General features: G+C 33.8%; 1 protein-coding gene across 3 annotated transcripts; it reads right to left on the bottom strand.

The window, feature by feature from the left end:
- Positions 1–5,721: 5,721 nt before the first annotated feature.
- Ac78C (adenylyl cyclase 78C) lies at positions 5,722–118,187 on the bottom strand. 3 transcript variants are annotated; one of them, XM_070111128.1, is made up of 24 exons: positions 117,514–118,187; positions 82,661–82,849; positions 37,278–37,737; positions 36,873–37,146; positions 36,383–36,657; positions 34,547–34,736; positions 31,016–31,197; positions 30,561–30,753; positions 28,199–28,332; positions 27,029–27,118; positions 25,904–26,065; positions 19,491–19,627; positions 17,365–17,505; positions 16,604–17,138; positions 15,169–15,264; positions 14,941–15,080; positions 13,509–13,663; positions 12,486–13,387; positions 10,671–10,766; positions 10,355–10,535; positions 8,237–8,640; positions 7,899–8,127; positions 7,558–7,736; positions 5,722–7,482 (listed from the first exon to the last, which is right to left on the bottom strand). In XM_070111128.1, exons 2-23 carry the CDS (start codon positions 82,693–82,695, stop codon positions 7,564–7,566), a joined length of 5,184 nt encoding a protein of 1,727 aa, XP_069967229.1. In that variant the 5' UTR covers positions 82,696–82,849; positions 117,514–118,187; the 3' UTR covers positions 5,722–7,482; positions 7,558–7,563. The 3 variants fall into 3 exon arrangements, with proteins under 3 accessions (XP_069967229.1, XP_036218525.2, XP_036218537.2); XM_036362632.2 differs by having other exon boundaries at positions 5,722–7,504; positions 7,591–7,736; XM_036362644.2 differs by lacking the exon at positions 7,558–7,736 and having other exon boundaries at positions 5,722–7,504.
- Positions 118,188–121,815: the final 3,628 nt, after the last annotated feature.

Raw genomic sequence — 121,815 nt, 5'->3', positions numbered from 1 at the left:
CTGATACCAAAATTTACTAGATAGATACTGTTGTTCGGTCTTCGGCGCCATGGGATGCAACCATTTGTGAGCACTGAAGACAATGAGTTCGTCACGGATGAAAATATAAAAAATCCATAAAATGAGCTTAAATTACCGTCAAATCAAATGGATCGAGTAAGTTGACATTCTATCGGTATAAAACGTATGTATTGGACACATATGTATATGTTACAATAATACATACGAATATTTTGGTGTGTACACCCCTGTGCAAACGGAGTTCTGTGCGAGCTCACAATCGAGAAAAAATAAACAGGATGTCAAAGTTACTTCGAATTGCTTTCGCATCCACCATATTCTTCGGATCTGGACCTTATCGATTTAATTGGACCTATGTATGTATATATCAAGCAAGCGAAGCACTTGCTCTTTTGGCAATATACTTAAATATTTATATATTTGTTTTACGCGAACCTAGCCAAAAGATCAAGTGCTACATATGTATGTATGCAGTTGTTTATGCAACTCAATTCCTAATATTTACATTCGAAAATCATCCGGGAACACACACAGGCTACAGTAAGTTGCTGCCTTCCGGTCAACTGCTGTCAATAATATGCGGTAAGTAAATAAATACCTCCAAGTACTTTGTACCCACGTCGTGTGCGCGGGCGTAGTTCCTCGAGTGGTTGAGTTACGAGGAGATTCAAATGTGTGTAGGTATGTTTTTATGTACATACATACTAATGTACAAGTAGCGCCACGGACAATCAATCGAATGCCACAAAAGACCGCATCATTTGTGACGGTGGCGCAACACTTCTCACACACACTCAGCCACACACGTCCAGCACAGCAAGAACACGACAAATGGCAACAACTAATCATGATTGCTGCGGTTCACGTCTGGTAACAACGGGCAGCGCGCTGTAATGAGTATAACTGGCAAACCAAATTGTATTGATGCTGATTGACATACTATGCGGCCCATATTGACGATGTAGTTATATGCTAATGATTTTTTTTTGTTTACACAGTATATAGGTATTCACTTTTCTTGCTGCGCCGTTCGTCTGTTAGCGTTCGCCTACTGACGCCAATACAATTTATGAATGAAATTGTAAACTTGCATCTTGTTGACGCGCGCGTAATGTTTTCGCTGTTGTTGTACAGCTGTTTGGCTAGCAACATGCCCCACCATAGTAATTAAATATAAATAAAACCAATGTGTGGTGTTTACAAATACACACACATACTATGTAGATACACACGCCATTCGAATGAGTGTGCGAGTGTAAAGACGAGCTGTCCCGAAGACGTAGGAGTTGAGGAAGTGAAAAGTCACCATGTGGATATGTAAATGGAAATGTGAAAGAATTTAAAGTAAAGCCGCAGCTATGCATGTTTGTTTGTATGTTAATATGTAGACACTTACGTATTTACTTGTGCAGCCAGTCAGTTGTTTCGGTGGTTCAACACATGAATGAACGCATAGTGAGCAATAAGTTTCGCTGTCGGTTGGTGTCGCACAAGTGGTCGGCATTCGTGCGGGAATGAGTGAATGGTAGACAGTTTTGTTAGGTGCAAGCGCCGTGTGGCACTACATGGCACCGCATGCCGACGGACCGGTGTAGCGTTTACAGTGTTCTATAATACTACGCACAATAACTTTATTTTGCAAAGAAGTCTGCTACTAGTTATTTTTAGAAGCTTTGCATTTATAGATAGGGCTTCCAGATATATACAGCAGAAGACAGTTCGTTGCCGTAACTTTGGAATTCGTTCTTTTAGGTTCTACGTAACTTGCCTTTTATAGTTCGGGTTTGGCAACCCTAGTGTTGGAATCTGGCAACTCACATTTTTATCGTAAAAATTGAAATTATTGATGTTACACATACTCAGAACGTTTTGTTTACAGTAACTTAAAATATTCATCTCGGCCAAAAAATGGAATTAAATCTCGAACATTTTAGCGCGATTTTTTTTTACAACTTTTGACGTGGATTCACTCAGCAACAATGCATCGATGAACTTAAATTCAATCGAGGTAGTATATCTTGCTAAGATAAATGTCGTGAAGGTCGTCCAAATCACTTATTGTTCCTGAACTTATTGATGTTGTGTGCGAAATGATCTTGAAAGATCGCCTTGTGACCAATCGTCAGATTGAGACAACTATAAGTATTAGTGGAACTAGCACACATTCAATATTGCAAGAACATTTGACTGTAAAAAAATTTTTCAAAATTGTGTGGACATTTTTTACTTAGAGGAAATACCAGCAGGGTGTGTGTAGAGTGCCATTCGATTTTTTATTACATAACCCGAATTTATTTATTACATGTGTACAAATTTGACTCGGACTGGTCCCTTTAAACTTCGTATTTCTTTTCTGACAGTGAATGCACTCTAAAATAGGAGATTTTACTTTGGCGTAATTTGACACCAAATTTTTCAATCAATCTTACGGACTTTATAGTTCTTATCTTATTTTTTTACAATATTCAGAGAATAAAGTCAAATTTGTAATTTCATACTTAGACGTACTGCCGGGACGGGTAAAGTTTCTTTGTCATGGCGAAGCCTAAGTGCATTGTATATAGCTGGAATAAACACCAAAACCAAGTATCTTTGTATCTTTGTATCTTTGTAGTACTTTGAAGTAATGAAGATAGCGAAAAGTTTAAGAGAAATAATCTAATTATGTCTTTCCGTCAGAAAGTGGTAATTTGAATTCAGATAAGGCGATTTTTTCGAATCATAAATAGTATAATAGATCAGTGATTTATTGAGTTAATGTGGTATGTTATATGTCTGATTTGAACAAAATCTGTATACTATTTTTTCTTCTCTGGGCTTTGTATTTGATCGAAAATCTTTACCAATATACTATATATATGTACATATGTATGCATATATATTTATTAGTAGTACTTTCATGGCATGATCAGTCATCACCAAATTTTTTGACACTCATAAGTTTTTTTTACGTCTATGTTAACTTACGAGGGCAGTCCGATAAATACTACAAAATGACGAACAATGTTGGAAAAATTTCCTTTAAGTTCGATACACTTGGTTTATCGATTCTTAGCTCAGCTGAAAAAGCTGGAACTGAAATAAATGAGGTGAATTTCGACAAATGAGACCCCATCGATCGGTGGATCAAAGTATTTATCGGTCCGCCCTCGTTATCTTTTCCAATTTGTTCTTTTTAGTAAATTTGATAAAATACGCTGAACGATGTTCTAAGTATAAAGCATTGGAAGGTAGTGGCGCCGAAAATTTTTAGTACTCTAAGCTGACTCAATTAAATCGAAATTCATTGCTGGAAGATGGTTGTCGTGTTCTTAACATGAATTCAAGATATAAAAGGAAGTAAAATTTGCCCAACAATTGTTTTCAACTCATCAAATATTATATATTTATAACTATAAATACCACAAATTTCATAATATAATGAAAGTAAACAATTTGCTTGTTCACTGTTTTCCTTTGCTGCTGTTTTATGCCGGCTGCTGTTACTGGTGACTATTTTTAAGTTATTCTTCCACAATTGTGTGTTTAAATTTCTTCAAGCAAATCATTATACGAATTGAGGGTACGACTTTTCCTATTTATTTCCACGAACTCGACATGTGGCGTGAAAATGTTCCGGTCTTCGGTTTTTGTTGCTACCTTCTGTTTTTGTTAATGCGTATGCTAGTAGTTCGGCAGTTCAGCAGTTCAGCAGTCCACCAGCCACAAAGCCTCAGCCATCGGAATCATCAACGCAGCGAAACGTAACGAACGTGGGAAGCACCAAATTGATTGTTTGTTAGGTGAACTAAGGGATAGACAAGCCACAATTCGGTGCATCGCCACAATACACAAGCACTCACACACATTCCAACATACGCATGCGTTGATATTACAATATAAGCGACTTAAGAAAAATTTTCAACATTTGTACGCGTGTTTGACGTAAGTTTTTAGTGGTAGTTGCATTTAAATGAGTCTTTATATTATACGACGGTGTATTCTCAATAATTTATTTAATTTGTATTCGGTTTCATTATGGGTTGGACGACAAAAAATATGTATGTATGCAGTTGCTTAGGCGGTCTCGGTAAATGATTGCATCTTCAAGCAGCAGGTAAGGTGGTGAAGACACCTTGCTCAAATGCCGCAACTCCGTTTAAAGCATTTCATTCATACTACACTAATGACTTTAACCTGCTGTGTGCGCGTTTTGATGACAGATGTCGATTTGTTGTGAGAGTTGTAAATGGTAATCATAGAAAAATTATGCAGTTGTAGTAGGAAGCAAATTTACATGTAAAAGTTATCAGACAAACATTAATATTGGGTATTGACATATATGTATGCATATTATTGGAGCTTCCCAAGGATCTTAAAAATAAGATACAGTATTATTTATAAGAGAAATAGGTCTTAAATACATTTTCCTTACAATAAATTACCTTAATTGTTTATTAAATTATTTTATTTTTAGACCATATTTATCAAACAAAATTATCTAGAGCACGATTTCGATATTTTCGCAACACATATTTCATTTATTTTGTATAATATTACGCAATTTGAGATCTTTTGGCGCGATAATCAGTTCAATAATGTACAGTAATATTGTTTAATAAGTGTTTTATCGCCTTCGAGGTATTTGATGAAAATAATGCTTCCAAAATATGCGGGCTAAAGCCTTGACGATCGACTGCTGTGTTTATAGGCACTTTTGGTGCCTTTCATCGCCCCAAAAACGCACCAGTGGGCTGCCCATCGGTTTCAGTTCGGTAGTCATGCATCCATGTTTCATCCAATATTTCAAATTGGCGTACAAACTTGTTCTTATTGCGTTTGATCTATCTGGCACAGAACAATATTTTTTTTGAACATTGTGGTATTCATTGCGCACAAAATTTGTTCATTTGTAAAGATTTGTGAATTATACGAATGAAATCCATGAATAATGCTACCTCTGTGTTCCTTTGAGATGCTAATGCTGCCATCTAATCCTTTTTATAGTCAGCCAATATTATTTCACGAATTTTCAAATAGCAAACTAGTACTTGACTGTCAAATTTGTTAGCGTACATTTCACGTAACACTTGTCAAGGTATTAATTTTCTTAAACTGTGTTCTTTATCAAAAACAACCGTTGGCGGCTTAAGTTTTCAAATTTTGTTTTATTTGCTGGTTTTATTTGGTGCTAGAAAGGCACCTGTGAAGATTATTATAGCCGAAGTGGTATTTTTCGCAGCAATATAATTTATATTTTAAATAACTGTTAACATGTTAATAATTAAGAATAGTAGAAGTATTAAAATCCTTATTTGTATGGAAGTAAGTCAAAGGGAGAAGTAAAGTGCATGGAATTGCATAAGTCTTTTTTAATCTAGAAAATTTGGCTTAGACAAAAATTTGTGGAATTCTGTGACCGCATTGATTTGATGACAACGCCTCTACAGGTCGGTCAAACTTTCACCCAGATATATCGTCGAGTTACAGTTCAGTTCGTCTCCAGCCTTCACGTACTCGTATAACGCTAAAGCTCTAAACAAAATATTTCGTGTTTCCACGAATTATAATTGTTTAACTTTGTGACTTATTAAATAAATATCTAATCGTTTCTTATCTTTTATTGATTTATTGTAGTGGTAATCACCTGTAAATCGCATACCGCCACAATACCTTTAACACAGCGCCATCTACTTATAATGAAAACATCAAACGACATCATACATTTGCTTAAGTTTTTTATTTAAAGCTAACGACTAGACGAACAATAATAGTTAAAAAATATGATAAAATTACTTTTCTTTTTACACATTCATAAATAAACATATGTTTTAACGGTACATACGTACCAACTTATTTTTCTGTAAATTCAGCATATTTGTACACATGTTAAAAACATCTATTCGAAAAAGTCAAAATACTTATTTATTTTAAACTTTTTGGCAATTTTACTTCCTGTAATATTTATTTTGCCACGGTTTATTACAGTTCTAAAGAACTTTTTGAAGGGGGTTAAAATTACTCCGTTAAACAACTCCGAAAAATATGAATTAAATCATCTTCAAAAAACTTGTCACACCTTGTATTATACGTTCCTATAATTCTATTTTTCCATCTAAATGAGGATTTTTCTCGGATTACTGATGCTATAAACTCCTCGGTAATGTCATATTTATAGCCTAAACAGCGTATATTATGTTTGCCACGAAGTTTGTAATAACATACCTCGATGAAAACGTCGCAGAACCTATAAAAAATATACATAAATGATAAGCTGAGTCCATTTAGCCATGTCTATCTCCAATCTCTCAGTTTTTTAGATATCGATCTGAAAGTTTGCACAAGTCCTTTTCTCCCAAAAAAGCTGCCATACAAACGGAGCAACTGAAGTTAACGTTTTTTGTTTTAATAAGAGTATAAATTAGTATATATAATATATTCGAAATTAGGGAAGATAGAAGATTAGAAGATAGAAGATATTAGAAGAATAATCTATAACTATTTGTTACATAAATTCGTGTGGACATAAGATGGATTTTTTATTTAAATAACGCTTTCCATACTGGGGTTCGTTAGTATTTTTAGGAAATATTTAGAATAGTTTTCGTAATTAATGAATGACGTATACAAATAGGAAAGTCGTTATCTGGGAATATGTATTATAATCATTGCGATTTTTAATAAGAGCATGTGTACAATAAGGCTCTCTGCTAGCTCTTTGTACTAGCCGATATTACGTTCTCCGATATGTACAAACGGATATAAGACTGTTCTCGACTAAAAATCTAACTATGTTTTGAATGCCAGTTATATATGTACGTATGGTATACAGTATATGTATATATGTATATGTATATATGTATATGTATATATGTATGTATATGTATATATGTATACAAATATGCTGACTTAACACTGTCCTTTGATTACTTAGACTCTAGGAAATTTTCTTTACGCTTTCAAATTTCTTAATATTCTTTTCGTACATTTAAAATAAAGCTAAATCTGTTCACATTCACATTTGCCATAGGTAATTGAATTATTCATAAATAAGTACGTAAACGACTCGTCTAATACATATATTTTGTATCTTTTTTTATCTATTCAATAGTCTAACTAACTTAAAAAATGCTCCAAAAATAAATGCACTTTTCGCTTAATTGAAATCAGTTTACATTCAGGGCCTCACAGTGGTGTTTGTGTCTTAACTTTCCACATACAATTACATTCTACATAAATATACATATAATATATATACTCTCAAGTATGTCTTAACTAGAAATTTCTTAATAGCAACAATAAATAAGTTCATTATGTAAGTACTACGTAATTTAAAAATGTTGTTGTTGTTGTTCTTGCACAGGGCAGCTTAGACCCAATTACGCATAGGTTATAAAGCATCGTTATGACTTTTGGACAGCGTTGTTTCGATCTGATCGATGCGCCGGAAGGACGATATATAAGAGTTACTGGTCTGCGTTACTATCGAGTTGTTGGACGAGCTCTGCAAAATGAAAAAAGACAGAAAAAATAAAACTGGATTAGTGAAATTCTTACCGAATTTCATATAGGGCGTTCAAAAAAGTCAACCTTCTTTTGTCGATAGGAGCGACCACGCACTCGTGTTGTATTCCGCCTCACCGGATTGTTGGTGGTAGACTTTTGCGATAGGCGCACCGAACTGAAGGTACTACCACGTCGACCACGTCGTATTTGCGGTGAGGGAGTGCCAGTCGCTGCGAATCCATTGAAAGCGATAAAAAATAAAACCAATTGTATATTCACATAACGTTACATATGTATATGTAAGCACATACTATTAACATGCATGTATATCTATATATGTATGAATATATGTGATAATAAATATAGACATCTGTCAAGTTATGATGACTTACGTGTGCTCGCAATAGTTGTGCTACGTTTTGATGCTTGCAACATGCCGAAAACAACAGCGCTAAATGAGCCATGATGCGATATCTGACGCTGTAAGTTGGGCGCCTGCGATAATGGAACACCCGCCGGCAGCCGCACCGGTGATGATAATTGACTTTCATTGGCGCCTTTAGGATGCACAAAGTACGTGACCATTAAGCCTTTACCCTTCACGTTAATCTCGCCGCGTTTCTAAGCACATGCAAACAAGTAAAATCAGACCGTTATTTGGGAAAGTAAAGAGTGAAAGAAATTTGTACGAAAATAAATAAGAATTGCATAAGCTATTACGAGCACTAACCACACAAGTATATCCCTTGGCCTTTAGCAATTCCGAAGTTTTGGTTGGAACTTGAATGCGCCAATTCTCGCCGGTGGAGTCCATACGTGAAGCCACGTTCACCGTATTGCCCCAGATGTCGTAGACAGGCTTGCGGGCACCAATCACACCGCTTACTAGCGGTCCGCTGCAGATGCCAACGCGCAGCTGAAAATTGTTGAATGCTTCTTTGTTGATCTCTTCTAGTTTTTGCTTCATTGCAAACGCGAATTCCACCAGGTCACAAATACTGTCCTCAGCTGTTTCACCGCGGGCGTGTAGATGTGCTGAATTTAGACCAGAAGCGGCCATGTATGTGGCGCCAACCGTTTTGATTTTCTCGATGGAGGCGAAGCGTGGTTCCTCCAAAAGTTCGTCGAAGTCACCTGAGAATTATTATGAAAATGGTTTTGAATTTAAATACTATAAATATATTTGCGTTGTAAGCTACATAAGGTAAATGATTTCCGAGTCTACATTGCCGGCCGGCATAATCTGCTTAAATGTGCGTTTGCAAATCATTCAAATTTATTACCAAAATAATCGTTCGGCAATCATGGAGCGATTTCTCACCACATTTACTCTAGTGGATAATGCGCATCTTCAGGGTCACCGTACAGTGCGTACCGAAGACGCTATTGCTGCTGTGGAGCTGAATATCGAAAAAGTCGCGTATGGCATCCGCCATCGTGCAGGAATTGAAACCGAACAATCATTTGGCGCGTCGTACGTTCGGTGAATGGGCCCATAACGAGATGGCCACCTATCTCGATTTTTACAAAAAAACTTTGTTCAACGCATGTGGCATGACCTCCAAGATCGCACGATTTAACACTGCTGGATTATTTTTTGTGGAGTGATGCGAACCGTGTGCCCGAAATCATTTTTAAGTCATAACGACAAACTCTTATCTTTATAATAAACCTAAATTCTTGGCCATAACATTTCTTGAAACCCCCATGTCTAAAAACACAGATGTATCAGATGGAGTAATACTCTGTATCCACACAGACTTTTTATAATACTTTTTGTAGTTTTCAATATAAAATGTTTATTAAAAGTTAAATTTTTTACTCTTAGTCAAAATAGTTGTTGTAATTGTTTTACTTATATTGTTAAGTTTTATTACACTTCCAAAAGAAAAAGAAGAGAATAATAATCAAGGAAACCTCAATATCCTCCCTTTTAACATCACCTGATACATAAAAAGTCTTTAGATTTGATGAGATCGCGTCACAGACAAAAGATCTTTATCCTTGCCTTAAAATATTAACCGTAACTAGAATATATATGGTCACAAGACGCTTCCTCTGTGAATTTTATGTTTTGATAAATCGTAGTAATGGTAGAAAACATCCTATCGAATTAGAATTAGATTAGAAGACGCTAAGAATTAGTTCTCAGTCTACCGTATTCGCGAGATTTAACGCTCAGTGACTAGTTCCTTCTTTCCCAGGGCGCCAGATTCAAAGAGGGGCTCGCTTGAGAAGGGTATAGTAAATACCGCGATAGCGTATAGTAAAAATGAAAGTTTCAGTATGCTTGATAATTATTTAAAGGGGTGTTTTAGTCTAGAAAAAAAAAAAAATTTATATATATGAAGGTATTTTGCTGACCCAGCATTCAAACTGATTTGGTCGGAAATAAAACTTCAAACGCTTTATTCTCGAAACTGTCTAGGAACTAGCCATATTTCCAAATTGTTACTACTTTTTCGAAACTGTCAAAAAAAGTGCAACAAAAATTGTGTTTTTTACAGGGAGTTGTCATTTCATGAAAAACATTTTTTTTTTCAAACTTTGCCGTAGTTCCAGAAATTGCGACATTATTCTAGATTAATAGTTTTTGTTTGTTGCGGGTTGCTAGGAGTGTTGAAAGCGTGGGTTTGGTCACGTGCCAATTTTTTGAGACACCCCACTTTATCAACTGCTAATTTTAAGATTTTTTAACTTTTTTGAAATTTCCCTGTATTATTGTAACATGAATTAATAATTAATTAAAAATGTGTGGTAAAAGTATTAATTGCCAGGTTTTTACGACACTGCCTAAATCTTTGCACAATCGTTAAAAACTAACTTTATACTTCCGAATGGCACTTACATATAATTTCATTTAAGATTCGAATGCATGCTTTTCCGTTATCGATGTCCTCCGAGTAGAAATCCTGAAAGTTGGGTATGGAAGCAAACATAACCCCACATAATGAATGATTTTTCGAATACAATTCATCTGTGTGCTCATCGGAAAGGTAATAGGCAGCTACATGATGGGGCAAAATATTCTGAAAAGCAAAAAAACCAGTATGCAGACAGTTTATTCAATTTTACGTGATTTCGCCGTAATAAAACAAAGTTTGCCGAGTTATTTCTGTGTCAAATGATGCTTAAGAAAAATAAAAGCACACAAGTGTATTCACCTTAATTAATGTGTCATTGAGTGCGCGATTCGATTTCATATTCATTAATTCACGTTCAGCTTGCTCCTTCCAAATGAAATCCAAACGCGAAGTGACCTGAGGTGCAGTGGCAGCGCAAGTGAGAAGAAATGTAGAAAAAGTGAAAAAGAATTAGAAAATAAGAAAAACTTCATTAATTAAATGCAAAAACATTGAGAGTACATATTTTAATGGTTGGTCGATTTGTCGTGAGTATTGATTTGCGCATACATATTTACGAGTATGTATGTATGTAGTAAGCGCAAGCCCAGTTAACCGAAGAACGATAAAATTTTGTTCAAAGAATGAATGATTTACGTATTGCCAGTTAGGGCCAAAGTATAGCATCGATAAAAAGATGTTGCTCTCTCAAGGTTAGTAGTGTACTAATTAAAAAAATGATAGAAACAGGAAGGCAACATTTTCTAAAATAATAATAACTACTTCATACTTGTTTTTCGGTAAAATTTACTACAACTTCGGTAAACTAGACTCCTAACATAGAGCTTAGTTAATGAGTGTGTTAAAATGATTAAAAATTTCATCTGCAGTTACAATAGCCGTCATCGGTTCGCTGTTTCTCTGTTCGCTGTCAGTAAGTGCTGCTCTCTTGCCAAAATTCACAAGGAAAAGCCATAACAAAATTAGCAAGTTGAATTTTATAGAAGAGAGTACACGGTTTCTTCATTAATATGTAAAATCACTTTTTTCAACGCAAAAAAAAAAGATAATAAAAAAGTATTTATGTCAAGTATTTGATTTTAATAATAATATAAATTGACTTTAAACATGAAAAAGCTTTAACTTCGTCTGCACCGCAGCTCTAATTATCTTGTTTATAGCATACAAGATTATGATCGCGCAGTATGTATGATAGCTATGTATATGCTATAGTCGTCCAATCTGAACAATATATTCGGATATAGTAGCGTCTATCCTTGACAGTTGCATCTAGGCCAAATTTCATAAAGACATCTTGTCGAAAGCTTTCCATTCAAAATTTTGATCGCTCAGTTTGTATGATAGCTATAGGCTATAGTGGTCCGAAATGAGCAGCTTCTGGGAAGGTCGTGTGTAAAATTTCTGCTATACAATATATCTCATCAATTGAGGGGCAAGTTTGCGTGTATTAAGAATTAGCTCTTCACGCAGATATTTATATATGTGTAAACTTTATAGTCCGACGTTTCCTTCTGTGTGATAGAAATTTCCAACAAAATCTACACTGTAGCGGGTATAAAAAAATAACATATACAAGACGTTGCCACGTTAGGTCAAGGGGTTTATAAACGATTTTTGGACGGAAAGAAAAAGAGGAATATTAGGTATTTTGGTTTATGGGGTACAATTAAAATATTAGCTTGGAAACAATTTTACTTGTACTATATTTATCTTTCTTTGTGATTTGTAATTATAAATAGAATTTCTGTATATAGAGCAATAAAGATTGTATAGCTTATGTGTATTGATAACATAAATGACTGGTCTTTAATATTTTATTGATATTAGTGGGGTAAATAAATAAGAACTCCATCCATATTTGCATGCTCCACAAAATCAGCTTGTAGACTAGGTATATTAAGGTATCAAGTAAGTTAGTAAGGGCGTCGGTATTGGTAAAGATGGTTGCAAAACTGGTATGAAATGCCGTTATTTTCAAAATGCTCTAATCCAGGACTTAAAGTCCACTTTGGTTACGGTTTTATTGGTAAGTTCTTGAAAGTGGATTCATACTTGGATATAAGTATAGTGTTGACCAACTAATGGATAATTTCATTTAAAGAATAAGTTAATTACCTCCACCAAGCGGGCATGATAGCCCACCATAACCAGAAATGAGCACAACAATATCAGCATCTGCACATCCAAAGGCATTGCCATATGCTGGTACTCAAAATTCGCTGCAGATGATTGGTAAAAAGTTGGATTTGCCAATATCAGGATCATATAGCAGGCAACCATCGCCAGCGCCATGCATGTTTTAATAAGATAATACAATTTCAACGCCGTAGCCAGCGACACCACACACAGCACCCAGGTAAAAATTATATACTCAGGATGTGCACAATCTCCTTTGTTCGGTTTCAGCTCGTCCGAAGCTTTTAAAGCATTGAAACTATTGAAAAGCTCACCGCTATTTGCATCTCCCATTTCCAATTCATTATCGGTGTCCTTGGTGTTGGCGTTGGCGTTTATGAGCGGTGTGGCAGCTGCTGCTGCAAATAAAATGGCATGTGGAGATTTCTCGAATTTATCCAATGTTTTGCTTGTTGCATTTAGCAGATTTATTGGTGTTTGCGTTAGATTCAGCGCATTAACGATGCTCTGCCGCACGAGATCACCAGCTGGTGCCGCTGTGAGGTTGTCAGTGATGAATGCATCGACGATTGTGCCATTGGCAGCATTAATGGTGATATTGTGATGTATTGTTGCCGATAAGTACACATTCAGCTTGATTTCCTTCTCACTACCATTTGCCAATAAAGCACTGATGACATTGTCGTTGCTATTATTTAACTGTGTACTGGTATTGTTATCGTCGTCCGTATTGTCGAAAGCGTATGTGGAGTCCGGACAAAGTGCCAAGCCGATTGCACTTAAAACCGACATCAGTATTATAACAATGCAAATGAAGAAGGTTCTTCGTCGCCGTTGGTGTACTAGTTTGGCGGAGTTCTGTTTTAGATAAAGTGGCAAGTCTGTCAGTGGCGTATGCCAAGAGAGCAAATGATAAAATACAGAAATTATTTCAGGCATATTTGCGTGATAGACATATAATATTTATTAATTTATCGTTTTGGCTACTTCGCTTATACTCACTTGAGAACTCCTCAGCCATGACTAGCACACAAGAGAAGGTTAAGCATATGGTTCCGACGACTAGGCAAATAATTAATTTGGTACACCGCGGGATGATAATGACTTGACACATCACAATAAATAGCCATATGATAAAAATGCACAGCATATTCGACCTGGAAATTTAAGAAAATTATAAATGGAAAATAACAATAGTAGAATATATTTTAAATTATTTGTTATTTAAAAGACAAAGACCAGTAAAAATTCACTGCTTTCTTATATACCTATATATATATACAATATATAATATAATATTTTTTAAGGACTCTACGGTAATTTTTCTATATTTCAATTCGATTGACTAACCTAATTATTAAGTAACACACTCCCAACTATCGTAGTATCTTTTTCTGCATTTCAACGGCCTCTTTTGAAGTCCCCTAATAATATGCAGTGCATATGTTCCTCCAAAGTACATTGGTGTAGGATCTTTTTTATTATTTTTTTTTTACAGATTGTCAATTGAGATCCCTGTTAGGATCGACTTCATTACCTAACATAACCTAAGTGGGTAAGCCGATAACACTAGCTGCCTCCGCTTCGTCTTGGAGTGTAGTAAATCGAACAAGCCAACAGGTATGTTGGTTAAAAAAATTGGCAGCTCTTGCGTTGCAACGCTGCACTAGCATATCCATTGACGCATGCAAATTGTGTTGCGCTTTTTCTTTTGATGAATTATTTCTTCTTGACGCGACACAAAATTTCAGTAACCTATTAAATTTGTCTCGATAACTTTGTTGTTGCTTTTACAAGTAAATTTTTTGATAAGAGAACAGACCACAGAGAAGGCGAGTAGAGAATTGGCGGATCGAGCTACTATTGCACGACCAAAAAAGTGCTCATTATGCTGACGTTAAAATACTATATTTGGGTCACGCAAAGTACTTTATTGAGGCATTTAAAAAAACAGACCAAGCCAAAAAAGGTGTCAAATTAAATAAAAATATCTCTAATGTAATAATTAAGTTTCAAATTATTTTAGTGCTTTTTGAAGAATTTTGTTAATAAGATTATATACCTACTATAAAATATTTATTATAATATTGCTCTTGCTTAGTTTCAAAAAACTGAATAATAATTGTAATTTCAATATAAAGCTTGTATTCCGATCTCTATCATTTCCGTCTTCTAATGTAGATAGTCTAGGAAAAATTGTCACACAAATCAGTTACTTGCTATCCTATCTGGGATTATCTCAGTAGAACGAATACATAACAAATCTACTTTTCTAAGTTTTTGTTGTTGTCCATCTAGTGTTTGAGTTAGTCACTTTTGAACATTTTATAACATGAAGAACTTATAACAAACGTGATCGATTAGACATTATAAACTTGCATTAGTTAAAACTTTGCTTAATCATAGTGGAATATTACAACATTTGATTACTCACCTAAACATATCTTCACGTAATTGACAAAATTTCTGTTCTTGACTGTGATCCTTAAATTTTAAGGTCCACGTATTCAGGTACTCTCGTCTAATTTCCTTATTCGAATTTATTTGTATATTTTGTTCAATGAAATCGTCGATCTATGGAAGATTTATATATAAATGAAATAAAAGGTTTTGTGCTCTAAAAATAGATTTTGGAGTTTTCTGTATAAATAAAAATACGGACCTCTTCATCTAATGCAGTCGTTGAATGACCATGTTCTTGCTTGGGATCGACCAATACCGAATCACATCTATTCAGACCGTCCTGCGGCGAATTGAGCTGGATTTGAAGAGAGGAAGTAAATTGTAGTAAATAATTTAACCGATCTTTGTGACTAATGGTCCTAGTAAACAACATATTTAATAAATTAGTAGTTAACACGTTTTGGATTTCTGAGTAATAGCACTCTTCTTTTACTGACCAAATAATAGTTAGTCATTAGTTGTATTCATTAGTTAGGACCAATTATATCCCTAAAGAAATTATCTCCAGTTAAGTTTCCTAAATTCTTTTAAGAACCCGCACATCTATATATTATATGTTATGCTGAAGGAAGCAATGTTATTAACATTTTAGCATCCAAAAAATAAAATGATGACTGATTATTAAAGAGGTAATAGAAATCACTCTACTAATAAAGAAATGAACTTTTTCAAGGGTGCTTTTGATGGACAAATTAATTAGTTTGTGAATTTATTAACAAAAGGTGGGAATGTTTTGGTGTAAAGGACTAAGTCCACACATCACATATGCCACTATTTACAGTCATCCAAGTTTCAGCAATATATCTCAATTTGTACTCAAGTGCGCGAACGGACCGATGGACAGGTAGACAGTCAACCGGAATTCAACTCGTCATCCTGATAATTTTTATATATATGACCCTTTATCTATGTCGATTAGTTTTATATATTACAAACAACCGTTAGGTGAACAAAACTATTATACTCTCCAGCAACATGTTGCAAGAGTAAAAAAATAAACCGAGCATTAAATTCAGAACTGTTGTAATTCCTGGTACTTGACAAGATTATGGGTATGCTTTTATTTATTACTGTTTACTCGGAATAACCGACCATTTCACGAACGAAATGAAATATCTCATTTGACTTTCGAAAGAGAATTCCTAATAATGGTAAACTCTCTTCATAGTAAAAACTGTATGTCTGTTAACCAGTGAGAGAAGTGAAAGCTCTTATACTAAAAAAATTTGGTTCAAAGGCTTGTTTACGCATATGTGTATATCCTTGAAAAATTGGATACTATTTTCACACAATGTGCAAAAGAATTGCAAATTTTGGCGCTAGAGTTTTATGTTACTACCAATGAATTACGTTCACGCGTCACGCAGTTATTCATCAACACGTTTCAAAGCCGATACTAATCAGTCACTCTTGTTTGCAGCGTTTGGTTCAAATTATTTTTATACAAAAAAAATAACTGTATGTATAGAACTACATGCGCGAAATCTGTAACATGAATGTATTTCACCGAACTTTTGAGGCAAATATTGCCACTGCAGCTAACCAGAGAGCAACACACATACTAAATAGTGAAATTTCACCCACATGCGCATGTGTGTGTAAGGTATAAAACAATTATTATAGTACACACGTACATTTTTGAATGGAATTTCCGGTGTCCATTCCGTGGTCGGTTCATCCTCAATAATTAATGCTTTTGGGTCGATTGTGCTTGGCAGATTCTGGGGAATCGCTGTTGCGCCGTTCATTTTTAGCGATTGCTGATCGACCACTGCGGTGGGCGCTATCATCGTAGTCGGTGAGGAGACAGTCGATAAGCCAGTTGAATCCGCAGCACCGGCCCCGCTTGCAACACCATTATTGCTAGGCCCATTTATGCCATCACCTATCCGTCCACCATTACCCAATGCTACACCTTCCATTACATTGGGCAGAGAGTTAACCGAAATATTCTTCTTTTGTAATGCAGCCAGCGGTGTGGCGGGCAAATGTACCAGTTGTTGTTGTTGTTGTTGGGCCTCAATGCCAGCTGCGATTGGTATGGATTTGGAGCCTATGCTGGCGGGTGTTGTAACAGCGGTCGGGGTGCTGGCATCAATGCTACCAGTCGCCGTGCATATGGTGTTGGCTAAGTGTTGACTGCTGCGCGTGCCAAAGCGACGCTTCGGCCTGGAAGTGTTACAAACAAAAGCAAACCAAATATAATAAAAAATCAATGCCAGGTGCTTGTGTGTGTGTGCGAATCAAAAGTTAAGCGCTCATTGTATTTAAAGCCTATACATCTTTATATTTATTAGTGTTAATTGAAATAGTCTTAGCCTATGACAGGCGTAGATTTGCGGCACTACACTAAATTATTTATCTATGCATTTCACCTTCTGTTTTAATTACTTACCGTAACGGTTCGGTGCGCTTGATAAGATACGTTTTGATGTTCATCATTTTCAAGTGATTGTCACGGCTACCGCCATTGCCTGGCTCCACTTCGTAGGCCTCGTTCAGGCACTTCAGTGTGGCCTCGGAGATGTGTACACGCCTGTAACGGTAATTGAAGTCGAACTAATTGTTAACACGTGCAGAAAGTTGTTTTGCAAAGTCACCGAAGGATAATAAATAACGAATACAAAAAAAATTAAAAGAAATCAGTTAAGAAAGAGGGCTTTGTTCGAGTGTAACCGAACATTTTATTCACTTGCGGACTTCAACGGACGGAAATACCTTCAGGTGTGGAACACTTTATATGAAACTAGGGCATGTTTTCAAGGTAAACTGTAATTAGAAAAACACGTTCACTCAATTTTTTTAGGATAACTTAAATATTCGCCGATATATGCAGTATAAGGCAAATGGAATATTCAGCATAAAACTTGTTGGAATAACGAAAATCATTATAAGTAGTATATGGGAGTTGGGGGTAGTATTGACCAGATTTTATCAATTTTTGGCAATATCAAAATGCCACAGACTAATGAAATGCTCCCAGGGTTTCATTCAGGTACCTCATATGCCATCACCAATCATATGGAGTAAACTCAGCCAGATTTTTGAAATTCCTGATATTATATAGTTATTTTGGGCTAAGTCAATTTTCAACTAAATTTATGAATTTTAAGCACAAAGATATACTGTTATTAGAAAAATCCGCTCTCTCATTTTCATTGAAATAACTCACATCTTGGTTGAAATATGCGGTATAAAGTCACCCGGAAGTTTAAAAATCTATACATATAATATATTAGGTATATGGGGGCTAAGGGAAATATCGCCCAGATTCAACCCATTTTTGACATACAGACACAATAGTATCTGGAAAGGATCCTGTCTGAATTTATATTATATATCTCACACACTGACCGATATTTTCAGTAAAAATTTAACTATAGGTTAACCGTTATATAAGAAGTGGGCGGGGATATCACCCGATTTCACCTATTTTCAAACTTTCTTTTGATTATTATAGCTTTAGTGTTTTAGGAGATATGCACAGTTATCCCATTAGAAAGCGCGGTCACGCCCACTTTTTTTAACTTAATATGCCTCTCTCTAATGCGTTTCGTTGTATCAAATAACAGTCTTGTATCTTATTGTGGAGCATTTTGTGGGCGTGGCAGTGGTCTATTTACGCCTATCTACAATAGCAACCTTCTTATGGTGCCAAGAAACATGTGTATCAAGTTTCATAAATTTTTACTCAAATTACAGCTTGCATAGATGGATGGCGACGGACGAACGGACGGAAAGTCATTCGGATTTCAACTCGTCTCTTCATCGTAATCATTTATGTATAAATAACTCTATATTTAACTCGAATAGTTTAAGTTGATACAAACAACCGTTATGTGAATAAAACTATTATACTTTGTAGCAACATGTTGCATAAGTATAAAAACGCTAATTTTGAAGCGCTCTCACATTGCAATAAGTTGGTAATCCCTTCATCCTTGCCTTCATCGTAGCTTTAGCCAAACTAGGAACTGTTGCTCTATCCATCCCCCGTAGTTTCCAGTTTTAGCCCCGTGCGACTTCGTTTTGTTTCCAAACTTTCAAAGTCACAAGTCAAAGTCGGACATAAAGATGATTCGAATAAAGAAGTTATCAAATGAGGAGATTAGTTTGTAAACCTCCACAAAACGTACTTTTCAGATGGGTTAAAAGAAGAGTACTTTTCAGAAGTTTAAGAGAAACAAATCACCATTTTACGAAATTACTGGCTTACTTTTAAACTCAGATGCTGTCTTCACCATATTCTATTTCATTTTTTGTTGAATACTCTTTTAGAAGGCTATGTCAATCATAATTGATTTGCATTTGAGGTACAAATATGTGAATACTTGTATATGATTGTGGTGGTATATACAATAATACGAATATACTTGTTTGCATATACAATATTCAAAATTTAACAACAAAAATGGAACCCAAATCATTGTTCAAATTTATTTATATGAGTGTTCCGAAAGCTATTCTCTTACACTTTTTGCTGACAATTGTTCAAAGATATATTGGAAATTTAATACTCACCCGGGAATACCGCCGGATTCCATGTGATTTGCAATAATAACATCGTTCGACCAAACATCAAAATGCCATTTTTTATTGCCCAATACGCCACACATCACCGAACCGCTATGAATGCCGATGCGCATATTTAAATCGACCTGTGTGAGAGTTCGTAGAAAAATAAATTGTTACTGCAAGGCAAATACGATTTTTATATGTTCTGTACATAAAAAATTTGTACATGCACATGAAATACAAATATTTTTATTGCAGTAATTTAAAAAAAAAAAAACGCCAGTCGCAAAAAGCTAGTTCCGTAATGAAAAAATCGAGCGAAAAATTTTCAATCGTTGTAAGTTACGGAAGTGATATTTATGATGAAAGTAATTAACTCTTTGAAAAGTAGAGATTTGTATTGAAAATAGGCAACAAAAGAAAAACCTTATATATCTATATTCATAGGCATATATACAGTAGTTTGACCATCCATAATGATAATAATAATTATATCATTAGGTATGCGTTATAAATGCAGACTGACGACTCGTCACTTAGTAGATGTATTCTCAAAACTAGCAAAATCTGAATATTCGTTATAGGTAGTTCCTTATGCTCGAAAGCAGTGTAAAGACTATTCTATATTTATGTATACCAAAATAGAATAAACATTTGATGATGTTTCGGATATAAATCAAAATGTAATCTCATCACGAGATTAAACAAGGAGAATATATCAGGAGACATTTCCAACACTTATTCGTGTTGTCGGTAAAATATACAGAAATTATATTTATATCATCTAAGAACACAGTTCAATGCCAGCTGCTGTCTGTGATAGGTTTTCATAGAGTAAACGGCCTTTAGTACACTGATTGTCTACGTATTGTTAATGATTGCTGGTTTATACTTTTCTTATCCATAAGTACAATAAAACGAAAAATAGCTTTGATTGAATACATTAATATCGTTTATTAATTGTTTTACCATGTTAGACCATATACCTGAGCCCAAAAAAAACAAAACTGGCTAAAATCGATTGTTTTTGAGCGTTTTGAACGACTTTTACCGACATCGCACCCATTTTTTTCCTTTGAGATACCAATGAACTCGTTCTATTATTTTATAGTCATCCAGCACAATTTTTGCGATGGTTTCTGGCGTTATCGCCTCTTAATTCCTGAGAGTTGGTTCCTCGGTACGGTACGAAATATAGCAAACCATTCCTTGACCACTGAATATGCTAGGTTAGATTTGCTGTACAACCTTTCAAGCGCAACCATTTACTAAGTATACAAACAGATCAAGCTTTCTGATCTGTTTTATTCAATTTTCTTTTGAATACTGAATATCAAAGTCAAATTTTGTTTGAGTTTATTATTTTTTACTTTCACTTGAGGTTTCTACGTATTGCCTCTAATTTGAATATATGCACATACATAAGTGTTATACTATATATTACGTTGGAATACAGATGTGCAACGCCATTGATCAATGTTGAAACCAGGTATGTTTCACGTGTACAACAAACAGGCGGTTGCAATAGTTCATTCTTTTAAATGGGTCATAAAGTGGTTGAAGTTGCGGTTGGAGCACCAGATTTTGCATGCCGTACACTTGCCAAAAACATAAATCCTGAGGTTATGCATATATATGCTTGTACAACAAGTAAGGAAGGGTAAAGTTCAGGTGTAACCGCATATTTTTTACTCTTGCATCTTGCAAGGATCAAAGCAGGGAAAATACCTTCAGGTGGTAAGAAAACTTTATAATAAAAAATGTTGCGAAACAATTCAATAATTCATTATTCGACGAAATCATAAATTGACTACAATCAAAATTATTATTTTATTAAGTTATATTATAGGTGACAGACTCATTTAGTTTTATTAGTATATTTTACTTCGCGAAAGCTAATATTATATTGACACCATCTTCAAATGAGATATACTCGTATGTGATATAAACTGAAGACGTTAAATTTAATATAATGAGTTGATGTGCAAAACGCCAACCAGGGAGTCCAGATCAATTTTATTCATATTCTGTCACACAATTTTTAAGAAAACATGTTTAATAAATTGTATTAAAGTATCACACATTTTGTCAGGTGGAAAGTCGGAAATTGTTATACAGGCTATATGGGGACAGAGAAAGCAATGGGCTGACGGCATTAATTTTGACATTGCTTAAGTATACTTGAGATCATATTTTCAAGAAATCTTATAAATACATACGTATATATAATTATATATTAACTTACAGAATGAACGACATGTTCGGCATAAGGTTTGTTAGAGAAACAAAAACCAATATATGTAGTATTTGAGAGATAGGGGCAGTATTGACCCGATTTTATCTATATTTGGCAACACTACATATTAATAACAGAATAATTCGTGCAAAGTTTTATTCCGTTATATTAATACAAGTCAAGGAATCAGAAGGAATATAAAATTGTGTTATATGGTGGAGTAAGATAAATGTGCCTAGAATGTTATATACCGAATTTGGCTGAAAACGATTAAGCAGGTCTCGAGATATGGGTTTTCCTCTAAAATGGCGGTGCCACGTCCATTATATTGTAAATTTTTGTATTGGTTCCTATAAAGCTTGGATGGTACATATATCCTATGTGTGAAATTCAAACTCTCTGGCTTGTTTATTTAATAAGTTATCGCACTTTTAGTAGTTTTAATTGGGAGTGGGCGTGGTTATCACCCGATTTCACCCATTTTCACACTGTCTAAACCTAAAGCTAAAGGTTTGTTTTGAGTGAATTTGGTTATTATAGCTTTAGTGGTTTAGATGATGTGCGCATTTAACATATTAGAGGGCGAGGACATGCCCGCTTTTTAAAAAAATTTAAACTAAAGATTCCCCTCCCTAATGCGGTTCGTTGTACCAAATAACAGTCTTGTATCTTATTGTGGAGCTTAGTAATGTCAATTTATTAGTTTTCGATTAATTTTGTTTTGTGGGTGTGGTAGTGGTCCGAATACGCCCATCTACAACACCTTATGGTGTCAAGAAACATGTGTATCAAGTTTCAGCAAGATTTTTAAATTTTTACTCAAGTTATCGCTTGCACGGGCAGACAACCGGATGACAACTGGTCTCGTCAACCTGATCATTTATGTATATATTATATAACCCTATATCTAACTCCATTAGTTTGAGGTGATATAAACAAACGTTAGGTGAACAAAACTTTTATACGCTGTAGCAACATGTTGCAGGAGTATAAAAATATACCAAATGCACACATGAAGGAGCATGTATTTACAGACACATAATCTGAAGAGGATTCGGAAGTACCAGTATATTCCAAAGGCAAAACAAACACAATGACCCACAAGCCATAATTTGCAGACATTGAAAGCGGTTAGATAGTTGAGAGAGGCAAAGTTCAAACCATTTACAGATTTCATCGATTTTTGTTTGTATTGTTTACGCTTTCGCGTTGTGTAGCATTATCGCATAATTTAAGCATTAAATTTAATAATTTTTCACCGGCACAAAATCACAACAATTTAGCCGGTCATTGTCTGCATTGTTGGCAGGTCGTGTACGTATGAGTGCACGATGCATTTTTGTTTGCTGCTGACAGGGCGAAATGCATTGAAAGCGATTTCCATGCAAATGAATTGTCAACATGGGCGCCGTTACCTCGAACCTCCAACCGCTCGTGTCAGCAGCCAACCTACATATATATATGTACATATGTACGTACATGTAATCAGCACTCATACGAATCGAGGTAAACTGTCACATATAACATACAGACAAGGGTAGCTTGTGTGTGCATATGCTGGTTGTAAATTTTTGGTTTGTTTCGATAGCGACAGTATGGAAACACAATAAAGCCAACTGCCAGTCAATAAAAACACCGTTTTTCCCACCTCAAAACTGACATGGCTGCTGTTGTGATTTTTTATACCTCCGACTACATATGTATAATATATACATGCTTCATAAATAAATATGTAGAAGGTCCTCTGAAACACAGCAAGGTGTTAATGGCTGAATTTGGTAGCACCAATATGTGTTTTTATGATTCATGTAAAGTGGACCTGGGGTACAAAAAGTGTCAATATATATTTCATAATAATTTTTTTCGTGAATTTCAGAAGAATTATATGCCAGATGAACAATTTTATTTATATTTTATTAATATTGATAATATTGTTTGGCAATATATTCAAATGAATATGCTCACATGATATTGATAGGTGACCTTCTGCCTTGTTTGGTTTTTGCACTTCCAAGTACATTCTTCTGATTTTACTATTAATTGACAATAGGTAATTGACATACTCGTATATCCTTTTTAAACATATCCTTACTGTAGAATTGGCCGAAACTTGGTGTGAACGAGTAAATTTATACGTGTACATGTATGTAAAATGCAAATAGTAATTGCTTACTAGTTATGTTATATTTTTATAGCCTGAACAGGGTATATTAACCAATCGTTCAGTTTGTATGGCAGCTATATGCTATAGTGATCCGACAATGCTCACTATAGGGGATATGGGGATTCTTAGGGAGAAAAGGACGTGTGCAAAATTTCAAATCGATATGTCTAAAACTGTGGTACTAGTTCGCGTATATACACACAGGCAGACGGATGGATGGATGGACAGACAGACGCCATTTATCCTCTCCCTACTTGCTGCTGCAAAAAATTCTACATATGAAAGCAGCAACAAACTTAGCGAGTTGATTTACTAGAGAATATTTAAGGAGTATAAATGCTAGCTTCAATGCTACCAAGTTTTGTTTTGCATAATAACAACTGATCAACAATAATCAAGTCTTTGTGTGAAAACCATGTTTATTTGTTAAGGCATCTTTACGAAATTGACATTACTTAATTGACATTATACTAATGGCTTAGACTGGTTCACTACAGCATATAGCTGTAATTCAAAAATACCGATCAAAATCAAGGAAAACTTTTTTTATATGTGAAGGGTATTATAGCTTCGGTATTAACGAAGTTAACGTTTTTTCCAATTTTTTTGGTTTTAAAAACTTAAATCTTGAAATAAACTTAAATTGTTGATAGAAACATAAGGCATGGATGATGTTTAATATCAAGAGATCAATGAAATGTTATTTTGTGGGAATATAAAAATTTCTCCATCAAGGAGAAAAGCGCATCCAAATTGCGCGGGCGTCAGGAGACATGTCAGCGCAAGATTTCCCCGCTAGTCCTGCCAGCTTTGTTTGAACAACTGCTCATAGTTTGTTCGCTTGGCTACTCTCTAAAAGAAACTTCTTGGCGAAAAGAACTGTGTACCGTACAAATGAGAGGTTTGTTTGTGTCTATTAGAACAGAAACGTTTACACTGAGTTCTCGTACGATAAAATCAAATATTCCTGTTTGGAAAACCATGAAACGTATTAACTTAATTAATTAATCCAACATCTACTGATCGATAATCAAATAGGTATTGTACGATGCCTTGGCTTAACATGGTATTTTTCGAATCGATCAGCGTTACTCTCGGCTCCTCTCAATGGCGACTCTGAGGTGTTTAAAATATAACATTAAATCATATGCATTTTCATTTACGACGTAGCATTACCAAAAAAAAATATTGTCTCTGAATTTCATTAACGCAATGCACATATTGACCGTCATATTGCAGTATGAAGTTTGTCGGAAGTTTGAAAATCGTTATACTAAGTGTAAGGCGGCTAGGCGAAGTATTGATCTTCCAATTCTCTTCCAATTTCAACTCACAGATTGACAGAAGAGTCAGCGTGGCCACTGGGGTTCACATATTCGGTATCTGAAGGCTTGAAAAGTTATAGTCCGATTTCAACCATTTTTAGACGTGACAGTAAAATGAAAGAATCAGATTGAATTGTAAATTGTTGATTATGGGAAGTAGGAGTGGCTGTAGACTGATCGCGTTACACTTTGATTTAAGAATTACAAATGTAATGTTATACACAAAATTTCATTGACATTGATTGAGTAGTGTAGTAGTAAAGGTGGCCGGTGCCAAGGTAACTGTCTAATTTTGACACTGCCGCCTATGTAAAATTTAATGCGTATATTTTTAATGAGTTATTGCACTTTCAGTAGTTGTAAACATAGTCATTATATAAGAAGTGGGCGGGGATATCATCCGATTTGTATTCGACATATCGTAAAAAATGATTTAGATAACAAAATTTGTTTGTATGATATGCAAGTGAAAAAATTTGTGTTTCGTATTTGTTATTCTTTCACTAAGTGCTTGAATTCATAACCACTTTTCCCCTTTCCCCCATTCTGAAATAAAACCGAACAAGCATATTTTGTTACCGCAAACATCCCGTTAAAATATATACATATTTACTCGTACATCATATGACGTCGGTCTACATTAGCTCATATATAATAGAGATGTATTAGTGTTTTTTTTTAATGTTATACTCACATGCGTATGTAGCCGTACATCCTTGATGGCCTTTATCATGTGCAGTCCGGTCTCCACACTGCACACCGCATGATCCGGTCGGGTCTTCCAATTGTCGCTCTCAAATTGTGACACACAATAATAGCAATCGCCCAAGAGTTTCACACGCAAACAGTGATTGTCCTGCGGTTGCGGTCAAATGAAGCGAGCACAACGGCGTCAGCATGTAGTTGCAATAATATTAACAACAAGAACAACAGCAATAGTGCACACAACACGATGCATCAACGTCCAGGGCCAAACCGGAAAAACGTAAAAATTTTATATTTACATTCTTGTCTTATCTTTAGCAATTTGGCTTCATTTGACTACTTGGTCAATTGTTTATTATTGTTGTTGGTTTTTATGTGTCTGCAGATTTATGTATGTCACTCAAGTTTCACTACCAACCATGTACCATATACTTATAGTTTAGTATAAGGAGACGCCGTAATATGGGTGTCGGGTCTGTGCGAACAGTGACAGACGATGCCGTCACTTAAGTGCGCTATTTGCTTCCGATAAATGTCAAAGCGATTGAAGCTAAGTGACAGACAGACATACATGTGTACTGTTAATGTTCACTGAGAAGATGTTGGTTTCTTGTAGCCTTAATGGTCAAAAGCTACATATGAATATAAGAGGTATACAAATTTTATTTTTGCGACTGTTTAGTTTCTTTAAACCATATACAGAAAAAATAAAACAGAAGGGTTATAAAGAATATTATAATCCAGCAGACGCATGAAGTTACTCTGCAAAATCTATGTAAATCAGGGTATGTTTTCTGTGAACCCATATCGTTATTTTGACATTTTTCAGAATTTGTGAATAATTTTATGAAAAGATTGGAGCAGGATGCCTGATTGACAGTTTAAAGACTCAGAATGCTTAAATAAGCTCCAGCTGAGCTCTTTTCCAGTAAAGTTTGATAAACAAAGAATTACCGGAAGTTATTTGGGATCTGTCTGTTATTTCTAGGATTACTTTTGATGAATTTATGAAATGAAGTATGTTTGAAATCTATGCACGAAAGAACATAAGCACTATACAATCGTTTAAATTTTTTCTTTACAAAACAAAGAAAGTTACATAAATTTTACATACCTCGGCGATACGGTCGAAACGCGCAAACAAATCATTTAGAATTTTGACAAGCTGCTGGGCGGATGTTTTACTCGCTAACTCAGTGAAACCCTGTAACAAATATAGAGAGACTTTTACAACAACAATCGATAGCTTGAACTGCAGATATTAATTACTTCCGTAGTTGTTCTTTTTTGTAAATATCACAGACGGTTGATAATTAAAAATTTCAGGGTTTGGATGTTAGGCCGAATCTAGTATTTTGTATCCCTTAATGAAAATCGATGTGAAGGATTTTGAGGTTCAACAACCTTTTTATGGTCGAGAAGGCAAATAAACTACCTCATGAGACTGAAGCCATTATACCCTTCAGCTTTACGCTATGTACCTATATGAGTCCGATCTAAACAATTTAAATTTTCTTCGATACAATTCTATCAATTATTCTGTTTTTTCCCATTAGTCCCCAATCACCAGAATTAAAAACTCATAATTTTCTCTTTATGTTCACTACGTAAGTTAACGCTAAAGAAGATGAGTGAGTTTTCTTTTGGTTAGATTTCAGATTTTGTTTAGTGTGGCAACACTAATAATGAAACATGGGTTTATAAATAACTACCACTCCTGCCTTGGGTAATTCTATCAGCTATGGGTCGTTACCAAGAATTTAGTCTTAAAGGTTAAAAGATACTGTTAATAACTACCGTGTGAGCGTCATGTTAAGGTCTCCGTTTATTAATGCGCTTAAAACAGTTACATTGTCCTTATGTGAGTACATTCTGGTCTCTCCTATCACGCGTGCCTTCACTCTCCCGCTTTAGTCAATTTTTCAAGCCATGATAGTTCTCTTAGCCTACTCCGTTTATTGCACTCTTGATTATTGATGATGTCAGCTTTTATTTAAAGAGGGAAAATGCATCCTCTCCATTAAGGGATTGTTTGTTTGTGAGTTTTTTCAAGCTGTACTATCGTTTACGGTTTTAATCGGGTAAACTGTAAGTGCCCGTCGTATAAACTATAGTACACAATTTGTCAATTTAAATTAATTTTATTACTAATATTAATGTTTAAAGAGAATATAAATTCTTTTATATCACAAAAAGTTCCAAATGTCAAACATTATGATAACAATTGAAGGCATTACCTAAATATCAAATGTGTCTACCGATAGTAAAATGATGTTTTGCTTACCTTGATATCCGCGAATAGTATACTGACATTATCCATTGGGTACACGTAGAGTTTATTGAATTGTGTTTCGACGGTGGGATCGGTGCCTTTATACATTTCGGCGCGTATTTGATTGTTCACAATGTTCGGCAGTACTGTGTGAAAGTAAATGCACAATAGTTTAAGTTATTTTTTTGTATTCTTCTGATGTATTATTTTACCACAAATTTAAATATATTCAGCAAAATGTATCTTTAAAATAAATAATATAATTTATACATATAAAAACGCAAAACTTTAACTTGCCAGAAATTGCTGAAGAAAATGCATAAGACAAAATACAAGCAGCGCTGCCAGGTAAAAACTCAAGTGCCCAAAAGTATGCCACATTTCTTAATGATATTTGAGTAGTTTTACTCATTTGCACAAAAAAGTTGTGGGAAAAGTTTTCCAAATGAACTAAAAAAGCGAAACCCATTTTACTCTGAGTGATAATTCGGTGATTTGGATGTAGTGCTTACAAAAAAAGATTTACGAATACCTTTAAATGTAAAGCTTGGGAAGTTTTTGAATAAAATTTATAAACTCAATGCGTTATCTTACCTAACCTATAATACTATTAAGGACTTTTAATACGAAGTATTCATGTGTGTTCGTGTTGTTTAATTAACAGCGGACATATGTAGATACACGTATTTAGAAAAAGTTCTTTGGCACGTTTGAACACAAGTAATTTTAGGGCAGTTTTTGAAATACTGTGTTATGATGAATATTTTCTTTAATAGTAAAGTCTCAAATCTGGCATACTATTGATATTGATTATATGGCAAGTATTGTTGCTAAAGGATGCTAACTCATAGCCGCCATTATGAACTGAAATCGAGGTTGGCTCTGCTAAGCCCCATTTCAGTACTATTCAATAACTTGAATGGGTTTCAATATATCTCTTTTAATCAAATGATTAGATCTAGTCACAAACAAACCTTTTAAACAGTTGCTTTCAGTAAGGCCTTAGATTTGAAATTGGCATTTCAAATTAAAATTATATTTCAAAATGTTGGAACCAAGTTAAATTTTTAATACCAAAAACATAATAAAAAATTGATAATATGTGCAATAAATAATTTCAATGTGTAAGTTTGCCGACTTAGAGTTGAATATAATGCCTTTATACGGTTCGTAGTTCAAAATGGTAGAACACGAAATATGTAAGCGCAAAAAAATGCAAATTCAAAAACAATTTTTTTTTAATTTCTAATTATAAACTTAATTTTATGATTAGAAGTCTTAAAAAACTTGATTTTGACTTAGTAGCTTGTATGGCAGCTATACGCTATAGTGATCCGATCGAAACAATTTATTCGGATATTGCACAGTTGCCTTGAACGATAACTCATGCCAAATATCCTGAAGATATCTCGTCAAATGAAAAAGTTTTCATATAACCATTTTATTTCGGTCGTTCAGTTTGTATAGCAGGTATATGCTATAATGATCCGATATTAGCGGTTCTGACATATGAGCAGTTTCTTGAGAAGCATAGGACTTATGCAAAATTTCAGATCGATATCTCAAAAATACTAACCCGCGTATATAAAGACATATGGACTCAGCTCGTCATGCTGATCATTTATATATATATTTTATGGGGTCTCCGACGTTTTTTTCTGGCTGTTACAAAGTTCGGGTATTGGCGTTTCAACAATAACATAACCCTAATAATTTCATGTAAAACTGCATTAACTTAGAAAGCGAAGGTAATTCGATATTTCAGTTTGATTTACGAATAAGAGGGTAATCGATAAGCCGATCAAGTTTAAGCTTTGTGCGAAAATTTCTTAAAAGCAACACTGTTCAAGCACTTATTAGGAAACTTGAAGATTATCATAGGGAGGCGTTCCAGTTGAATGGTTATTTCAATTGGTCTGATTAGGACATGTGAACTTTACAATAAAGAGCAAAAAGATAAATAGTTGAGAAAGGATTTGGGGCGTATTTTTCTGAACTGTTGGATATTGGACAGTCGAAATGGTTTTACTGCGGTTTTCTAATAAAACGATATTTTTGATTAAATAAAAATCGCAATAATTAGACTGATTACTGGAATAAGTAATTTAGATTTTATAACGGCTTTTTGGTTGACAAATTTTAGTAAATGGGTAACAACCACTTTTATGAAACCCCTAAGAATGAGGGTTGGTATGGTGTGTACCTCAAAAAATTATTAAGATACAATTTTCTCTATTTGTATTTATATATGTATTTTATATAACAAATATGAGTTTCCCTAAGTTTTGTGGACACAGTGCGTATAAAAAATGATGTTACTTCCAGATTTAATGCCCACACCAACACAGATTTACATAATTTATTTGTTACTCACTTGAGTCCAGCAACTTCTGCGTTCGCTGCAACTCCTTCTCCGACTCCTTTTTGTGTTCCATAGCTTTGTGTGTTTCAATGAAAGCAAGGCGCTGCCCACGATCTGTCAGATACTTGGTGTACATGCCAGCCACATTAATTGCCGTGTACAATATGAAGTTGGCGAATACTTGAAATGCAATACAATCTGGTTGCTGACAATATAACGAAGCACAAATGGAAAGGTAATAAAAAACAAATCGTAAATAATAATAAATATAAAATTCGGAAAGCCTTTGGCAATTCCTCGCTAAAATTATAACAATAAATATGACTGCAAAACACTTTGTAGGTACTTTCGAATATAAAAAACTATTTTCAAAAGCCCACTGACAGCGCGCGCTATATGCAATATAATAGAATAATAATAATAAGGTCGACTGTGAAATTGACATTGCGCTTTTGCAGGTTACGTACTTCTCTTCGCCTAACTTTAATTATCGTAATTACGGCCAGATGACAACTGGCGGTGATGGTGCCGCCGACGACGCACCACTTCAGTGGCAACGGCAGCATTGCATACGGCACAAATATCACGAACAGGATGTACCAGACCAAGTATTCGCGATACGTGAAGCCTATACCTTCGCCAACGAAACCTGTGTGGAGAGGTGCAATGAAAAGAACGAAATGAGAAAAAAGAAATAATAATAACAATATTAAAGTCTGTCGAAGGAAATTATGCGAGAGTATCTACTTATATAAATATGTACATATGAATACAATTTGAACGAAATGGCGCATATTACTTGTGTTGTGCCAAGGGACAGTTATATACCGCTGCAGCGGTATTTATTTGAGGTTACTACGTTGAAGTTAAATCGTAAAAAATTATGACTAAATAGTTAAAACGTACGACAACATAGTGCATGTGGCTAGTAAAACAGCAACGAAGATCTAGAATAGAAGGGTTTCTTAGTAAAAATTAGAGGCCTACTTGTTCAGAGGGATATAAACTTATGGGAAAAATAATATGTGTGCGTTTAGCTTGTACTGTTTTTTGCCAAATGGTGTTGTAATTGTAACTTTTTTTTGATACCGTTACATTTTTACGATACTCGTTCGATATCGGCGGTACCGATAAATGAACAGCACAGATCTTTATCTGAAAAACTACAGACAGACAGACGGACATGGCTAAATTGAGTCAGCACGTCATGCGGATTTATATATACAATTTATATGGTCCCCGGCGTTTTCTTACTACAGGCGTTACAAACTTCGTGGCGTTTTCAGGGTATGTGTTCGCAAAACTTCATATTAAACAAGTAATGAAAGGCTAAGTATTGATGATATTACGATATGAGATTAAGACCAAGGTCGAGACCAACACAAATCATGTTCAGCACTAAACCATTAATATTATAAGGTTTATTATACTTATATTATACTAAATAATTGTATATAGTTTTGGTATTAAGCTAAAGTATATTCAATATTATACGTTCAGGTAATTACGCTAAGATATTTTACATGTTGATCGATGCATACGGTATAAGGCTAACCGGAAGTTTGAAAAGTATTTATTAGGTAGATGGGAGATAGGTGTAGTATTAGTATTGAACCGAATTTGATCAATTTTTGGCATTACTACATATTATTAACAGAAAAAGATGCTCCTTGAGTTTCATTAAGGTACCTGACATACCATCAACAAAGTATAAGGAGTAAAGTCAACCTGATGTTTAAAAATCCTCATATTAGTAAAATGCGGGCTAGGCAAGTTTACATCTTATTTTATCCATTTTAGGCATAGTGATGCACCAATAAGAGAAAAACACTCTCATTCAATTTAATTAAGATAACTCACATACTGGCCGATATATGAGATATAAAGTCGGCCGGAAATTCGAACATTTTTAATTAGGTACATGGAGCTGGAAGTATTGACTATATTCCACCCATTTTTGACATACATACATACTATTATCAGGAGTGGATTCTCTCTTAATTTCATTTGCAATCACATTGACTGCTATTTTCACATTTCCGACATCTGGAGGCTTTAATAGTTATGGTTCGATTTTGACAACTTTTAGATCTGAGATGGCATACCTTAAAGGCAGTATTTGTACAAAGTTTAATCCCTATACATTGATGTGTTACATGGGAAGTAGGCGTGGTTGCAATCCGATCTCTCCCATTTTCGCAGTATAATATGGTAATGTAAAATAATCTTATGTTGTTAATCTTAGTTGAAATTAGTCAAGTAGGTCCGAAGATATGTGATTTCCCCTAAATGTATGCGGTGCCACGCTCGTCATCCAATTTTGACACCTGCTCTTATAAAGCCCTCTTGTGCCATCCTGGTTGTAAAATTTATTGCACTTTTAGTAGTTTTTGTTGGTAGGGATTTGTCCTAAGCGAATACAGTTTTATGGTATACATACCTATATTAAATTAGGTTAAGGAAAAAAGTCCTGAGAGAGTTTTTTGGAGAGCATTCAATTTCTTACAAAATCTATGAAACAAGATATTCTTCAAGTAGTTGGAAGCGAGATTTGATAATAAGAAAAAAGTAGAAGACTTTAATGCGGAAGACCCTCACAATACAATTACAATTTAAAGCTCATACTTGGAGAGACTTTATTGGAGGTGGACCTATCTTTCAGAGTAGAAAGCAAAAATATAATATACATATATGCAGTAAAAATTTGATAGTAAACGGATCATCATTTGTCTTCGATTAATCACTGCAGCAAATTCGAAAAATGCTTTTTTAAGAAAAACACGTTTAAAGATCAAGTGATAGACCTGATTGAAATAAGTGGCTATAGTTTAGAGGCCTGAAACTCAAAAAACTTGACATATTCATTTAGTGCAGTATTTTTAAAGGTATAATACACTATGGAAATATGAAAAAAATAAACTTCTTTTCAAAATTTCAAGTGCTCCTTAACTTTCGTCTCGGTTGAATACAAACCGAAACAATCAATTTTAAAACAAATAAACACTTTTTGGCATTACGAAATTAAATAAGTTCAATTGAATTTGTATTGGATGTTGTCAATCTAAAAAAGTGGACTTGTCAGAGAATTAAACAGTTGATGATTTTATAATGAAAATAAATTGTAATAAATATCGAAGTGGACTTTAACTTTGATTTGTCTTAAAACGAAGATAAAACATGCATCGTTAGCATACGAACCCCTCGGAACTTTCAGCTACCAAGAACGAACAAGTAGTGATTATTGAATGCTTTTTTAAAAAGGTGTTTTATGAACGGAAACGTTTCGATTTTTGAGCACGTTGTCGAATGGTACAGTCTTTGACATTTGTAAATATAGTCTATGGTATAACGAAAAAGTATTCCATTTCTTGAGTGACGAATGTCGGTTGTACTATACAATAATCTGCATATTTAGCGTTTTAATTTTTGATGTACTTTGCTTCCCCCTTTGCATTTAGTATGTATTTTTTCGGACAGACCACCACCAATTGAGAAACAGCAGTTAGGGTTGTTGACTAGCTTTTTTCTACATACCTTAAAAAGTTGTAGAACGTTAACAACTCAACTTAAATTTTGACAAATTGGCTTGTAATTAATAGTAGCATTTTGCATGTGACAATAACGTAAAAACCCTTAACCAAACTAAGCATTTATTCCAATAAGAATTTATTTGTTTAACATTATTTCACTTAATTAGTATGTTATGATACTTATAGTTTAATGTTTTTATCAAAAGAAAAGGTAGGATTATATTTTCACAACCTTTTTAATATTTTATAAATTAGTGCCAACCTTTTAAAAAATATTTTAAAACTGCGAACATATATTTTTATTATAACTTATTATAATTTATTGTTTGCGTTGTCACTATCATTGAATTTTGTAATGATTTTATTGACTCAAAAATCTAACTACTATATGATTGTTGTTCAAAGAGAGACACTCGCATGACACGTATCTTAATATATGCCTAAAATAACATCATCAAAATGACCTACCTTGTATATTCATTAGTGCCCACGTGCACACCGCTGCCCAATGTAAATAGTTGTTGGCGAAGCATCTCCAAAATCCCAAACAACATATGCCCACATTGGCAACAATACAACAAACAGACCAGGTAATTGCCGTAGCCAAATTCACTTCGCCATCGCTATAATACGTAAACGTGCTGTTACTGTTGTTTTGCTAAATGAAAATAGACAAACACGTAATTTTTAGAGATTTTTGACATGATGCCTAACTGCATGTATATATCCTTATATATATGTACATATGTATGTGTGAGGATGTACAAGAGCTTAGCCAAGTTGAAAAAAAAAACTTTTATTCTCAGTCAGTTGTTGGCATTTTTATTCCTGTTTCCTTCCTAGTGCCCAATCATTTAGTTGATAATAGCTTACGTACTTGCAACGAGCTAATGGAAAGGCAAACAGCTGTTTGGGTCATGTGATTCGGTGACATGTCGTTACGTGCAAAAATCTGTAATTAAATTTGTTTCAAAGCTGAAGAAACATGACTCCTAACCTCTGTGGATAGCTTTTTTTTTAAATCCAGTGCGAGTTTTCACAAATAGTATTGGAGGGTTTATTTTTCGTTGAAAACTAGTATTTTAAGATTTTTCTGATGACATTAACTTCAAGCCATTAATTCTTATAGATCCGGTAAAAAATATAATAAAATTCCGTTATATCTATGACTTTCTCCATACACTAGTCGTTTGAAATTTCTAGATCTTTCCATACTCACTATTCGTAGAGAAATGCTAGACATAATACAAGTATTCTTAGTGAAATTCCTCAATTAAACAGTTAGCTGCTGTTTTCCTTGGTTTGAAGTTAAATTTAATATCCCGGCTCGCTTATCGAGGCAGTTTAGAGCCTTACTGTAGATCATCTTGTAGATCATGTTATGCACTAAAGAAACCTTTCCGCCGCATAAGTCATGATTTTAATTCTTATTTCCGCACATTTATTAATCTGACCATCTTTCAAAACATAATACTATATAAGACTATATGTAATATTTTCTCTTATTGAATAAAATCGTAAAAAAATTACTATATAACGTAATTTTAAATCTTAGGTGTTGAAATTTTTGTTTCTGTGGCTGAGAAGTTTTGGGTCTCACCGCTTAAAAAACTTCCTTGCCTTTCAGTATTGTTTCAGCAGTTAGTTGGATTTGTATAACATCCGATTACTTAACATGAAATAGAATATTCTCCAAAGGTATCTCTCTTAACTAGCTTAATAAATTATAGCTACCAAGCCTAATAAAGAAATTTTCAAAAACTGAACATAGCGAAACTGTACAGGTTTTTTGTACCTTCATCCAACTAATTATGGATCTTAATTGAAACAGGACATAATTAATAATACAACCTAATTAGTATTATCTGTTTCATTTTCACTTGGTACAGACGCTTAATTAAATATAATAGTATTAATAAGTAGAAATCTTTTGCATAAGTATGTGAAACATGAATGGTTAACGGGTGTTCTTAAGAGGTTTTCATGATTACCACAAAGGATATGGTCGGTTTCTCAAAATTGAGTTGTAGGGCTCTAGAACTATTAAATATTAGTAGATAGAAATTGTATGTAGACATAATTCATACCTTGCGCAATTTGAAATACCTATTTTAGTGATATTTACATCTTGCCCTTCCTGCCCTGCCATGTATTACTTTTTAACCAAACATATATTATATTTCAATAGAATCACTCTTTTTGAGAAAATATGACCTTTTTATAAAATTATCTACAAAAGCATTCATCTCTCCAATTTAAGTAATAAATGTAATAAATATTTTCGAAATTCATCTGCTTACTCACCACTTTGCCATGCTGTTTGCTCTCTTTAGTGAACCAAACAATTGCCAGCGTCACTTTAAGCATAAAGTCAACCAGATTGACAATGATCAGTGATTTTTGACGCTGACGATGCGTGTACGTTAGGTACGAACGCTCCAACGAATGCTGCTTGAATGAGTTCGTAAGGGATGGACATAATATGCCCTTGACAACGTTGGCACTCTTGAAAGCCGCATATGTCTGATTGTTAAGTGGCCGCGGTTCACATATAGTCTTGCCCTCCTCTGCTTCACAATCTAATGACATAAGCAGGATGTGACAGAATTGACCGAAGTTGTCCGGAAATTAAAGAATTTCAATTAAGTGCTTGCACGGCAAATTACACATTGCAATTATAGTACATATGTGCACATTTAGGTCGATAAGCTTCGTTTAAGTAGTTCATTACAAGGTATTGCACTTATGGGAATGTGCAACCTTGTGGATGATACATCTGACTTTATTATCTTACCATAATTGCTCGTATTGCCAAAGATGCTGCAGCTTTCGGTGCGTCTTTTCGGTCCAAGTTTCATTCTCTGCTCTACGATTCGAACGGATTGCACACGCAGCGGTGCGTTTTTAACAGCCCTCGCGCGGTCAATGTCCGTTGTGGGTCGCTTCGTACTGACAGCGCATGGCTTGGTCGCTGTAGCGGAGGGATATGAGTTGGCTGTACGTTGATCATCCATTGATTGTGCACCATCGCCAGGCAGGCGCGGTATTTTCGACATATCGGGAAGTTGCTGCATGCAATATAATAATGGATAAAATAATGCAAAGATTTTAAATATTGAATTGCTAAAAGTTAATTAATACTTTGTTTTCTCGCATATTAGTTTACATTGCGATCATCCTAATTACTGTGTTTACCTACCTTCACACGCAATATGCTCGAGTCAATCAAATCCTCATTATGTGCCTCAGCTATTACAACTCCATTGCGATCCTCGGTTTGTGCTGCGGGATTACTGAGACCGCAGTCGGTTTCATCGTCGCCACCTACGCCACTATCACCGTTATCCGTTATATCGAGCGTTGAATTTTTCACGCAAACTCGCTGACACTTAGGGTCATCGTCGCCGTCATCGTCTAGTAGTTCGTGCTGAGCCAGCGGAGGTCGTTGAAGCTCAAATTCGTTGCTGATAGTTATGGCATTTCCGCCTGAACAGCGCCGCCTTTGAATTGGTGTGATACTTTTTGTTGTACTGTGCGTGCTCTGATTACTTTGTCTACCTTGTTGTTGGCGTTGCAGCGCCAGCGGTGATTGGCTTAATGTACGTAAATGTACTTCCTCGCACACCAATTTGTCGTCCATGCTGCGTTCTTCCTCGGAACTGAAAATTTACAAATACGAAAATTCGCTAGTCAAATTTAAGAAGAACATGGGTACAGAATTGTATAGATATGCACATAATATGTTATGGTTATTGAGTTAATTTTTTAAGAAAATATACCATAAAAAGTCAACCAGTGAAGCTTGCATTCTGTAATACGTTCGGTATATGGCGTCAAGTGTATAGTTTCATCCCTTTCTTGTACCACACTGTACTGTACACCTAAAAAAACATTCTCACCTATATTTATTAGGTAGGGGAAAATCTATTTTGGATGAATGCCAAAAAATCAGGGAATCCCCAAATGGTATTCCGTGGAAACTTATTAAAACCTAATATTACACATATAAACTTTCGTTGACCTTGGTTAAATAGTGCCACGACTGAGCTATCTGGTAAAAGTCACACACAATCCTCAAGAATAGTATTCATTGAAATCTATTAAACACCATTATATGACCAAAACCTTTTCAAATAATGCGAAGCAATCTTTTCAACTAATTATATCGATGATAAGTTTTATAGAACAACTTGCTCCTTGGTTGTCATTGATTCAAGAAAATAATGTTTCTTCTTTGATCAACTATTTGTGGGATTACCTTGCTAATTTATAATTTATGCGAATTACATCTGCTAAAGGGGCCGCCAAGTCGAGGTTGCCGCCATCAAAACATTAGTTGATCCACTGCTCCTGAGCGCATCGGCCTTTAGGGAAGTGACTATGCACTTCGATAGTAGAGTGGCAATACTAACCCTAAACTTTATGACCGTGCGTGCGAGGCTGGTTGAGGACTGCCTAACTATAACGGATGAGTTGGCAAAGAAGGGCACTTCACTAGGAGCTCAGTTGTCCTCCTGCGGCTGTTATTGAATAGCTGGGCCTGCCAGGAGTTTGCTGAGCATCGGGCAACTATAGGTACCTGTGCGGTCACAAGATCCTTCTGGTCCAAAGCCAGTCGCAAGAAAATCAGTGAGCTCTTTGCTCTTAGTGATGATGCGTTTTTCCTAATTGTAGCGGTTATAACAAGGCACTTTGGTGACATTTAAAATCTAAATAATGAAGGTTTTTTTGGCTTTCAAGTGCGATAGTTTTTTGCGATTAGTGTTATAAACTAACCTAACTACGATTATTTTCGATCGTAGAAAAACCATATCCAGTTAAACTTTAACTATCCAAATTTTAAAAGTTACTTATATTTTTAAAGTAAGTATATTAAACCAACTGATTATGTAATGGCAATAGAAATTGAACAACTTTGTATTAATAATGAGGGCATATGAGTGCTTTACCCCATTTAAAAGACATATTCATGTAAATGATTTTTTCATAATATTTATACTTTCAATTATAATAAAATATTTTTTAATGTTCTAAGTTGTTAAGTTATACCTTCTGAGCTAGTATCTTATAAGTACATGCATATATTAGTTTAGAGATTATCACGTAAAATAATATACATCATTCCCAACTCGAAGCACACAAAATTTTAGGCGCGAACATATTTTACTCAAGATAAGTGCTTATTACCATTGTCAGAGTGGAATGTATCAGATTTATGGTACCATTATTTAAATTAGCTGTCAGTGGTTGTGACATTGGACAAACAAGAACAAGATGACACTCATGTTGTCTCGATAGGCGAGCGTGTTGACACTAGCTAGCACTCACAAGAATTCACAAGTAGTATTCATCAGCACAGTGGTTCATGATCTGATTTTACTTTTTAAAAATTTTTTTGTCAAAAATGTATATAATATTATTGAATATTTATATGCATGTCACCTAAGACTATAAATCTACGTGACATGTTGTTATACAACTTCGAAAAAAATACTTACCTTTAAGAAATTAATTATCTCATTTTGAAAGCTCAATAGTGCCCTGTGGTTTAATGTGTTCTAAAGAAACTAAAAGATTTTATTAAAATGGAATATTCGATATTAAATCAAGGGGAAAAGACGGTCGTATTGAAGGTTGTGAATTTAGTTACACTTTGGAATAGTGTTGCCAGCTTGAAAAAAATAGTTTATAAATATTACAAATTGTGTCATACGATAATTCGTTTCAGAAAGCCTTTGGCTAACTATTGGGATGACATGTAATTTGGTCATACTTTTAAAAGAGTTGTCGAGGTTGGGTAAATGAAAACTGAACAAATATAATTGGCGCGAAATTTAAGAAATTTTCAGCGGCCATTAGAATTAAGACGATTTCACTTAAGCAAGTATTTGAATAGAGTTGCCTCCTATTGACGTAAGGTTGTAAATGTTATAAAATCTATTTAAATGTATTTGATCAATAACCGATCGGTAGGCTTTTAATGTAGATGTCTTAATGACTGTTGATCTACTGGAGGTGCGGTACTTTTTCTGATGTCTCAAGGATTCTAAAAAAATTTTGTCGCAAAAATATTGTTTACATATCTCAAATGCAGATTCTGTGTTGATTTGTGTAGCCCCGAATTGCTATGCTTAGCATAAACCAGCATAATTATATCCCTGAGGCTTGCAAAAGTGCTTAATCGTGCACACTTTGTAACAATGTAAAAAACTGTGCGAGAATTTTAAATATTGTATAAAGTATACCATCTATTACCCGCGGATAAAGCCGCAAGGAAATCGCTGTCGTCATGGTAATCTAATGTTGAGCACAGTAATCGAATAAGTGTATAGATTTTATTTATAGACTTCTAATGGAAGCGCTACCACTCCAGCTTAACCGAATTTGTTTGAGAAAAATATGTAAGTAGCTCTACGCATAATACAAATGCGTATATTTATACATAAATACACACGCATATACATACATAGGTACATTAATAATTACATAAGCCGACTTGTCGCATTTGCTTACTGTGGAGATTCCATCTGTAGATTATTGATTTGTATAGCTACTCAATATGCCCCATTATATCAATGGCTTCTTTTTATACACACATGTACTTAAAGTTATAACTATGTATATTTAATGAAGAACTTTGAAGCATCTTTTCATACATACATGCATATGTATACTTTGTGTTCGCGTGTTCTGAAGAGCGCACTTGATTTTTGTTCAGATGACAAGTTATAGCAGAGATGATATAAACAATAAATATACAGAAGATATGCATATGCTTCCTAAAGGACCCTCAGAAAGTTTTCAGAGCGCTGTAATTAAGATTCAGCAGATTCTTTTGAGAGGCTGTTGTTCTTGATATGCTACTCCTAGTGTCGAATTTCTTTGCGAAGAATTGCCTATATTGATATACATACATATGTATATACTATAAATTTATGTGCCGACATGTGTATGTTTCAAAATTTGAGAAACATTGTTATCAAAACACGAGTATACTCGTACAACATATACATCTATGTATGTACATAAATTGATTTAATTTTTGTCTTGTCTAATAAAAATTTATTCAAGGGCAGTTTGAATGGCAAAAGGGATTTTAGTACATTTAAATGTGGGATCAAAATGATTTTATCTGCATAACATAAAATACAAGCCATGACTGTAATTAGATTTGCGACCAAATATTTGATCGGATTTACTTGCTTTAGATAAAGAAAATCATTTAGGTGAAATAGAAAATTGTTTTATAGATATACACTGTATTCAAAAAGTATGTTGAATTTGTTTACAAAATGTAAATTACAAATGTATAATATACCCTGAATGAATTTCAAAAAATTTGATACAATTCTTTTTTATTTTAATTACTGCTGTTACATGCTGTTACACTAGGTGTGCCCCTTAAACATTTTGACAAACAGTGGCTTGGCAAATGTTATAGGAATTCCTACCAACTGAGAAAATAACTGTACCTGCCGCTCTGGTGCCCTGGAGTTTTAAATGACGTTTTCACCTTACTGTTTGATCACAGTAGCAACATCATAAACAGAAAGTTTCAGGATTAATTTAAAATTTGAAGTTCGGGTTTATTAATCCAAATCAATTTTGTTCCCAAATTGTATACTCCCTACCGATTGTAACATATGTACGTATGTCAACGTTTAATCCAATATTTGAAATATTTTTTATACTTAAGAGTTCGGTATGTCCATCAGAGCTCTCTTCGATTTTTCCAATTTTTTTTACTGGGTTACTAAAATGTGTTAATCGGAGCACTTTTTTGAGTCTATATTAGCAGTAGTCTGCTATGTGAATGTTATTTTACGATTTTCGATTTTCACGAAATGAAAAATATTGCGTTTCGTTATTCCATGCTACCTAGCAGTTGGATAAGTGCAAAATTTTGACAATGGTGTGGTATCATGCACTTTTGGTTGAATTTCGCATAACATGTTGGACCGATTTTAACGAAACATTCGGATTATATTAAAATAACCTTCAAGTGAGATATATATGATATAAACCTAACCAAAGAAACTAAATATAATATATTGAGTTGATGCGCAAAACGTCCATCAAAAGATCGGAAATGACGTTATTAGGGATATGAGATTAAGGCCAACTCTTTTCATGTTCAGCGCTAAACCTTTAATATAATAAGGTTTGTTAGAATAACGGCATTGTTATATATTATACTAAATAATTTCACATATTGGCATTAAACTAAAGTATATCCAATATTAACCGTTCAGGTAATTTTTCTAATATATGTTACATATTGATTGATATATACGGTATAAGGTATATAAAGCTTTTTTAGATACCTCACATACCATCAACAATGTATAAGGAGTAAAGTCAACCGGATGTTGCGCTGATATTAGTTATATGGCGGCTAGAGCAAGTTTTCAACCTATTCTATCCATTTTACGCTCACTCAGTTTAATTAAGATATGATATGGACAATTTATTTTTTATTTTTTGAAAAAAAGTACTGGCTACCCCCTTAGGTGAGCATTTTGCTTCTAAGTATTATATCAAAAATGGATTAAGTAGTCTATACCATCCGCCACATATAAAATTAATACATTATTCCATCAGTCTATTGTATATATGTATATTGTTCCATACCTTTGTAATAACGCTTGATATATTTTACATTCTTACTTTCATCTTATAAAATACGAGAGTAACCACTGGACAATTTTCCCATAACTCAGCTCTTCTTTATTTGTTATATATACTTTAAGTATTCCATTTGTGTTTATCAAAGGTAATTATCAAATAAAATAAAGAGAAAGAATTGACATTTTAAATCAAAATATGCGATGTGTTTGTCTTAATATGTAAATCAACATTTTGTGGAGATTCGAACAACTTGTCTAGACATTATAAAATATATATGTATGTTTGTTATGATGTTATGTTAATTATATTTTTTGGCTGCTAAAGACAAAGGGTTTTAAAATGATAAAAAGTTAATGTTTACCAGTGCGATAATCGTACACCTTTACTTACAAGTATGTCTGTTAATATTTAAGCAATATGAAACTCGCCTTGTTCAATGTTAAGAGATCTGTGCCAACATGCTAAATGAAAAGAAAGCAAAGAGCTTTTGGCTGTTATATACATTGACTCTTTTCCTTAGATTCTGATGGTCTAAAATTGATTAAAAAAGTTTCAACGTAATCACACGCCGATTTTTGAATTGTCGCGCCCAGGTGCACCAAGTCGGCGTAAACCGCCGATTAATTAGTAGGCATCTCAAAATACTTCGTAGACGTAGTACTTCACGCACAGATAACAAGCGCAGCCGAACATTTTGTGACCGTCGAACTGATATAGATCCTTTTGCGCATGGCAGAGACCACGGAACCGGAGAACTGACTTCAAAAAGGCGACAATTATTCTATGCGCCCGAAGGGTAATCGTTACCCTTTTTTTGGTACACCGATGTTACTATGTCAACTTATTGGACTCAACGTCGAATTGCAGATATTTAAGTAGAACGAGGTTGTTATCGGCATATACAATCCTTTGCACATATCCAGATAACGAATATTTCAGATGGGTTAAATATGCTGGGTTAAATGCAGCGAACTAAAAATAGACCACGAGTATGTTGAGATAAAATTCGCCAGAAAAAAATAAATTTTCACGTATTTATTGATTTTGGCCTTTTTGGTGTGGTCTCATTTTTGGAGCGACATTCGCTAGATTGTTGGACATCATATTCATAAACCTACGCCTCCTCACCAGTAATGATGTGTTTGATGAATGTATGGTCCTCAGCTACGTTATCGAGCATCTATTTTCCGACCACAATTTGACGTCGTTTTTGCAAAAGATTAAGGTTTTAGCATCGACACGCTATATTCCCAAACGACAATTTTTAAATACTGTTTCTTTAACGTTTTTGACCCATCGTTGTTAACAGAGGTATATGGACGACTAGCACAAAACAAGAATTTGATGACTTCACGGCCTGACACTAAATACATACTGTTTTTTTTCAAACTCTTTTTCAAATGTTTTCCATGGTAAAAATCGCCAGAAAAACTTTTCGCGTCTTAAAAAATAGGTGCCAAACACCCACTAATAGACATATGCAGTTCAAACTTCAGAATCTAAAAATAAAATAGGTTGGAATGTTCTACTAATGAGTCGTTTAGAATCATCTCGTAGCTGTTCCTCGTTTAGTCTAGACTAGTTTTGTGACACACTTGAAGTAATCTTATCTTCCCCATATTCTGTGTTACTATTCAGCATCAGTTAAATATAATAAAGAAAACAACATTGAGTTTTAGCTACTTTTAATTTTATGACAATCGCCTATGAAAGTATTTATTTCTGTCATTAGGAAAGCTTCAGCTTTTAGAAATTATAAATAAGTGTACAAAAGATGTTAAAAGGTCTTAGAATTTAATAATGAGAATATATGTTTATGATTCGCAAGAAAATAAGCATATCTCTGCACATAACAGTTAGCTCCTACAGTATTTATACAATATTCATTGAAATGTGTGTCTGTACTTCTGAGTAGTATGATATGCTAATTAAGTGGTAGCATTTTAATATAACATCATTAGGGACATGTACTGGAAAACAATTATTAGTGCCGTACTCAATTTTTCTCAAATAAAGTAATAAGCAAGTAAGGAATCACTAAGTTCGGTTATAACCGAACATTTTAAACTCTCTCAACTTGCAAGGATCAAAGCGGGGGAAACACCTTCAAAACTTTATATTACAGATTCTGATATATTCGGTAAAAGATCAGTCATATACATTGAGGTCCAGTTATTTGGTGTCTGAGTCCTTGAAAAGTTATAGCTCGATTTCGCTAAATGGTGGGCATAAGATTAAATATCCTGAGGGTACTACTTGTGTAAAGCTTTGTCCCGATATATTCATTGATGTGTGATGTGTATACTGCAAGTTGTAAAAATCAGATGGAATTTAAAAGTTGTGCTTTATGGTTTTCAACCGATTTCACAGCATACAATTCCAAAAATTTAGGTAAGATTATGCGCCAAATTTGGTTGGAATTGGTCAAGTATTTCCTGAGATATAGGATTTCACTGAAATGTGGGTGGTGGTAGGGAAATTTAATGCTTATGGCGCATTTATTCAGAGAGTTATCGCACTTTTACCCGTGTAAGGGGAAGTGGCGTGGTTATTATCTAAAAAGAACTCTTTCCAGCACATTTGGTTGAATTAGCGTAAATGATTTGGAAGCTATGTATTTTTAAATATTTAGGGGCCTGGCCAAGCCCACTTTTAAAAAAAATTAACCAGAATGTGGCTCTTGTTACTGCGATCCCCTTTACCAAATCACAATTATGTAACTAAATTTAGTGCTTTGTAAGCGTGGCAGTGGTTCAATTACGCCTCTCTGCAATACCCAACTCTCTTGGGTGCCAAGAAACGTATGCAGCAGGTTTCGTCAAGATATCTCAATTTTTACTTAAGTTATCGCTTGCACAGATAGATGGACAGACAGGAAATCTGATTTTACCTCGTCTCGTCAACTATTAAACTCTATAGCGCATGCAACATGTTGCGAGAGTATAGAAAAAGAGACAAAGTATTCAATGAGTCACGAAACACGCAAAGAGAAAAACCTAAAAAGCTTTTACGCTTTCATTGCCCGGCATTTTTACTCGTCACTAAATAAATGATATAAAGCTATTGAAGTAAATTATATGCCAATTAACATTCGTTTATTGAAAGGGAAAACACACACGTAATAAATATATATGTAAATAGCTACTCTTACATCACCAAGATTTGTACAATATATATGTGGATACGTATATATTTGAATATATTTATGTACGACACATACATAATATAATAGAAATTAGGTGGCATAGATATAAGTGTATTTGCTCAATACAAACAAAGTTATTAGCATTTTGTCTCACACACCAGGTGACGGCGGTAATTGGAATAAGTCTTATTATGAATTATGACCTCTAATTAGCAACAACCAATCTATGAGGAATTATGAAAGGAGAACTATTTAAGCGATTTATGAACTCAGTGAACGCTTTTGAAGTGCTCAATATATTTACGAAGTAATTGTAGTATAAATATATTCACTTAATTTGCGTATTTAATTATTTTCGTATATGATAATAATTTGTTTATATTTCATTTTATCGCTTACAATAAAACATAATGGCACTTAAAAGCTTGAGGGTGTTAGGTAAATGACTTCATGAATTGGTATATTCGCAAATTGCTTTAGAAATAGTTAAAACTGAGAGAAGTGTCTAATGATGCAAATATTTACATTTTACTTCTATTTGTTCTAATTATCTTTTAACCTGGAGACTAAGAAAATATTAACATATGTATTTGTAGTTTTCTGAGTAAATTAAGTTGACTCAGCAACACTCATCAATCTAAAAAGGAACTTTCACGTTCTTTGTGTTACTTTTCTTAAATTGGTTTTAAAAATTATTAATTGAGCTAAAGGCAATTACTGATAATGATAATGTCGTAATCGCGCGGGTGTAATCCACCCATGAATTAACTTGAAATATGAAAGCTAATTAATTTTCCAAAATCGTATAACTTAGCTTCGATTACCTCCATTCGGTCTCCAGAACATTTAAGCCGAATAAGTATGTAAAAATCTCCAAGTGGCGCCAACTTAAAAAATAATATATACCTTGATATATTTTAAAGTGGGTATAGGCATACAGGAATAGGAAAATAGGTGGAACCCGATAATAAATGCACATATTTTATTTAATGGTATACTTTAGTGTAACTAAAATAGCGATAACTTTCATTCGAACTCCATGCTGCTTTTACAATATTTGGGTGAAAATACAACAAATTACTCTTGCTAGGGGACTTTAATCGTGGTATCTTTTCCTATAGTGAGACACTATATTCAACAAGTTCTTTTAATTTGTTATTTGTATACATTATTATAAAATATGTCAAGCTTAAATAAAAGCCTTTGAGTATATAGTAGTGGCGCTATGATATATGATTTCTACAACAATATTTATTGTCGATTTCTATGCTCCAGTTATCTCTGCAAAACGGCGAGCAACAAATCACCGATTATTTCTGACTCGAAAATTTTGGTCATAATAATTGTGATATTCGAAATTCAACTAGTTAATAATAAATTTGCATATATTATTTAAAATTTTATTAACTACATTCGATCACACCCATAGCAAATGTATATATACAGAATGCTATTACATCGATGGGTGAATCATTTGGAATAAAGTTTTACTTTACTATATAATGTTGCGATTTATTCAAACAATAAGACCTAAGTAAGGCAGTTCCAAAAGGCTCAAACTTATGTAGTTTTGTTAAAAGGGCTACTCAAAGTTCGAAAAATCTTATTCACATAAGTTATTGAAATTAATTGAATATACACGGATTATGTATCTCACTTCAGTTATTCTAAAAATTTACGTAAATTATTATATGTACAAGTTGTAGTATATGAGAGTTTAGGTAATTCGTAGACCAATTTCACATATTTTCGGAATTAAACTATAGTATATCCAATATTATACGTTCAGTTAATTTTGTTACAATTTTGTTAAGATGGGACTTATCGACCCATTTATACTGTATAAAGCCAAACGGAGTTTGAAAATTTTAAATTTGGTGTATGGGACATAGGGATAATATTGAACCGATTTTATCTATTTTTGGCATTACTACGTATTATTAACAGAAGAAGATGCTTACTAAGTTTCATTGGAGTTCGTCCGTACGTTTGAAAATCCTGAATATCAGTTATATGAGGACTAGGGCCAGTTTTCTTCTGATTTTATCCATGTGAAAATGAAAGAACCAGATGGAATTTAAAACTATTACACACCAAATTTGGTTGAAAACTGTCACCGTCTCTTATGAAGCTCTTTTGCACCTTTTCGGGTGTAAAATTTAATCTCTCTGGCGTATATATTTAATGATTTATTGTATTTTTAGTAGTTATTAACATAACCAGAAATTTCATGGAAAGCTGCACGTCATACACGTCGATAGTGATTTGGAAGTAGCTCTGGAAGTTTGATTGAAATATTTTTATGCATCCACCTTATAGTTGGGACCTGACTTCATATTATTACTACATATTCCTGTCTATGGCGAATGATATTGCTGGTGAAAAATTCGTCTCAAGAGTAGCTTGTGAAAAGCGACTGTTCCAGGTTTTTGTTAATAGGAATGAAGTTTTCTATGAGAGTGTCTTTATTAAATTACCATTACAAATGCCAACAACAAGTAAGCTAAATAAAACTTTAAATTTAATGTAAATATTGGATTTATTTACTTTATATAATATATCAAGCTTAAATAAAGGCCTTTGAGTACATAGTAGTGGTGATATGAATATTATCTTCTTCTTGGTGGACCCGTATCGTATCGTAACATAACGCAATCTAAATTTTCCTCAAATATTTTGGAAATACTAATTGTTTTATATAGCTATATTTTTCTAGCCATTATAAATAATACGATACTAATTTTCGGTTCCGGTTCAAAAATTTAAGTGTACCGGTATGGTATTATTACGTAAAAGTTTATGAAAAAGTAGCGTTTTTATTTTAGAAGGGTTACCAGTGGTCGCAATATTTCGATTCAACAAAGTAGTTAAGTTAAACGAATTATTATGCAATAGTAACGGTACAAAACTGCTAAATTTTAAAAAAAGCTTACAGTTGAAGCATTTTGGTAAGGTTGCAACCTGTTCAAATTTATGCAATAAGAGTTATTAATTTAAACGAATTGTTACAATATGGATATCAAATTACAACAGTTCCAAAAAGCAAATCCACAGATGAGTTTTCTTAGAAGGGCTACTCTCTGTTCAAAAAATGTTACTTAAACATATTCTTGAAATATAATATATGGAAATATTTGATCTACACAGAAATATTTGGTAAAAACTCAGTACTTTTTATAGAAAGTAAGAATTGAAAAAAATATAAGAGAAAATAAGAATACGAATAATTGATATAAATCAGGAGTGCCAATATCAATAGTTATCTTTTCTCCTAAATAAGAAGAGCCACGTGGGTGACACATTACAATAAAAGCCATTAGTCATTTAGACCTGTGTCTAAAAATATACGTTTCCCTAATGTCATTTAGCTATCTTACGTATTGACTGAATGTCATGCTATATGGATTAACATGTGGTAATTTTGTTAACGCCGGAGATATCTAGAGTAAAATCAAAGAATTTATTAGTAGGTAATCCAATTTTGCCCACATTTACACTTGAGTATAAAAGTGTAATACAAATGTTATAAATAATATTTATATGGTTCAAAGTAGTTAGGTAATTCCATTAGGCGTTTCTAAAATTATTTTATTAACTTGTTATAGCGGAGAGCTACATGCACAACACATCTAATTAACTACTATTATATATTGGAAAGCATGAACAGACAGGCAGTTGGGCTGACGATCAGACACATAACACACGCAACATATGTGTAATAATAATGATTTTGATATAAATAAATCTGTAACAATCTTCTAGAAACCGTTAAGTTGCCAAAACTATTATTGTCGGTAAAACTTTTTGTGCGAGTTTAATAAACGAATTCATTAAAGAGTTAACTGGTATGGAATTGTTTACCGTAAGTAAGCTTATTACAATTTTCTTGTTATTCTTTCACAAAGACCATACTAATCACCTTTCAAGATCAGCCTTTTCATTACGAGAATGTTTATATCTTCAATATATTATACTCGAGAGTGTGTATGTATGTATTTATGTTTACAACATCAACAAGTCTATGATGGCGATGACGAAGCCACCGAATAAGATACGACGTTACTAACAAACAATAATAAACCGAATGCGAATACACTCGCATATCGCTTGGTATACAACATACATACATATGTAATTATATGCAAGTAGGTGTCTTCATTGCTGAATGCTTGTGGCAGGTAGTGCACGTGCAAAACGGAAAAGCTCTAATGGGATACTTGTTGCTAGCACAACAACAAACGAAGCTAGAACGAAGTAAAGAAATAGCGTATTTCTAAGTGTGTGTATGTGTGCTATGCCGCAGACCATAAATTGCTTCGCTGTTTGCTTTCTGCTCAGCAGGCGCCTAATGTGGAGAGAACGCCTATTTATAGGCAAATTATATTAGCATACTCGAATTATGAATGACCAAGAAATAGTAATGGGCTTAAGTTAAGAGTTGAGTTTCAGTACTGAGAAGTTGAAGAAAATTTGATATTTCATTTAACATAGCGGTGAAATTAACATATACTCGTAGTTGGAGAGTAGTAAAAAAAAATTTCATACAAGGACTTGAGTACCATCGGTCATATGCTCTTCTTTTCTGATCACAACAATTTCCCCGGACATTGAAGCAATGCTTTGGATATATATCTATGCCGAATTTCGTGCAGATTTCTTGTCAAATAAAAAAGTTTTCCATACAAGGACTTGATAACGGACAGGCAGACATAGCTAAATCGACGCGAGTGTTACAAACATTGTATATAATTGTCTGTGAGACTATACAGTTTCCAAGATCTTGAGCTTCCTAAGAGCTGCCTCTTAAACGAGAAGAGTATAGAATACACATATAGTTGACGTCATCCTGGCGAAGTATTGTAATAAATAGTAACATATTATAGTATTCTTCCTAAGGTGTAAGTAAGTGAAACTGGCGAATTTGACGAGATCATTCCAGAGCAGAACGGCCAGTGTGGCTTGAAGTATGGCTTTCTCAACATGCTTGTTCTTGTGAAATTTATTGAATGTTATGGTTCTTAGGATTAATAGGAATGTTATTCTGGTGAAAGGAGTCTTTCAGTATGTTATGATGCATGTTTTTATACCAAATATTAAGAAGAACATAGTCAGGGCAGCAGGTCAAGACAAGTGGACGTCTTATGTAATATTATTCCTTTCCATTCTTACAAAACCTTTGCTATTACTATATATTGTGCTACTTAAACTAATAAATTAGGCAAAAAGGAAACTTCGGAGATCTTATAAAGTATATATATATCAGCGTGACGAGCTGAGTCGATTTAGTCCTGTACATTTGTCTATCTGCGTGTCTATATATACGTGAACTAGTCTCTCAGTTTGTGAAATATTGACCTGAAATTGCTCAGACGTCTTTTTCTCCTCAAGAAGCTGTTTATTTGTCCGAACCGCCGATATCGGCATATATTATGCTCCAAGGCAACATTACAATCTTCGAACAATATTTATGAGCAGATAGCACATAGCTGCATTTTCAGATAATTTTTTTTCTGTTTCTTAGAAACAATCTAAGTGAACTTTGCTAAGATCTAGCATTTGTTTGCTGTTGGACTTAAGAGAACACATCGAAACTAGGTATAGGAAGAGTATATCGAATTTTACAAAAAAAAAAAGAAGAATTTGGTGTTAATTTAAACAGTCTAGCAGTATTTTACAAAAAAAAAAAGAAGAATTTGGTGTTAATTTAAACAGTCTAGCAGTACTCGTTATAAACAAAAAATAAATATAAAAGTATTTCGGTTTCCTAATTCTCCTCTGTATGCTTATCTCTTTCCGTTACAAATGAGTATGTATGTAGTATGTAATTCGAGCTGAGTTGATGGCACTTATCAATTTCAGCTTATACATACAATACAACTTGAATTCTGCTAATAAAATAGGAAAATATTCGGACGTCAGCTTTGCATTTTCCCAAACTTTAATCGAGAACATTACTGTTCGCTCATATCATTAGGTGCGAAAATAAAATAATAGTCCTATCAGTGCTCGACTAATATGTAGGCGTACTTCTATACATAAGCACCATATGTAAGTTTATAAGTATCTTGCGAATACTTATATGTATATGTGCAAATAAAGATGGGAAACCGCATGTTATCGAAAATAGCACGAGCCATTGCTAAAATTAGCACATTACGGTTAAAATCACAATTTGCTATAGTAAAATTTATTGCTCAAGTAACTAGCTAACAATTTCATATAGGAGTATATACATACTTATATGCACAGAAATATATTCCTTCTTATTCTTATATGACGTTAAATATGTGTAAAAATTTATCATATATATGATATCGGTTTGCTTGTAGAAATATGCGCAATATTATATAGTGTGAAAATAACGGTTTATTTTCTTGACATGTGGTTTTCAATGAAGCAATCATTTAATTTCATTGTTTGGCCGAGATGAATATTTTAAGTTACTGTAAATAACACAAATAGCGCGCGTATGTCAAAAAAAAAAATTATGTAGAACATCAAAAACGTCAAATTTTACGATAAAGTTGTGAGTTGCCAGACTGCAACACTATAGTTGCAAAACCCCGAATTATGAAAGGAAACCTACGTATGTATTATATATAGTTCCTATTCTGTTTATACAACATCAAACAGGAAAATATGCGGACGTCGACTTTGCATTTTCCCAAACTTTCATCGAAAACATTTACTGTATGTTCATTTTATTATATAAATAAAATAATAGACATATCAGTGCTCGACTAATATGTAACAATACTGCTGTTTATAGCTTTACATAAACACCATATGTAAGTATAAAATTATCTAGCGAATATTTATACATATGTACATATATGTGCAAATATATACGCGAAATGCGCGTTCTTATCAAAAATACCATGAGCGCTACAAATAACGCATTACGGTTAAAATCATAATTTGTTGTAGTCAAATTTATTGATCAAGTATATGCACAGAAATATATTATATTCCTTCTTATGAGATGCCGCTACATCTGCAAAAGGGTCACTGTTTGGTGTACTCTATGGGCAGAGGGAATCTTTGGTTCATATTTCTTCAAAAATGAGGACGGCCATAATGTTACAGTCAATGGGGAACGCTACAGAGCCATGATTAATGACTTTTTCTTGCTAAAATTGGAGGATGTTGATGTGGACGAACTTTGGCTCCAACAAGGCGGCGCTACAGCCAAAGAAACAATCAATTTCTTGAAAAAGCTTTTGGTAAGCGCATTATCTCGGGTTGTGGATCTGCGGCGTGGCATTCAAGGTCGTGCGATTTAACACCGCTGGACTTTTTTTGGTAAGGATATCTCAAAAACTGACGAACAAATTTTTGTAATACGCAAAAGACAAACTTCGCTATAAAAATCGTTGGTTCCTTAAACGCTTTTAGACCCCTAGACCATTAGGCAAAGTTCTTTAGAATGAGTCGTAGAGCACTTCCAATATATGCGATTTTATGCAAAAAATCGACCCGCTCTAATACATATGTATGTAGGTATGTATCAAAGTACTCAGTATAAGAAATCAAATTAGATCATGTTTGCTCAGAAATAAGTATGTCTTAAAAATTTTGTTATAAGTTATATTTTCTTTAAAGCCACAAAGGGTAAAATTTCCAAAATTTTCGAAACATGTCACGGATACGATCCAAAAACAAGTTAACAAAACCCCACAGTAAACAAACACACACCTTTAAAGGGGAAAATAGAGCACCGAACAAGTTGTAGGTATATTTTATGTTTTTTGTATACCGCAATTTATATAATGTTACCAATTTTCTGTCTAATACATGCCTAATACTTCAATGGCAAAAGTTAATACCGTAGTAATTCTATTGAGCCGCTAAGCTCATGAAAGGATATTGAGATACTTCTCTTTCAAGCTGAGATGAGTTTTGATACACTCACAGGCTTATAGACACTCCTTTTTTGTTAGTGTGGGCGTAAAAAGATGTCGTTGCTGGTGTGTGGCATTCGTACAGTAACGGACAGAGATATCCGGACAACAACGTAAGGCTTCGTATGCGATGTTTGAATCGAAGTGATGTTATGGTACAAATGGTTTGAATAAGATTAGATATTTTTGTTCAAACATATTGAATATAACATTTTTTTTTCTGAGGTTTTTATTCATAAAGCTTACGTTGTGAAAAGCAAATATAAAAAGTGAACATGTCGAAATTGACTGAAGTAGACAAATTTTTAGTATTGGCTCTGCAATTGGAAAAATTAAATCTGCTGAGTATAAGTATCTACAATAGTAATTTTAAAAGCTAATTTTTAAAAATCTTGATCTCCCAACCGAAAGTTCGGCACTTGGAAGGAGAAGAAGACTAGCAGCCAAATTTATTTAAATTGCAGAAGATGTAAAGAGTAAGTTTTTTAATCGAGTGTGCTTAACTATAATCGCAATTAATTCCTAGACTTTTAGCAGATGCCTTAAACAAGTCGGACATAATGGACGCTGGCCAGCAAAAAAAAAAGATTTGACTCTTAAATGCCTCAGAAAATGCTATAATGACCTGAAGTATAGAAGTCTCGGATCTTAATCGATTGGAGTAATTTACGTACTAATGATACGTGCTACGTAAAGTCGCAGAACAGTACAAAAATTAGTAGCTAGAACGAAATGTCAAGCAAAGAGTTTTCTGACCGATCCAGAGTCTTTTTCTTATTGTGGACTTGGAGATCTCTCAATTGATAGAAATGCAGAAAGCACCAAAAAATTTAAAGACTGATAGGAGGAGTCCATTGGGTATAATTTTTCATTTACCGGAAGAATTATGAAGCTATAGAGCCAGCACGTATAGTCAAGTTTTTATTTAATTTTCTTAGTTGACATAGAAAAGTTTATATTTGTTGAATGAAATAAAATTAAATTAAATTAAAGGTAAATTTTTAGGGAAAGTGGTTGTCTTTTTATGGGCGTGCTTATTTGCATCTGTCCGGACTTTATATTCGTTGCTGTATAAATATATGCGTATTTCCGCTTATATTCTTAAGCGCTAAAACATTTTCATGGAATTCGGTTTTTAATGGCCAACACTTGGCAACACTTAAGTGTATGTCTTTAAGCTGTAAGTGTTATGTTTATCCCTTAGGATATTGAGAGGTTAAATAAAAAAGTTTAATGCGCTTACATATGTTGACTTCCAACGGTGGTTAAATAACGGTTATGTGATCATGAAGTGCCTATTTTATTTTAACACATATTTAATGCGAAGGGTTGCTGTTTTTTATTGTAGTTATTATTATTAATATTTAAATGTGGCACAAGCGTTTAACGCGCAGTTTTTACGAACATATTGCAATTGAAATTTAGTGAATGAAAAATTACAAGCACCCAAATATAATTTATTTCTATTTCTATAGATTTATTATACATACATATGTATATATAAGTATAGGTATATAAATACAATATTATTTATCTTTTATCCATTTATTCACACAATAATTATATATTTTTTCCCCCAAGAATTCACATACACTATCACTTACAATTTACATACTGTTAAATCTTACTCATGTGTCACTGTCTCTTTTCCAGCTGTTCTCGGTTTTCAAATGAAAATTGTAAGTAACGGTAAAGCAACTGTTGTCACTAAGTGCTTAAACAAATCTGCGCAATCGAATTGCGCCAATAAGCGGCAAAATACACAAAGAGTCTATTGAATTTGGTAGCTGCTCATTGTCATTTTAGTGCACATTACGAGGCGTCAAATCAACGAAATGCGCCATTTCAGCGCTAGCGCAAGCCCCTCAGTGCTGATTTAATGTAATTATCACTTTTATGATTGCGGTGTTAAGCGAAAACAAAAAAAAAAAAAAAACAACATAAATGACACAGCAACACAAACATAGACTAACAAATCGCGCAATCAGCTAACGCCACAAAGAACTCTGCAGCATTCAATAACACCATACATATCAACAGGGCGTATGAGTGCTCCGCGTATCTTTGAAAAATCAATCGATATTTTTACCAAGCGTATTTATACACATGAGAGTGTGTGTGTGTGACGGTGTTTACCAAGCGCACAGCGTATAAACTGCACAGTAATGATATGATGCCTCATTGACTATCGACAATTTTATACACATTTTTGCCCTCTTATAGACTTTCCACACGTTTCCATCTAGCGATTTGGCATTTTGTTACTGAGTCATACGAAAATAAAAGTGTCAAGCCAAAAGCGATAAAGTGAGCACTTTCAAAATATAATATAATATAATTTTTTATTTTATTAATATATTTTCAGTATAGAAATTTGCATACTTTTTCGCATATTTTTATTTATTTATTAACATTTTTCACAAAATTTAATTTTAATAACACGATTTTGAGTTGAAAAGGCGCTTTGCTGCTGCTTAACTGCAAGCACAAACATAAGCAGATTTTATGCGGTGTCTAGTGGTGGCAAGGGAAAACAACCAACTGTTGATCTGTCTGGCAACAAATTGTTGCTTTTGACATTAGCGCCTTCACTTGTTAGATATATTTATTTATTTTTTGTACTTTCTTAAACTCACTGCGCAAATTTCATGCATAAGCGTTAGTTTTTGAGAGCCAGCTGTTAGATCTCGCGCTTAGTTTAATTTAGGATAAAAACATTTTTAAACATTGTTGTTGCAACGACAACTTACTGCACATTTAATTATATATTTTTCACAGCTCACGCTATTTATTTATGTATGTATAATATATATATATTTTTCTATACTTTATATCACTATATTCCCATATATGCACTATGTACAATATATTGTATATTTCACATTTCAAGCTAAAATATTTTTGCTAACTTTTTCGTCCAACGGCTTTAACACACCAATTACTACTGAGCGCTCAATTGAATTCGCTAATACGGGGCTAGTCAATGGCCGTATGCCCGCACACTCGAGCGCCCGTAACGCGGGCAATAAGTCTCCGTCGCTGTGGCGTTGGTGTATCGTTTGGGGTTTTAGCGCGTGAGTGTTTGCCTGCTCCACAGTTCCTTGACGGCGGCGGGTACATGCCATCGATGTTTGCGTTTGATTAGCAACTATGACTGTGTGGAGTATGTGTACACTTTGAGAAAAATACGATTTGGAAGCAATTAGTGCAGTGTGATTTACAAATTTTAATTGTTGCACGTCGAAATCGCGTTATATGCTCTTGCTGATTAGCTGATATGGGTAACTTTTTTGGCGAATGTAAATTGATCAGATATTTTATTACTTTTCCAAATTTGACTAAGAATGTTGTTACGTCGGATACTTAATAGCATTGCGTGTTAAAGGGGAGAGTCTAAGAAATCTCTTTTTATATATTACCAACACGTAATTATTCCATCCGATGTTCATTGTGTTTTCTTTCCCCAATATGACTGAATTTTTTTCAGTGCCATAGATCCGAACACTGATTTCGATCTTATTAGTCATTATCAAGCTTGTACTCAACGTTTCACTCTCGCGTATATGATCTTTATAATATATAAGAGTTTACACTGAACAGGGTATATAAAGTTTCACACAATATTTGTAACACCCAAAAGGAAACGTCGGAAGCCCTATAGAGTATTTATAAACACATATACTTGTAGGTATATAAATAATCAGACTGGCGAATCGAGTCGATTTAGCTAAACACGAACTAATTCGTCAGTTTTTGAGATGTCGATCTGAAATTTTACACACGTCCTTTTCTCCCCAAGAAGCTGCTATTTATCGGAACCGTCTATATTGGACCACTATAGCATATAGCTGCCATATAAACTGAACAATCGGAATAAAGTACTTGTATGGAAAGCATTTATATTTGTCGAGATATATTCACGAAATTCAGCATGGCTTATTGTCTAAGCAGATAATGCAATCTCCGAAGAACTTGTTCAGATCGGATCACTATACCATATGGCTGCCATACAAATTGAACGATTGGAACAAAGTGCTTGTATAGACGAAATACTCGTACATTTACAAAATTTGGCATGTCTTATTGTCTAAGCAAATGGTGAAATTTCCGCAGAAATTGTTCAGATTAAGTCACTATAGCATATAGCTGTCATATAAACTAATCGATCAAAATTTAGTTGAAGTTAACGCTTTTTTTTTTGTTTTTTAATATTTTCTCTTATACTTGTCCAACATTCTTTTCATTGTTCTCACCTTTTTCGGACGTACTAATTGTTCTTAAGGGCTTATTAAAATTTATCTGTCGTTATTACGATAAATGAATGTGTTACCTTTCTCTTCTCTTCTCTAGTTGAAAATATAAATTGTGAAAGGTGCACTTAAAATTCATTGTTTTTCTATTAACTTTTAGCTTTGTTTATATTATATAAAATCTGCTAAGCTTTAATATATAGAATTAAAACAGGCTACGTCACGAGGCTTACATGCTTCACACGACTTTTCTCGCTGGCTGTTCTTTCCCTGGACTAGTATCCTTACGACGGGGCCCTTTACGCTCTCAAAGTCAATTAATCATATTTCATAGTGTTTGTTCTGATTGGTTCTTGAGCTTTTATCTGTTCCACTAATAGGCACGCCTTGAATATTGATTGGATCAGATTTATATATGTAAATTGAATTGGACATATACTCTTGATTGAGACCGATTCTTAGTGTTAATGCTAGAAGACTAAAATGTTTATAGTGTTACTTGTTAAATCGATTTCGAAAAAATTGTTTAATTGAATTAGAAAATAAATGGATAGACTTCTTTGAGAAAGGAGTTCTTTAAAATATATTCTACTAAAAAACATTTTGCCCAGTGTAGCAATTTGTAATGAGCAACAACTAATAACACTACTGTATATTTATTACAACCGCGAGGAAGTGCTACACACATTTTCACACATGCACAATAGAATGGAGAGAGTATCGAGCTGAAAGGCGACGACCCAGTAATGTGACACACCAATGTCTACTGTATTATTTGCTTACAAACATACGAGTATGTCCGTCGTTACTAGTATTTGTAGGTGGTGTTTACCAGTAAGGTCTAAATGTGAATTCGATGAACGAATAGTTCAACAAATAAAGTAAAGAAAGTTACTTATTAAAATGGTGACAAAAGCGGACGCTCATCGATAGTAACATTGTATTTATTATGATGGCAGTATAACGGTGTTGATATACGAGTATTATTTCTAAGCGTTAGATAGGTTTAGCTTTAGTTAGTTGGCGAAGGGTTGGTTCGGTGTTGCTGATAGTGGCGTTGATAAGTTTTAAGGACTGCGGCGTGTATACACTCTAAAATTTATGTGTGTATATATATGTGCTTTTCTATGTTACCCCTACATAGAAATTGATATGTTATCAACAAAACAAAAGTTTAATAAAGTTGTTGCTGGAATGCGAAAAACGATGCTTGTCGTATTAATAATGATGATGATGGTGGTTACAAACACAAATGAGTTAGGATGAGTTAGTAAGTGCCATGCAGAGACATTCTGCATTACTGTGGCTATTTCTAGTTAACCGCCAGTCCAGTTTCATCAATTTGTTTATGATTGAAATTTGGCCGTGTTTTTTATCTAGCATCTATATTTTGTTAGTATTTTACGTAGTAATTTTGATCATTTTGACAGATTCAAAATCTCACCCCCAAAACAGTCGAACCAATAGAGTTGAACGATTATGCGGGTTCTCTCCTTGACATACAATTATTTATGACAGAGCGGCATAAAACTTTTTGCAAGCTTTGGTAAACGATGGTGATCGTATCAACGATTAAGGATTGGCTAAGCCTAAGATTTTCAAAAATTCCATTGCTTTTTTTCTCAAAATATACTTTAGGGTTCCATTCAATTGGTAAAGTTATGATAAAATGTTTAATCCTCTGTCAATTTGTGAGGTCTAATTTTCAAATTCGGCAAGAATATTTATGTGATGACAACATGTTCTTGTGTCAAAAATGGATAAAATCGGGTCAATACTTCCCTTAGCCCACATATACCTAATATACCATAATTATTATCGAACTTCCGGTTGTCTTTGTAGCGCATATATCGGCCAATACGTAAGAAATCTTAATGAAATTCAGAAATAGTATATTTCTTATAACAGTCTATCCTTTGGCTTAGATGGAAATAAGACGCGTTGGTAATAGCCTGAAAATCCAACTTCTTAGCTAATTCTACCACGTTGCACATTGTAGCTAGTCCTGAAATCCTGACCTGTGACGAGCATGATCGATGAAAAATTTTCATCCTTGCTTAATCACTAAACAAACGTTAACCATTTAAAACGGGTAAAGTGCAAAATATTCTCGAAGCGACGCAAATATTTGGGAAAAGTCTTCCTAATTTTCGAGGATGCGTTTCAAAACTTGCATCGTAAACGTGTCTGAGGTGAATAGCTTCATTGCACAACTAATCAGATGCATCAACGAAAATTACGGGATTTAGTTAGCAAGGACTGCAATTTTTTAACACACCAGATTTTGCATTGATATTTCATTCGGGTTTCGCTGAAGGGTCTACGGGTACGATAACACCGCAAGAGAAATTCAGTTTCTCATAAAAGTTATACGGCATACGGACCCTTTTTCACTGAGCATTCTGAGTCTCACATATTTTCAGAAAGCTATGCAAACTTGTTTGTAAAGTGAATATTTCAACTCACTTTAAGGACTCCTCCTGGGATTAGGCTAAAGAGGCTCCTAGATTTGCTAACTCGTCTGCCTTTTCGTTGTCGAAAATGTTCCTGTGACCGGGAACCCAAATTATGGACAAGTGAAGTTAACCTGCCAGTGAGCTTAACGTCTTCTTGCAGTTGTTGACTACATTGAAATTAATCTGTGGTGTCGACAAGGCAAGCACTGCCGCCTGGCTATCTGTGTATATGGTGGCTCTCTGTATCCTTCCATAGTTATTCAATAGAGCTTCAAAGGCCTTCTTGATACCTAGTACTTCTGCTTGGAAGATGATATAGAGATGTCGGATAGATATAGAGATGTCAAAATCATTGGTGTATACCCCCGTACCTACTCCGCAGTCCATTTTGGACTCGTCGGTATATTCCTCCCCTACTAAACCTCTTCTCCATTCACGTCTAAAGTGAATTCTCATCCTAAAGTGACTATTTAAATTTAAACTTAGGAGGATATAGTCTGATTTTCTTTTGTTTAGCTGACTTAGGATGACGCTATGTCCGTAATGTTTTCGGTTACGGCCAACGTAAGCAGCTTTTTGGAATAAAAAGAACGTATGAAAAATTTCAGATCAATATCTCAAAAACTGAGGAATTTATTCGCGTATATACATACAGACGGACAAACAGGCGGACATGGCTAAATCGACTCAGCTCGTCATGCTGTTCATATTTCATAGGGTCTCCGACGTTTCCTTCTTGGTGTTACAAACCTTTTGTAAAACTTAATTTACTCTGTTCAGGGTATAAATATCTCGCTTTCAAATTTTATCAAAGTTGTAGCCGCTGAAGTGCTGTGGTAATTCTTTCATTTTTAGCAATCTAGAATTTGTTATAGTTAAATTTTTCAATAACGGTGAAAACCACGACGACGAGAACATGGTCTTTTTACCCATTCTACTTTGAGGATGCAAAACTTTATGAAATATGTTTTGTTTTATTTACTTTGTACAGTATTGAAATATTAATGTATAAGTGCTTAAAAATGGGCAAAAATATCAATTGAAAAAAATGTTCGAAAACTCAGGTCCAAAAGAATATTCGCTAAAATAACGAAGCAAGTATGTGAGATGATTTATTTATTCCTAGTCCAGCGACAATATGTCACAAAAAAAAAGGTTTTCAAACAAAAACACAAAACAGACTTGACATATGTATGTTGTGGCTAGTTAAAGCCTCCATTTGTCCTATCACATTTAACAAGGGTCTTAGGAGAAGTGCAATACAAATGTATTTGAAATTAGTACTTTCACGCAACTATGAAAGGAGTTTGAGTTTACAATACAAATTTGTTGAATTTAGAAGCGTATTTAAGATTTTAAAAATCAATTATTACGCAGCTTAGTAAAGATCACCACCAGCTCGCAATTCCTGCAGGTGTTCATACTTGATAATGACATAATTTTTAAGGCATTCTTCGGATATCGTTATATTCACTGTTTTATACGCATTCTTATCGTTTGTGTAGTTGCTATCCTTTGTTGTCGCTTTAGAAACTGATATCATCGCATTTTTTGTTGCGTTCAACTTCTTAGCGATATTTATGTATGAGTTGCTCGTGTATAGTACTTGTATGCTTATGGAACAATGGCAATCATTGTGAGCTATTTAACGTCAATAGACTTGGCGTTTATTTTTCACTTACAAATACACGTATATAAATGTATACATGTCTACGATTCTTGTCTCGCTCTTTGTTTCCTTTTTTATATGTCGGCAAAAGCCGGCTCTTGTATATATAAATATATTAATATACATATGTATGCACGAATAAAAAAAAACTACAAAAACACATACAATGAAGAGTACAAGCGTTAAGAGTACAAGCATTATACCTATATGTATGTACGCTCGTATCTAAAGCGAGTAAAAAAAGACAAACCAAAACCAATTATGAAATTGTTTTTTTACTAAAAGCACTTAGAATGCTTGGTGCAATTGAATACATATATCATACGAGTATGTGTTTATTTGTGCATTCCCGTCTATCCTCTTTTGCTGCACTTCGTTTGCACCGCCGACATACATACGGGGAAATGCAGATTAACCAGCTTGTTTACGGACAATGCGCTTAGTTAACGAGTGCAAGCGTAAACGCCTCAGGGTATGCAATATTTTATGCTTTAGTTGAGGTCAGTGTGTAGGATGCGGATGCATGTGACCATGGCGATATACTTATTGTTCATAATTTCTCACTCATGACCGCTCAACAAGTTGTCCACTCAATTAAGCAGCGTAAATTAACGTCTATGCAAGGACGATATTCAATTTCATTCGTGTGCGACGTTGGCGCCTACAGCCGAGAGAATAATGTATGCTCATGCATATATATGTATTTTTATATAATTCAAATCACTGGTGTGTTTTATGTAGAGTCAGCAAATATTACTTTCGGCATCACTAAATCATATTTTTATTTAAAAGTATTTAAACAAATTATTCTGTACAACACTCGGCTGGATATTGGGCAAAAAGCGCTCGGAATTTGTAGACGGTAACGCTTTTGTTTCGATGGCGATCGTCAAAACTTGTTTTCAACGCGGTCGTACGTCGGGTTTTGATAAGCTATTGTTAAATCAAAATCGGAAGGGGTTTACGGATTTACTTTTACACACAGAATACTAATAAACAGTCCAAACAGTGTACTCCACTCGGCGAGCCTGCTCCACCGAAAATGAAGTTTGTCCTAATGTGATCTACGTCAGCTACCTGGAAAAGGAATTATCACGGAAAACCTGAAGTTTTCCACGAAGTTTATAACACCCAAAAGAAAGGTTGGAGATTTGATATCGGACCACTATAGGATCGATCGAAATCAAGTTTTTGTAAGAAAAACGTTTTAATTTAATCTTACGAAATAATTCATAGATTAACGCTACAAACTTCGAATATATTGCTTAGATCGGACCACTATAGCATATAGCCGCCACTCAAATAGACCGATCAAAATTAAAAATAGAGATCTTCACTTTTTCCTTATTAACATAAGTAACTTTATTTTGACTAAAAGGTTTTTATATCAAGCAACGAGGCTAGAGAACTAAGAAAACGCTTTACTTTGGATACAAACCGTTAGATAGTAACGTTTTTTAATGTATGTATACATATAGTTTCATGTATTATATAGAGACGGTGCGAAAGCATTTTATAGAAACGTGGTCAAATTAGGACTATGGGCGTGGTACCTTCCCACATTTAGTTGAAAACTCATATCTCGGGATCAATTCGACCGATTTCAACCAAATAAGGTAAGTAATATTACTATCCATATTCTTTTAGCTCTTCCTTACTTGTTTAACATATAGTTTTGCAACACATGAAAGTATTTCACCGCCTTTGATCTTTTCAAATTGTGAGAGTATAAAAAGTTCGGTTACACCCGAACTTAGTGCTTCCTTACTTGTTTTTCGTTTTTGTTACCAAAAAGTCACTCACAGGCCAGAAATTTGTGTGGAATGTGGGGTTTACGAAATAAGAGAGGCCTCTCTTTTTTAAATGACTGGATGAGATTTTGAGAATTAAACCGCTCATTTTTCTCAATTTTCGTTTTCTTTTTTAGTGCTTATATGACCGCTTTCAACTTCTATAAAATATTGATATTATTAATAATTCTCTTGATAAAATTTCACATCAGGTATGTTTTATGGAAAACTATTAAAAGTATGAGAATCAAAGATAATATTTTCATCATTTCTTTTGCTCTTTTATGTGATACTAGAAGACCCCGGCCACGCCTTGCTGTGGCTAAGGTATAATTAAATTGTATTTGATAGTAAAAGCAGTATAGTTAAAATATTATTCTCGAAATTAATTTCGGCATTTTTTGCTGTCGATATAGCCCGATTACAGAGCCAGTTTTGATTTAAGTAATTATTTTGTTTGTCTGGGAAAATACTGCCAATTACTGCTGAAATTATCTGGCAATTAGCTTAATCCGATTGTAAATAGTATTTTGTTCATCTGTTAGTAATGGCTTACTCTTCGCGATAATTTTTGTTAAATAACATGGTCATACTGTTTATACTTCCATATCATTCATTATACTACACTATGTTTAATTAAAGGACATAAATATTAATGGATGAAAAAATACGTATACATAAAAAATTTACGTAATGATCGGTCAAATAGTTTCTGAGTCTATCGATTTTATAATATACACATCCTTCTTTATATATATAGATTAGAACAATGGAAAAAACCAAAGAGATATTTTTTTAATTCACTTCAAAAGAGTTTAAAAACTTATATATGTTCACTCTGTAGTCTCCACATGACGAATATAAACTTTATAGCATAATTAAGACAATTCAGCGAAATTCTAAAACCGTTTATGTTCGCTAATTGATATCGCAGTAGCTATCACATCAGTTTGCCTACGTCACCCTAATTCATATCGCAATAACTCCGTCAGCGAAAATTTAATTGTATTCGGGAGCTATTTACTCACTGATTAGCGGCTTTCGGTTATTTAATGTTTGTTTGTAGATGAGCTTACTTCATATTGCCACATAAATTTACGCATGTTTAATAATTTTTTACACTTTTTTTATATTTATGTGAATTATTATATTTAAATATACATTAAGAGATACCATATTTTGTTACTAATTTGCATTTATGTAGTGAAATCACGTATAAGAAGTAGGAAAATACTGACTAAAGATTGAACAAAATATCAGTGTACTTATAACGGGTGATCAAAGTAGAGGTACTTATTTTCAACAGCCTGTTTTTGACAGATCACGCGTGAATCGTGCCAAGCTGTCATGTTATTTTTGTTCAGCTTGTCTAGCATTTCACCATAGAAAGACCTACGCCTCAACAACATTTACATATTGTTCAACTTTATTACGATAATTCACGTTCTGTAAAGAATGTGTTTCGTGCGCTTCGCTCAACTTATGGTCAACATAATTGGCCTACTGAGCGTACTTTTCCCAACACCATTCCCCTCTTGCGACCCAGCATTCATTATTGGATAATATTCGACCAATTCGACCACGTCTAGCACGCAGTAAAAAAAAATATTTCTGAGAGTGTACACGAAGACCGTGGAGAGTCAACTCTTGCGCCGTTCGCAGCAATTCGGCCTGACGTATTGAACAACTTAGCGCATTTTACGTCGAGATCTTAAATTTGTAAGCGTACAAAATACAGCTTGTGCAGGAACTGAAGCCACTCGACCTTTTCATTCGCTTCGCTCTATGGGCTTTTGAAAAGCTCCCAGAAGATCCGACGTTTTCGAGCCAAATATTGTTGAGCGATGAGGCCCATTTCTGGCTCAATGGGTGTGTAAACAAGCAAAATTGCCACATTTGGGACGAAGAGCAACTTGAAGAGATTCAAGAGCTGCCATTTCATCCATCCATTCTTAAAAAATGATGCCGAAGAACGTAACTGTCAATGGCGACCGTTATCGCGCCATGATAACCGACTATTTGATGCCTGAAATTGATGCTTGTGATCTCGGCGACATTTTGTTTCAACAAGACGGCGCCCCTTCCAACATATAGCACCAATCAATGGATTTATTGAGAGAACACTCCGGTTAGCAGATAGTTTCACGTTTTGGGTTGGTCGATTGGCCACCAAGATCGTGTGATGTCACACCGTTATACTTTTTCCTGTGGGGATATGTAAAGGCCAACGCCTATACGGACAATCCCGCTTCGATTCAGGCCTTGGAGAAAAACATCACGCGTGTCATTCGCCAGTTATTAGTCAAAATGCTGGAACGAGTCATCGAAAATTGGACTTAATAGATGGATCATCTGAGATGTAGCCGCGGTCAACGACGAGATAATCTTTAATAAAAAAAAAAAAGTTCTTTGGATGGTAATAAACATTCCCCATGAAATTCGAATTTTCTGTGTTTTTTTATTTAAAAAATTTGGGAACCTTGAAATGGATCAGGTACAGGAACTCACAGGCAGAATAGGAATCTTGTTTATTTAGACGAATTAACTAAACATAAGAGAATAGAAATTGCAACAGATAAATAGTCATTGTATAAAAGTTTATAGAAGACTTTTTATTGCCACTATTGAATTATGCAATAAAATTCTTGTTTACTTTACTAATTCAAACAAACTTGGCTGAATTGTTATTCTGTTCATTTATATCCAAAAACAAACTGCAAATAATTATGCGCTTTACAAACAAAAATATTATAATTAAATGAAAAATTCAACTTCTACGCTAGCTATATTTATTGTGCAATTTGCTTAGCTATTGGCATTTAGTTTAATTCAAAATACCAACATTTAAAATAACTTATTTAGCTAAAGCATCTTAAACGATTTCCGCAGGCAACCACCAAAGCTGAAGCGGATGCGAGCGTCAGAAAACTCTGAGTTGAGCATAGAATCAATTAACTTCCTAGTCTTTGATGCTGCTTGCTGTATCGAAAACTACTTTATAATGGAAAAGCAACAACGTAAAGAGCAATAAATAGCTAAATAAATATTGTTATAGGGAGTAAAAAAAAAGAGCTCCGGTTAAAGTAGATATTTTGCGAAATGTTGAAATGCAGCATAAATTATCAAACATTATCAAACAATAGTATTTTATTATTTATAAGAAAATTAAATTTAGTATGCGATAAAATAGAATATTACCATAAAATTAGCTTGAAACTATTAAATATAGTCCCATATAACCAAAGCTATACTGCTCACCAGGATTAAGACCCGAAACCAAAAAAAGAAATCTCATACGAAAACCTTCCAACCAAGAGTACGTATATAACAAGACGTGATGCACAAAAACACTTAGATGCGTTAAGTGTGCTTTGAGTCATCCTACAACATAGTGTAAGAAAGACAAAGATTTGCCTGTCAAATGTGTTGTTAACTGCTTGCAAGATCACGCTGCTAACTAGAAAGGCTGCAAAATGTATCAATAACAAGTTGCAAAACAGAATCCTAATAGTCGTTCTTCTCGTTAGCAATCAAGTAAACAACCTCAGGAGCATAGTTACCCATCTTCGAATAGAACAAAAGAGCTGCCAACGACAAGGATCTTTTCGAAGGAATTGAAATTTATTAGCTTAACAGTTTGAAATAACTACAACATGATCTCTTTGTTAATATAAAAATTATGCAAGTATATCTCGAATTGCTAGATGGAATGCAAATGAGCTTTCTAACCATACAGAAGAAGTAAAACTTTTCCCTAAATCTAATTATTTTGATATCTTTTTGGTATCAGAAACACATTTTACCGACTGAACACATTTCAAAATTCACGGATATGAACTAATAGTTGCAAATCAACAGGATGTTAAATTGAAATTAAAGCGGTTTAATATATAATATTTTGGAATTAGTTAATGAATCATTTGATATTACAGTTTGTGCAGCATATTTCCACCATCATTTCGTTTCAAAGAACAAGATTACTACAATTTTTTCAGAAAACCTGGCTGTAAATTTATTGCTGATGGAGATTATAATGCCAAACACTCTTGTTGGGGATCAAGGTTGGCTAATCCCAAAAGAGGGAAACTATATAAATGCATAAATACCAAAAAAGTATCAACACTATTTATGGGAAATCGACGTATTGGCCATCAGACCCCCGCAAAATACCGGATATTCTGGATTTTGTAGTTATTGTGAAGTACCACGAAATCGTTGATATATTTCGTATAACTATGAACTAAGTTCAGACTATTTGCGAATTATAATTATATATGACACTGCTCTTCCATAAATATAAAATTCTTACGTCTAGAACAGATATCTTATTATTTCAAGATTGAATAGACGCAAAATTAAATACAAATACATCTCTCAAAACTCGTTTAGAAGTGGATACGACTGTGGAGTCATTTAATAACAATATTCATGAAGCAGGTATGAGGTATACAGTACAGAAACGTTGTGGCATTTTTACCAAAGTCAGCAGACTATGATAATATTCACAGAAGAGTTACGAAAAGTGTATTAAATTCTTAGCACTAATATACTTGTATAACGAAATTTTGAGCTTGGATCACTTTCCTAATTTTGTCCTATTGACATTTTCCAAAGTATTCGAATGAATAAAAAAAAAAATGCTCTGGGATCTGTCCTTTACACAAAATTAACTATAATATTGATGATACAGCTATAATTGCATATAAAGATACTGCCGCAGAAGTATCTCAAGTTATTCAGATTGAAAAAGTTGAAATAGAGCGATGGCTTATGAAGTCGAAAATAACGGTTAATACTGAGAACTCAAAATACGTCACATTTGCTCTGTGAGGAGGAGACTGTCCGGCAGTATACTTAAATAATATATAAATTCCTCATAGTGATTCCGCAAAATACCTTGGTCTCGATATAAATCGAAGATTAACTTGGAAAAGTCATATTAAAAGTATGACAAAGAAACTCAATATAAAAACAAAACAAAAAACAAAAAAAAAAACGTTAACTTCGGTTGCACCGAAACTATAATATTCTTCACAAATACATAGGCTCCTTACAAGAAGTAGATACCAATCGTTCAATTTGTATGGCAGCTTTATGATGTAGTGATCTGATCTAAACAATTTCTGCTGAGAATACATTGCTGCCTTATTTTTGTCAAATTTCGTGAAGATATTGCGTCAAATAAAAAAGTTTTCCATGCAAGCACTTTATTCCAATCGTTCAGTTAATATGGCAGCTATATACTCTAGTGATCCGATCTAAAGATGAAATTCACAAATAAAGCACAAAGTATGTTGAGAGACTTCATGTTCATACACATGCTAGATAATAGCGACACAGCCCGAATTCTTAAAAGAAATCACGTGTTAGATTTAATTTTTAAAGAGTAAGTTTTGTATACTACAAGTATATCTTAAACATAGTATCATATGTACATAAAAATGAAACACTATTTCGTTATGTAAGCGTAGAACGTCCACACCACGGCACGAAAAGACGTGAAAATTTGCACAGTTATTTATTTATTTCTGCAGTAGGTCCTAACGGAGGCCTGTTTTGCAAAATCAACGTGGATTTTTCAATCTATATACCTACATGCAAAATTATTACACTATGTAGCAAAATGTTGAGAGTAGAAAAAAAGGCATAGCAGGGCACGCTGCGTATAGCGAGTTGTAAATAAAATCTTAGTTATTGATGATGATGTGGGCAACATTTAGTTCCAACAAGATGTCGTTACAGCCAACGAAACAATCAATTTATTGAAGGAAAGTTTTGGTGAGCGCATTATATCGCATCGTGGGCTTATGACGTGGCCTCCAAGATCGTGCGATTTATCACCGCTGGACCATTTTTTGTCAGGCTATGTCGCTTGTCTACGGAGATAAGCCCGAGACGGTTGCCACCTTGGAAGATAATATTCGGCGAGTTATTGCTGTCATACAGTCCGAATTGCTGCAAGAAGTTCCTTGCGGAAGGAACTTATCGAGCCAGCCACGGTGGTCACTTGCCTGAAATAATGGCAAACCTTTAACATTATAATAAAGCTAAATTCTTAGCCATAACATTAAACTATATGGATTTTAATTTTTCTTGAAAATCATACTAAAAAAGCCAATGTTGATTTCCATCAACTGAATTGCGTAAATATTAAAATTAAATGTGGCGTTACAGATTGCATTTACTCGAAATCAAATTTCGACACATCTAATTAAATTTTAGGGGAGTTGTATGAATAAAATTATTTCTATTTTCACATTTTGACGATTGTGTACATTACCTTAAATTCCATATATGTATATATGTCTCTACGTCTGTACATACGTTAAGACATGCTAATATTTTTCGCTGGTTAACAGAGTTTGGCTTTGTTTACACTTGTGATTAGCACAGCACACGCACATCGTTATTTCGGCGACCTAAAATTATTTGGCGAAACCACTTTGGCAGTTTTGAGCGTAACGATGACCTTTTCTAGTTACCGGATTTCAAATACATAACTAGGTTGAAAATAAATACTTGCTCCATTCATATATTCTCAACATATATTCGCACATACATATGCATGTGTATATATGAATGTATTTGTGTAGTTGTGAAAGTGTTTATGAGTGTATAATTGGTAGGCTTAGATACAGTTCTGTGTTTTTTTTAAAGAACGAGAAAGGTGCTTTGAAGTTGGATTTTGGCTTTGATTCCGGTTCGGTATAGAAAAGCTTCACGCACTTTAGCGTTTTGGTGATTTTGATGAAAGAAACAACAAATATACTCATATATTGATATACAGCATGCATATTTACATACAGTGCGTGCAAAAAATAACGTTTTTCCTTTGCGCGATGAATTCATGGAAAGCTGCTTTTATGTTTTTGCAATTTGAAAATGAAAAAAGAAAAATTAGCATAAGAAGCGTTTTTAAGCAGCGAAATGTACATTTGTGAAGAGATTGTCTGACCATTATGGAGAAACTTAAAGTGTATATGATAACCCAGAAAGAGGGAGAACAAAGCTATTGTTCCCTTTTTTGAGAAGAAACCACTGCTCAGCCTAGGAGAAGTTAAAAAAATTTTATTTATGAAAGTTTTACATATATCTCTAAATACAATATTGGACACGCTTCAGAAATCTAGCAAAGACACACCTTGAAAAAAGTTGCCGCAAAAAAACATCAACCGTGATTGGAGCAATGTAATTTTTACAGATGAGTAAACTTTTGTATTGTTTAAGCCTTTGACACGTGTTTGGCTAAGAAAAGGAGAAATATTTATTCAAAGGAGTCGTAAGCACCCCGAAACTGAGTTTGTTTATGGGTGCCTCTTACCTCAGGGATTTGGGGTTTTGAGGTGGTTCACAGAAAACCTGAACGCCGTTAGAATAATAAAATTGTATAAAAAGGGTTCACTGAAGTCAGCTGAAATGCTTTACGGTACATGTAACCATGATTGGATACTGCAACAAGACAATGATCAGAAACATAGGAGCAGACTCTGTACTTAATGGAAATAAGAAAACCATATTGATTCTTTAGATTGGCCATGACAGTCACTAGACGCCGGTCCTATATGGAATGTTTAGGCTTTATTGAAAGCAAAAATATCAATAAAACCTTTAACGTTAACAAAATATTTAATTTGGCTGCTCCAACATAGCTTGAGGTCGCTTCCTGTGGAGTATGCGGAAAATTTAGTTGCAAGTTGCCATCAAAGATTATTGAAGTATTGAATAAATTAGCTATAAAAACAATGTATTTTCTATAATGAAAAAAAATTCCCAATAAACGCTACCTACACTGTGGTAAACGAAAACGTTAGTTTTTGTATGCACTGTATATATAAAGTTACAGTACATCTGTTTGAGATTTGCTTCAATTCACGGACATTTCAGATTAAGGTACTTTATGATCACAATTTATTTTTGTTGACTAATAAATAAGCATACTTGTAGAATTTACTTAATCGAGTGCGGTATTTAAATGTGCTCATGTGTGAAATTGCGTCTGACAGCAACGTTTGAAAATGTCATTGCTCAGTAAGGCAAGTGTGCGTAAGAGCAGCTTTTACACACATACTCGTATGTGTATGTGCTCATATAAGCCATGCACTTTTAACTCAAATGTATGTTAAATTAATTTCAATAAAAGAAAAGTAAATATTTGTAATGTTAATACAATAACTTCATTCATGTTAGATAGTTAGCATGTTAAATGAAACGTAACAAGGGGTTAGACAGATGATGAGACTTGTGTGTTCTACCGAATGCTGCTAAATTTAAACTTTGAAACATCTAAGACTACCTGCTGTAACAGAATAAGCACTTTCGTACTGTTTTATGATATGTTGCCGATATCCGATTTCAACATTTTTCAAATTTGCGATAGCATTTCAGAGATTCCATATAAAGGCGGTCCACGCCCATTTTTCAATTTCGATTCGCTGTACTCTGCATAACGGGAGCGCTAAGAATTACCAATCGTCATAGCAGTGGCAAGCTCTCCAGCGAAATCAGCTGCAAGAGTGACAGCGTTAGGTGAATTTTTCTCAAGGACCTTTGAGCATAGGTCAATAAATAGAGAGTTGGTGGACAAAACAAAAAAAAACACATACTCTAACGAATTATCTGGGAGAGGAGATTTCAAGTCAAATTAAAAGAGAGTAGATAGCGCAGAGGCAGTAGCAGTTCAGTCGTCAGCCTAACTCACAACATCTACGCGGACGGGATCTTGATCTCAGGAGATCCTTTAAACATCTGGAATACTGCAGTATCTTCCAGGCGAAAGTCTTTGCGGTTATGAAAGCTGCTGAGAATGCTAATAACACAGGAAAAAATATATAGAGAACATCAACTTCGATAGCTTGGCGTCAATTAAGGTAATCTCACATCATGTTACCGTCAGAGAATGTCCTTAGAAGCAAGGTGTAGTAGGTGTGGGGCTGTCGGAAAGCGGCTGCATATATTGTACATAGGGTACCAGGCTACAAGGGAACTACCGGAAATGAAAAAAACTGATGAGATTCCAAAAGTGCCATCCGTCTGTTTACCGAACCAGTACAGGAAATCGCTAAAACCGATACACAATGAAATTTCCGAAAGGGTTGACACAACTAAGCGAGCCTGATGGGCAATAGTAAGAGAGACTTTGTAAAATTTGTCCGGCCTTATCGAGAACTCGACTTAAATATCTCGGAGGTTCCAGTTCAAGAGATTAGATGAAGTTTCAAATGTAGATATCAAGTCTCTTTTAAACTTCGCAAAAAATTGTTGACGCCCTATGTGACGAATACTTAAACTCGAACTTGACTGAATCTCCATCTCACATTACAAACATGTGTGGCGTGACAGTCTGCCGGTATAACATAACAAACCTTTTATTTGGTATTGTGCAGGTACTTATTTTGATATTACAATAGCCACTTTGCACCAACATTTCGAGTCGTTTTAAAGAGATTTTATCTAAGTAGCAGAAGTTGAGAGTACTTGAGAGCAATTGCAATATTTCTATGTGTATACTATATTATATCTGTTCATGTGTTAAGCATGCAAGTTTATCATAACTGCATAAAGGCCACAGTACCGTTGCATTAATAAATTGCTTTTGTTGTTGTGGTAGTTCTAATGCCACATTGTGAAGCAATATATAAGTACATATGAACTGATTTAAAAGCACTGTTTTTAATGCATTTTTATTAGTAAAACTCAGGTAGGTTTACTTTTTATATTTAGGTACCCTATAGCAAAAATTCAATATATAAAAATTTCTAACTAAATAATTTTCATACTTTTTTGGCACTAGTTTACTTCCAAAAATTGTATTTAAAAAAAATTCCATATTCTTTAATAAATAAAGCGTGGACAAAACCTAATTCATATTGGGTCTCGTTGCATGTGACAGCTGTAGGACAATTGTGAAATTTTTTACGCTATAAAGGCGCGTTAAATGCCACTTTTTAAGCATTTGAATTTCTATTTGCTACCGTTATAGTTACAGTTATAATAAATATGGGTCATTCCATCCATAACTAAAATTTTATCGAAATAAAAAAATACGCGTCCAATATTTGGCCTCAAAGAACACAAAAAATGTAAATTTTGGATGAAATGTGATATTTGTACTTATGTAGAACGCTGCGTATACGTGACATTTTACGATGCTTCTACATGGCATCACAAGTGTTCATTATTATAAGTGCCTTAAAATCTTAGCAAAAAATATTTTTTAGCAATACGTGAAAGATACATACATGCAACAGCAAAAATAACAACGCAATGTTAAAAGTGGCTTCTCGACTGCCACTTGCAAACCTTCGAGTGAACTTTTGCCAAGAGAAAATCTTATTATAAAACCAGTTAGCTGCTCCATTAAAAACATGTAGCTTCCTCTATTCATAACATAACAGCCATCTTTAGAGATAGCTAATATTTAAGTAAATAAAATTTAAATAAAATAAAATAAATATCAATAAAGTAAAATACTAAATTTGATAAAACTAATTTTCAAATTATAAAATATGTAATAATATTAATAAATATTTTAAAAACTGCTAAGAAATAAACTGGAATTCATTGAACAAAGGAAGATCCCAAAAATTCAGTGCAAAGAGGGTTATATAAATTTGGCTGTATACACTGAACTAAGAAACCAAACGCAGTCCATTGTCTTGTGTTTCTAAATAAGTCAATGCCATATTATAATATCTTGTATTTTATTAGCTTGACAGATTTTGTTGGAGATATTTATTATACTCACTAATATATACCAATATACTGAAAATTTCAAAAATCGAACATTTAAATCGAACTTCACTCAAAACATTTGTTATCATCTTCTCATAGCAAGTATTGATAATGGGTGAACTCGGATTAACAATAGAATTCTCAGACATGCCAAATACGAACATTACTTGTCGTCCTTTTGATTAGCTTTATACCGTAAAGTAAAGTGCACATATGGATGTCCACAAAGGTGTCACTTGGTTACTCCACTACTGCATATTTTTTATAAAAAAATAGTTAGCATAGTGTAATGCTATTGCGTTTAATTTATTAAACAAACAAACACAACGAAAGCAGAGTTTAAGCTAATGCCATTTTGAAATCACTAAACTACAAATGGACACTAAAACCCACTTCACATTCAAGTACCTACTTTCCTACGTTCCGTCTTTCTGTGAATTTCCCATAATCGTCTGATGCTTTTTTCCTATCATATCCTTTCTTCGAACGACAAAACCCGTAGGTAATTCTACGCCATTTCCTTTGTGCTGTCCTGGCTATTATACACAACAGTCCAACTTTTTTGTATAGTATATTGATACGAAGTGCATTTCCCAGTAGAGAAGTGTTTTGAAATATAATCCAAATTAACCAAAATACTTCTTAGCTGTAAATAACAATGTGGTGGCCATAACTGATAATAATATCAGGCTGGTTAAACAAGAAACATGAAAAAAGCCATGATGCCAAAATTTAGTGGCCATAAAAAAATAGTATCTCTACCAGTTAGACTAAACAATTCATATTGTTTCTATGAGATACGTTTTTTAATTAGATTTAGCTTAGAAAATATTATAAAAATCATCATCAGAGGTGGTTAGTGTCATGCGAAGACTCATTGACAATACAGGCAGAGTTGGGAAACTGCTATAATCGCCTTAAACGGCGAAATAAAGGTTACTTACGTTAAAACGACACAAACTTTTCAGTCGTTCTCTGATATACTAGTATACTAGGTGGTGGAAAGAGTTTCTTCCCACATTAAGCGTTTCTGGATACAAACCGGCGAATACTGCTCCACTAGTTAACTTGCTTTCGAGAGACTTTAATAGCGAACATACAATGCAATAACTCTGATTATGTACAATAATAAAATTACATCTATTGAGTCGATTAAGTTCTGGCGATCCCCGAAAATGCGTTTGTTGGACAAACCTATCAAAGTTTTCGAAAACATTTTTGAAGGTGTCTTAAGCTCTATCTCCCGAATAATTTTATTTTCACCTTTAGAACGAGGGTGATACATTCGGATACAATCAAAAAATATTAACAGTATCATATGGCATATCTGAGAAAAAACACTATACTTCTACACAAACACAAAATATTCCTTACAAGAACTTGATTTTTATCGATCAGTTTGTATGACAGTTGTATGCTATAGTGATCTGATCTAAACAAGTTCTTCGAAGATTGCACCATTGCCTCAAATAATAACCCATGCAAAATTAATTGAATATATCTCGTCGAATGAAAAAGCTTTCTATACAAGCAATTTCGATATCTCAAAAACTGAGTTAGTCCCTCATGCGTATATACATACAGACATAAATGGTTAAATCAACTCATCTGGTCATACTGTTCATTTATATACATATTTTAGAGGGCCTCTGACGTTTCCATTCAGGTCTTACAAGCTTCGTGGCTTAACCTAATATACCCTGTTGACGATAAGAACTATTAAAATGTATTAAAAATGGAACAGCCTTAGATATCTCATACACTGAAAACGAAAATGTTTCCATTTCGGAAGAATTTTAAAAAGAAAGCTTGAATGTTTTTAGAGCGCTTAAGAGCTTAAAGCAATTTGGAGAACCCTTATATCTCTTTATTGATTCAGTTTAGTGTCGAATTTCGTATTTCCTGTTTTCTACAAGCGTGTAAGCAATACATTAGTTGAGTAACCACCAGTTAAGTGTATCCTGTGTACACAAATAAATGTACATAAATATGCGTGCATGCTATCCCATTTTTAGTCTTAACGCTATATTGATTCAAAATTGGAGATGCTTCATAAATCGTGCGGACATTCCACTATTTATCCTTGTTTTTTTTTTTTTTTACTAAAATGGCAATAAAACGCATATGCAGGGCACACAGGAAGTTGTTCCGCAAAACGAATACAAATGCTGTTAGTGACAGATACAAAATAAAAGAAATAAGGAAGACTAATTTCGTCTACATCCAATTATTCTACATCCAATTATAACTCTCGCATTTTGTATGAATGTCATTTTTAGTATGAAATAAAAATTCGTTGTTAGCTGAAATTGCAGCGTATGCTGATAGCCCATATTATTTCATTGATATATAGATATAGCTAAATTTCTTTAAAATTAAGCAGTTGGAACAATTAAATTAAGGTGAAAAATTAAACGGAAAAAATCAAGATTATAAAGATTTTTAACTTAATTTTGAGCGATAAGTTGGTATGCTATGGAGCTCCGATTTGTACAATATATTCGGAGATTCAAGAAGAGCTTGATTTTGTTCGATCAGTTTGTATGGCAGCTATATGTTCTAGTAGTACGATATCGGTTAAAATCAAGTTCTTGTATGAAAAACTTTGACAAGATATCTTCACGAAAATTAGCACAGATGGGCAACACTGCAATTTCCGAAGAAATTGTTCACATCGAACCACTATAGCATACAGCTGCTAAACGAACTGACCGATCAACATTTTTTTACTTCCTTTAATGCTATAAAAATGCACTTGTAAAGAGTATTATAGCTTCAGTGCAGCCGTCGTTAAAGGTTTTTTTTATTGTACCTCGGTATGAAATGCTGATAATCAATGTTTTCAGCCAACTTAGTTGAAACTTATTAAATAGTTTGGAGAAATTTACTTCCCACACTTTTCCTTACTTTTGAAACCTAATTCCCTACTGTGCTCCCCTGAACCAAATATATTTTGATATAAGTATTGAATAATCACTGTATGTTTTGTGGATTGTGGCCCAATCTCCACAAAATGTCATGTAACAGCTTCACCAAGCTATCAAAAATATACTGGTCATTTTGATTTATATAAGCTTATACCTTTCTCGACTAGATGTTACAAAAAACCATTAGATGCAGAAAAATTGTATACCTTGTACAAGATGTTGCTAGAGCATAAATATTGAAATAAACTGCGCACACGTGTGAATGTGGACTGTCTGAAAGTGTGTGTGGAAATAGTTTCAGCCAATCTCTCCGCATAGTCGCAATGGTGCTATTTGTCAACCATAAAGCAATGTCTTTTTGCCGGTATGTCGAGTGAAATACCAAACTTGTTTTCAACAATTCCTTACTTTCCAACGATTCTTTGCAGCTGTACGCCTTGTCTTTGTTGTCGCTGTGCTATTGTAAAATATATACGACGCATAAATATATAGTACATGGTTTAGATGCGTAGATATATGTGTGCATGTCTGTAATTTAAATGCTTCCACTTTGGTTGTTGTTGTAACGTATGTGTTTGTTGTTATATCAGTTAGTTGACTGGTTATACGAGGATACTCATCCGATGACAAGCACTAGCCATTCATTTACCCATACATATGTATATATATGTATAAATATGTATATACATATGTATATGTACGTATATGTATATATATGTAACAGCATACATAGGTATATATACACATAAATATGCCGTACATTTGCATAAAAATTTACATAAAATGCAATGACAGCGCAAAAGTACCACGGCGCTGAAACGATGAAAAAATAAAATATGGAAAATGACAACATAACAGTTGCTGTCCGTTAGTCGCCGCACCCATGCTACAAGTAACCGCTACCAGTGCGAGTACAAGCATTTGGCTGCCCACCTGCAATGCCTTCAATTCGATTTAGCACAAGGCAAGAGAAACGATATTTGAAAGGCAGACAAGAGAGGCAAAAGCGATTTAGTGATGCAAAACTATTTCAACGGAAGTCCCTTCCGCAATGATTCAGCTTATTTGTGTGGGTCATTGGTGGCTCGAAAGCTTGGGAATCTCCTGTTAAAAATACAAATGCCGTTTGAGTGAGTGGTTCTTTTTATACCCGAGTGCAGCTATGCCCTGGAGCCTTAGCCATTAGTTTATACAAAACATTTTTCACGATGTTGGTAAAAGTTACTATTTGAAATATAAAACCAGATTAGATGACTTCACGATATTCTTCTCATTGTCTGTCTATTGTATTGGTCTATAACTAAGCGATGTGGGCTAACGATTGACTGTCAGTTCTTTTCTTATTTTGCATTGGGATTAGTAAATATATGTGTATGTGGCATCCATGATTTATCATGTAAAGATACATACCCACAGGCTTCCATTTGCTATCGTAATGTTAAAAGGGTTAATTAGCTTTATAAATCCCGTTAATAAATTTTATTATTGGGTGGTAATAAAATCTCGCATATTCATTCCAGATCCTTTGTATACAAAGCTTTGTCAATACAAAATATTATTCCATATATAAAAATTAATACAGTCCACGAATCGACTGGGAGTAAATCACTACATTGCTATTCTATAGCGTTTATAGTTCCAGCTCGACATATTTTTTATGACTTTTAGCAAATAATGACGTTTTAACAATTTGACAACATATTCTATTTCAATGTATTAGTGCTTGCAGCATGTAAAGTTTTTCAGAAAAAGAGTGTATCCAAGAGAAGTAGCAAAAAATTACCTTGCTGTACCTTTTTCTTAGGATACTTTCCATGTCAGAAAGTGGCAACTGTCTTTCGTAGAGTCAAGCTCCTTATTTTATAGATAATGTATGCATGTTATGTGATATAAAAATCTCTGTTTCTATCCGATATCACCCCGTCCTTACTTATTTGTCTTCGACTCTGCTGTCATACTCCCAAGCACTTGTCATTCGAATACATTTTGCTGTTTATGCTGTGTTGTGTGAGCATTTTTTAGTTTTGTTTTCCTCCAAAGTGCTTATTGCGTGAAGATAAAGCAAAAAGTTAGAATGAAAATTACTTACCACTTTTACAATGACACCATATGCTTACTTGTTTTACAGATTATGTTTTGGTAGTAAAACTCGAAACTTTTTGGCGTGAATATTTATGAAACTGGCTGAACAAATTATTAATGTACAATATATAATTATAAATAAATATTCTATTTATAAACACTAAAATATTTGTCATTCTTTTTCATTAATTTTAGTAAACATGTTGGTTTTATTAGCAGATATCATGTTAACCGCGATTACTGTCAACGGTTATGCCCTTATGACCCTAAAATATGCAGGCATAGCAAAACCAATTATACCGCAAGTCATAAACATCATATATGTATAGTAATTAAGAAAAGGCTTTTCACGCTACCTACGTGTAACACACAATTGTGGCTAATTTTGGTGTGATATGTGTACCTGTGTGTTGGTCTATACATTTGCGGAGGCAATCCGCAAACATATTGTAGGAGTCAGTGTATATTTGAGCGTATGTTTCTAAAATTACAGCACTTGAACGGCATAGCCAAGTCAGGAGCACTAAAATAATATTTCTGTTTATGCATACCTATAACATATATAGATAAACACCATGCATATGTTTATTCGTATCTCGAATTAGATATGGCCTGATTGCTTAAACCATCCCAGTGGCAAAATTAATGCCCCTTAAATAAATAACAGATTAGTGCAATCTCCGTTATTATTTAAAGAAAAGTTAACCTATAATTTACTAATTAAAAGAGTTGAATAATTTTTAAATAAATACTTTACCATGATAATGATTACGCTACGGAGTTCTCTATCTATTAAGGTAATATAATATTATAAAAACATTATTCAATGGCCATAGTAATGGAAAAATTAATACAAGTCGTCTAATCCACAGTAGTGCCAAAGCGTTAAGGTCATTCTACTCAGCTCAAAAAACTTGCAACACGCTTAACGAAATGACATTCTTCAAATCGGGCGACGATGGCACCCGGCGAGATAACGTCATGAAACTTGGTACAATGATTTTTGGCATAATAAGAAGATTGGTAAGTCTAAAAAACGTCATAGCTAAGCCACAAATTGAAATGATTTGAAAATTTGGATCCCGAACTCTAGGAGGATCTCCCAAAAAAGCTGTTTGGCCTAATTAAAATGTTGATTTTGGACAAAATGGCGGCCATGCAAAACAATTCGGGTTTTGTGAAAACATTTACACTTCAGAGCGCTTTAAAAATCGAAATTATTATCAAAAATCTTATTCCTTCAATCAATACCTGACATATATATCGGAAAAAGTCGGTCCAGCCGTTTCTGACAGTGTTTCGAGAAAAAAGTTTGGGGAGCTGATTACACTACGTTAAAAAATTCTTACAAATATATATAAAATTAGTGCTTATGTTTGAGTAAAAGAGATTCATATCCAAGATTTTGGCATGATTTATGGTTTCTAATGCCAGTAAATTGATTGTACTGTCAACATATGCCGTACGAAAAACACATTCATATTAATTTATGTTATTGTTAAGCGAAAGTTTATATGCATTCGAAAATAATTCTATATTGGTGGGTACATATAAATTTTCAATCAATCGGTTTTGCCACAAATGAGAACTGTTCCATTTTACATCGACAAACCACTACTTCATATTTATGGTTGCTGAACGCGCGTCATACATTAATAAACAACAATAAGTTTATATGATTGTAAATTTATGTGTCATATAATAAATATATTCGCGTACAACTTGCATGTCAAGCTCGCTGTTGTTGCCACATTTGAACTTCTAGTTGCCGATTACTGTAAATTGAGCATTGTCGTTTACACGAGCGGCAGATAGCGGAGAAGTGAACTCGCACTCAATTTCCATCGCTAAATGTCTATGCTGAATGGCCAATCAGAACACACAAACAATTATTCATACCTTTGTAAATGTGTTGTTATGTTGTTGAAAATATACAAGGTGGTCCAAATACAAGCTATGGGGATTTTTAGGTGTAAAAAATATATTTTTATGTCGTCCTGCTAAACAACATGTACTTTTCTATATTTCCTCTATTTATATTCGAGCTCGAAAGGGAACAAATTGTTGTCGAAAATTAATAAAGGATTTATTGTAACAAGAGGTGAACATATCGTTTCAGTTTTTGTTGAATACTTGAGTTTGAACGAATAAGTCATGGAAACATTTGCAAAAATTAATTTGCTTAGTTTTGAATACCAGTTTTGAATACCCAAAATAAATCACGTAGAAAATACAATTCCAAAGACAGCGAATAGTAGTTTTTTGATTTGAAAAGGATACTGAGCGGAATGATGGGAGTTAATCGTTGAAGAAGAAGCTCTTGTAATTGGGAACCAAAGAATGTCTTGGTCGCAATAAAAACATACACTTAGTACTTTTAGCTAGAAGGTTTATCTGAATTGCCTAGTTATAACTTCTGCCACAAATTACGTCATTTGAAAAAATCAATTATACTTTCTGTTGTTTCATAAGAAATTTTTGAAGTCATTCGTCGATCCAGATATTGGAGAACTTTAAATGGCTCAAGTGGAGTTTCAAATTCAGATTTCTTCTACATATCACCATTTAACGCGTATTATTTATAGTAAAAATGGCGACATCCAGCAACATGTTTTCGTTCAAGCCATCTATTAAATATTTAGATATGCAAGTGGGAGAGAATTATCAAGCATTTCTGTCAAAAACATGAACTACAAGTTTAATCATAAACTGTGCTTTGTGTACATAGCTAACTCTCGCAAATTAAATTGTTTTTTGGTTTTTCATTTTCCCATTTTATTTGATAGACAGTTATGAGCTCATTTCATCTAATGCACAAGTTATTTAATCAACAACTTTTTCCAAACACTTAACTGAATAACATTTTTTTTTTTTAGTTTTAAACCGAGCTAAATAATTAAAATATTAATATTTTGATTCGCAAGTTGTTAATTAGTGTAACTAAATAAGTGCATAGTTTAAATAAAATTATTTTGTAGACGTCTTTGTTTATTCATTACTCACCGCAGACAGACACGTTCTTCATCATCCGTATTCATTTTTAATTGAATCGCAATTTATTTCGACAATTAATTACACTTGTCACGCGTTTATAACTGTTTGTGTTGGTTAATGCAGGTTCACCGTTATTTGAGTTTTCAGCAGTGCTTTGCAATAATATTGATTTAGTCATTTTAACTTCCACGTGTCGAGCTGTAAAAAAAGCGAATTTTTAGTTTATAAATAAACTTGTATTTATTTAATTAAATTATGTTTGAATCAATTGCTTTTGGAACATAAAGCCATTAACTTAATTAAATTGTATTTTAATGAGGAACGTATCTGACATTGTTACAATATTAAATATTGTTTGATGCTGAAAGTCATTTGCAAAGGGACTTTGAAACCAAAAAAAATGTTAACTTCGGTTGCACTGAAGCTAAAATACTAAATTCGATTTTCATCGGTCGGTTTGTATGGCAGCTATGTATATTCTATAGTTGCCCGATCTGGACGATTTGTTCGGAAATTGTTACATTGCTTTAAATAATAATCCATGCTATATTTCGTGAAGATATCTTGTCAAATAAAAAGTTTTCGTTATAAGAATTTGATCGTTAAGTATGTATGGCAGCCTTGTGGTCCAATTTCAGCGGTTCCGACTAATAAGCAGCTTCTTGGCGAGAATAGGACGTGTGCGAAATTTCATAGTGATATCTCAAAATCTGAGGGCCTATAGACAGACGGACATGGTATATATTTCACATGATCTCCGATCTTTCCTTCTGGGTCTTACAAACTTCGTGGCAAACTTTATATTCCTTGTTCAGGATAAAAAACGTTTAGGCTAATTTTATGTTAGATTCAACTTCAATGCACCGCCATTTGAGAATAATAAATTTTCTGTCAAAATCTCGGAAACTGATATTTGATTATAATTAAATCTTATAGAGTTTGTTATTATATTAGAACAATTATCAAATAAATTTCGAGAAAAGCAATCCATTTAAATACCTGGTAGGCTATACAATTTCCAAGTTGAATTAGACGTACCCTTGTAAATATACGTATATAAATATCACAGCTCTTGTGCAATTGGTTTTTGAAATATAGCATTTTTTTCGTTTTCGCTTGTTTTTTAAAATTAATTTTTTGTTGTTCTGTCTATGAAAAAGGGCTAATTTCTCTAATTTTTTAATATTATCCTAATTGATGCTGATAATAAATTAACTTATTAACATAACATTCTATATACAAACATACATATGTAGATTTATTTGCATAAATTGCACCTTTTTAAATAATTTTTTTGCTTTTGATTTTTTAATGAGTTCATTTGTAAATGTTTGAACTTATGACAACTTCTTTGCAAAATTCGCGCACGTCTAATATTTACCGCAAATATTTAGTCTACCCTCCGAGCACTCGATGGAAATCGAAAATAGAAACGGAAAAATAAGTAAATAAACGAATGAGCACTATAGACCAGCTACCAGCTACCACTTATCAGCTGCCATATAATAAGAAGAGACCGTGTCTAGTGGACTGTTACCGATGCCACTTTACGCCCAAATACTCACTTCATTGGCGTTGGCTTAAATGCGCAATATTTTCATTGTGATATCAGAATTTAAGTGACATCTCAAGGCGCTAATTTCAAAGAAAAACAACTTAATGGCAATACGTGTAGTTGGAGCGCTTGTTAGTGGCACATCGTTGCGTATAAGTAACTTTTTGCTGGAAACTTGATCAGGCATATAACGATTTGCGTGCTCACGAGCGGAAGCAGGCAGAAAATGAAGTGGTAAATGTGCAAATAAAAAAATAAAGGAAGAAGAAAATGAACTGCAGTAAAATAAGAAACCGTGCAAGCAAGGAAATTCTAAGTTGACAATGATTTACATGCGACTTGTTGCATTGTGCCACCGGTTGGCGTTCGTACCAGATTTTTATGCTATATATATATATATACATATGTACGTACAACAACAAATAAATGTGGACATGCACAGTTGGATTCGAAAGTAGCTCGTTAAGGCAGTGCTTGTATTTATAATTTACTATTTGTAGAGAAGCTTGTGGCTTGGTTGTTGTTGCTGCTGTTGTGCACGCCTGGTCGGTGAAATTTTGCCTGCCAAGTGACCTGGCAATATGCCGCTAAGTGGTTGTTTATGTGAATAGCCGGAATCCGAAACTTATGTGTGTACATTTATTTGTGTGTAACATATATATGTATTTATATATACTTCATATTTTTGCTACATTTTTAGCTTATCAAATTTGTGCAAATGAAGTTACATGATTTTTCAAAAATAATCATTTGTACAATTATAAGTCTATACAATATTTTTAGTTTTTATTATAAATTAATTAAAGAGAAAGAAAATTATAAAATCAGAGTGCAAATTCATTTTGCAACCATTTCACTAATTTAGTGCATGGCGTCATTTATTAGAGACAAATGGTCACATATGGTTCTCGACCTTTTTAAGTAGACATTCAATTTCTTTCTCTACACTTTTTCACACAATCTCTGGTATTATAAGTGATGTTTATCTATAAGAGAAAGTGTCCACAAGATTACGAACGTATGGCTATGTATTTTGAAAAATTATGAAGATTTTGGCTTGGAAGACGAAGAACGTCTTGGTGGGCCAAACAATTTCGAAGCTGAGGAACTGGAAGTATTACTCGATGAAAGTTGTTTCCAAACACAAGAATAGCGCTCAGAATCCTTGAGAGTCACTCAAACAGTCATTTAAAACGTTTAATACAGCCAGATGTATTATGACGTCGGTGCAACAGGGGTACTCACGCCATAGCTCACTGGGCTTTCAACACCATCAAGTGCTGTGTTTATCTCCGAAAAACATCTTTAACATGTTTTCTCCGGATATACATTTTTGGTCAGCCCCGATGTAGAATAAATTGATAAAATTTTATTTAAAAGTATGAATGTAGGGTAAATGGATTTAAAGCGAACAAATTATATTATGAAAATTTACAATAACTAAACTTAATTTAAAAAATGTCTACTTTAGCAATGTCCCGAAATTGTTGGTAAGTTCGGAGCAAATTACTTATTTGTTTTCATTTAGTTGCACTCTTCGTTGAAGTCACTGCTGAAGTTGAAAATTTCTCAGTGATTCATAAAAAATGCTACTTAAGACTTTTACTGTGGAATATTTGGTGGCAAGATCACTTTAGTGATTACTATGTTTCCAACAAGTACATTATTGGTTAATAAAGGTGATCTGAGCTCAATCTTATGTTGTTAGTTTCTTTTGAAAATTGATTACCATATGGACATCCTAGATTATTTTAGTTATTCTATTTGCTACATCTAAATTTCTGTGAGTTATTCTTATGAGCATAAATGAATTGACCATGGTGTACTTTTTGAGTACAATAGATGAATTGTTAGCTTAAATAGAAAACAATTTTCGGTGAATTTCAATTTCTTTAAAACTTGAGTAAAAATAATGTCAACGCGTATGCAATACACTGAAGTAGAATAAATCACATATAAATCCATATGTACGTGTACATACTCTTACGATACTTATAAGCAGCAAGTTTTGCTTCAGTGTGGTTCTGTGGTGTTGTTGTCTGATTTCTTATTGCGGTTATTGTTCCGTTCTTTACTGTTCAGACCTTTTAGCGATACGCGGGTAACGTCGAGCATAAGAAATTAGGATTGCATAAATTATGGTACCCAAACTTTAGTATGACGTGAAAGAGTATTTTACATATGTACATACATACACTCATATACATACATATGTCTATAATTCGCACATGTGGAATTTTCCATAGCGATATTTACTGAAATTTAAAAATTTGTAATGCTTCAAACCTCAAGACAGTTATTACATACATGTTACACAGTTTTTAGAGAAAACGGCAAACATTTGTTAGTTTTAAATTGACATTTATTAAATATAGTTCAATTATAGATTTGTTCGGTTCGATATGATACTGACAAAAGGTCTAGTCGATAACTCAACTCAAAGAAAAGAGACGCAATGATGCTCATCAATCCCTGTTATTGGTACAAAATTGGCGCAATTTCTTTGAGAGAAATACTTTTTTAGTGTTTGATTGCGGCTATTGTGCGCTGGTAAGTTAAAATTAAGACGAATTTGAAAGAAAAGTAGTTGGCTTCAAAGGCTATTGCTTGAAAGTGAACTCTTTTCTATCGAATTAGCACACATGAATATCAGTGAAGCATTTTCATAACATTAAATGTCTAATTAAAGTTTAAAAATATTATTTGAACAAAATTCTTTTATTTAAGAACAATTTGTTTTTAATTTTAAGCATGAAATCACAATTTATATTTGATATATTGTACATTCATACATCATTGTTATTAAAACTACTTTATAGAAAAGTGCTCCACGTCGATTAATTGAAGAAAGGCAAAACGCCCAAATCCATTGACGAGAAGGCCAAATTAGTCAAATTAGGCTACCCCATCCACCATATTCTCCGAATGAGACCTCGTGTGACGTCTTTTTATTTCCAAATATAAAAAAATCACTTGCCGGGTGGATATTTGGGTCGAATGAGGTGTTTATCGCTGTCGCGTAGGCCTAATTAATTTATGTGCTTGCGTATGCCCTCTTTGTCTGCATTCTATCAATATTTCCGTTAATATTAAGAATTTCTCTACATATATGCATGTATATACCGACATTTTCTGTTGGCGCTTCAACTCCTTGAGGGCTTTGGCCTGCTGGTCATGTGACCTTCAGACATCTCGCTCAATTGCGGTTTCTGTCCAGTTTCAGTCCAGGTCAAGCATCTTCATGTCTTTCGCAGGATCGGCAATCTTAAACGCGGTATTCCCCTTGCTTTAGCGGTGAATGCTGTGGCCTCTACTATTTTCTTCTGCACTTTAATGTAGTACAGTCTCGTTATATGGCCGAGTCATCTTAAGCTTGTCTAGCTCATAGCTCCACCTTATAAGCCACTAGTCAATATCTTTTCCTGCTTTAAATATTTTTATCAAGATCATTCTTTCGAAGATTTGCAGTTTGGTTTTGTCTTTTTCGAGTAGCGTCTAGTTTCTGTTGTCTATTGAGTAGCTTAATTTGAACAGTTTGTTTAGGGATGCATATGACCTATGGGCGGCTTGAATTCTCTCTTCAATACTCAGGCTTGTTGAGTTATCACTACTGAGTTCAAAGCCCAAAAAGTAAACGCTTCACAATTCGAAATGTGAAATTATTTGTTTGCTGTTGACCGTCCAGCTCTAATTACGCATTGCTATTCTGGATGGTCTATAAGCCTTCTACTTTTAGGCATTTTTTATGAGAATTTGTTGCGCAATGACTTTGCAGAAAAAGTATCTGAAATACTTTTTTTAAATCACATACCATATAATATGTATATACAATTCTTTTTACATTCATGCTTGCCTCTGTCCTTTTAAACCTAATTTGAAATCATGCAATAATTCATATGAGTATGTAATCGCCTTCAAACGGATACTTGATTGCGTGTAAAATAGGTTAAAGTGATTGATTACCACGTGTCGGAAAATTTTTGAAGTGAATAAGAAAAGTGCACAATTAAAATGGGTTGAGGTCTAAGCTCGCTGAACTGCGATGACTAAGTATGCACTGTGGTATATATTGTATAACTGACAAGTGAATTAACATAAATGATTATGTTGAGCGCACGCAAGTTAATGGAATATAATTAGTATACCTAAGATATTTCAAAATGGCGCATAGAAACTTAAAAAGAGCACAGAAATATCCATATATCGGTTATTAAGCTGCGATCATTTGTACGTGCTAATTTTAGTCCATTATGTAGACCCGATAAATTCGGTTTCGATTTAGATATACCCGGCATTCTAGTTTCATTCAAGTCACGGCAGTCATTTGTTGTTGATAGTAAAAATTGCGGTATGCAAATTTCATATGAAATGGATGATAAGAAATTTATATAATTTAATTTAAATTTAAAATATTTATTATTTAGTAGTTTAGAAATAAATTGCTTTCGCCTGGCTTTCGTGTATTAAAAGAGGCACGATTAAAGTATGATTAACTTTTTACTCAAGTTATCGCTTGCACGGACAGACGGACGGACGGACGGGCAGACACCAGGATCTCAACTTGTCTCGTCACCCTAATCATTTATATATTCATAGCTGTATATCTATCTCGCTTAAAATTCCTTGAAAATGGGGGAAATCGGTTGATAATCACGTCTACTTCCCATATAACAAACATTTAAATTCTATCTGATTCTTCCACTTTACAGTATACATATCAAACTTTGCACAAATAGTGCTCTCAAATCTCTCATCTAACTCCCGGAAATTGTCGAAATCAGACTATAACTTTTCAGGATCCAAACACCAAATATGTGGACACCAGTGCGTATGCCTGATTTTTTATCGAACATATCGATTAGTGTATTAGTTCTAGTATTGAAATTCGATGAAAATATTTGTGTGCTCTGGTGTCGAAAATGGGTAAAATCGGGTCAATACTTCCCTTAGTCCAAATACCAAATATAAATACTTTCAAACTTCCGGCTGACTTTATACCGCATCTATCAGTCAATATGTTAGAAATCGTAATGAAATTACTAAATAACCTCGTTCTAATTTCGGTGTAAATATCTTCTTGCCTGCGATTGTAAACCATGGAAGGAATACTTCCTAATTTTAATTAAAATATAGACGAAAATCCCGTATATCCCATATTGAGCGAATGGTAGTTTTAGTATTAATGTGAAATGTCGTATTGGTATGCAGATTTGAGTGCACTTATAAAGCACTTTAAAAGAATATACTAAGAGTTTTTACTAACGTAGCGATTTTTCTGTGACAACGGCGTATGCGCAACAATTAATTGAATTGAGAGATATTATATCGAAGTTTGTATTATTACGGTGCATACTTTTAGGCGCGCGTGTTAAATAAACGTTACAAATAAAATAAAATCGGGCATATTATAAAAAGCTATGAATAATAAATTTGTTGCTTACCTTTAATTGATACTGATATCAAATTAATAGCTTGACTTTATTTTAATTATCATTAATTTCTCAATTTGCTGTTGTTGATTTTTTTTTCAGATTTCAGTTTATTCAAACATATTGGCGTTAATATTCCAGTTTGTGATGCCGTTTAATATTTTACATTTGCCATCATTTATAAAATAAGCTGTTATTACACGGCACATTTTATTCAGGTTCATATTTATATAATTGTATGTATGAGTGCGGTTTTTATTTCTGTTGACACAAGCTTTGAACATTCGTAATATTTTGCTGAAAAATTAATTACGTTATCTATTATATTATTCATTAGCAACATAACAAGTGCCAATGCATATATGCACAATACAATTTATTTATGTGTGTATGTATGTATATTATACATATATACATATATCCATTAACAAGAGGAATTGTTTGCCTACTCAAAAGTGTACAATTTAAATTTTAGCAATGCTAAATAACTTACTGCCGTGAGCACTGCAGAGGCCATGAGCCGACTGGCTGCATTCACAAGCGTATGCCCAACTAGTTTTTATTCTGCAATATTTTGGAGCTTTGCTTCGTTTTGGTAACTACTCGATTACTGAGTTAAAATTTTGATTGCGGTTGACTTTAATAGATACACAACTTTATTTTTGGTGCATGCTGGTGACAAATATTCTGTCGGTCGTGAGTTTAAAACTCAGGTGTACATTCTCCAAAGATATGGATACTCTTTTGCGGGGATTCTTGACAGATGGAAGAATACCAACGTAAAGCAGTTTTTCATAAAAAATTTTCTACCGATCTTAAAGAGTTACAGATTCAGAACGTGCAGACCTTGGCTACAAACTCTGGAAGTTATCAACACATTGGTAGTTTTAGATCGAAATTTTTTTTCGCTTCTCCCTAATGTTGATAGAGTACAAATTGTTAAATGTTCATGGCGTTTAAATGGTTTTAAGCCAAATAACTTAAATTTGAAGAAATACATGTATGTGTATGTATAAGTATTTATAATGATTATTAATTACTGTAATATCTACAGTTAGTTGACGAATTTGTCCTCCTATTAGTAATGTGCGTTTTCTTTTTTATTTAGTGATTTAGATAGAAACGAGTTCAACGCCCATTATATTGAGACCAAAGGTGACAGCACAGCAACATTTTGGAAAAGAAAATGTCAAAGTTATCTATAAAACAAGTAAGGAAGCGCTAAGTTCGGGTGTAACCGAACATTTTAAACTCTCGCCAGCCGGGAAAATAACTTCAGGTATAGGCAAAAGTTTATATAAATTAATGTTGCGAAAGATATGTAGACGAAAGGGTGAAAGGATTATAATCGTGTTTGGTATCTTATTAAATTATATTTTATGTCGTAGACTCACCTGGCCTCATTACTATATTCTGCTTCATATCTGGGATGTTGGTATTAAAATCAACCCAGTAAACTAAAATGAGATATATGTGATATAAACTCAAAAACAAGAGGCTAAATTTAATATATTGGGTATATGAAGTAAAAACCATTATTTTCGAGATAAGGGGCCTAGACAACGGTCCGATTTTATTCATATTCTGCGCTAAACCACATTATTTTTATAAAAACATTGAAATATCACATATGGCCAATATAAACGGCTTATAGTCAGAAAAAAAAAAAATCGAAAATAATTATATCGGGTTTATTTGGGCCAGGAGAAAATCTGGACTGACTGCGTAAGTTTTATAAAACTGGCCGACATGTATTACTTCTGGTATGAGGTAAATTTATACCTAAAATGTGCTTATTTGCAGATACCTCTTACAGTCTTACATTTTGTGAGAGTATTAATAGGTGTAATAAAAATAAATTCATTAATATTTGACATTCAATTAAAAAATTTTTAAGCATAGTTAGAACGATAGAACGATATTTATAAAGTAATTTCAAAAAACCACTATCATAGAAACCCTTAACCCGCAACCGCTATTGGCTAAAAACTGGAACAGCCTATTTTCACAGCTTGTAGAGAATTTTTTACTAGCAAAACCATTTGCCATACGCAGAACAGGTATGAATCACAAATTTTCTTTAGGAGCTTCTGACGAGTCACTACCGATGTGCCCATTAGCTTGCCGTTGCTGATGGCATACAATTCCACTGCTATTAGCCAAAGCTGGCCCCTTTTGGGAGATTGCTTCCTTCAGAATGTCTAAATGTTGGCATGAGGTTTATTTTTGTTAACTCACAGACAACGAGCTTCTTTTTGTTGCCTCTATTTTTTCGATGTTTTCGCAACGGAACTGAAACCAAAATTGCGCATGATTATCCGTCACAGTATAAAACACTATTTACATTTTCAGCCTCCTGGTTCGTGTTTTCGCCTTATTGAAGAAATAAGATGTATCTTCCATTTGCTGGTGTCAATCGTTGACCCATGCCGAAACAACTGAGTCACACAATTACTCTACTGACGGCGATGCTAAATAGTATGGGTGCCAGGTCACAACGGCATCGATTTACTTCCTGCTAAGTAGTATGGCACCTCTTTGCCAGCTCATCAGCTCTACAATTAACTGTGACTCCGTTGTGAACTGGCACCCATGCTTAGCAGGAAGTAAATCGATGCCGTTATAACGAAGCTACACTCTCCTTAATTAATCGTAACGAGCTTAAAGCTATACGAAGTAGGCTGCTCCTTTTAGCAGTAGATCCACTTCTGCCTTAGTGGTAACAACTGTTGCAATTATCAGGAATCATGCAACTAGTCTTAGTAAATAGTTCGCGAAAAAGACTCCTCCACAAACCATCCCCTTTAGCTATAGCTTTAGCTTTGAGTTATACTTAAAAACGTTAATAGTTGAAAATTTAAATACGGATAAATTTTGTAATTTATTCAAGTAAAATTACTGTTTTCGTTGGCTGCAGAACCCACATTTGTACTGATAATCTTGGAATATTTCAAATTTATTTCCATTATGCGAAGCTTCTAGTATGTCAATTATAAGTAATGCCTTAGATAAGTATTTTATATAATTTTAATATTTCCTATCATATTTACTTCATTGAAAAAGTACTTATAAATTTTATTTAATATGAGAATATGCTTTGCAATGATTTTAAACGTAATTTCCTCTAAAGCCCATTAACTGTTTCCACTATATTATTTTGCACTTCTCAACGGAATGGCAACAAAACGCTCATTAATGCGGCTAATTTAGCGAAATTGCATTTGCGGTATATGTTACTTCCAGCCTTCACCAGCCACAGCTTGTCACATGCCAGTGGCATAGTCTTACCAGATAGCTTGTTTAACGAGCATTGGCAATATATATTATGCCACCAACAACAACGAAAATATAAATATAAATACAATTATGGCATCAAAGTTTTGCGGCAAGTACGCACCCAGTAAACCGGTAATTTATTACTCTTGGCCACCATTGGCCACTTTTGTGGCATAACGGTACGGCATTACTTGCCACAAAAGTTAAAACTTTAAACCGCCACAGTGGCAATTGAAATTTGTACACACCACGCGGTTAGCAACCGTTTTTTAGTTGACACTAATGGTGTCAAATTAGTTGTACGCTTAATTCGACGTCTGTCACTAACCCCTTGTTATCACTCGCCGTTTGGCGCTCGCCACTGGCAACTCGATGTTTGGTGTTATTGGCGCTGTTTGCTTTAAGTTTAATGAGCAGATTATGACGCTTTAAATTATAATTAATATACCGCTACAATAATACATTTCGCGCTTAACCAACTCTTTTATGTGTTTTGTTGCCACAGCTCCCAGCCGATTAGCCTGCGCGCGCTATACGCATAAGGAGGATTCGGGTTAAATGACATAACTTTGCCGTGTCTCGTTCGTCGCTGCTTGTTGCGCCATTAATTTATTAACAGCAATTTAAATCATTTGCCTAGTTAAGTTTTATGGTAAATACCATACTACTTGATGTCGACGGCATTGTTGCGCATTGCCGGCTTCTTATTTTGGTGGCGTTTTCTGAGGCGCTACGGCAGGAATATTCGTGTCAATTGCTTCCAAGATAGCTTTAAATAAAATTTTCAGTTTTGTTGGGCTTTTGGCTGATAATGTTAAATTGAATAAAAATGATCCACTAAGCTTAATTTGAAATAAGTATTTAAATATGAAGTGATGAAATTATTTTAATTTGATCCTTATACGATTAATCCCTTCGAAGGAGTATGATATATACGTTTTAGTAATTAAAAAGTGGAGCGCTAATTTATATAGCGAAACTTTACATGAGGTGCCACATACTCTAACTTTTCATTATCCTCCATCTTATTTAGCTTTCAGGGATCAACGATCAAGATGTGATAAGACTTAACTCGATCTCCATGATAATGGTAACCCCAAAATAGATTTTTGGTTCAATCCACACTAGTCTTGTACAAATAACCTCTTTGCCTTAATGGGCTATGGAATTAAGTAGCATTTAAAAGCGTTGGAAGACTTAGAACAGTCTGTGGTGGTTATACTAGTGGTTAACTAAGTAGGTTCGAGCTTTTCAGCATTTGTATTGCCTTAATGGAAAGACATTGATCTACATAGTTCACCATGTTATCCACTGATGTGAACTGCCTCTTGGTATAATACACTTGTATAAAGTGTTTGCTGTAATGTAGTTCTTTGAAAACTTTCAAACCTTAACCTTCACATAGGAAGCCTTTTGATCCCGACGGTTTATAGTTATGGCCAATTAGTGTGAGGTTCGCACAATATTCTTTGTACTGTGCTTTCAATAACTTGCTTTGATAACTCGCTTTCAATAACAATTCTGTTTTTTTACATTTTACAAATTTGTTGAATTTTTGCATGTTCTGTGTATATAATGGTACTTCTCCATACAATGGTCTATCAGGTTTTTGATCTGATCTAAAATAAAATTGTGGCAGGCCACAAAAATCGACAAACGTTTTGAACCAAATTTAATCCTTTTTTTAACGCCGCTATTTTGTCAATTTTTGATTTTTTTTCGAGCGTCGGTACAGACACTAACTTCTAGTAAAATATTTTTGGTATTATTTATGGAAAAGAAATAACTGCAAAAGTTGTTTAGCGCCGGCGGAGATTACGTTTAACTTGAAAAATATTTAATTTTTCTGGGTATCTCTTTAAAGGCGGCAGTGGCGGAACGTGCATACCATTCCGTTATTATTTCTATCTTTTGATTTAAATGAGCGGTAAAAGCAGAAAACAAACGAAGTATCTTTTATATTTTTCATAATCTGAACAGAGTATATTGAGTTTGCCACTATGGTTGTAATACCCAAAAGAAAGCGACAGAGACCCTGCATAGTATATACTCGTATATAAATGATCAGCGTAACGAGCTGAGTCGATTTAGCCATGTCAGTCTGTCTGTCCGTCTGTATATATGCGAAATAGTTTTTGAGATATCGATCTGAAATTTTGCAACATCTCAATCTCACCAAGAATATGCTCATTTGTCGGAACGGATCGGAGCACTATAGCAAATAGCTGCCTGATCTGACGAAAAAAGTTCTTGTAAGGAATCTTTTGTACATGTAAAGGGTATTATAGCTTCGGTGCAACCAAAATGAGCGTATTTTCTTTATTTAAAACATACTGCCACCACAAATTCTTACTCAGCTGATTTCTTTCAACACAATTCTCGAAAATTCTGAAATCATATATATCAGAACGCTATTTCAAAATCAAACAAGAGGACGCTTTTTCTGCCCTAAAAAAAATCCAAGCGGGAGTTCCGCAAGGTAGTGTATTGGGACCAGTTCTTTATCTCTTATAGGTATACTAGTGACCTACCAACATTTAACGAAAATATTGTTGCTACATTTGCTGATGATACTGCAATTTTAGCCGTTGGCGACAATAATATTGAGTCAACAGAAAAATTACAAAAAGCCATTGCAGAAATACAACGCTGGGCAACTACTTGGCGCATTAAGCTAAATGAAACCAAGTCAGTTCATATAGATTTCACCAATAAACGTATACAGCACAAACCAATATATATGAACCAAAAAATAGTTCCGTATGAGAATACAGCAAAATATCTTAGTATGACCCTTGATACTAAACTCAGGTGGAAATCACATGTCAAAAAAAAAACAAGAAGAATTAAAACTTAAGTACAGAAAAATGTACTGGCTATTAGGCAGATATTCTGCCTTGTCAATATACAACAAGCTACTCTTGTATCAACAAGTCCTTAAACCGATCTGGACTTGTGGACTGGTATTTAACTCTGGGGCTGTACCAGTCAAAGCAACATATTAATTATCCAAAGATTTCAAAACAAAGTACTTCGTGGTATTGTTAATGCACCCTGGTACATTCGTAATGACAACTTGCATATGGATCTGAATGTAGAAACTGTTGACACCGTGATCAAAAAGTATGCTCAAAGTCATGCACAACGACTTCAACAACATATCAACATTGAGACTCTTTAGCTCCTTAATAATGATGGCCTTACCAGAAGATTAAAGCGAGTAAAACCTTTGAACTTGTGTAAAAAAAAATGAACTACAAAATAAAATAATCATTGTTCAGGTCTCACTAAAATAGTGACTATAATACCTACATATGTATAAGTTTAACATCTGAAATGAATATCATAGGATAAGCATTTTGTAATTAAGTCAGAAACAAATAGTTTATTAGTATTAATTTACTAGATTGCTATAAAATAAATTCCCCAAAGAGGTGTTTTTCAAAATAAAAAAAAAGCTGATATACTTTCTGTTTGATAAGAAAATCCCCTATACTACAACAAAGAAGCAATGTTTTGACTATGTACTTGTATGTGTTCGGAAAATATGTAGTTACAAATTAAAATTTAGCAACTAAGTTAATTGCCGAAATTGTTGCGCCAAAATCACATTAATAAATTTTATATATAACATATTTATAATATATATATATACTAGGGTGGGTACAAAAAACTAATGTTTTTTTTTCGTTTGGTACCCTAAAGAATTGGTTGATAGACACCTCTAAAAAAGTTTGAGCTCTTAATTGTAACGGGAAGGTCCTCCGCGTGATAGAAAAATTAAAATCTCGTCAAGCCAAAAAATTGTTTTTTTACCCACCCTAATATCTACTATATACATATGTTATATTTATTCGGCTATAAACTTAAAAAGAAAACAAACAAGGTAGATACACCATCTGCGAATCTTCTTAAAATTAGAAATTCATGACTTTATGTGCATAGCTCAGTCAAGATATTTTAATCTCATATTTATAACAATTAATATTTTAGAAAGCCGTTATACCGGATATTGAAATATATAGCAAATTGTACGAGTATTTAACAAATTTTGTGAAATATGTTCAATACCAGTGTAATAAATCGCCTAGAATTAGAATAATTAGACACGTAAAAAAATTAATGGATAATATTATTTACATTCCACTTCCACGTATCCATGTTTGTAGTTCGAACACGCCTATGCAATTTTGATCATATGATGATGTAAATATTTGTATGCAATAAATAATAAATATAGTATTATGGGTGCTCGATGAGCTGTGAATAACAACAGCAACAATAGTGGCGGCATTTTGCCGCCAACATTTTATGCATATTCGCAACGCAATTTTATGCCGATAGATTGTGAGTGACAGCCATGACAAGATTGATTCAAAGCTTTGATGCGCTGCGAACATTAGGCACCAAGAGGGAAGCAACCGAATTCTGCAATAAACTAGGCAGTGTTGCAGTAAATTGCTTGTATCCACAAAGAGGCAACAATAACAATAATTGCAATTTCCAGCATGGCTCGTGCGTTGCTAATAAAAAAATATTTATGCATATGCTTGAGTATATATTTTAAATTGATTAATGGACTCTATACAGTCAGCTGAATATTGGGGCGCAAGCCTTTCTGCATGAGTGTGTTTGAATGTGTTTGGCTGATGATAATTATAAAGCGGCAGTGCAATGGAATGTCAAATGCAGTCAATGAATTGCACAGTGGAACTGGTTCATTGGATTTTTAATCAACTGCAAATATTGAAATATTTTACTAATTTAGCTTTTGTGTATGTAATTTTTGGTAAGTTCGAATGTAAGCTCCCATAAGGTTTTACGGAAAACTCGATTTTCTCAAATAATCTTCCTGGAGTGATTAAATCAAAGTTTTCCACAATTTTGTCACATTACGTTTAGCCTCTATAGTGAGTTCAATACAGACTCCGCATCAATTAAATCGCCATAAACCCGCCAAAGATAGCAATGGATCTCAATTGGATACCTGTGAACTTTGGCCCCTTTTATGATACCCCAAAAATTCCTAAAAACAGATCACCAGTTCTTCATAGACCGACAATTGATTAATAATTACCACTTCAGTATGTTCAATCTAAGTCTGACAAAATCTGATCAATAGCAGAGAAAGCGGCAAGTCGATTTCATCTCTCTTACAGTTCACTCGTTGTCGGCAGGATTTTACTCCGACACGAGTTCTAGTTGTTGATCAACGATTGCCAAGTATTCGGGAGTTCCGTATGAGCAGCGCTATAGCAAGAAGACAACGAACGACCTACTACGCTTCCAATCGAATGGAATTGGGGTAAGAGTGCCCTGCTTAGCTACCTTTCCGGCGATTCCGCTATGACCACGCATCCAAACAGATCTAATACAGAAGAAGCTTGACGTTATTTCTAATGAGCTCATGCACTCTTTAACTAGCTTTGAGCGCACAGTCAGCCAGCTTAAAGCCAGTATATCCTTTCTACTATCAGAGCAAATGCACACCTCTCTGATGGAAGCTGCTTTTCAAAGTAGTAATCTACTGCCACCTTGATGGCAGCTACCTCCGCTTGAAAGACACTACAGAGGTCTGGTAGCCTGAAGGTAGAATTGATGGTGAGCTCCCAATAGAAGACTTCGCCTTCCATTCCTTCGCAGGTGAGTGAGCAGAGAAGGAGCCGTCAGGAGAAGATAACGCGACGCAGTGATCCAGATTATCAGGAATGCAATCGTAGAATTTCAGTATGTCCCTGCTTGGGATTCCTCATATGTCAACAGGTGCATCGTGGAGAATGGCATTGAGTACCATCGTTGGTGTTGTTCATGCTCCAACTTATGGATACAGCCTAGATAGTGTGGTTCTCCGAGCATCCTACATGCAACCTACTTTTGTAGAGAAAGTAGTTTAGTGATGACTTTTGTTTGCGGTTTGTTGTAGATCATACCCGATTTGTTTTGAACTGAGATCTCTGTTTCGAATTAAGCATGGAAACCGCTTCTGTTATTTCTTGAAAACACTACTCTCGTGGCTCTCACTGAAAGCTTTTGTATAACGCTTCTATTAGCTTTCCCTGTATGTTTGTATGTATGTATGTTTGTATGTTTGTATTGTGCAAGCGATAACTTCAGTAATAGCTGTCTTCCATTCGTCAAGCGTTACAGAATAGCGAATCGAACAAGCAATAGTTGTTGTTCAAATATACAGCATTTACGGTTCAACCTTGCCTTTTGGTTCTATTTTTGGTGAAATAATTCCTCTTTTTGACTTAGGTTTCGAGCACCGTTAATTTTACATTTTACATCCGCGTTAAAAAATATATTTAACATTTTTAGCAATAATTTATTTAAAACTTGTCTAAAATCTATAGAACAAATTTGGCATTGAAGAATGTATATCATTATAATAATGTATCTTTTGAGGCATACTTTTTTGTACAGAATTCAAATCGCCCAACATTGAGCATGTACATTTTTTTTATAAGAGAGCAGCGCCCAATGTGGCAACGATTAAGCTCGGTAAAGATTTCTTCGGAGAGAAGAAATGTGAAGAATCTGTCTTTGGATACAAAATTAGGAAGTCTATAACAGATCTAGCAAAATAATGCAATTATTTATAAACCAGAAAAAAACGATAACTTCGACAGCACCGCAGCTTAATACTCTATTCAGATTTATCTTAATTCTGATTGACTAATTTGTAAGGCAGCTATATCCAATAGTGCTCCGATATCCAAAATTCCCACAAGTGAGCAGCGTCTTGGGGAGAAAAGGACGTGTGCCAAATTTCAGATCGATTTTTCAAAAACTGATAGGCTAGTTCGGGTATATACAGCCGGACAAATGGACATGGCTAAATCGACTCAGCTCGTCACGCTAATCATTTATGGTATATATATCTACTTTATAGGGTCTCCGACGTTTTTATTTGAGTGTGACAAACTTCATGGCAAACTTAATATACCCTCTTCAGGGTATTAAAAACTGGTATCTATTAATATTTTATAAACGTGTGAATGACTCAAGAAAGTACGAGTTTTTTTCAGTGAACTTCCAGTTCTAAATATATACTTGTATATACCTATATCTGATTTGAGCAAAGCCTCTATTAAAACCAACAGCATTATACGATCGAATAACGTTTAAATTTTTTTCACATGCTAATACCTTTAAATGATCATATAACGGTATTTAGGAAAGTAAAAATAATATACTTTTTAACGTATGTATGTTAGAAAAAATTTAATTTAATTGGCTTAACATTTATCAATTAACCAGTTAACAATTAACCGGTCTACGCTAATTGCACATATATATACATATATACAAATTATACAAATCGTTTACCACCTCAACATGCACTCACCACACTGTACTTCGCTTGATTGACCGCCAAGTTCATTGACGCATTTAAAATTTGATGTTTACGGTACATGAAGCGGCGTTGAGCGCCTAAGCAGTTGTTCAATGATTTGAGATAATTTCTTCCCCATGTCGTTTTGTTATTTTTATGCGTAAATATATTGATTGAAGCAGTTAAAGTTGCTATGCCTGACACGCACACACACACGTACACATATAAATGCAGTTTAAATTTGCATAAATGCATACAATTGGTGCATTATGACTTCACAAGCTAAGAATATAATATTAAATGTTCTCAATTGTTGCATTTGTCTGAATGGCATTTCCTAGCATTAAGCGTTTCAAATTCCGTTCACTTAAGAATATCAAAATATTTAATTTTTTGCTAGGTATCACTTCACTATTTTTCACACATGCTCCCTGGCGATTGTACATATTTTAAAATACCAAGCGATTAATACTCAAATATGCACGTATCTACGTATATATATAGAGATAACGTTTGTTCGAATAAATAATACAGGAAATTACACTATTCCATTTGGCTCCGATTTCTATGCGCTAGCAAGTAGCAAAGCTACTTGTATGAGATAAAAAATGTGAGGCACAAATTGCTGCTCCAAATCTTCGTCCAATCCCAAAGATAAAGCGATTTTTCTTGTTTACCCTTGTAGATAAGCGCCATTTAAATATAGCTGCAAACTAACCGAAAAATATGAATTATTTGATAAAAAAGCTTAGTAATACGAAACATCCAATAAAATAACGCTAGCGCAAATCCGTTGCAAAGACTGCGTTGAGCGTGTTCAGTTGGCCGAGCACGTAGCGGCGTTTGCTATGGATTGCTCATCGCCAATGCTCGTAAGCGTGAAGCCGAAGCAAAAGCCAAGTGTAGCGCATTCATACCACCCACAGACTAATACCAATTTATCATTGTTGTTGTTGTATTTTATTGCTCTCAACACGTATGCCAGCTTTTATTGTGGCTATTATCAACAGACCAATTCGTATTCGAAGATTCGCCTGTGCACCGAATATGGTTGACAAAATTTTAATTGCTATAAACGAACAACAACAACAGCAACAACATAAGCAAAGCGTGAATGGCATTTGTACATACTTGTATGTACATAGAAACAAACAAAACTTGTGCTAACGCAGAATTTTAGCAGCTAATTTTTAAGCATAGTTGTATGCCTAATTATTATGCAATTAATTATATTATTCTTTAATTAAAAAAGTTAAATCTGATTTGAACAAACATTAATCAGACATATATTGAATTCTAATTTTGTTTTCGTTGCTTGTTTTGCTTCATTATGCAGATTGTAGTAAGAATGTTTGTAAAAGTTTTTATTACCCAATTAAAATTCAATTAATGGCATTCTTTGTTGTTTGCCAGAATTTTAGGTACAAAATGAAGTGATAGGGATAGAGAGAACAAGCACAAATATTATCGATGTCTACACAAAATTGTAACACCCGCAAGAAAACGTTGGATACCCTATAAAGTAGTCGTATAGACAATACCATATATAAATGATAAGTAATGAGCTGAGCCGATTAAGCCATGTGCATCTGTCTCTCTGTATATACACGAACTACTCTCTTGGTTTTTGAGATATCGATTTGAAATTTTGCACACAAACTCAAGTCTTTGTACAAAAACTTGTTTATTACCTTGGAAGAAATTGTTTAGATCGGACCAGTCTAGCATATATCTGCCATGCTAACTAAACGATCAAACAAAAGTCCTTGCTGGAATTTTTTAATTTTTAATGTATCTTCACGAAATTTGGCACAAATTATACTTAACTTTCGAACAAATTGTCTAGATCGGACCACTATAGCATATAGCTGCCATAGAAACTGAATCGGAATCAAGTGCTTGTATGGAAAGCTTTTATACTTGACGAAAGATCTTCACGAAATTTGACATGGGTTATTGTCCAAATTAATGGTGCAATTTGCGAAGAAATTGTTCAAATCCGATCCAACCTAAGTTCTTGTAAGGAATTTATTGTATATGTAAAGGGTATAATAGTTTTTTTTTTGTAAGATCAATTCACTCAGTTATTTTAAAGATTGTAATTCTTCAGTTAAGCTCACATTTAAAGTTGTAATATTCGATTTGTCCTGTTATTTTATGTCTGAAACAGTTTAAGTCCAGACAAAAAATGACTCATCCGTAACTGTTGTAATCAGTATCTTAAATGTTTGGCTCTAATGCTCAAGGTATGTAGCAACATCAATAATAATATTAATAACCCAACGATTACCCTCCTCCCGCCCAACCGACGCGAGGGGCGCAATCCGCATACGTGCGGAATTAGCCGAGTCAGAAAAGGCAAGAGAGTTTTGAGAGTGATGAAGTGTTAAGATCCAAAAGAAAAAAAATTTCAACAGCTAAGATTTATAGTTACGATATAATAAATTTTTACAATTTTATTTATTAAGAGAAAGCAATAAAGGTTTTTTATTTTTGAAAAGTGAGTCAGATAAGCCAAATGTGCTGGAATGAGAATTAAAATCACGACATATACGGCGGAATGGTTCGTTTAGGTCGAAATTTGATCTACAGAATTTTAACAGTAAAGGTTTAAACTGTCTCGAAAAACGAACCGGGATATAAAATTTAATTACATATAGGAGAAAAGAACTGCAAAATTTTCCATTCAAGATTTTTACTAAGAATATTATGCCAAGCACTTTCCTACGACTAGAAGTGTATATTTATAAGTTTTAAATGACTAGTGTATGGAAGTAGACTTACCCTAGAGTCCCATCGGAAATGCCCTAAGGCGAAAAGTAAAAATTGTGTTTGAACAGACTCTAACTTGTCAGAATGGATTTGGTGGCTAGGGTTCCATACAACAGAGCCATGTTCCAATATAGGTCTAACCAAAGATGTAAACAGTGTTTTAGTAATATGCGGATATCTCAATTCTTTAGACCCACGTTTAACAAAACTGAGGACAGCTTTTGCTTTAAAGACCATGGTATCAATATGAAGACTGAAATTAAGCTTAGGGTCCATATTAACTCCCAAATCAACATAGTTAAAAACTTGCTCTAGAATATGGTGTTTTATTACATAAGAAGAGTGGTGCACAGATCTACGGGAAAAGCACATCATCTTACATTTAGTGAGATTCAATGGCAAATCATTTCTATCACACCATGCAACCAAATTGTTTAAATTTGTTTGCAACAGACACCTTTCATCAGTTGAAGTGTATGATTTAAAAAGCTTTATGTCATTGGAGTATAATAAAATGTTTGAGAATTCTATTACTGAAGAGATATCGGTAATAAACAACAAGAACAGAATCGAGCCAAGATGACTACCTTGCGGAACACCTAAAGAGACATTAATTGTATCTGAAAGAGTTTTCTCAAATAACACTCGTTGTGTTCTATTATAAAGATAAGAAGCTACCCATTGAAGAAGTCTTGGCTGAAAGCCCAGAAGATCAAATTTATGTATGAGAGTCGAGAGATTAACATATTTTTTTAAGATAATAATATAAGATTAATATAATTTTAATACATTTTTGTGTTATTTTTAGCAGTCGAGTATAGAAATTTGTATATTTAATAATTCAAAAAAGATAAAAATAATATTAAATTATAATTCCTTGACTATACTACACCCATACCATATGACTATTTACGAGTATATGTGTATATGCATATAAATAGCATTAAAATCTCATATACGATATATTTATAATTACCTATTTATTTGTACACTTACAACACTCGGAGACGTCATAACTACTCATTAGGAAGCAATGTCCAAATAATGAAGATAACATGTGACATTTATAATCACGTTTGTTACCTGATAACTTTTGTAAATATACTATTGTATATACCATAAATATATAGGTGAACCTATATGTATACTACAATAATTAATCTTTACAAAAATGTGAGTGGAACGTGCCCACACACTGTGTAGCTACTGCCTTATAATGCGATCAAAATAGTGTTAAATGTAAAGAAGTTATGATAAATTCAAACACACACAACTACCTGTAAATATAAAGCTCTATAATTATATACGTAGAGAGTTATATACAATGTGTGAGACTTCTGATGTCAAGATAACAAATCAAACATATGTGGAGATGTGGTATTCATAAATTGCATCAGTGATTTTGGCTGGCCAAATGCCAAATTTTAAACAAAATTCCTAACGTTTTTATATCAAACAATTGACGTCAAGTATTTGCACCAACAGAAGTCTAACAAAAGACCTCTACTATTTTTTTGCAAATGCTCAAGAGATTGTAATATAAATGGTGTTATCTAGCCTTTATATAAGTTTGACTTATCAAATAAATGTATTATCACTCATTTTATCGGTGCAATAAAATATATTTTAGTAACAAGACTTTACATATTTCAAAGTCTCCAATGAACCCTAAAGGGTCTGCATCGTATCCCCAAGGTGGTATCGAACCCTTAAGGCTAGCGTTATGGATGATGAAATGTTGGAGTACGATTAAAATGTGTTCTAAGGTAACCTGTGTATTCTTCAATCTATTAGAAATTTTATATTGTAATTCCCGTTCGGTAAGCACAACAATTTTATAGAAGTTGTGTAGTTTCACTATAGAGAAATATATCCAGAGTTGTTTCTCTCTTGAAGGCAGAAATAATATAGAATAAAGAAGATTTCGCAACTTTCAACGTACATACATACATAAATTCTATATAACAGAGTTACATTTGGCTGTTCTATCGTTGTGATGTCACAAGCCTAATATATGGAAGCTTATGGTATATGGAACCCGTAGAGGGAAACGTTAAGAAACTAAGTTTGCAGTTGTACAATATTTCAGAAGAGTTTATAAAGTTGAATATATTTTTTCACCAAATAAACTCTAACATAAGCAAATTTTGATTCATTTTGTAGTAACAGAGGTGAGCTGCTTGGATACTCACAGTAATATTGTTAGTTACCTAAAAATTAAATTTTAAATTATTCAATGTGAATTCCAAAAAATACTAAACTCTTGCTGATGTTTTCATTTTGAATTATTTTTACGAGACAATAACCATTCAGCGGATCTTTGACTCTGTCTTATTGCGTTCGATCAGTGTCAGATTGTACTTTGAAAACCTCTCTCTCTGATCAGTGTTCAAAATACACAGTAATTATCACTTGTAAAGCCTTTTCATTTGTAAAACTTTACGAATGATAAGACGTATACGTCTCCGTCCGTATGAATGATGTTTATTAATACTATCGTGACTCGATCTGAAAAATTTCCTCGAAGATTGCATAATGGCCGGATTTCGTGAAGTTATCTCCTCAAATGAACTACTTGTCCATACAAGCACTTGATTCCGATCGTTCAGTTTGTATAGCAGCTATATGCTTTAGTGATCCGATCTTAATAATTTCTTTGAAATTTGCACTATTGTCAAATTGCGTGAAGATATCTTCTCTGAATGAAAAAGCCTTCTAAACAAGCACTTGTTTCTGGGGAGAAAAGGATATGTGCAAAATTTCAGCTAAATTTCTTTCTGAGGAACTAGTTCGCGTATATATAGAAAATACAAAAAAACGGACATGGCTAAATCGACTCAGCTCGTATTATCGTGCTGATCATTTACGTATATATTTTATAGGAACTCCGACGTTTCTTCTGGGTGTTACAATCTTGTGGCAAACGTAAAAAGTGCAAATTTTTTGTTTGTGATGCGGTCACTAGGTTCTGTCAAAGACTTCTCTCCCCATGTACTTGTAATATATGTAAGAAAAAACGTGCTAGAAAACGTTGGATATTTTCTAGCTCGCTTTAAAAATCTTAGCACAACTTTACATATTTGCACTTTAATATTTAACAACCTCTAGTTGTATAATAAATAGAAATAAAATTTGTTGCTATATTTCTACTCAAATCACCAATACTTTGAGTATATATACGTATGTACTTATATACTGCTATATATAAAACAACGATAAAATCATTCAAGCCTTTAAAAATAGTTCAGTCGCAGATAATAAATCTGCGAACATTAACTTTCCAACTGCATGCGAATTCTATGCGACAAACAAAAGGCAGAGAAGTAAATAAAAAGTGCAAATGAAGTGAAGGCAATTAAAACGAGTAAGGAAGTGTTAATTTCGTGCGAAAATGAAGCTTGTATAAAGAGGTTGAAGTAATAATGTTAGTTTTGAATGTTTTAATTTTTTTCTTTGTAAGCATAGGCTAGGCTAAATTCAAGTTTTTTCAGAAATTTTCGACATTTTGTTCAAAAAAGTATTTCATCCCTTTCTTTTCGAGTTGCGAAAAAATTTCAAATATTCCACTGAACCGGTAAACCTGGTTTCAGAATGTATATAATGCATTACAATTAAAAACACTAGAAGATGGAGTTACACATATTTAAAGACTTAAAATTTTAATATGTGTGAAGAATTTTATTGTTGTTTACAACTACACTACTTATCCATAATACTCTTAGCCTAGCAACAACAGCTTACAAAGCCATTAACAGACTTTCACAAAACGATTTACAGTTGCTGCAGTCAAAGCAATAATATTGTTGATAGTTCGGAGCACAATTCAGTATTTGTGGACAGACAGAAAGCACACAGTTGCTTCCATGCAGGAAAATCGAAACCAATAGCGTTGCATTCCATCAGTCTAGTGCAATCAGTACTATAGCGTTTAACATAGTAAGTAAAGACGAAAAAATATCGAAGGCATCATAACAATGAATATCATGCCGGAGCTTACATATGTAGACCTCCAACATTTTTCTTACTTATTTTAAAGAACATAATAAGAAAATCAAATATCAAGCAAAATTATGAAACAATTTTTAAACATGTTTTTTGTATTCCACATTTTAGGAAACAATTTACTATGAGGCAGTCTAAAAAGTTCGTGTAATAAGAAAAAGGCATGCACATTAAATTTACAGCTGTCGGACAATTATTCCGTGAGATGTATTGTAGTATTTTTAGTCACGGAAGTTTTGATATATAAGAAATATGATAAAAAGAAATTTTATGTCTTAACAACATATTGTGTTTGGTAGAGGTTTGATGTGTGAAGCTATCATACGTAAGTGGTTTGTTAAATTCCATACAGTCCGATGGAAGTCTAAAAGAGGCTTCCACTTACAATCGATCAAAGAAACCAATGAGCTGATGCTTCTGAGATGATTATAATTTATTCGATTTTTTGCGGCATAGGATATTGAATGAAATATGATTCCACCATTTTTCAATCGACAGTCATTCAAGTGGACAGCACGCTATGAACCGAGTCCAAAGCGTGAGAAAACGCAACAGAAATGAAGAAAAAATTCTTTGAATCTAGCACACTGCCAGGCCTAGCTTTAGGTCTTGAAAAAATGTTTGAAGGCAATTTTTAAACTAAGAATGGGTTTACGCCTATGTATATATATGCGTGCTTTTTATTTATCATCTATGTTGACTCCATGGGACTGAATATGACATCTGTAGTGTGGGCTTTATAACGCCCCTTTTCAGAGAGCTTTATTGTATTGATTTACTTAGCTATTCGAATAGTTTCACTTAATATTTAAATTTGAACATAAAATTTTGAAATGAGAAAAAATCTACAAACAGCTTTAAGTGGCATTCGCACTAAACATTCTTGTGACAACACATTGCGTGGAGAGGATTCCAGTTCACAACCTCTGCTGGCAATTGTCCCAGTGGCATACACAACAAGGCATAAATAACTGCCTGTTTTGTTGCATTGGCTGTTTCAGCCCTTTATACTCTCACAACATGTTGCTACAGAGTAAAATAGTTTTGTTCACCTAACGGTTTTTTGGATCACATAAAACGCCTGATATGTGAAGATACTCAACCTATTCCTATCATACACTGTGAAAATGGGCGAAATCGGACAACAATCATGCCTACTTCCCATATAACACAACTTTAAATTCCATTTGATTCTTTCACTTCCAGTATACAAATCAAACATCAATGAATATATCGGGATAAAACTTTGTACAAGTAGTACCCTAAATATATTTAATCTTATGTTCAAAAATTGTCACAATCGGGCTATAACTTTTCAAGGATCCAGAAACCAAATATCTGGACCGCAGTGCATTTGGTTGAATTTTAATGTTCGATTACACCCGAACGTAGCTCTTCTTTACTTGTTATCATTTCTTTCTTGACAATATTTGGCAAAGGACGACAGAAACCACCGAAAAGCGAGTTCCAGTCCAAGTAAAAGGGAGAATATATGCGAAAATTTACGCTGCAAAGGCTTGAATTTGTTTGAAGTGAAAATAAAATGATCCGCAACGGCGATTAAATATATGCGAGGTCGATTGCCAATGAGTCGAAGGCGTACAGTGATTTAAAAATTAATCGGTTAGGTAATTACAATACAGAAAAGGTTTTAGACTTAAATTTTTGGTTTCTATAAAAAGCATCTTATTATACGAGTATAATGCATTAAGTTGTCAGAGATGATTTTGGATTTTGAATATGATTTTGCTTATGAACAATAGTTCGATCATAGTCGGTATCGACGGGCAACTCATTGCCGTAACTTCGATCAACTTTCTTGAGATATAAATACTATTCAACATTTTTGATGACTTTCTACCTTTCAAACTCGTCTATTTATATCATCATCGTGAATATGATCGTTGTTTTTTGTTATTCATATGTGATGGCGTTAAAAAGTCGCAAAAGTGATTCGACTTTATAAAAAGGGATTTTTTCGATACATTTAATTATCTTACTTCTCGAATTTTAAAATAACGCCGACAATAATTTTATTTTTGCTGGGCATTAAAGGGTTCCACTGTGTTGCCATGAGGAAATTAAAACTTTTTACACCAAATTTCTTTAAAAATTATTTACCGTACAAAGTAAACGAATTATGATTTAATTAATTTAAAAAAATGCTTGAAATTGTTTTATGAAGTCAACACTCAACGGTTGCATTGCAGTGGGTGAAAGAAGTTCCTAAAAAAGTTTTGAGGAGCAAAAAAAAAAAGATTAATTTAAGTTGAATTTCTCCAGAAAAATGATTACCAAAGGACGCAGTGAGCCATAACCTGTTCAGAAAGTGGAAAATAAGGAGCGTAAAGATTATTATAAGAAAATAGAATGTGCAAAAAAGGCAAGTGGGACTAGTGGCAGTCCAGAGGCGGTCAAAAGATAAACGAGTGTAAACAGTATGCATGACATTCTGTAAGAAAAACTGATTTGAATACAAATTATCTTTAAATTACTTAATGTCATTTCTCATAAGCGATCAAAGCAAATATAGCAGTTGATTGTTAGAAATCGTAAGCAAATCGTTGGAAATATAAATGTCGATTTGAATGATAATCAATGAGTCAGAGATAATTAAAAGCGTCATACATTATAACATATCTACAAAACCAATTAGAAAGTAATGCATAAACTGCGGGAGTTTCAACAATTCATTGAAGCCGAACAACCATGAAGCCGGCCATAGTGTTACAGTCCATGGGGAACACTATAGAGTCATAATTAGTGACTTTTTCGTGCCTGAATTGGATGTTGTCGAATTGTGAATGACCTTTGGCTTCAACAAGACGACACTAGATGCCATACAACAGCGAAACAATCAACTTATTGAAGGACACTTTTGTTGAGCGCACTATCACGCGTAGGGGGTTTTGGCGTGGCCTCCAAGATCGTGCGATTTAACACCGTTGGACTATTTTTTTGTGAAGTCGAAGAGAATATTCGGCGTGCTATTGCTGATGTACGACCCCAAAAAGTGGTTGAAAACTAGGCCTTTCGACTGGAATTTATTCGATCCTGCCGCGGCGGTTACTAACCCGAAATCATTTTAAAATTATATACGTTTTATTCCTTCTTGAAATCAACATATCGAAAATAAAACTTCCTTTATTTAATAATTAGGTAATTTTCAGATGACTTAATTATATGGCCACCTAAAACGACCATGAAAATGAAATAAAAATTATTTGTTTTTCGAATGAAGATAAGCTTATGGAGCTGTTGTTTCAAAAATGAATTCATTCAGTATACTAACTATTTCATTTAACATACACAATTTTAATATGCGACTGAATTAATTAAATGTGCATATATTTGGTATAATAAATCCCTCACAGTAAGCCATTACAAGGGTTTTTAATTTAAGCACCCTCCAGTCTGCTTTTGCTCCATTATTGCTTGTAAATAAACTTCGTTTGACCCTCGATGTTGGCAGTGGAGTTGTTGTCCATCCTACAACCACAACCAGTAAACTGGGCGTGATTTCAAAAGCAGTAACAAGAGGCAAAATGCTAATCAATTTTATTAATTTCGCCACTAATTTCATTTGTATCCATTTAATCATCCAAACGCTGACATTGATGAATTTACGCTGAAGCGCTGATGTGCAAGCTCCAAACAAAAGACCGCGCTGTAGAAACTAAGCAACAAAGTCGTCTCGTAAGCGTATAAACTCGCCAGTATTTACTTATAAACATGTTGAAAATACGGAAGCTATGGACAAATATATTTGCAGAAATTACACGACCACATTTATAGAGGCAAGTGCAGTTGAGTACGCGAGTAAATGCGAGGGTAGTTCAATAAGAACTTGCATACACTTGTCGAGTCATACGTCAGCTTTGAAAGCTTATAGCTGTGCGAATATAAAGAGAACAAGTAGGAAAGGGCTAAGTTCGGGTGTAACCCTCTTGCAACTTGCATGATCAAAGCCGGCTAAATAAGTTCAGGTGTTGGCAAAACTTTATATTCAAATTCTTTCTATTTTGTTTTTTCAAAATGTTTAGCTCACAGGTGCCCCTTGCTACTGCAAACCCCTGTATCATATTTCAGTTTAATATTCTCATTTAGTGATTAGTTATGGCATTTTAGAGGTTTTCGATTAATAGCGTTTTGTGGGCGTGGTAGTGGTCCGATTTCGCTCATCTACGAACTTCAATTTTTTACCAAGAAACACGTGGACCAACTTTCATTATGATATCTCAATTTTTACTCAAGTTACAGCTTGCAGAGACAGACCCGGATTTAAACTCGTCTCATCATCCTGATCATTTATATATATATAATCCTATATCTAACTCGATTAGTTTTAGGTGATACAAACAACCGTTGGATGAACAAAACTATTACACTCTTTAGCAACATGTTGCATGAGTATAAAATCACACCAAAAATTGTTAACAGTTGCAGTGATTTTAATTAATCCGAGTCAGATCGGTCATTTCGTCCACTGTGCGGCGCCACTATAGTCAGAGCAATTTACTGTCGTGAAAATTTCAGCCACATCGGAGTCGTATTTTTGTTGGTTTGTTTACGTGTAGAAACAAGCGTTTTCGCGGATATTAGAAACACACAAAATCGGTTATTCAAATCTTGGAAAATCGCCAGAAAATTTACGATCATTTGGATGTTGTATACGACAACTTATCTCCTTCAATGGCGATCGTAAAAAGTTTGCTTAACAGGTGTCCCGAAATCGGCTAACTGAGACAACAGGGACCTCAAAACACCACGAGGATCATATCCTGCTCAAAATATTGGGCAGCACAATGTTGACGGCTCGATAGCTAGCACCTCACTCCGGATAACGAGCTCAACCGAAGAAGGTGGAGAATCAATTTTTTTTGGGGTTCACAAGCTGATATTATTGCACTGACACCCTGAAATATTTCCTACGCTACAACGCACCGACGCCATCACTACATTCAAATCAGTCGAATTAGTCTACAAACTGCTGCCGCATCTCCAGATTTGGCTTCGTCCGATTTCTTCTTGTTTTCAGAAATAAGTCATTCACCGAAAATAAATTTGAGTCGAATTTGACCATAAGTTAAGCGAAGTGCGCGAAGCACATTCTTTACGAACGTGAATTTTTGTAAAAAAGTTAAACGATTTGTAAACGTTGTTTAGACGTAAGTCTTTATATGACAAAATGCCAAACGATACTAAAAAAAAATTATATAACAGCTTGACACGACTCATGCGTGATCTGTCAAAAAAAGGCTATTGAAAGAAGTATCTCTACTTGAATCACCCGTTATATTCATAGTTGGGTATGTAAGTTGGTTAGAGCTATGCTAAAATATGCTAGCCAAAAATTAGGTTGTCAGTTTTGTATAGCCTAGTTAATAAACACTTTCAACTAAATTATCATACAGTAGTATGCAAGTGGCCAACGATGTCTGATTTACTCATATAAATACGTGTGTATGTACACACTGCTGTAGCTTTGATTTTCCTAACCAACTCTTCTCAATTTCACCCTCAAATCAACTTGGTGACTCTTTAAATAGTACCCCGACGATATTTACTATTTTAAAAATAATTTTGTATGTCCTGGAAAACCTCAGCAGTGATTAAATGCTTTTGTTTTCCAAGGCTAGCATTCGACTACATAGTATTTTCGTCCTGAGGGCTGGTTGCTTGAAAGACTCGACATTTCATTGAACTTTATTCGGCTGGAATTTATTTTTAAACTGTTGCTCGCTGATGCTGCAATAATTTGCATTGATTTTGTGTCGTTCTCCAAATTGGTCACGTGAACATATGTATGTATGTATACACTTAAATACATGTATTTACACATATGCATACAGATTGTTTAAGCATATGTTGGTTTTTCGGCGCAGCCATTTCGAGTTGTCACTTTACAAAGTGCGGTCGCATTCATGTAACGGTTTCTACACACATACGCACAAAGAACAAAACATATACGCATATATACGCATAGCAATGACCTAGAATTTTCCCTAGCCTAACATTGGTTTTTGTCCGCATAGCCATAAAAAATGACCGTATTGCAGCTAGGTACCATACACACGCGCATGTGCATATGTATGCCAATAAAGCGTTTTATTTCTTTTTGTTTGATATGAATTTTGCACGTTAAATGAAGTTTAATTACAGTTGTCCTGCCGCGTGTTGTTTGATTTGTGTGTGTAAGTGCCTACACGGATACTCAGGTGCCTATGTATGTGTGCTGTGTGTGATTTTGCTGGACAATAGCGGTTAAATTTACTGTTGTATTTTGTTCTTGCCATATTAAAACGTTTTACTATAGTAAAATGTATATAAAGAAAATTAATTATAAAAGTTTTTATTAGCACAGAATTATTTACGTGTACATATATTTATTTATATAGCACTACTATTATTTTTTTCATAGTATTAATTTTTTTTCCATCTTGCAAGCTGTGCAAATATTGCATATTCACTTGGCACCCCATTGTTTACCGTCAATAGCTAAGTTTGTTTGTGTGTGTGTGTGTTATTTACTTAATACATTTGCAATTGTTTGACTTGCTAATTATTTAAAAGCCATAAAACTTTATTGATTTGTGTGTTATTATGCAAATATTCTATTTCACTATAATAGTATATTTCACTCTAATAGAATATTTATCTTATATTCTAGTTTAAAGAAGAATTTTTATATCAAAAAGTAAAAGTAACTTAAATAAACATTGTAAGACGTTCCAAAAAGTTACATACACGAAGTTGGCTCAAAAGAATAGCTTCAAATATCGTGATCTATTTATGTATATTTAAATTATTTTTGAAAAAATAAATAACCGAGTGTAAACTATTATATATAATAAAATCGACATTCAACTTTAACATTAATATTTTATAAATAAGAAAAGGAGTAAATAAAGCATAAATATTTAAAATTAAAAAATACCATTTTAGAAAATATAGACATGGATACATAAATTCACTTTAATTTATATCACTGTGACTAGGTCAAACTGTTATTGATAGTAGACGTGCTTTTTGAAAATCATTCGTTTCGTACGGATATTGACTACATTTTAGATTATTTAGAAATTCAATCGAAGTAGCCAAATCAATTTGGCAGTACTTCAATTCCAGATTCTCAATCAAATTAATATTATACCCTCAAGAGCGTATGTTAAGATTACTGCGAAGTTTGTTACACCCAGAAGGAAACCTTGGAACCCCAAAAAGTATATATATTATATAAATTATAAGCGTTACGAGCTTCGTCTCTGCTTTTCTCTATAGCGTATATCTTTCATACAAACTGACCGATCAAAATCAAGTTCTTATATGAAAAACTTGTTTCTGGCAAAATATATTCACAAAATCTCCGAGCATACTTGTATTATTCAGATCGAACCACTATACCATAACTGAGCTAGATTAATTTCTTCATAAAGGATTCTTTTTCTTAATGCGATTGTTTCTGAATATCAAAAAACGTGGCTAGAAATGCAGCTGTGAAGGGTATTATAGTTTCGGTTAACGTTATTTCATTTTTTTTCATTTCATTTTAACTAATTTTCCTTAAAAATGCTGTACTTGCTATTGAGTCAGCCATTAAATTGATCTATTATCCATTACTTAAAATTAAAAAGATAGGTAAGTAACAATAGTTAACAAAATAAAACTATAATAAACTTGTTCAAAGCGCTGCAAGAGAGTATATAAGAAATCAATATATACATATTTGCCTCCCCTTAAAACTTGAAAAACATCTGGCGAAACTGTCTTACTGTTGCTACTAAGCAAATAAAATCGTTTGACTTCGCTAACGATCTCGCGATTCCCTTATACATTTACTCTTACTCTTGTAGATTCTCTACATTTTTTCTATTATTCAATTTTCTTCTAAGCATCCTCAGACTTTATCTGAATCGATTTGGTCAGTTTGTCGGCTTATCTGTGACCAATTTATATATCGAGTTTAAGTGTAAGCTTTTTGTAAAATTGCCGTATACAACGAGATATATAATATTGCGACATTTTTGAATGTAAGGTAACGAATGTTTACACAAACAATACGACAATATTTAATTTAAGTATATGTATGGAAGTTTTAATATTTTTTGTTATGCATGAAGAGTTATGCACATGCATGAAAAGATAGCGTTATTCAAATTTATATATGCATCAAATAACTGTTATTTTAGTCTGCAGTAAATATTAAATACTATGAGGTGTGTTCAAAAAATAAAATTATAATAAAAAATATTTAAACTACAGCTTCGCTGGTTTGGGGAGACTAAATGACAAAATTTTGTTTTAATATGTATTGTAGATATAAATGCACCTATATTACAGTACAATTTTCAGCTGTATTTATTGCGTACTTTGCCTGTAGCAGCCGCTAAGGTTAGACGTGTTTTTCTGAGCTTAGCGATTTTCGTTTGTTCAAAAAAGAAGGAATCAAAGAATTTGTTTGTGAATTCTTTGCGAAAAACAATATTGTAACGGTGCTCCAGCCTCCATATTTGCCAGACATGGCTCCGTGGGACTTTTTCCTATTTCCAAAAGTTAAGAGAATGTCAAAGGGCCGTTGTTTTACAATTTTACAAAATAGCTGAAAATCGCTGATAGAGCTAAAGGCTATCTCAAAAATCGAGTTTGAGAAGTGTTTCGACCATTGAAAGAAACGCTTGCATTAGTGCATAATATCGAATGGGGAAAGCGACACATTCATGTAAACAAATTAATTAAAATAATTTTTTCAAAAAATTTAAAATCCCGTTATTTTTTGAACATACCTCGTACATTATTAAGTGTCAATAAATAAATTTTAATTAGTGTCTAAATACTATTTTATGCCTAGCTTCTGCTAACATTTTTTACATATTATGAGGAATCTTTATTACAAAAACAGAAAAATGATTTCAACATTAGTGTTTGGGTCCAAATTAAATGATATATTTCTATTTTACAGGTATAACTTTCTATTAGTCTCACTAACCGATATATAAGTACTTCACTAAAATGATATTAGGACATCATCTTTTGTTATAAATTTTTATACTCTCGCAACATGTTGCACAGAGTAGCCGAACTTAGCTTTCCTTACTTGTTATTATTTATTTTAAATAAGTAGCTATTATTGAAACTCAATTGATAAATCAAATATTAAATTATGAATTATTTTATTAATAAAAAATTACTTTGAAAAATTTTTCAATTAAAATTGAACATTGAAATTTCGATAATTAGATTAGTTAGATATGGAATCGCCTTGTTGTTGTGAATTGACTTATTTCTTAAGTATTTTTATGTCGATGGTTGCCCATTTTTCAACAACGACCTCCTTTAAATCCTTTAAGGAATCAAACCGCTTTCCACCTTCGTATGTATTAAGAATGCCTCAGACATCCCCCTCATTCAGATATTGTCGCAATCTGATCTGGATACCATTATAACAACAATTCTTTAAACTTTAATATTATAAAATATATAAATCACATTGAATATTAACTCAGACAGGATCCTTTGAGCGGCGCCTTTTTTGCCATTTATATTTACTCGCTCGCACTTATTTTACTAATTTTTTACACTGGACAATTTATGCATTTACAAAATAATTGGCACTTTAATAATTTAATACAAAAGCAGGCGTTTCAGAAAAAAAAATTTATTCGCTTTTTATAATTAATGCATATAAAAATTCTATCAACGTAAAGATAGTGATCCTAACATTCGGAATGTCCTTGAATCAGAGTTGCCACATGTTAGGTAAACTATTCGCGTTTAGTTCATTTTCAATGACTTCAATATGATCAAGGAGCTAAACGGATAAAAAAACATGTTTTGTTCAAACTGTCAAATTATCCTTCTAGAAATAATTGTTTATTTACTCGGTGTAACTTGCTGCAAGCCTTTGGGAACAAATAGTTTATTGTGTCTTTTTAGAATATTCGCAGGGACAACGAAATAAAAATACCAAATATTAATTAAAAATGTCTTGACGAAAATAAAAAGCTTGCAAGCAGACCATTGTCCAAGTGAAAGGTAATTGTTGTGATAATTAGAATATGAGCTTAGTCCCATATTTGTAGTTCTGTAATGTGATGTGATTTACATTAAAAAAATCCTTAAGCCCTTCACCTAAAAAAAAACGTATGTTCTTAGAACACCTTAAGCCCCAATCAAAGATATTTATTTATTTATTTTCTTAAGAATTTGTAATGTCCCACTCGAACATGCAACACTTCAGCGTAAAAAATTATTTATCAAAGATGCTTCTTCATCACAATTAAATAATGTGAATTTTTCCGCCAAGCTAGAGAGCTTCCATATTCCATATTTTTATAAAATTCCACTTATGACCATTTTCGTTTACACAAAAAGCTGTTTTGGCCATTCAATGGCATTATACACTTTTAAAAAGGTCAAAACAAGCACGTAGAACTGAATAAGGTGGACCTACAGGCAACACGGTAAGCGTCTATACATCCATTTTTCCACTTACCTCTTCCTTCCTAGCGACCAAACGCATACTACCTTTTCTATACGTTAAGTAGCAGTTGGAGCCACTTATATTCGCATAATATTTGCACAATAATTTTTAAATTTTCACAACTCGACATTATTCTTTCATTGCCAGCGATGTATTTTGTTTGTTGTTTTGCGTTTTATTCGGAAAGAATTTGCGACCGACAATGTTGATGTTATGGTTGCTTTTATGAAAACTTAATTCAATTGAATTTGAATTCAGGCAGGATCCTTTGAAAGGCGCCTTTTTTTGCCATTTATATTCTATTTACTCGCTCGCATTTATTTTGCTAATTTCGGACACTGTTGCATAAATCATTTACAAAATAATTGGCACTTTAATAATTTAATACAAAAGCGGGAATTTCATAAAAAAATAAAAATTAAAATTAGTTTGCTTTGTATAACTTACTTTTACTATAGTAAGTATAATTTTTTGTTTAATGAGCACAAAATTTGTAGACGGAATTTTTTGTCTTAAACACTAATCTTTATAATCTTCTAGCTAAGCAAGACAATATGATCAGTTTATTACTAAAAATTCAGTAATATTTTCATCTATTTCACTTAAATGTTACTTTCAATCACTGACCGCCAGTGCGTATACTTAACCGACGCTTTCATGCGGTTTCTGTAGCGTTCAACAGTAAAACGATGCGACAACTGAAATCTGAATTTCTTGCTTTGGCATTCAGAAGGTATTTGCAAAAAGCGTTTGCTAATGCTGAGCTTTCTGTTAGGAAAAAGCTCAGCGTCGAAAAAGGTAGTTAAGTTCAAAATTATGACTAAGCATTAACATAACCAAATTAATATATTAATTAATATTTTTTTTTGCTATTCATATAAACCTTATTTTTTCATAATTTGCTGGTAATTTACAGATTTTTGTAATGCATTATATTTAATTTATTAGCTAGGAAGCAGCCGCCCAATAAGAAATGCATTATCTACTTTAATGTTAACGGTCTAACATTGTATGTGTAATGTTAACCAAGACGCTAAATTTTATTCGTCGCAACTTGTTTGGCAGTTAGCTGTTGTTGTATAACTAAGCCGGCATTGTTTGATGTTGTGTTTATGTTTACGATGACAACAACATAATTATCAAATACTTGAAGATGTTTTCATATGAATATACATACATACATATGTACATATATTATATATGGATTATTCCATCCAAAAATTACATTCAAACATTTTTTTGTGTTCTTTGAGCCAAAATATTGGACACGCATTTTTTTTATTTCGACTCAATATGAAAAATTTTGGATTTATGAATTTTCAAAATTTCAACGCTTGAATAAAGTTCATTTAAACATTTGCGTATATGAAGAGAAGTAATTCATTAGAAAAATAACTAGCTGGCCTAATGTTTACGATTTTCTTAGCTTTCCAATGAGACATACGTACACACATACATAACAAAAGGTGCATCTTTTTACAAATAATTTTTTTTCAACTTGGAACTATTTTTATTCAGTTTTTTTCAGGCATTCTGTAGGAGTGGTAAAAATATTTGTGAATTTGGTTATGATAGCTTTAGCGGTTAATGAGATATGTACAATAAACCTATTAGAGGCCGTCGCTGCGCCCGCTTTTTAAAAAAAATTTAAACTGCAGATACCCCTTCCTAATGTGGTCCTGTATACCAAATAACTGTTTAGTATCTTATTGTGAAGCTTAGTTAAGGCAGTTTATTTGTATTCGATTAATGGCGTTTTGTGGGCGTGGCAATGATCCGATTACGTCCATATAAAATACCAACCGTTTTACCAAGTTTCATCAAAATATCTCAATTATTACCCAAGTTACAGCTTGCACGGACGAACAGACAGTCAACTCGTCTCTTAATCCTGATCCCATTTATATATATATAACCCTATAACGGACTCGATTATTTTTGGGTTACCGTTAGGTGAACAAAAGTATTATACTCTGCAGCAACTCAAATATGTCGAACTTTGTGCCTGAAAAAGTGTTTTCTCATGACTTTAATATGAAGAAAACTTCAGCCGAAAATCAGCGTATTTTGGTGGAAGGTTAATGTGATAATACTGAAAGTGGTCTTGACGATTTGAAAGTGATGATCTTGGGTTAGAAGATGAAGAACGTTCTGAGCAGCAAGAGGTTTGAAGATAAGGAAGTGGAAGCATTACTCGATGATTATAAACTTTAAAAAATCATATGTGATATCCGGAAAACCAGCCAAATTAACGGCAAAGCTAAATCCATGACGCCAAGGTAATGCTCTGTATTTGTAGGATCAAAGGGCAAAGGGCGTGATGTGCTATGAGTTTCTAAAACCGGTGAAACAATTAATAGAGAACGCAGCTCAATAAATTGAAGCTAGTGATTGGAAAAAAGCACCTGGAATTTGCGACTAGACACGAGGCAATAATTTTCCATTATGACAACGCTCGGCCTCATGCTGCAAGAACGGTTAATAACAGCGGCGCGGAAGTTTTGGCTCACCCGCCTAATAGCCCAGATTTTTCCTCTTCTGACTGTCACTTGTTCGTCGTTGTAGAACTCCCTAACTGGAATACGGTTCACATCAGAATAGAGTATCGAAAATTGGCTTGATTCATTCTAAATCTTCGCATCCTTTTAAAGCCAAACACTTTTAGAGTAAATTTTCTTTTTATTATTAAAATCGAGATCTATTTTCGATATCCATATATAACTTTCAACTTTTCTAACTTACATCATTGTTCCAGCAAAGGCCCCTCGTTGTCACTCAATTTCATTCTAGTGAGTAGTGAGTTTTGAGATCTAAAAATAACAATAAAAATTCAACAATGAACATTTTCATCCAAAACCCCAAAACCATTTGGTGAGTTTTGGCCTATGAAGGCCTGTAGCTTTCGGTGGCTCATTAAGGCATTTTTTTGAATCAACATGATTTTTCAAATTATAAAATTAAAATTTGAGTCACTCAAAATAAGCCTTACGAATCATTCCCCCGACAGATATGATTTTAATGCATGTGTTAATGAAGGTTAGGTCTAGCTATTCATTTTAGTAGTACCCACTCATAGAACGAAACTGTATTGCCTGACTGGTATAGTTATTAGTAGCCACCAATAGAAAAATCTTGTCGCTACTTTTTATTTCTTTTGTTTTATCTACCATATAGATTTATTAATTCTTTTTATAAAAAAATACCTTTACTATTTTTTCACAACTTCCTACTACCGCATCATCGTACCCACTTTTACAATGGTATTTAAAAAAGTATGTTTGTTGCGGTAAACCATTGTTCTGTTATACGCTGTTTATAGTTCTAATTGGACTAGTTAATTATTTCAGTTTGTCTTTCGGAAAAAATGAACCAATATACTCATTTCGAATAATAATGCCAATGACTATAATGATTACATACCCCCTTTTGTTGTGAGCTGTGGGAATACAGATTTATTTGTTTCCCAGTCAACATATTGCAGCATTAATACTAGAAGTAATACCAGAGAACGTAAATGAATATATATATGAAATAACTACAAATTAGTACTCAAAAAGATTTCAGTTAACATTTGCTCCTTCTCTATTCATTTACGTTCTCTGGTAATACTAGGTAGATTATCTGCTGTGTCTCAGTAAGAGAAAAACATAGACCAAACTTCCTTAAAATGTCAAAGATAGTGGCTCTTCATATCATAACTTCAGGTGTCGGTAATATTAAAAAATGTAGCCAAAGTTTTTAATTCATTGTTCGACAAAATGGTGAATGTCATACTCTCAATCAAATTTGGTATCATATTAATTTATTTCGAAGGTCATAGCCTCAGTTAGTTTAATTACTACATTTTACTTTCTGTTAGAGAAAATTATACTAAAATCATTGGGGGCAGAGAAATGGATTGAATGATATTTTCGGCAAAAAGTCAGCCATACGCACTGGGGTCCATATATTTGGCGTCTGGGTTCTTCAAAAGTTATAGTCCGATTTTTTCGGCGTAAGATGAAATGCCTTAAGGGAAGTATTTGTGTAAAGCTTTATCCGGATACATTGATTGGTTCTTCATTTGTATGCTGGAAAGTGAAAGAATCAGATGGAATATAAAATTGTGTTATATGGAGAGCAGGCGTGGTTTTTGTTTGATTTCGACTATTTTTACACTGTAATGTAGAAATGTCAGGATGATATTATATGCCGAATTTCATTTAAAACGGTTGAGTCATTCATTGAAAACGGCGTAGCAGTGGTCCGATGACGCTCATCTACGAACTCGTCCTTACTCTTTTGCTAAGGAACACGTGACGGACAAACAATCAA

Source organism: Bactrocera oleae, chromosome 6 (assembly GCF_042242935.1).
Source record: "Bactrocera oleae isolate idBacOlea1 chromosome 6, idBacOlea1, whole genome shotgun sequence".
NCBI classification, from domain to species: domain Eukaryota; kingdom Metazoa; phylum Arthropoda; class Insecta; order Diptera; family Tephritidae; genus Bactrocera; species Bactrocera oleae.
This window is presented reverse-complemented; position numbering and strand designations above follow the sequence as displayed.

What these genes read in the sequence shown, in the direction of transcription:
- Ac78C (XM_036362632.2), bottom strand. Translation starts at nt 82,695, where the DNA reads ATGAATACGGATGATGAAGAACGTGTCTGTCTGCG. An exon ending in CACAACTATTGCGAGCACAC is followed by an intron (nt 7,737 to 7,898) that starts GTAAGTCATCAT and finishes ATGGATTCGCAG; the next exon opens with CGACTGGCACTCCCTCACCG. An exon ending in GCTCCTATCGACAAAAGAAG is followed by an intron (nt 7,505 to 7,590) that starts GTTGACTTTTTT and finishes TTCATTTTGCAG; the next exon opens with AGCTCGTCCAACAACTCGAT.